This window comes from Lethenteron reissneri, chromosome 32 (genome assembly GCF_015708825.2).
Source record: "Lethenteron reissneri isolate LAM-NWPU_2019-01 chromosome 32, ASM1570882v1, whole genome shotgun sequence".
Lineage (NCBI taxonomy): Eukaryota > Metazoa > Chordata > Hyperoartia > Petromyzontiformes > Petromyzontidae > Lethenteron > Lethenteron reissneri.
The window spans coordinates 13,860,448-14,000,714 of NC_083810.1; the positions used below are offsets into that span (position 1 = coordinate 13,860,448).

Below are 140,267 nucleotides of genomic sequence, written 5' to 3' on the forward strand. Positions count from 1 at the left end.
TTCATCACAAGGGTGCAAGATTCTGCTTGTTTTTTTGTTTTGTTCGCATAGCATGACAGGGAATTACAATGGCATGTTCTTAACTGATTCGGTTTTCTGATTGAAGAAAGAAAAATGGTAAATGTCCATACCAGTTGGGGCTAATCCAAGCAAGTCATCTAATTTGTAAATCCCATTCAAACGGCCCCATTTATCATCTTTGATAATGGGTTTATGTTGAAATGTATACGTTCTGAAAAAAAGTTGTTCCACTACATGTAGAAAAAAGAGGCATTCGTGAAATATCTCTATACACGTTTTTTTTTATGGCAGGGTCAATTCAAGAGGATGTTTAAATAATAAAACAAATTTACACTGCGGAAAATGCAATGTTATTGCGACAAATATTCAACGGCTGTATAATGTAGGAATGGCTATAAAAACAGATGTTTGACTTTTCCAAAACGAATCCTCGAGTGACTGCACACAGAGCAGTGCCACTGGAACCCTGCGTCTAATACATGTCCTCTTTCACCTGTGGCATTAAAATCCACATTTTGAAACCATTGATCCGTTCAATGACATACTGCCGGTTTTAACCGTCAAGTTCGCGTCATACGATGTTTTTGCTCAAAGTCATTTAAAAAAAGAAGTGACTCCACGCATCTTACCAAGTCGATTGCCCTTTAAACGCCCGCTGAGGGGCCATGGGTGTTTTGAAGACAATAGCGACACCCCCATCAGTACCTGTTCTCAACTATCAAAGAGATAATTACATGCTCCCAGTGGGCAACACGCTGTAACTGCATGCAGCGCGTCCTCTGCTGCCAGACCGAGCTGTGGGACGTGTGTTATTGCAAGACGAAGCTGTCGAGGTGTGTTTGTCGAGTGGGGAGTGGCGTCTCTGTGGTTAGTACACTGCCCTGTGATGGTTCAATTATCGGGCAATGCTGAAAACCAGTTCCCAAATGTTACCTGAACCCGGAACACACACTCTCTCTGGCTCTGTGTCTCTATCGTACCTTTGTCAATCCACTGCTGGATGAGAACCTGTCCACGCCGTGCAGCTTTGTGGGGATTCAACTTCTTGGTTCTTTCGGTAAAGTCACGTAGAAGGGAAGTAATAAAATAATAAAAAGAAAACATAATATAAAATTGTTTATTATTTTATTATTGTATTACTTCCCTTCTACGTGACTTTACCGAAAGAACCAAGAAGATGAATCCCTGCAGTCACGAAAGCTTTAAATCGACATTTGTGAGGATTATTTCACCATACTTCACCACAACTGGCCATAAGATGGGGGGAGGCAAGACGCGTAGATTTGGGAGCATAAAAGTAGAATGCTGTTCGACAAATGCCTTTCCTGCACGTCCCTCTGCTGGCCGCCACGTGGCTCCACGACTTGTCGAGCATGGGAGTCGCCCCGATCATCACGCTGCACCCCCCCCCCCCCCCCACAGGCTGCATGCTGCTGAGCTTCCAAGATCTCGTGAATTCGGGCGCATTCTGGGCATCATGTGGGCATGGGCCTCATGGGTCTATTCAGCCTGCAATGAGTGTCCAATGCAGTATTTAAAATATAAATATCAGTCCGTGGGGCGGGCGGGTGGGTGCTGCTCAAGTTGGTGTAAGGCTGAGCTGACGTGGGTTCAATGGGGACTCACTCACAGCGGCAGTCCCAAGCAAGCGGCACGTTCAGGTGACGAAGATGTGTTCCCGCTGTAACAGGACACACACCGAGACACAAACTTGCAGCCGTCCCTTTTGATGTCACCGCATTGACTAAAGCATGCAAGTCTGCACTTTGTAATTGTAATAAAGTGGCTGTGTCGTGAACAAACGTCCACACACAAACACGCACCCCTCTGGATGTTTAAAAGCTGCGCCCTCTGAGGCCCAGAATCCATATCCAGCATGGCAGTGAAACGACCAAGGGAATGTTAAGGAGTTGCACAGGAGCATCGATTATATCCGCTACAAACTGGCACCTTTTGCTTGTGATGGAAATGCAATAGTAGAGCTAAAAGGGTTTATGATAGAAAAAAAGCACGCTTGAGACATGTGATCTATGTATCCGTCAGTTACATAGTATCGCGTCAGAGGACCGTACTCTCATCTTTACCAACCTGCGCTGTCCAGCCTGGGGAAGTGTTGTATACTAACCCTTCTTCCAAAATTGAGATTAATAATATTTGATGATATTTATATATATTATCTTTTTACTTGTTTTTTAATGAATGAAACACACCAAAGCGCAGCAAACTGCAAAACACCAGGTGTTGTTAAGTAATGAACTGGGGGAGGGCTAGGATGGCAGAATTTGCAACCTTGCTTCAAGGAAAGATAAGGCCTGATGAACGGGCACATGTCACCCGTGCAGGCGGCAGAGACAGTGGGAGTGTCAGCCAGACATAGTTAAGGCAAAAAGCCCAACCATCCTGCATGCTGTTAAAGTAACGTCAAAATTCGAAATTCAACAACAGAGTAGGCTAAATTATCGATCCTCGCGCTCGCTCAAATTGGAGACCAGGCTGCGAGCTACATCAATGAACCATTGCCCATTTGCTAATCCAATACTGAATGTTAATATTACTGAAGTCAAAACGAATTCTATGACCTCAGCACATGGGCAAATAATAGGGCAGTGTCGACTCAAAGGCAATGGAAGAAAGCAGAGGCGCCTTTGTCTAAATCACAACCACAGAAAGCCAGGAATCATCACTGATTGTGTGTTTAGGGATTCCGAGCTAGTTGGAACACGTGCACACAGGGGGGAGGTAGAAGTACGCCTTGTCCTCCTGCAGCTGAGGGAGCAAAGATAAACCCAAAAAGGCCAAGGAATTAAATTATTAAATCCAGGGTGAGTGGTCAAATGAAGTGGGTCAGCTCAAGGCTGTGTGCACAGGGGAGGGAGCTGATTTAAACAACCCTGCACGTCTGAACGTGAGGGGGCCTTTGACCTGAAATTAAGAATAACACTCCCAGAGCAGAAGGTTGGATGGCCACAGTGAGACGAGAATAAGAGTGTTGTATATCTCTCAAGGATGCAGACCCAGCTGAACAACAAGGCTGCGGGGGTCACCAGAAGTTCGCGTTCGCCTAGTTAAGACAAAAAGCTCAATTATTCTGTATTGCTGTTAAAGTAACGTTAAAGTCGGAATTTAACAACAGGGTAGGCTAAAGTTATTGATATTCACACCCACTCCAATTAAACCAGGCCACAAGTTACGCCTACTGAACCATCACCATCATTAAGTCAATATGAAATGTTATTTCCATACTTTAATACTTTCTATACAACTCGACCCGAAGCATATGACAATCAGAACCTTCCTAAGTCAAAATTGAATCGCACCCAGACAGGAGCGAATAGTCGATATAAGGTTGAAGAGGGAAGGAAATTAAGAGCACGGCGAACTGCAAACGTAAGCAAAAAGCCGGGAACGACACCAGCCCAGCAACAGCGAGTCGGGCTTCGACAGGCCATAAAAGTAGAAATAATAACTCCCGGGGTCAGGGGACACAAGAAGAAGCAGGCAGACAAAAACCAGAACTGACTCCAAGGTTCAACCGCCCTCACCTACAAGGAGTGACGGAAATTAATGAGGCCTTGAGTTAACGGCGTCAGCTGGACAGCAACAACAACGGCGAGCAGAGATAGGGTGGGGCAAAGACTGCGGGGCTATGGAATGCAACTTCGTGTCAGTAAAGCCCTGACAAACAAGTTAAGTTAAAGACATCACAATACATAATATCGTACATAACATCAATGTTAACGCTATTCACCGTAAACTATATTCCGCTTATATAACCATGCAGACACCAAGGAATACGAATTCCTAGGATCAAGAAACTTACCCCTTAACCTAAGATATCGGAAATAAATTAATAATAAGCATATGCATGAAAAGACAAAAGTAAAACTTATGGAAAAGCCAGGATAACGGGATGAATCACCACCAGGTCGAATATAAATACATAATAAAAAAAAAACGATGTTAAACCCAGGGTCGGAGAGAAAGGGAGATCCCGGCCGTCTTTGTATCCCCGCAGCGCGGGATAGGAGTGTGTATACGCTCGGGGAAACACCTCCACTTGAGTCAAGCACCACGATGGGAAACGACAGACCTTAGGTTACATACAGAATCATAACTGTGAAATAGTAAGGGACAAATGTTAACTTAAAACTTTTTAACCATTTCTTTGTGCGCCGGGTCGGAGAGAGTGTTGCCCCTCCCTCCAGGTTGTGCAACACGAACAAAGACGCCTATGAGACGATTTGTAACGTCTGTGTTTTGGGTTCATGAAGAAGGCCAGACAAGAGATAATATCGCACCCAGACAGAGAGACGACTTCGAGGCAATTTGTAACATCTGATTGTTTGCTCGTGGGTTTTATGGAGGGAGTGTGACAACGGAATATACCGTGGGTGATGCACACAAGGACATACGGACAGATCCTGACACAGCAAAAATCGAAAGAAGCCCCGCCTTGTGGGCGGGATCCAGGGGGATTTTTCGGCATAAAGGAAAGGATCCTGAGCATTGGAAACTAGTGCGACCAGCGGGTCGACTCAGGAGCGAGCTCGACCGGGAGGGTCGGCTCAGGAGCGAGCTGCGACCAGCGGGTCGGCTCGACTCATCTTCAGCTCGTCTGGGACTCAGCCGAGTTCGATCGGCTTACCAAAGCCGGCTCTCGGGGCTCGACTCAAGCGGCTCCCCATCTCCTCTGCAGGCGGGCAAGACCCGCTTGACAGCTCAACTCGGCCTGCGTGGGTCAACCTCTGCCGAGTCGGAGGTCTCTGCTGCCGCCGGAGTGGTGAGGGTCGCGGTTTGGCGACGAGGCTCCGTGCACACCCTGGTCGACGACCCAACACTGCACGCTGCGAGCGAGTTGTGGGCGCCACCTACCGACCGGGTTCCGAACTGCGACAGCGTATCAACGGGCATCCGAACCAGTTCACCACGGTGACAGGGGAGCGACTGATACGTATGACGCGCACCGCCCCCTCACCACACGACCACCAGGCGTCTGTTTGACATAAAGAATCGACTCCGAACACTGACTATTCAAGACAACTCTTACCACTCAAACACACTCGAACCCATAAGCCATCCGTGGTTGGGAAGGCATCACAACGAGACCGAGTGATGGCCATCCGTCGTTTATAAAAGTATTCGTAATTTTTATCTTTAATATTTAGTGGGCTGTACTCTTAATCGCATAAATTCCCAACAGATCCATCAATACGAACTGATTCTTGGCACCTCCTTCCGCCGAGCCACGCTCACGTGGGGAGTGGTGGCCCACCGGATCCTTATCAGGTGATCTGGTCCCCAATTAGTAAACTTGGTATAAGATAACGATCTTCGGAAAAGGAGCACCGTCGCAGGCCCTTACTCCGAGCCGTTCTGTTGTCAGATAACCTGCCGATGTATCTGTTGAGATTGGTGCCTTTAAGAATAATAACTGTTTTTGATTGTGTTTTTTTTATCGCCGTATAATCTTTCAAGTATCTTTCAGTCATAATCGCCGCACGTACTCGCATCCTCTACAGAATATTCAACTGTCCCGTGACCCAAGGTGCTAACAACGTGATAAGGGTTGCGTATGATCAATAAGGAGTGCGGTACTGCGTGAACAATATTGAGTATAATCATTCATTAACGTTAAGGTTTTCTTAGCATAGTATTTGCATATTTTAACGACTCTCTCTCTCACTAACAACCATCGCGTTATGCGGGATCCATGTGCCGTTGTCAAAGTGAAATCAGACAATCGTTGATGATACTGTATTGATGCCGTGTTGACGTTCCGGGATTGAGAGTTCGCATACTATATCATAGTTAAGGTTGAATTAGTAATAAATTGATCAATACAGAAGTGGTTGTGTGATTCTTTCCTGAAATCTATGCATAAGATCTGCTTCTGCGTTGAGATCTGAACTTGGTGACCTTAATAAACACACTAATACATACTCAGTAAATGTTAAAGCGATAACGGGGTGAACCGGGGACCTAAAATATAACCACGAATACACACTCTGGGAATGTTAAAGCGAGAATGAGACGAACCTAGACAACGATGCCGAGTTAATCTAAGTTAATCTTGCATACTTACACCACACCTGCATAACTGCATACGATTGCCTTATTCCGATCGATAACCCACCCTCGTCACCGAGGCGGGGTCTGGTTATCATAACGACTTGCATTATCATAATTACACCCACTCGCATAATTAATACGATTACCTCTCGAATTGGCATAATTAAAATGTGCATAATTACATAAATTAACATATTTCCGGATAATTACACATTTGGCCAAATTTCATTTAATTATTATTATTTTCACTGAATATTCATAACCCACATATACAACATAATAATTTCACCCACGCACGCATACAACATAACAAATTTTGATAACCAACATATACAACAGAAGTATGGTCAAAAAAGCCTCATTGACCGACACGGCGTGGGCAACAGGCTTTCATCCAGCAGTGGATTGACAAATGTTTGAGTTATTGTTTCTATTTCTGATCGTCTAGTGGCTCAGCGGTAGCGAATTCAACTTTGGTTGATGGGTTGGCTTAGCCCAACATCCGTCCGCTGAGATGTTAACTCCCTCGCCTGATTGCAGGAGGACGCCTGCTGCTGTATTATTGGAGTTTGCGTGTCTCTATCCCCGTGGTTGTGGATTTTTCTCCGGGTCCTCCGGTTGCGAAACATTTCCACGTGATAAGCCACTTCGTTGAGCTATCAATCGTGGTTTTGAAAAAAAACCTACATAACTCAGTGGGCCTTACCTGGTAAAATAATAAAAAATAGTTTCGTTTGGTTTACAATGGGTTCCACTTTGTGGGGAAGTTAAAAATTGTTGTGATTTGGACAGACCGACCCACGCCATAGGAATGTTGAATTGTCGACACTGTATTAGGTTGTCAACATAATAGCGCTGCTTCGATGCTCACTTGCAAGAGGAAATCACTGACTTTGTTTTATTACTTCAACATGTGTATGATGTTCATTGAGTTCAGCTGAACATTGGGTTGAGCTGAATGCATCATCTGGGAATATTACTTGCATTTAAAGGAATCTAATGCATTGGAATGGTTTCCTGTATAACACATTTCAGAACACATTGCATTTTTGTTTCTGTTTTGGTATGAAGTTATGGAGCGCGCATAATACGTATTCGAGTGTAATTATTCACAGTATATGAGTAACTAGCAAACAATCTGATTAGTGGGCACTTCTGCTAGTCACATTCTTGGCGGGTCACATGCGTGCACTGTTCAAACATATCTGTTCGAGTTGGCCTGGCCCAGCCGTGGTAGCCTGTTGTTCACTATGTTTGTTCACCAGATTTTGTCTAGTGGAGTATGCTCCCAGGTCTCGATAATCTGTACTGTACTAAGATGTCCTTATCTATAGCCGACCCATGCAGTCGCACACGCACGCCCAACTCTAAAGGACGAGAATTGAAATGGAGCTGTTCAAACAATGGGTTCCGCAAATGCCAGATTCTTTTTGAACATTAGCGCCAAACAACAACAATGTGTTTGGCGCTTTCTGGCACGGCACCTTCCCAATGATGCCACGTCGCAGGGCCACCTGTAGTGCCAGTGACAGGTGGTGAAGGCTACTTGTGTAGTGGTGGCAGGTGCCTTAATCATTAGCATATGCGATGATATCAACGCTCACGTGATTCATGGTCACCGGGCCAACGTGGGCATCATCAGTGTGTCTGAATTGCCACACTACACGACCCAGTGGTAATCAAATGTACCGTTTTGGCTCAGTAACTGGTGCAATGAGTGCGCATGTTTGACATAATGGATCTATTTAAATGACAAGTCCTCTTGTAAGGTCTTGTGCTTGGGAACATCGTTGATGATTACCATTTTTTTTTCTACAAAGGTACGGTTTGTTTGTAAGTCCAACGTACGATGTTGTTGTTTTCATTATTGAAATATTTCAGTGGAAATGTCACTTGAGGCGGAGCATCTCGTCTGTAAGGGTGTCCAGGACGGTTGTTGATGGACGGCTGTTGATTGACGTGTGTAGCAAACATGCAAATATACATTTTCAATCTATAAATTGTACACTATGCATACGAATGATCAATATGATTGTTACACATTTGTTTCAACCTTGGTTAAACCTTTACATGTACACTAATCGCCCAGGCTTAATACATTTTTTTACTGAACACTTACATGACAAAGAGAATCAAAGGGGAAGTCCGTGAAGGGAGAAGTGGTTATCATAGATGTACAGTGGTTTGACACTCGGACGCCTTCAAAATCAGATGGCGCAATTTGCTGCTCATGCAGAATGCTTCTCAGAAACAGACTTGGACAAAAGGCGAAAAATTCCTCACTCGTGAGGAGCTTTTAATGGTTTTCATCACAAGTGCCTGTGAATGGGGTCATAATTGGTGACTTCATAGCAACCCCCCTGCCATAATTTCCAAAATTGCCGGCTTGCTCCTTGTCTGACATGCCATGGAATATAAACAACGCCAGGAACGCCACGAGGTGGGCAGGAAATAGCAGTACAGCACCAGATTCGTACATCTGTCTGAATGGAGTATTTATCTTGAAGTGGTATCCCCTCCTATGCATTCATATCTAAGGGGCGCTCCAGTTTCCTTCCACGTGACATGTACAGCCCTCTTGTCACTCCGCTGCTGGACGAAGGCCTTTCCATAACTCCGCTGCTCTACGAGTGCTGGTGATTCATACCGGTAGGGACCCACTGGTTCCACCAGCCCACAGGGGATTATTGTGTCCGTCCGTCGTGCAGGGAGGGGCTGGGTGGGGAGGGAGGAGCTGGGTGGGGAGGGACTGGGTGGGGAGGGTGGGGAGAGGCTGGGTGGGGAGGAGCTGGGTGGGGAGGGTGGGGCTGGGTCGGGGTGGGAGGGTGGGGCTGGGTAGGGAGGGCCTGGATGGGGAGGGGCTGGTCACCCCGTGGTGCCCTTATAAAACTCAACGTTTAACCTACTCACGCCGGCTTGTGCCCGCCCTCGCAGTCGGGCATATTTGCGGAATACACCACGCTGCCGTTGACCCTGGCCATTGACCGAGCAACCCAACGTTCCTACCAGCTCCTCCGCATGAGGAATGTGTTTAAATGCTGATTGTTAAAGGAACCGGTTGATACCCATCGAGGCACTGGTTTGAGTCATCAGCAGCCCACGTGTTGATATATCCACCAGCCCTCACGGACCTGAGACGCCACAATCCCGTGGTGTGAGCTGTTCTTGTCGCTCCGTCTCTGCGCTGGAGGTCCTCCTCCTCCTCCCAGGCCACGTGTCCTCCTTCCGCCGACAGTTCATCACCGGCCTTGCCCAGTGCCCATTGTCCTTTAGAGCGGCGAGTCGCGCTCAAAATCACTTCGTTTTTTTATACTCTTAGTTCTTTCGGTAAAGTCACCATGTAGGTAAAAAATTTAATTAAAATTAATAAAAAATAAAAAAAATAAAATCACGACGTTTCGGAGGCAACACAAGCTTCCGTCTTCAGGTGAAACTGTCACAGCAAAAAATCTGTATCAAGTGGAGAGAAGTCCCAAGAGGTTTTATGAATTTTAATTTCATTTTTTTTACCTACGTGACTTTACCGAAAGAACTAAGAGTATGAATCCTTGCAGTCACGAAAGCTTCAAATCTAGAATCACTTCGTTTTCTCAAGTCGGCGTTGTGTTTACTTTGCGATGTGTTCTCGAGCCCACGCGTTTCTCCGTCTCGGTGTAAATCGCCGCCACTCATCTCCACGTGCGACCTTTCAGCTTTCACTCCATATTCTTCACTTATAATTACACTAAATACGCAGCGCACGAGATAGGACAAAGACCCCCCCCCCTCCCTGTGCATCCTCTAACTGACTTGGGGTCAAGTGCTGTTGGCGAGCGCCTATGAAGGGCCGGCAGGGCACGAGGGTGGGTGACCAGCCCCACGACGGGCCCACCGCCTTTGTCTCCCCTAGTGGCGATGTGCACGCACCACGTACTCGTTTGAGGCCGAGTCGACCTAGGGGCGGCCCAGGACACGGGCGGCCCAGGACACTCGGTGTTGGCCGTGAGCTTGGAAACGAACTTTGGTGGCCGTGTCGGTCGCACAGCGCCACGCTCACCACTCGACACATTCACAAACACCCACCCACACACCACAAACACTCCACCCACACACACCACCCACCCACACTCCACCTACACTCACCCACACACCACATACACCACACACACACACCACCCCCCCACCACCCACACACCACCCACACCATCCACTCACCTACACACCACCCACACTCACCACCCCCACACCACCTACACTAACCCACTCACAACCCACACACACCACCACCCACACACCACCCACTCACCATCCACACACCACCCACACACACCACACACTCACCACACACACACCACCTACACACCACCCACACACACACCACACCCACACACCACCTACACTCACCCACTCACCACCCACACACCACCCACCCACACACACCACCCACACACCGCTCTTGTCCCGGTGTGTCCGCTCCACGCCGTTCTCCCACTGCTTCAGTGACATTGTTGCACGCGACTTCATCATGTTGTTGTTGCACGCGACTTGATGTTGTTGTTGCAGCGTCGTCGTCGTAGTTGAAAGTTGTATTTTTCGCTGAACCAGGTGGGCTGCTCAAGAGCAGTGGCGAGTGGCCCAGCTCACAGCCGCGAACAAAGTCAATAATCATGTTTATCACGTAGGCTGTCGCCACCAATATCATCCATGATAATAAGCCAACAATAACAACATAAAGGAACACAATTATGCACATATAAATCATAGCATAAAACAATAAGTGCGTGACATGTTTTCTCACAATCCTTTTTTTAAACGACGGCACAATGTATGTACATGCAATAACAGACTCGTTACTGTAACCAACCCATTGTGTTTCTAACCACAGTCGCGGTCACAGCGGCGTCTCGGAGGTGTTGACCACCTCGCCTGCTGTGCAGGGGCTCGTGGGTTCGATCACCACCCTGACAACGCCTGGTGGCCGCTGCTGCTGCTGTTTGTTTGTAGTTTGCGGTGTCTCTCTCTCTCTGTCTGGGTCGCCTCGTGGGTTATCTCCGAGTTTCCCTCCCCCCCTCCACGTCTAGACTCGACATCACGCGTTTAGAGGACTACTGGGCTGCTTAGACATTGCCACGCGGTGATGATGACGTAGTGCACTAGTGATGGTGATGACGTAGTGCACTAGTGATGATGACGTAGTGCACTAGTGGTGGTGATGACGTAGTGCACTAGTGATGGTGATGACGTAGTGCACTCGTGGTGATGATGACGTAGTGCACTAGTGGTGATGATGACGTAGTGCACTAGTGGTGATGATGACGTAGTGCACTAGTGGTGATGATGACGTAGTGCACTAGTGATGATGACGTACTGCACTAGTGGTGGTGATGACGTAGTGCACTAGTGATGGTGATGACGTAGTGCACTCGTGGTGATGATGACGTAGTGCACTAGTGGTGATGATGACGTAGTGCACTAGTGGTGATGATGACGTAGTGCACTAGTGGTGGTGATGACGTAGTGCACTAGTGATGGTGATGACGTAGGGCACTCGTGGTGATGATGACGTAGTGCACTAGTGGTGATGATGACGTAGTGCACTAGTGGTGATGATGACGTAGTGCACTAGTGATGATGACGTAGTGCACTAGTGGTGGTGATGACGTAGTGCACTAGTGATGGTGATGACGTAGTGCACTAGTGGTGGTGATGACGTAGGGCACTAGTGGTGATGATGACGTAGTGCACTAGTGGTGATGATGAGCCAACTTGGTTGAGTTATCGTTTGTGGCCGGGTCGCTTCTGAACCCTTTACCATTAGTGTAGTGTTTTAACAAGTGTAGTGTGATAACAAGTGTAGAGTTATAACAAGTTGTTATAACAAGTGTAGTGTTATAACTAGTGTATAACAATAACTATTGTATAACTAGTGTATAACTAGTGTAGTGTATAACAATAACTATTGTATAACTAGTGTATAACTAGTGTAGTGTATAACAATAACTATTGTATAACTAGTGTATAACTAGTGTAGTGTATAACAATAACTATTGTATAACTAGTGTATAACTAGTGTAGTGTATAACAATAACTAGTGTATAACTATAACAAGTTATAACTAGTGTAGTGTATAACAATAACTAGTGTATAACTAGTGTAGTGTATAACAATAACTAGTGTATATCTATAATAAGTTATAACTAGTGTAGTGTATAACAATAACTAGTGTATAACTAGTGTATAACTAGTGTAGTGTATAACAATAACTAGTGTATAACTAGTGTAGTGTATAACAATAACTATTGTATAACTAGTGTATAACTAGTGTAGTGTATAACATTAACTAGTGTATAACAATAACTAGTGTATAACTAGTGTAGTGTATAACAATAACTAGTGTATATCTATAATAAGTTATAACTAGTGTAGTGTATAACAATAACTAGTGTATAACTAGTGTAGTGTATAACAATAACTAGTGTATAACTATAACAAGTTATAACTAGTGTAGTGTATAACAATAACTAGTGTATAACTAGTGTAGTGTATAACAATAACTAGTGTATAACTAGTGTAGTGTATAACAATAACTAGTGTATAACTATAACTAGTGTATAACTAGTGTAGTGTATAACTATAGCAAGTTATAGTTATAACTAGTGTTTAACTAGAACTAGTTATATGTATATAACTATAACGAGTGTATAACAAGTTATAACTATAACACTAGTGTCGTGTACAACTATATAACAAGTTATAACTATATAACAAGTAATAACTATATAACAAGTTATAACTATAAAACTATAACGAGTATATAACAAGTTATAACTATATAACTAGTGTAGTGTACAACTATATAACAAGTTATAACTATAAAACTATAACGAGTGTATAACAAGTTATAACTATATAACTAGTAGTATATATATAACAAGTTATACCTATAAAACTATAACGAGTGTATAACAAGTTATAACTATATAACTAGTGTAGTGTACAACTATATAACAAGTAATAACTATATAACAAGTTATAACTATAAAACTATAACGAGTGTATAACAAGTTATAACTATATAACTAGTGTAGTGTATAACTATATAACAAGTTATAACTATATAACAAGTTATAACTATAAAACTATAACAAGTGTATAACAAGTTATAACTATATAACTAGTGTAGTGTACAACTATATAACAAGTAATAACTATATAACAAGTTATAACTATAAAACTATAACGAGTGTTAGTGCCAATCTCAGCCCAGGTTCAGCTCCTACCCCGGGCGGTGACGTCGGCACTCGCCTCGCGCGCTGATTGGCCACGCGGCGGTCAACAAACGGTGACGTCACCGCGCGCGTAGCAACGCGGGTTCGTCCACCTTGGCCCTCTCCGCAGACATCCAAGGGGTGCTCAATCACAACGCGACTAAAAAACTAATTACCTACAGTAACTTTCGCTGAGATGTCTAAATCCATATAGTTAAAATCAGATTATAATTCATGCTTGTTGCGTAGTTCATATCGTACCACGCATTAGCATTACTTTTATTGATTAGTTTGACCACACCACCCCTACTGGAGTGAGTGGAGGTGAGGCAGGGGGGGGGGGCGCCACTTGGTATGGTCCGCCATGGCCAGGATGGCTGTAAAGTAGTCCCGGCTCGTGCGCGCGGAGCGTTCCGCGGGGCGGCGCGGAGCGAAGCAGCGACGGAGACGTGAGCCGCCCCGGCGGCGGCAGCAGCAAAGCAACCGGCGGAGGTGGCGGCAATAACAACAAGAACCATCATCATCATCATCATCGTCGTTGTTATTATTTGAATCCTAACAACAAAAACAACGACGACGTCTAAAGCGATAGGAGACTAACGAAGGCGGCGAGGGGCGGTGGCGGTGAGGGGAAACCCTCGAGCCGGCCCGGTTTGGCGGCGAGCGGACCGTGAAAGGGGGGCTCTGGTGAGGGGGGCCGAGGGCTGCAACCCCGGGGGCAGCTGCGGCGGGAGCTGATCGGAGTCTCTGTCTGGCGCCGAGGGTGTCTGTCCGTGCCTCCTCTGCTGCTGCTGCTGCTTGTCGTCTTCACGGTGGGGGGGGGACACGGGCCGGCAGAGCGCCGCCGCGGACCTGGCCTCGGGCAGCTGGAGGGGACGCGGCGGCGGTGGCGTGTGATGGAGTGAGGGCGGCGCGGAGCTCAGCATGGCTTCGTGCTCAAGGTAGCGTCGGGGTCGTGGTGGTCGTGGTGGTGGTCGTGGTGGTGGTGAATGTGGTGATGGTGGTGATGGTGGTGGTGCTGGAGGCCGTGATTGTGTTTTGCTGGCGGTGTTTGTGGTGCTGGTGCGATGGGTGACGGTCACCGATGGTCGTGGTTATTGTGGCGGTGTGAGGGTGGTGGTGGGAGGTGAACGTGGTTTGGTGGTGATGTGGAGGTGGTGTTGATGAGGTTGATGGATGTGGTTGTTGTGAGATTGTAGTCCGTGGCACGAGAAAGTGGAGGCGACATGGTGGTGGTCAGATGATGCCGTGGAGGTAAGATGGTGGTGAAGATCGTGGTTATAAAAGGTGGAGTTATAGTGATGGTTGATAGATGGTGGTTGATGGCACTGATAATTGTAATGAAGGTGGGAGGATGGTGATGAATGATGTTAGATGGTGTTGGTTTTATTATTGGAGACAGCGGGGTGAAATGCTGGTGGTGGTTAATACTGAGGTGGTGTTTAATGGTGGATGTGGGCGTTCGAGGTACAGAGGTAATGGTCGTGAAGGCAAGGTGGTGGTGGAATTCAGATGATGGTTGTTGGTGGATGCAATATGATGGAGTTGTTGGAGGTCATGTTAATGAGAGTGGAGGTGACATGGTGGAGGATAGATGTTGAACGTCGGTGGTGGAAGTCGTGGTGGTTCTTGTGATGCCAAGAGAAGATGGTACTTTTGGAGGTCCTAATGAGGAATTATGAGGTGGTGAGGGCAATTATGTTTTCACTGGCAGAATAGTCGAGGTAGTTTTTAGGATGGTAGTGTAGGAGGCTTGCTGGTCGTGCTGATGACTGTATGGCTACCATGTCAACGAGGTGGTGGCAATAATGTCAGGAGTCTTGGTGGAGGTGATAAGTGAGGTAACAGCGGTGGTGTGGAGGTTATTTAGAGGCATTGCTTTTATGATCTTCATTTCTTGTGTTGGAACTGATGTTCCTGGTGGCTATGAAATTGTGATGGTAGGTATCATGGTGGTGATGCAAACAGAAGGCATTTAACAGTTCATCCTCCCTGCAATTAGATTAACTGTCACCATTTGGGGTTGCTATTCAATTTCAGAATCACATTTTTCATTTAATTGTTACTGACTTGTTGGTATTGTTTCTCACTGTTATGACCCTATAATACAGTGCTCACTCTGTTAGCCTAAATATAACGTCATAACCTCTGCAGAGCATTGACATGAATCAGTATATGATCAATTCGAGGATAACAATCGGTTATAATCTAATTATTTGGTAAAAGTACTTTGACAGTGGCGCACAACACAGCAACACATTCTGGCAATAACACTGCCTTGAAAGTAAACCTACACAATAGGCGACGTTTCGGACAATGGGCCATACTAGCACTATGAAGGATGTGCTATGAAGAAGCGCCATTGCCCGAAACGTCGCCTATTATGAATGTGTCCCATTTAATCGATGCATTTGTGTATTATTAAATGCCATGTAAACCGTCTCATGCCCATGCCATTGGTATGCAATTTTTCAGAGCAGGAATTGGTACCACCAAAGGTATCAAACTTAAATTGTACCGATTAATTTACGTCTAAAAAGGTGAATTATGTTATAACACACTCATTTCAAATGGTTATAATTAACTTTTATTGGCCATATAAATATATTGGAAAACAGCAAACTTTTGCCACCTCCAGGTGGTAACAAGTGAAATATCTTGTTTGGGGCCCATGGAGTATGGGGGGTGGTGGTGTGGATAACGTTTCTACCCCTTGTGGACAAGTGTTCCTTCCTTGGCAGGGCTTTCTTTTACAAGCTTTTGGATACAATGTTAGTCCCAGCCCTATCGAGATGGGTCAGGTGGTGGACGCCAGGCAGGTGGCACAGATGGATTGGCAACAGATAGCGCGAAGAGAGGAAGGGCCCAATAGGTGACATTAAGAGGATTGTGTGAGGGTATCCTGTTTGTTGATGTGATTGTGGGTGACTTGGCTTGTGTATACTGAGTGCGGTTGTGAAAAAGTCAACGGCAAGGGTGGCACGCATGTTGAACGCGGATGTGATGAGTGATTCGGAGAAGTGTGAAGGATTCAGAGAAGTGTGATGGGTGGACGGAGATGGCTTTGGTGCTCTGGCCCAAAGGTGAAGTGGTGGATTGCAAATTGAAGATTTGATGGTTGTGACAAGCCACAAGCCCCAGGATTGTAATGGGTTAGTAAGAAGAGATGAAGGGAAAGAACAATAAATGATCTGTCAGACTGGTGGTGATTGAGAGAACTGGGGTTGGTAGTAGGGGTGGGGGCTAGTTAGGACTTGTGAGACCAGGCAGAGTCATGGGAGCAATTGGATGTTGGAGGAGTTGAAAGGAAGTGGCAAAGCAGGGGGATGAGGGTGGTATGAAAGGGAAGATGGATGATGAGTGGGAGGTGAATGAGTGGAAAAGAGGAGGTTTGTGGTTAGGATGGAAGATGTCTTTGTTGGATGCTCGTAATTCTGTACATGTCTGCGGTATTCATGACAATGTTGTAGGCACATTCATGGATTTGGAAAAGCAGCCAGTGTAAGGAAGGGCACACAAAGGATTCAGATTCAATTCATGCTGTAATTCACAAATAGCAGCTTGTTGAATCGAGTTTCATCATTCTACGTTGTGCATAATAAAATAATAGCACGCAATTGTGTGTTTTCTCACCATTAGTTGAAAGCAAAGATACAAAAAACGTCGACTATCATAAATACACAATAATAGAGCCTGTTGCTCATTTGAAATACCATTGCATCTTTAATGGATTGCAACTTTTAATATGATTTCATCAGTAGTTTGAGCCATCAACTAAATGGCAGCATCCATTTTATAGTTGTTATCTTGGGGACAAGGGTGCAGTGCGTTTTTTGCATTATTCTGTAAGTCTCATACATAATCTGTGACGTATCTACATAAACGTGTTGACAGCTCCTTTTTCATCGCTGTGTTCACGTTTAATGGCTGTATATGTTGTCAAGAGAGCCTGTGCATTTTTATGTAAACTGATGTATATCCATTGGAGATGAATTTCATTTACCTCCCTTATGTGGTGGGTATTTACTGTAGAAACAGTTTTATTTAGTTGGTTTCCGATCATTGTGCTTAATTTCCAAAGGTGAGGCGTAACAGTAGATGTGTGCTTTGTGCCGGAGCTTGCGTTGTGCGGTTTTCCGATCGTTGTGATCGCAGCAGAGTGTCCTGAACGGTTTGGTACGACTTGGCTTCATTCCAACCAAAACAGAGAACATTGTTAATGTGAGAGAGTCTACTACCCATTACTTCTGGTTTTAGAGGCCAATGGACGTGAGAACTCGCTTACATACAACCACATTTTATGCAACACCCTTATAAACACAGGCCTTGCTCATTTTACATGGTTGATGTCGTATGTGCTGCTGAGGTTTTCTAGCAGCTATCTGCGGTCCTTGATTTTCACATTCCCAAAAGCATTTCGACGGGAGCCAGGAGCTGCTTTGTTGCTGCTGCTGCTGCTTTCAGCATTAAACAGTGAGATACCGGATGTGTCTGTAGGACACGCCTGCAGGAAAGAGGCCGAAGGTGACGTGACACGCACTGAGATATGGCCTGTGTATGTGTCCATAAAAAAACAAGAAGCAGTTCCATTCCCAGCATTGCCCTGGGAATACCGCAGGAATTATCAAGAAAACAATATTCCCAAAATCCAAACACTGGGCTCAAAGCCAGGACAAAGTCTTCATTAATAATCCAGATTACTGCTCGACATTTAATTGTCTTAAATTATTCTGTTTTTTTTGTGTTTCTGCATATAAGTTTGAGCCGTGCCAGAGTAAGCCACTCTGCTTCTCTTTATTTAAACCGCCAAGAATCAATTTTCTAGATTAGTAATTCTATGTTGACTGGTGGCCTTAGAGCTCCTATTGTGTAGAGTATTAATAACAATATATCTTCCACAATGTCCACCATACTGTAGTGTCTTACGTGAGGGTTATGAAAAAGGGCATATTTGTCATGTTGCTTTCTCAGTCATTGATTTAAAATAATTGTGCTATTACAAGCAACCGAGTCACTGCATGTCAGTCATGCACATGTTCTGACCATCATACAGGGTCACTTAATTCACTGAATGTTGATTGGACAAATAGCATGAATGTATGTAACTACGTTGTTATCAATTGACTTTCATGATTTTCCCAGTATAAGCAAGTCAGTAGCAATAAAACGATGCACATTTTTGCTTGTACATTCGTTACATTTCTGAAGCGACACTATTTTATGTGGACAGGTGCATTACATTTGAGCTACACATTTACACTGGACACAGAAGGGTATTTTTTTCCGTGTGGCAGTGCTTGCGTAACAACTGTTTACCTTAGACACTTTGACCTCTAATCATTTTCTAGAAATGAAACAAAATGGCTGCTATTGCCATTGCTTTCGTTTCCCCGGCCTGCTGGATTTTCAGTACTTAAGTGCATCAAGTGTCTCCATGAAATACACGAAGAGAGGAAAAACACACACATTTTGATGATACACACAATTTACTTTGTGCAGCACGCTGTCCACTTTAGTGTAGGAATGATGAATTGCACTGCATTCATAGGACCGTAATTTTTTCCCCAAGAGCTGTGGACAAATATGTGGCGCTAATGCCAGTAATTGGATCTGGGTGTCAGGGTATCAAACCGAATACTTAAGAAGGGCTTGCCGCCAAAATGCAGTGGGTTGTTCAAAATGTCTCTCCAGGGTGCAAGTAGTGGGGTGATTGCAGTGCGGTTTCTTGGCCCCCAAAAAACGGCCGCAAAGACCTCAAGCTGCGGGGCTGGGGCTGAATGTGTAATTGCAAGATGACACCGCTGCTGTTTGAGATGCGGTAGATATTTAAACTCGGGCGCTCCGATGCTGTGGATCGGCCAGAGTCCTCCTGGAGGTTTCACGGATGAACAGCTTGGTGTTCTTGGTGAACTTTTCTGGTTTGTAAAGCTCTGTCAAGAGACTGGGAAATGCATGTGTTGTTTTTACTTGGAGGCAAGGATTTCGAGCCTAAACCCTGGCCTCTGTTCTTTTGTACTTCCAGTTGGCTACGTTTGAGGATAAACTTTTAAAACGTCACACAATACAGTGACTAACACTTTCCGGAATAATATAAACAGGCCGAGTAGCCGAGAGAACCAGTTGAGCGGTGTTTTTTCCTCTCTGTTTGAGAATGCGCATATTGAATTTTTTTCCCCAGATTTGTGTTAGTTGCATTATCATTAATTCATTTTAAAATCCTCTTGCCCGTAGGGGCCTTTGGGCAAAAACAACTCATTTACATGTCCAGTCTGGTATCAAGCTCCGCGAGACTGTGAGCTCGTCGTTACATAATCTCATTTGCATTAGAACATGGACATAAAGCCGCGGCGGAGTGATCAATCATTGAGTGTTGCGTGTCGCTCAGTGCGAGCCACTGGCAAGCCAGGAGCGCTGCCGTTTGCTCTCTGGGTTGGAGTTCAGTTTCATCTTCGTCTTCGCAGTGATCACGAGGATGTGAAAGAAAAAAGAGGCCACTTACAGTAGAGTCACAATCAGGGGTGTGTTTTTCGCTTTCTCTTCTTTATTTATTTAGTTTTTCAGGCCGGACAACCCTCCCCCTTGACTGTGAAACACACACACAGATCATCAAAACAAACGGGGCAAGGCGGCCCAACAAAAAGACCTTTGTGCAATAATTGTTATAGCTGTGGAACAAGTTTGAAACCCATTTAAAACCGATTTGCATCTCATGATCAATGTTGACACATTTAAACCTTACCGTATAAAACATCTTTCACGATCTTTATTGTTTTCTTATTCCGCGGACGTTTTTGTTGTTGCACATTTTTGTCTATTGGCAGACGTAAAATAGTTGTTTACCCCAAAACACGAGTTTTGAAACCGATCCATGATGCACTGCAAGCTTGGTGTTTGGTGGGCGGGAACCGCAGTAGGTCTCACTCGGTGGACAACAATATCCATGTCCTTGGTTCGTGACAAAATAATCCCATGCGTCCTACAACGCCTCCTAAGTGGCCAGACGCGCATGGGAGATATCAGGCGAAGAACGTGTTCATTGCTTCTTCTTCGTCCATTGTTTGGGCGGCTGGCTGGCTGCATTTACAAGATGTGCAGGTGAATGCCGTAAAAACTAGGAAATAATTGCTCGAGTGCTCGCGGAGATTTTGGGTAAATGCTGCGTACTGTGTTTAGTCTCTTAGCCCCCCACCACCACCCAGCACACCTCTTCTGCACGCCGAAAAGTTGGCTTCAGTTGCTGCTGCTGCTGCTGCCACCGACTGGATGAAAATGGAGGGCAGTGAAACGAAAGTGGGGGGTGGGGAGCGATGGGAATGACACCGCCCTTAAGCCGCCTGGAGGCATCAGCGCCGTGTGCTTTATATACACGCAAGCTGCACTGTTTGGATATGACCCAGAACACAACTTCTGCAGCCTCCCCGTTGATTTCGGATACATCTTTATCATAATCGCACCACCGAAAAGGCATGTCAACAGCAATGCATTAGTTTGAATGCATTCTGTTCAACCGTCTTATTTGCGCTTGTCGCTATTTATCGACGGTCTTTTTTTAATTGAGGTTTAACCGCCGTGTGTTGTTGAGGAAGTGCAACGCGATGTAGCGAAATAAAGGTGTATGAAAGGGAAATACTTTAAATAAAATATTATTGGGTCTAATAATGGCATCATGATAAATAATGGCCTCTGAATTTGGTTGGGTTTTTCAATGCTCCGTAAAACGCTTGCCGCACGGTTAAGTGTGCTATAAATACATGACGTGAAAACATATTAAACTCAAGAATAAAACAGATTGGGTAGAGTTTGCCTTCTACTGCACAGCGCATGGCTGCTAACAGCCTTTGGAATGCGAATATGATTGGTCAAGGGCTCTTGGCAGTGCTTTTTATTGAGGTCAGTTGGGCACACAGGAACATGCTTGCACAAACCATAACAGGCCACTTATGCAGAACATTCTGTACACGTGTGTGTGTGTCTGTGCGAGTTGTTTTATAAAAGCCTGCCATGAAAAATACTACCCTTCGGGAATGCTTGTTGGTGGTTGCCTAGCCAATCCACGCATGCAGGGTACGTGGTAGTACAAAATAAAATGTATTAAAGAAGGCCGAGCGTCAACATCAATGGACCCTACCAATAGCAGCTTGGTGTACATTTTGACAATGGCATGTTGCCGTGGTGGAATGGTCCCACCCCACTGGACTTGCAATCTCGAGGTTTGCCAGTTTGATCCGCTGGTGCAGCAGTTGAAATTAAGCGAAATTGTCCTAAATCCCACCACCACCACCACCACCACCCGGCTCACCTCTTTCCACCCAGCAACGTAAATGTACAGCTACGGTTAGTCGATTAGCAGGGCGCGTGCGGTGGGATAAAGTGAGGGTACTCCCACTTCCAAAAGTTTGCCCAGAGTCGAAGAGCATGCCAACACACCTTCTTACAGGGGCTCTCTCTCGAGGAGACCCTTTGCACCAGCAGTGCTCCGAGCAAGAAATTGCAGGGCTGCACCTTTACCACCACCAAAATATAGGCACAAATATAAGTAAAAATTTTCTACCCAAAAAAAGAATATTTTGTATTATAATGTATTTGTATTAATTTCATTCGTTTGATTAGCTGCAGCGGTTGAGTTTGCCATGTACAGTACTGATGTATTATCTGTGGATATGTACGTAACGGCCCAAACGGATTTCCCCAGTAGTATTAGCATGTGTTCGTGTGAAAGGCTTTCTTTACTTATCAACAATTATGTTCACACCATACTGGTGCAGTTATTACATCTCGGTTCTTAAAGTTATTGTCCAAACTGCAACTCATGAAATTCTTATACTACTTAGCCTTTAAATCTTTTGAACTTTTCTTCTTGCTATGTTGGCCCCAACATTAGAAGTTGTTGTTCTGTACAATAATGCGGCTTTATGCTGTACAGTAACACGCAGAGGAAGTAGGTTTCTTCCCCAAGCCTCTCATTTTATTCCAGCCACATCGGATAGAGCGATGCGTTTCATTAATTGATCCGTGCTGGCATGCCAACTCTTTCACTATACAACCTTAGAGCCAATGCCATGACACCACCGACATAAATATCCCTCTGCAGCCTGGCACACAAGTGGTGGGAGGGAGGGAGGGAGGAGGGAGAGCTCGGTGGGTGGCCAGCTACCACTCCTGCTCTCTCGCATTAGCCAAGCTCTATTTTTATTTACCTCTTCAGACTGAGCTGACCTGCAGGAAACCCTCGCCGGGTTACAGGCTGAGCCCCCACACGAGGCCATACAGTGACGGGCATAGCCTCTCCGTCACCTCCTTGACCCCTACCGTCCTCAAAAGTGTAAAGTTTACTGGTGAAATTTACTGCACAGTAAACGGCATGCCTTACGGGGCCCTGGGTAGTTTATGAAGCACTTGTTGATTGCCCGCTCTGTGCCCTTCGAGTTGTTCTTTGTGCATCCGAGCGGTGAACACCATTCCATTATCCAAGGCTAGCACATGACTGTTCTACTCAAAGGTTAAGAGGTCACTGTGGCCCAATGTTGCTGTTGATGCGAAAAAACAACGCGTCATCTCTTTCTGCTGCCGCTTCCCGCAGCTGTTGCGCAGTCGACACCCAACCTCCAAAGTCCGCTCTTAATCTCATCGGCATCACCATTTGGCTTTAGGTCTTCCCCCCTTGGTTGCCGAGCTGTTGATGCGACCTCCAATTGTGGTTGTCCTCAGTCGCCTGCCCTCCCCCGTCCTGCACACGTTCCTCTTCCTGAATGCGGTCCATAGCTTCGTGTTAATTGTGACCTGTCAAGCCCGATCGGTGTAACGGGCACATGCCAATTGATATCACAAATATCCTGAATCCACTTCCGCGATGATCGGCTATGAAAGTGTAATTTATTTATTAGCTTTTCCATCCCCCACTGGAGCAGTGACTTGGGGATGGTTAGAGCCCTAATTTTAAGAGCGAGAGAGCCGTTGTAAGTACTGCATTTTATGAGGTAGTGTTGTAATTTCCAGCATGGGGTTTAATTAGCCTTTACCCTGGCATCTTGTGGTGAGTGCTTGTGTTCTGCTGTCGCACCTACACGAGCAAGTCTGACAACGGACTGGGGCTCATTCCTTTCGCAAAATAATTCATGCTGGTGGGGGTTGGCAGCGATGGTGTTGCTAAAAATAACGTCAATCCTGCCCGATGGTGTTACTTTGGTCCTCAACAAGTTCTCCGCATCAACCCTCTGGAATGATGACATCGAGGTTTAAACATATCCACCACGGCAGTGCCCTGTGACACAAAATAAAGATGCTTGAGTCGTCAAGGACATAATGTTTCAACAATTAATATTAGTTCTTACGCTCCTGATGCACGCATTAAATCACGCTTTTGGGGCAGCAGTTGGGGGCCTCAAATTTTAATGGACCCCCAAAAATAGATTATGATGCTTAGACGCAATACTTTGGCACTATACTAAATCCTACAGTGGTAATCGATATCACAACATAACTGTGTTTTACCAGCAGTTACAGGCCAAAATTAAACTTGTATATTAATCTTAGCATTCAAATTCCTATATCACATTAAAAACTGAAAATAACCAAGGTGAATAACAATGAGATGTTTGACATTGAGGATGGGTGGTGGTATTAAGACAGTACATGGTAAGAACTGAATATTTAAAGAGGTGCCCCAAAAACTTTAAAGTTCTGTTCACCCATCACACTTATACACCCATCACACTTATACAGCCCTGCATCTAACAATTGTTTGATAATTATAATTTACGGGAATTATGCAAACGCTACCTTTGCATTCGTGGAACGACCTGAAGAGGAAAAAAAGACCTGAAATATTCTTTATTAGAATCGTGAACCCGAGTCATGACGGCGAATTGAGTCACTAGTAGGGGGGGCGTGGGACACATTTTTAAATTCCTAATAATTAGAAATGTGCGGTGTTTATGGACTGCTGCTGTGGTGGGGGGGGGGGGGGTGCGCGCCAAGGCCGGCGTGTCTAGGCTGGTGTCACAAAGCAGTGCAGTGCGCGTAGAATTCGGGGCACTTCCAGCAGGGGTTAGGCTGGCGTGAGTGTGCCTGTGTTCGTACAGGTATGCGGGCACCGCTAATGTAACTACAGGGGTTAGGCTGGCGTGAGTGTGCCTGTGTTGGTACAGGTATGCGGGCACCGCTAATGTAACTACAGGGGTTAGGCTGGCGTGAGTGTGCCTGTGTTGGTACAGGTATGCGGGCACCGCTAATGTAACTACAGGGGTTAGGCTGGCGTGAGTGTGCCTGTGTTGGTACAGGTATGCGGGCACCGCTAATGTAACTACAGGGGTTTGGCTGGCGTGAGTGTGCCTGTGTTCGTACAGGTATGCGGGCACCGGTGGTAATGTAACTACAGGTGCCTGCAATAGGACGCCGCGGCCAAGTGACCCTGGCGCGGCAGAGTTTGGCGTCTACGTGTACAGTTTGCCACGGGCCCTTTAGCCCGGCGATCACCGGGGTAGCTTTGCCCGCCCACCGCCTGCCTTGCCCGCCCTGCCCTGGCCAAGCAACGTGGTGGTGGGGGGGGCATCAGTCCTGCTATGTACAGCACGACGGTGCAGTCGGATGTGCCATTGTTAGTTGCATGCCGCCATGAGCACGGCACTGTGACGTCATGCGGCGTGGCGGCCTCAATGCTCGGTGATGTAACTTTGTGATGACAACCAGAGTCGTGCTTTAGACACTGGCCTATGTTTGTTGTTTTAGCTGGTCTCAGCTGGTGGATGATACCTGTGAAATAGCATTGTTTAGTCCCTCGCACCTGCTCCACACATCTTAGCGTGGTGAAGGTGAAGGGAATTGTTTTAATTTTGAAATCTGCAGCTACTTTATTGTGTAAAAACGTGCAACCATTGTATTCGGCGCATGATCATTGTTCTCTGACATCATTCTCAAGCCCACGTGGCGTCACGCGCAAGCTAATCACAAGTGCCGGCAGATGGATGGATAATTGGAGAGTTTATATATTCATGCATATACAGCTAAACACACAGTGTAGTGATTTAAACTACGATGCAATGCAGGTGCTTATAACAATGTAAATGAAATGGATCATCTTCGGTGCCATCGCGAACGAGACGCTGTTGAAAGTCTCTCCTGGCAGTGTCGGCGCAGTCTCGTGGCCACTTTCGGACCCCAGGGAAGTCTTGATGCGGCAAAATGTCATTGCTAAGCCTCGGCCTTGATGAAGTAATAAGTAATGATACAGTGTTGCAACAATAGCAAGACTGTGATGTCATGCGTCTTCACTTGCCGTTGGCGGTCAGTGGGATTGCGGTGACATTGTTTAGATCGTTACGTGGTTAATTGGTTTAATGAAGGCATTGAAGTTCGCATTTGGTGCGCTCGTCAAAACCACTTTGCCATCGTGGTTGTATACAGTGTGTACTGTATCAGTACAGTGTGCACTATCAGTGTACAGTGTGCACTATCAGTACAGTTTGTATCGTTTTGTATACAGTGTGTACTGTGCCCGTACAGTGCATCGCGTCTGTATACAGTGCGTACTGTATCAGTAGTGTGTATCGTTTTTGTATACAGTGCGTACTGTATCAGTACAGTGTGTATCGTGCCTGTATACAGTGTGCACTGTATCGGTACCGCGCGTGTCGTGTTTGTGTACAGTGTGTACTGTATCAGTATACGCTGTATCGTGATAATAGGTTTTTTCCCCCTTTTCTGGCAACAAAACAGCTGTGTTGAGATGTTAAAACACCAAACTGAAACCTTTTACAAGTAGTCACGTGTGCATTCACCACAATACTTGTGGTCAGAATGCAAACAAAAAACGTACTCTGATAATAAATGCGTTGTCCTTGAAACTGATTGGTCCACACCAATGTGTGTACAGTGTCGGTGTACAGTGCGCACAGTGCCGGTGTACAGTGTGCACCTATCGGTGTACAGTGTATCGTCATTAAGCTGGCCAGTCGCGAAGTAATAAACGTAGAGCGGTACTGAGTGTTCTGGTTGATGCGTAATAAACGTAGAGCGGTACTGAGTGTTCTGGTTGATGCGTAGCAGCATGCTGCAGAGCTGTGCGTGCCAGCTGGGAGCGGTATTAATAGTTATGTTTGCTTGACGCGAGGTGAGGTCAACGTATAAAGGTGCAGATGCACACGCACGACGGGACGTTTGGCATCCGATCAGCGCGGTTGGCTACGTATGGTGCTAAAGAAGTTCAACATCCGTACATTGTAAAATCCGACACAATTACTATTCATTTGCATTATTTTTTTCCGGTTGGGTTTAATCTCAATTTCTGGGGTTAGTATCTGAACACATCATTCTTACACTGTAACACAAAGATTTTACTTTGCAATCCAAAAGTAAGGCATGGAGAATGGATCCTCTGCTTGTAACATGCATATCACTCCCTGCACAGGGCACGCTCTTTGTTATCTGTTTGCTGTGATCTTCTGTAGCACATGCAGCAGAGTGTGGCTGGTGCCGTGCCACATACAGCAACTTCTAGGCAGGTGGGTTTCTTTGGGTGCTTCTCTATCACCAGCTGGTTTCAAATTATCAAAAGCACTGCCCGTGCATCCCCCCTAATCAAGAAGTTTGGTGGCCCCGTGATCCTTTTAATCTTCAATATCGGCCCCTAAGCCCGTGCTCCGTTTTATTGGCTGCAGAACGATCGTACCAAACTACAGCATTTCTGCCGCTTAATCTTTAAATGGTGACCAGCAGTGATACAGGGGAGAATGCTTATCAATGCCATCTGGTTTGCCATTCCTTCTGCACAGTCTACGACGAACGAAGCACAGCACATCTGTTGCAGGGCCAGGTGTGCCACAGTCTGACTCGGACTCATTTTACCGTCACTGGGGATTTGAGACAATGGCATCTCCCGTGTCCCCCTCGCCGCCACCACCACCACCGCCACCCTGGCACGGTTCAATAGTTGTCGCAGCAGCGTGTGTGTGGGTCAGGTGAAAAAGATGCGCTGAGCTTCACCCCCTGAGAACAGAAGAGATGGGGCTGTTATCACGGGGCACTTTCTGTGGCTCCCCCTTTAAATACGAGGGTGTGCGAAGTAGATTGACACTCAAAAGACAGACACGTCCTAAAACTGACGTTTGGTAACACGGAACTCCCGCGTCATGGAGCAGCGGTACCAGAATGGACTCGGACGTGCCAATGCTTTGACTGTTAAGCAGGGATACATGGCGAAATTCTGTTGGCAAGGTGCTTTCGGTAGAATGTGTATCCCTGATCACCTGGTCGTGCGTTTATATTGGCACTCCGTTCTGTTTTTGGAGTACGTTTTCGCCACAGGGTGTACGAAATCGTTGTGCAATGTTGCATTTATTTTCAGCTGCATTTTTAGATTGTTGTAAGGCTCAACATGTTTGCCAAACACCGTCTATTTGGCGGGGATTATGTTTTTAGAGTATACACTTTATATTGTTTTTTTCCAAAGCTGTAAGCTTGATAGCTTCATTAAACCACACACCGCTTGTTGTTTACACGTCGAGGGTGGGGAGGGGAGGAGTCCCGTTTGCTTTGGTTGAATATTTTCTACACGTGATTGAATTTCACTCAGCCAAACCACATCATGTTTGTAAGGCAAGTCTGCAAACAGCTTCATAGCAAAGACGCTATTGTGTCTTTATGTGGAGCCTTATTCATTGCGAATGCCTACCATGTCCACGACAGCGGCACATGACCCGCTTGACTTATCCAAAGTCACCGAAGGATTTCGTAGAGATGCATCCTATCGGCGGTTGTATGTGCGGCACATCGGGATCGCTCGGCCATTTAAGCCGAGAAACTGGCACTTTAAATTCGGGTGGCAAGTGCTTCGGGTCTCGTCCGTCGTGCCAGCTCTAAGACTTGCGTGTGCGATCTTTCTGGACCCTTTGGGATATTCAGGTTATAGCATACAGCTGTCATGTCAAGGCTGCCAGCCAATCGAAATAGTAGTACTTATATCATCTTCCCAAGGGATAAGAACCTTAAATGGAATGATGTTTCGTGTCAGACATTGTTTTGTTACGTAACATTGTCTAGCCAATCCCTTCGTTAGTTTGCCTTTCCAACTCTCCTGTTGCCTAGTTGTGTGCGAGTCGGCCACCAATTAGTCTAAGGACCCCCGCCCCCCGTGCACAATGAAGCAGTGCAGGCAGCCGTATTGCTTCCACAATGTCGACATTAAATAAATACCCCGACGGTGCACCGGAGACGGTCATTGCGAATAAAGCAACAAGATCTGCAGTGCTGCTCGCTGTCTCGCTTGCTTCACGTTTTCAGTGATTTTATGCTGTGGAGTTTGCTTGAAAAGACTGTGAATAGGATAAATAGGTGCTACAAATGTAAGTAATAAATGTAGCATTTTAAACAACAAAACCATAGCCACCTTTGATAAAAACAAAAGCATAGTAATAAATGTACTTAAATATTTTTAAAATACTAATCCGACCACGGGGCTCGGTGGTACAGTGAGGAGTTGCTCGGAATCTGAAAGTTGTGAGTTTAAATCCTGGTTGGGGGGTTCTCTTGTGCTGAACGGTGTGACATCTTGTAAGCTCTAAAAACGCACTTCGTAATAGTCAGAGTACTAATAACTACTTATAAGAGCACTAACAATTGCAACAGCAGAGCAATTTAGGAGTGCTGGCATATGTAGATGTCTAATATTCTTGCAGTGTATAAGCTGGTCGTTCATCCCTGAGCGACTGTACCTGGAAACACATGCAACGCATCCCCCCCAACAGGGATGGACGCGAATGGTTTGTTTATGCTGTGAGTGGAGCCACACCTGGTATGGCCCAAAGGTGTCCCACACACAGCGTGCCCAATTGATTTAGCGTGCTTCGCCTCCGAACTCATCAATCATGCGGCGGCTGCAGTTCACTAGTGGTCATAGCTGCCAGGTGATGGACAAGTCCTGCACCTGGACATCATTGATTCATGACTCGTTCAATGTGCAGTGCCCCCTCCCGTTCCCCACCCACCCACTTTCCCCAGAACTTTCCTAACATGCTCCTGAAATATAAACAGAGGGAAGGGAGTTCACCTGCTCCTTTCACCTTTGGCCCAAGTCCGCCTTTGCCAGATATTTGTAGGAGTTTTAAATATCTTTATTAGTGCATCTTTTCTCGTGGAGAATATTGTCTGACGAGGAAAGCCACGATTAAGCCAAATTAACTGTAAAACCAGTGGAAATTCCAGATTAGCATGACAGGGGAAAGTTTGTCTATAGGGGCCACTGTTGATTGAAAACACAAGTGCGGAATAATGATCCAAAACTGTCGGTGAAGTGTGGGCGTTGTGGAGTAAGCAAGGCGTGCAAAATGTACTCCCCTGCTAATTTCTGTTCTAAAAACTCCTTTAAAGTGTTGCTTTTCATGTCTCTCGCCTGCATTCGAACTGTACGTACACATGTGATAATTAAATGCAGATTCATGAGCGAGCCTGTAAATTAATAGCTTATGCAAGTCGCAATGGACTGTCGCAGCACGGCCGTCTGACGCTATAATCTCGGGTTGCACGTGGAACGCATTGCAGACGTCGGTACGAGCACCGAAACGAGTTTGTTATTAAAAAAAAACTGAAACTTTAGTAAAGTCGCAAGCCCATGAACACTGGTGGCAGAATATTGTGAAATGAGTTGTGTGTATTTTTAAAGCTCTCCAACGAGGACAAGGTATTGTGCCACATGATTTGAATAATGCAGTGTGCTGCCTATTACCACCGTCATGTTATTGTGAAATCTACGTGTGCGCTCTGGGGATTTGAACAATTAGATCCTTACTGCCTCTGCTAGGGTTGCGTGAATCCAAGTGAGCATAATCCTAATTCCTTACAGATTTGTTTTTGAATTCCTTGTGTGGTGTTGATGATTTACTGCCCACAGGAAAAGCTCTGCAAATTATAATTTTACTTGGCAGGGCCTCCAAGTCTACACCATCATGGCAGTTCATGTTGGCTGCAGGGCCACCAATGGTTAGTGGCACGGTGGGGTGTTTTTGGCTCCAGGGACCCACATTTGTATAGCCCCGTAGGATGTAGATAGGCCCTTGTGCAGGGAAATGGCTTCTGAGTTTTCATTTTTCTCCAGAGCCCAGATTTTTATCTCTGCCTTCTTCCTTTGTTCACCTGGAAAGTGTTTACTTACGGTTGGCGGGCTGCTGTGTGATGGACGTACGGTGCTCATTTTGAGGTACAGATATCCATGAAAGGCCACTTTGCTTATAGCCAGAATATTTAATATGAAATTCGTAAACATGAATACTAATATGAGAATAGGTTTTCCCCCTTTTTTTCTGGCAACAAAACAGGCGTTAAGATGTTAAAACACCAAACTGAAACCTTTTACAAGGAATCATGTCTGCAATAACCACATATACCTGTGGTGAAAATACAAATAAAAAACACGCTCTGACAGTATATGCATTGACTTTGAAACTGATTGGTCCACACCAATTTTCAAGTGTTTGTGCATTAATATGTGCATTCATATATGGTGTACATGTTAAGACAAGTCAAATTGTCTTTGCCGAAATGAGCAATGGGGTTTTCCTCATCTCTGTTGACAGTCCTCAGCTCGTGGTGACCACTGATGAATAAACAACAGTGTACTGTATATATTATGTGTTTATGTACTGGAAATGTGTAGCTGGTGTGCGTGTTTGTCAAATGTGGTCAAATATAATAGACACGATCCAATCATCATAGCCTCCTGTGTGTCATTTAATTTAACGGGGACGGAAAGCACCACGATGCGTGGTGAGTGAAAGTCCACGTGCACTGTATGCGAGCGTGGCCACATCTTGTTCTAACACGTGCCCTTTTGGACGCTATCTTTCTCGCCGTGGGGAAACGCACGCACGCTGGACTTGCTGGCACTTACACCAAGCGTACAATGATTATACATGAGTCATACGACACAACCACATTGACTCGAATCGTAGAGGTAAAGTGAGTTGCTAAACAATTGGAATGGTGTTTTGAAATTTGCGTTCTCTGAATTAGTTCACACAGCCGATGGAGCTTGTATATATGTTGGTAATGCAATGAGGTGTTTTTTGTGCTATTTATGCATGTATTTTATAAACGTATGGCTTCCTGGTCATGTATGACTTAATGTTGCCATTGTCGCTGCCTGCCTGCCTTGCAGTGAAGTGGTGTTTTGAGTAACTGTTGTGAGATTTTCTTTTTTTACATCACGTTATTGACTTGCACGGCACCAATCTTTCGGCAGGGGTGGTAGGGTTTTGTTAACAGCGTGGTTTAAAGACACTTGCCGGTTTGTTGCAAGGCCATGTGGGTGTGCGCTTCAGTGGGCATTGTTGTTGTTGAAGCACTTGGAAGATAACTTCTAGACCTTTCCGTGACTTCACATTACAGAACTTGGAAGGGGCGTGCCATGGAGCCCCCCATGTCAATGTTTTCCAAATATGTTCTGCAGTGTGCATGGTCAAGCCGTGCCACTTGGAGCTCTGGATCGACATTATAGCAACAATTATAGTTAAATGCCTGCGTCAAACCTCATAATCATGCTCATTACCTGTCAAGCAAAACCTCACTTGGCAGTATGCTAATAAATTGTATACCAACTCTACCACTCCAATCTCATATGCTTGGTTCTTTCGGTAAAGTCACGTAGATAGAAAACAAAGATGAAATTAAAATAATACATTTAAAATAATAAAAGCTAAGAAACACGCAATAAAAATAGTAAACTAAAATTAAAATAATTTAAAAATATAAATAAATTGGTGGGTTTTTTGCTTTTATTATTTTCTATTTATGATTTTTTTTTGTTTTTACTGTTTTTATTGTGTTTTTTTGCTTTTATTATTTTCAATTATTTGTAGTTTTAATTATTTTTATATATTTTTTATCTACGTGACTTTACCGAAAGAACCAAGCATATGAATCCCTGCAGTCACGAAAGTTTAAAGTAAAGAACGCTCCCATCTCAGTTTGTCACTGTTGACTGGGTTCATTGTTTTATGGGAAACTAATTTTAGGTCCAAACTTTTTTTGCACCCAGAGCTAAGACACACGCATCTGTAGAGCTGATACCAGCATTCTCCAAGTCATTTTGGACAGGAGCTACCAATGTAGTATTTATATTATTTTAATAGGGCCCTTGTCTCCACTACTCTACGGTGTGGTGTGCCGGTTTAGAGTTATCTGTTATTAAATATAAAAACATGTGTTTGCCATTGGAACAAGTGTTGAAGGATGATGCAGATAACCTTCATATTCTTCCCCTCCATTATTAAATGAAAATTTGACTCGTGGATCTGAGAGAGATCCATTATTGACAACAGAGATAAGTGTTACTTTGCTTTGGCGTAGTTGGCTACGTACGGTGCGAAAGAAGTTCAACATACGTACAACCCTTGACCGAATTTTTATATTATGTATATGGAATCTAGCTTTGGACATAGTTAGAATTCACAAGGTGACAGATTCAATTCTTGATTAGACATTGACTCAATGCTTTATCCCTATGGGGATGATAAAATGAGGACCTCTTTATGGGAAGTCAACATTTTGGTTTTCTTATAGCCTGGCACCCTTGACAGTAATGCACAATTTCCACCACTGCCTCAAGGCTGTAAGCCAATAAGCACTGCCACATGGTCTTTTTAGTCGGGGAAACATTGACTTTTTTTTGATAAATCCAAATATTTAGCAAGAGAAAATAGGTAGATATTTAGTCTACAATTATGTGTCTGCAGTATGCGTATAGCAGATGGTTAGGATAGAAATTAAAGGAACCTGATTATGGTTAAGCACAGTTTTTGTTCCACCTCATTACACGTGATTAATTAACGAAGCGCTAAAGCACACGCAACATACCTGTAAAAAAAAAAAATCTAAATTGATTCTCGTTGCAATCCTGAGCCAAACGAGTACAGATGTTTCATGGTCACGCTGACCTGCCCCACACAGCCTGCCTCGCTGCACGGACATCGCCGTCAATGGACAATGATTGCCGCAGTCTCCCTCGCGTTAGAACGCTGGCTCCCCTTGATCCCGGCTCTCGAATGTTCTCTGGGTTGTAGACGCCGATGGGTTGTGGTTCGGTTACCGAGAAAGTCCTCCGTCTTCGTAGTAATCACAAGGGTGTTTCATCGGTCATGCCATTTTTCACAAGCCTTGCGCATTCTTCGTTTCTTTAAGTCTTCAAACGTAGCTGTGTTTAAGAGGGGATCTGCACCTGGGCCGTGCAGGATCAAAAGCCTCGATAGATAGGTAGGAGACACGTGACGTGTCAATCTGGTATGTTGTCATAGCCGACCTCATCGCTCTGCAAACTGCAAAGCGCGCATCCCCCATATGAGCCAGCTGCCTGTACCGATTAGCGTAAGCGGAGCCTTGGGCACGTCCCACCACGTCCGAGTACACAGGAAGGCTTCCGTGTGCACTGGGGCTCATCCATGCACTGGTTTTGGTCCTCGCATTAAAAGCTAAATTACTGACAAGCATTTTTTAGTGCATCTATAGTAATATGATGTTTTGACAAATATTGTAATTCAGGCTTATGTCAATTCGTGTTTATAGCAAGCTGTCACAACCAACCAAAGCATTGAATGTGTTTTTCATGCTGTGAAGGTCAGGTTATCCTTTCAAGAAACAAAACAAATTATGAAAAGGAAATTTTCGTGCAGATTGTTGGTGTATTTCTCATCCTTTAACTTTTTTTGTTATGAAGCTCATGAAATTGACAAACATCTTCAGAAATCGATTGTATTAAATCGTCAATGTTGAATTTTTTTTGTCACAACAGATCCACTAATCGTCACTGGACAATTATATAATGCAGTGTGGATCACTCCGCTGGTGTGTACTCTACAGGGTTTGTTTTTACACCATTTCGTGCTCAGCTTTGTTGTTATTTTTATATTTTCTAATCGCGTGTAAAGGTCGCGGCATCAGAGCTCGTGCCATTGGCCGATCTCCATGATCGCCCAGAGACGCTGCTTTATTTATTCATGAGCAGAGCCTTGCATTTCTGGCCAGTTTGCAGCAGAGTTGATGTCTCCTTAACATACCAGAGTGACATCCCACGGAGATTTTTCTTTAACTACTTCAGGTACTCTAAGCCTCACGTAATAGTGCATGGGTATAAAAGAACGAACAATGGAGCGCAGGGTCAGCTGTTGACTGCTCATCCGAGCCCATTGAATGATGGCAGGGCCAAAGCAATTAATCAGCTTACAGCCAATGCCCCTGAATGGCTTAAAAACCTGGACGTCAATTTCTAACGTAATTGCTGTTCCCAAAATCAGTTGCTTAACTCTGCGATACACCGTGCGAAAGAAGTTGTACGTTGGTATGCAAAAGCAGTGCTCTGGAGGAGGCTGTACACATGCTGTGTGCAGTTAGGATGAATAACTCACCTTGCAGCATCTGCGATGGAAGACATTGCACGTCGCGCTGCCAAATAACACTCGTACCTTTTTTTTTATTGCAATCCAGTAGGACTGATTTAAAAATGATACATCACCAAATACACTGCACTTATTGAGAGCGTTTTTAAACGCTACGCATACAGAACAATCTATGAAGGTATTTCTGATACAATTTGACAGTTGTAATTTTACGTGGACTGAAGCCTTAAAGTCAATGTAATTGCACCTTTGAAAGGTTAATTGACAGGATTGATAGGTTATTTAAACTCAAATGGAATATTAAATTGTCAAATTCGAATTTTAGGAACTGAAACATCTCCTTGATGTAATGCTGTTACACCTGACAGACAAAATGTTTCATATTTGATATTCCCCTCCACATCTTTTTTTGGGCAATTTTACATTCATGTATGGGTGCGATAATGTTACATATATCTTGCATTAACTGCCAAAGCTGCTTGTAACAAGTCATACACAGGTCACTTAACCTATACTCAGTTGTTCTTCATAGGTACATAAGCAGTTGTTCCAAATTGATATTATTAGTTGCCTGCAATGAAAAGCAGTGTCATACAATAATTGTGTTGATAATGCCCTCAATCCGTTTCATGCCTCTATAAACCTTTCGCAAAAGTAGAATGCATTTCTGCGTTTTTACATAGCAATGCTCAGATACCACAGTGCTAAGTTTATTTGGGCCGTTAGTTTAACGCATTAAGTTTTAGTAATTTTTTTATTTTGCTAGTTGTGTAAGTGCAATTTCCATGCTCATGCAAGCAATGGAGTGGCGCTCATCTCCATTGGTGGCCCTGAGCCGGCAATGGAAATTCCACATTCCTCTGGTGGCAGGCGGCGAGTAAAGATTTGGGGTAAGATGGCCGCCTTGCAGCTGCGGCTGTTTCCCGCTCACAACCTCCTTGTGTTTCAGTGGTTGCCACCGACCAACCCAAACTTTCCCTGTCATCCCCTCTTCCTCCCTGCCGCTCTTATTTATTTTTCTCCCTGACCTCATTTGTTTTTGTTACACCCCCCACTCCTTGCTATCTCCTGACCCTTGCCTGACCTTTCTTGCACGTCCTCGCCGGTCCTCGACATCACCTCGACACCACCTCATCCCATTGTTATCTACTAAATATTCTGCCCTCAGGGCTGCAAAGAAACTCGTCTGTGCTGCCCTGGCTGCCCCTGGGATTTGTTAGTGAAGTAACCTGGCCCTCTGAGACTGCCCTAGGACTCTTTGGTGAAGGGTCGAGGCCTTCTCAAGATCCTCGGGGACTCGTTGATGCTGCCCTGGCTGCCCCCGGGGCTTCGATGTTGATGCAGGGCACCGGTAGCTTCAACTCAGGCTGTGCCCCAATCTTGCTCTGCCTCTCTGTCCTCTCTAACCATGTTCCTCTACTCTGACTCCTCCCCCCAACCAACTTCTACACAAATGTAATATTTCCATCTTTACTTTTGTAACGAGTCTTGAGACGCATTTGTATTTAGACTCTATATACATCAACATTGTTGTTGTATTCCGTATAGTAATTGTTCAATAAGGGATAAAGCTTAAGTGTGGAGCACACTCAGTCATTCTCCTTATAAGGGCTACGACACAGGACACGCAAGGCAGGTGCGTGTCGTACAGGTAACGCCAGTTTTGCATGACGGTGACTCGCACGTTACTGGAATCGCTCCAGAAGGGCACGCGTGTGACGTACGCTGTCCAGAAAAGCCGGGTTGGCTCATTGCAGTTTTTTTTCTTGCCCCAACTCCGCCCTCAGAAGACGCAGTGAACCCTGGACTTGCGGATTTTTTTCTTTTTACAGAAGTAATAAGCAACTCTGCGTGAATTAATCTTTGTTGATTGTACTTCATAAACCGAGGTTAGAACAAGTGATCCGTGCCAGCACAATGTTCCCAACCTGTTAAACGGTGCAGGCGTGTAAAATAAAAACTGTGCCGAGTGAGATTTTTGAAGTTGTGCTGTTGGGTAGCTCTCGCTCCGATGTGTGTGTGTTTAGGTCGTACAGTGTGGGGTTGGGAAAGGATTCTGACGTTTTGCTGCACGTTGCTGCCACGAGCTTCTAAAGTGTAGTTGCTTCAGCAACTCCCCCCAGCAATTGAAGTGAAATGCTCTCAGCATGAAAACAAAACCTGTACAATTTTTGGTCAATGGAACCTTGCAAAAGACCGAAGAGCCTTTTGCCAAATGATAGTGATGTGTGAGCTGCCTGCTTGTGACATGACTCACGGATACGTACGTTTGTTTTACGTGCACATTCGTTACTGAGTAGGAAACTATTTAAGGAAGCATCAGACACTGTACTTATCCATACATAGAACAGCAATAGTTATGGGCAAATTACAAGACACCCTTGATGCAGTTATTCATTTCCCTACCCTTCAAACAAAGATTGCACATTACTTGGATTATAAGATATCTTTTACTTATCAGTAGTGACCGTGATTTTTTCCCTAGCCCTCTCATGTGACGAGTTGGAGTGGAGAAAATGGTTTAAAATCCATTTCATGGCCAACTCGGTCTGCGCAAATGTTTCTGAATGCAATTTTGGGAGGCAGCCAATCTTTTGTGTTTATGATGTGTAGAATTGATAATGGTAGTTATTTTGTATTTGTTTTGATGGCACAAATAGGGTATTAGAGCAGCGTGTGTTTGAGTTTGTGGTTGTCTCTGACTGTTATTGTGCCCATGTATGCAGTGCTCCTTGCATCTTGTACATTGATTACACTTTTGGAACCTCCTTTGCCAGTAACAAAATATGATAATTGTTTTTTTGCATTTTGACCGCAGGTATTGTGGTCAATGCAAACGTGGCTCCTTGTAAAAAAGGTGTAAATTTTTGTTGCCAGATAAAAGGGTAAAAAAACAATTATTGATTACACTTGTGTGTGTGTGTTTATTTGTGTCGACCACACGTGTACTTAAGTTAAAGTTGGCTCCGCCACCCGTCACCTCTTTTGCTTTGTCTGCCGCTCGCCGAACTCCGCACCCAGACCAGGCTAACCGGGACCCCGTTGTCTTTTGGTGCCCCTCGCAGTGTTGACAAAAAGGACCGAGCAGCCCTTCGCAGGAGAGAGTGGGAGCGTCGTAATCAAGAAACCTTGCAGGAGGAGGAGGCCCTGACGGGCTCGGAGCACCTCTTCAAGGAGCCATACAAGGTCTGTTGTCCACGTCAATTTCGATGAAAATCTGTACTCTTAGCTTGTTCCACACAGAAAGGTTCACCCCCCCCTCCCCCACGATTCACTGAAATGTGAAGATTCCATTAAATAGTAAGTTTATACATTTTTTTTTTAACTAATTATATTTTACCTAAGTAAGGCGCACTGAGCGACATAGCTCTTTTATAGAAGTATCCTGGCCACAGTGAAGTTGTTTATGTGGAAATTTCTAGCACCCAAATATTCTGGACGCGCATTTCTAAATGTGGAGGGAAAAATTGGAGGACCTGGATAAAAATCCACGTGACCACATGGAGAAAATGCAAACTCCAAATATACAGGCATCGTCAGGGTCGGGATCGTACCCACAACCTCCTGTATAGTTGGTAAGAATTAAGAATTAATGAATAGTGGTGAAAGTTTCTTCACTTCCAAATAAAGTATTTTACTGTTCCATTTACGAAACTTTTAAGTCTGTATTTTCCATTTGTTTTCATACCTTTGGAATTTGGTGGTTGTTTCCTGTGTAATTGAGCCTAAGTATTTTTAAGACAAGATGTGGTGTCAACCCGTAGAGTAAACCTGTATTGTTCAGAAATAATTGGTGACTCAAATGATACCGTGTGTGTGTGTGCGCGCCCGCGTTTGTGTTTCAGACGAACAGGGGGGATGAGCTTTCGAGTCGTATTCAGAGCACACTTGGCAGCTACGACGAAATGAAAGACATCCTGAGCAACAGGTCAACCCAGAGCCGATTTGTTGGCATCCCAGCAATGTCCGTCCCCCAGACACCAAGTGAGAAAACCGAGCAGAGCTTTTTTCCCGACCAGAGAACGGCTGTGATGCAGCCGTACCAAGGGAGCAGCGGCACTGGCCGATCGTCGGGTCCCTCGTCCGCCTCCGCTAGTTCGGCCACGGCCTCGGGCTCGGGTTCCAGCGCGGCCACGGGGTACGGCGGACCGTCGTTCAACCTGCCCAGCGGAAGCGGCAGCAAAAAGCCCGGGGCAGAGCGGTCGCGAGGAAGCGGCGGCGGCGGCGCCGGCGGTGGCGGTGGCGGTGGCGGTGGCGGTGGCGGTGGCGGACACAGCAGCTCCAGCAAGAGCCGCCACTCGTCGTCTCACGGCTACAGCCACGGGGATCACCGGCGCGGGGAGCACGGTGGCGGTGTGGACGCTCGCTCCAAGCAGCAGTCGATAAGCCCGGCGCCGACCGCATCGTCCTCGCACTCGGGCCGCCACTCCTACTCCCGGAGCAGCGCGACCGGCGGTGAACACCACGGCGGCACGCGGGCGTCCGCAACAACTTCGTCGGCTGCCGTCGAGCAGCACCACGGACGCGACCGGCATCGCTCCAAGTCTCCGCGAGAGCCGCCCGAATTCTCTTCAAATTCGCCGGGGCCGAGCTCCTCTTCGTCTGCATCTGCGGCGGCGGCGGCATCGTCCTCGCAGATGTCCAGCCAGGCCTTCCCTTCATCGCTGCCTGTCTCGAGCAAGCAGTCGTCGCTGCAGCAGAAGCCCACGGCGTACGTGCGGCCGATGGATGGGCAGGACCAGCAGCTGTCGAGCGACTGCTCCGAGCTGCCCTCATCGTCAGGCCCTGCGGCCGTGACGGGAGACGTGGTCTACTCCTCGGGGCCGTCTGCTTACGGCGGTGCCGTGCCGGACCCCAAAGGATCGGCTGCGGCCGCCAAGGCCAAGCTAACAAAAATAACAATCCCGCCCCAGCCCTTGGAGGTGAGTGCTGCAGAAAGTTGCTGTTCATTGCTTCACTTGCAGGCAGTGCTGTTCCCCAAAATGTACAGTACAGTTGGTATCTGCATAGAGTTCACATTATTGTGCGATGACAAATTCCATTTTGTGGTTGACTCGGTCCATCATCTGTTTGGATTCGATAAAAAAAGTAGCACTTTGTTAGAAATTAGAACAACGCACAGTGGCTGTCCGATGGAAAGACTCATCCCAACCATGAGAGTGTAGAATGTCTAACACAGGTTCGAGACCTTCAATGTAGATGAGTATGGACGATGCTCATTCGGCATGGGTTGGGGTGTCTTATTTAAAACCCCACACCTGTTTAAATCACACAAGTTTAATTCGTATGGCATTAAATAATTCTGGGGAAACCATCACGCCAGTTGAAATCTTGTTTAAGTTTCTCTGCTTTGTTTACAACAGTGCGCGTCACTGCCACGACTTTGACGGCACGACACTTGAGTTGCAGCTGCCATGGCTCGCCAGCACACACGCACATGTGTGATCTTGGCCACATGCGCCACGAACCCAACGTCGCGCCCACCAGCTCGCACACATTCATACTGTGGAAATGTTCCCCTAACCCGCCCACTGAACCATTTGGCTGGCATATTCTTGGTGTGCTTTGCTTGGGCAGGCTGGGAGGGGGGTGGTGTGTACACAGCAGCACCCTCCGCCCACCATACAGACCTTCCCCTCCCATTTCCTCTCCTCCTCCTCTTGGTCTTTGTTTTTTTTAAACAAGAGTGAAGGCAGCGTCACTGCCCCCACAGGCGGAATGCCTTTAAAAGGCCTGGTGTCTCGGCGAATACCAAAAAGTCACGCAGTTGCGTTTTGTGTTGGAGACCGGTGATTTCCTTATCTTTCATAACTACGTTATGAGACAGTTTGACTATGTAGAATATAAGTGTAACTGCATCTCAAGACATGGTCGCAGAATAGAGGGGCCCACACCAAGGAATTTAGTTTTGGGGCAGATTTGAGGAGGTGTGATGGGAAACGCAAATACTCAAAGGCAGTAGGAAAAGAGGGAGACCTTGTGCCTACACTGATAGGGTCTCCATTGTAAAATATATACTTGGTTCTCATTAGGCTGTTACCTGGTTATATCCTAAATAAAATGTATATATATGGCTTTCAAGAGGAGGGAGTTGACAAAGATCCAGATGGCTGAGGTGACGGAGGAGAAAGAGCAACCACCCACTGGGCACAATCTGACTGGGGGAGTTTTGCAAAGAGGCCTTGGTTGCTGGGGCAAAGTCTACATGTGAGGGAGTAGGGAGCGATGAGGTGGTGGGTGGGAACACACGAGCAAGACCGTGATAGGATCTTAATAACAGATAGGTGGCAACAATCTTATAATTGAGGCTAGACGCAAAGGGGAGAAAGTGGATCGATGTGAGGATTGGGCTGCTGTAGACTACCCTGCAAGAGGATCATGAGTGTGTGTAGGCTACAATACAATGTGTGCATGTACGGCCGTGGGTGTGTGTAGGCCATCATGAACTCCATTTGATTGATACGTATGACCACAATCCCTAATGCTACGACCCTTCTGGCAATTTCCATGGTTGAATTTGCCTTGAATGTTGCGGAAATGAGCTGCGGCGGAAGGAATAAATACCTGCCAGCTTAGCCGTGGCTCTCGAGTCAAGAGCAAATGGTCTTGACTGAATTGCATGGACATTATCACATTCCAAGATATTGATTCCATCCTTGAAAATTTCATTCATAATTTTGGCGCAGTTCGGACACCAATGCTTTCCGGTCTCATTTTATACACGTAGATATCTACTTTCCCATTTATTCTAAACCCAGCCTAAAAAATAGAGTTATTTAGATCAAATTGCATATGCTTATCCTTGATCCATTTGGATTGTCCTCAATCACCACTGTATTCAAATAGATGTTATCTTCATATTTACACGTTTCTTTTATGAACCATTTATTTTAGTGTTATTTGAAGTATAATTTTTAAAATCGAGTTTACTATGAGGATGGGGGGGGGGTGTGACACAGTATGTAACGCAACCATGGCCAACATCGTTTCCCAACCATGGCCAACATCAGTAGGGAATGATATCTCTACTGGTCCTTGATTTTCCCTCCCAAAACCCTTCGCCAATCTGCACCAACCAGCACGGTGTAGAATGGTCAAACAAACCCCCAACAAATGGCATAACAGGGTTTACATCCGCTCGTGGATTGACAAAGGACGGTGCATTATTTTGCATTATTAGTGCGGTCCTGAAAACCTGGTGCGTGCTTTTTTCATGACACGCGCTTTTTTCATGACACGCGCTTTTTTCATGACACGCGCTTTTTTCATGACACGCGCTTTTTTCATGACACGCGCACACAGCTTGTTTTCCTCGTTGCTGCTTCTGCTCAGGTTTTGGCCTGGTTGGTACGCTTTTAAAGTGTGGTCCCCTTTGACACACTTAGAGCCACTGTGCCCAAGAGAGGTAGGCAACAACTATTCCGGGATATAGGTGGCATTTTTAGTTTGGTCGAAGCCGCAGTTTGATGCTCTTGTTTACCATTTTCAGGATTTTCAGTTCTGCCACCACATGCCAGGTTTGAGGCCACTCCAAGAGACGCTTCGTGATGAATCGGGTTAAATTGGCAGGGCTTCCTTGATGTGATTATTCTCAATCCTGAATTGACAGTGAGGTGGGGGTGGGAGGTGGAGTATTTACATTCCATTGTTTCTATATAATGCACGATTCGCAGTGCACTGAAATCTGCTGGAAAATTTCAGGAAAAGCCTGGGCACGTCTCGACAAGGCGTGGCACGCGTGTGCACTCGCTCACACCGTTATTATGATGCTGGAAACGATTGGCACACAGGGCAGTTTGCAGAAACATATGTTTATGTTTAAACATGTTTAACCATATCCACTACTTACTTACCTTTTGCACTTCTCATGTGTGTAGCTCAGTGTGCACACGATCTCAAAATTAAGTTATCGTGGTGAATCCATTAAAGTACCTGAAGTAGATAAACAATGTTACCCCATGTTTTGTTGGTAAGATTGTTTTCATCACAACAAGACACGTTTTGATAGTGGACGTTGCATTTTCAAATCGGACGTGCTTGTGCCGTGCTAAAAAGGTGCCTGCACACACAACTTGAATCTAATGCCTTGCCTGTGAGTGTTGAAGGCTGCGCCTGGAACGTTTATGAGCCAAACATTGATCGGTATTTTTTTTTGCAAATGAGCATCTTCCAAAGTGATGTTCGGCAAAAATATGCCAAGGTATAAAGTATTTCAAGAGATTTGTTTTATATTTGGTCACCAGCATATCCACATTTTTCTTTACTCCGGCTACTTGACAATTTCCTCCACATTGGCCTACCCTTAAAAGAGGTCATGCATCTTTTCAGACAGGAATTCAACTTTAAATCCCACAAACAACAGCAGCAGCGTTGCCTCCCGTTGGAAGGATGATGGGGGGATTTGCGTTCGGGAACACCAGCAGTGAAGGCTTGCACGAGTGCACCACAGTTTTAAGAATCCTAATTAAAGTCGATGGCTCGCTCTTACTGCAGAAGCTGGACTGCATGTGCTTTTGTCTCGCATGAACTGAAGACCCCCCCCCCTTACATGCTTGCACGACGCCTGTTTTTATTTATTTTATAGCAACCGCTTGCTTCTACTCTGGTTTTGGGATTATTGCCAACAGTTAATGAACCGTAGGCCAGATTGCAGGTCACCAAGGAATACTATATGAAGATGCTATCCTGGTCTATGGGCATCCTAAACAACCAAAGGGCTAATGGTAAGGGGAACTGAGGGCAGAGCCGATAATAAGACACACCGTGTATTGGCCTACTGTGCTGAAATTAAAGGAAATGTGTTAATTAGTAGCATTACTCGAAGTGATGTTAGGACAAGGAGGGGTTTAGGATCTGGGGGTTGTGCAGAAGTGTGTGTTTAATCATTTGTAAACTGAATGTAAGGAATGCAAGCCAGCACACCCTCACAAATGAATAGATTATATTTGTGAGCATGTATGATGTATAACGTGAGTGATGTAACGGCGAGCGCAATATGGTCTTGTTGCAGTGTTACTGGTTTAATTTAGAGGCAAGCATTGGAATCCCTGGGCAAGTTCCATCGTCCACCTTTGCCAGTGTCCATAAAAGTAGTGAAAACGAGCAACTTGCAGTTGCGTATTTCTCCCACTTCAGATCGCCGTCGGAAGTCGCAGGCTAAATTCCCACTTGGCATGCGGCGCGGTGACCTCTGTGTGCGTGGCACACCGTCGTCTTTTGTACAGTGCACGTGTACCGCTGCTGGTACGCTTTGTGCAGAGATGAGTCTGTCGGCGTGCCGCATTTTAACGAGTGAGAGGCGAGCGCGTTGAGTGATTGCAGAGCCGTGCCACAAACCCGTGACCTGCTTCTTCTCTCTCTCTCTCCCCCGTCTGCCCCAGGCTGGCAACAACAATGATGGCAACTGCGTGGAGGAGATTCTGAGGGTGGGTGCAGCTGCACTCACTGTCTGTAACCCTGGCGTCTGGCGCACCACGTCTTGTTCTTGTGCAAAACACACAAGCGGCGGCAACGGCGAAGCAAAATAAAATGAACGCTGTAAATCCCGAGTGCCCCAAGGCGCGCTGGTTGCCACATGGTTGGGGGTGGGGTGATGCAGCTGTTAGCGGTGAAATAGATGCAAGTGCCCTCCCTTTAAGTTGCAGTAAAACACAATTCCATGACGTCACTTCTTTAGTGGGAGGCTATGTGCACAGTGCCCTCTTTAGGACAGTATGAAGATAACATGACAGCGCTAAGCCCATTGGCTCGTGAGTGTAAGACATGTTGTGTGTGTTTTTTTTCACAGGAAATGGCCTATCCCTGGCCCTCCCCTCTGACAGCAATACAGACCCCAGTTACCGCCAAACCATCCAAGTTCCCATTTCCTGGAAAGGCGCGTTAACGCACCACACACACACACTTGGGCTGCCGAAGCCACTTGTTGACGTAAATACGGCCACGCACTGTCTCGCGCAAAACCACATCTACGTAGATTTCCACAAGGAAGGCTTTGACCTTTATGCTTGCATTGAACACAGCCGGTACAAGCACATGTCTAAATAATTCAGCAGAAAATTCGTTTTTTTTTTCTCTGAGCCTTAAATAAAGTACCTTTTAAATTATGCATTGGAAAATTAACAGCAGTGGACTTTGTATTGTAGCTCTTGGTATGGTATGCCATGAGTGAAGGTAGGATTTCATTCTACTCAAGTGAACATTTGCTTTAATTGCTTGATGAATTGTGTCTGTGCCTTTAATACGACATAATTTTACTCATGGACGTTGTATTCATGCTTTATAGGACTCCCAGCATGTGAACACGTCGTTTCCAGGGACAAGTAAGTTTTAAGTGGTCCCCTTTTTGTCGTGTGTTTCTGCTTGTGTACTGTAATTTATATCTAGAAAGGTCGTAAAGAGTGTAGGTGCATGCCACCTTGTTGGCGCCACCTGCATCAATGTGCCCCACACAGGTGTATCGTGCTCGTGCGGGACTTGAAAGGGAACCGCGTGCGTTGTGAAAGCGCACTGATAACGTGTCTGCCATCCGTGCAGAAATCACGCGTGCCAGCAAAGATTTGTTTTTTTAAAACCTCTTAATGGACTTTGGCTTTTGCCAATGTCAATAGCAATTTATAAAGTTTTAACAGCTCTCTCTGCACAAAGAGACTGTGGATTGTACAATGCGATGTCTTGCCTCCATACAATTGTCTGCGTTAATCGCAGACCTTGGGTGAAAAGCGTCGCCTATCGCGTTTTGCTCTCGGAGATCATTACACGTTGGCTGGTGTGCGAGCGTTGGCCATGACAGAGCTAGTAACAGTGAAGGCTGGACCTTGACTGCTTTAAACCCGTGGATACTGCCTTCGACCGCATTGGATAAAGCTCGCGTAGTGAACTGAACTTTGTCCTTTTCTACCTCGCCCTTGTCAGAGCGCGGTGATGCCTCTTCAAAGAGCGCCACAAACACCTTGGCGGATAATTCGTAAGTATTTACTTTTGTTACGTTTTTTTTCGTGTTTAAAACGACTCTGGTATGACATGTCAGCAACAAGGCCGACACCTCTTATTCAGTAGCTGTTTGATGCAGGTTTTACATAAATGAAGGCGTTAACATGTGTATGTGCCCAAAGGGCTCTGTTAAACTTTATTGGCAGCAGTGTAAGATGACAATCTCCGTTTCTGATTTGATACAATCGGGCAAGATGCTGGTGCTGCACAATAGGGCTGTTTCAATGTCAATGCTTTATGTTCCGCAGAAGAACGCATAACGATTGACGAGATGAGAATATTGATTATTTAATGCGTTAATCGCGCTATGTTCTTGCGTCTCGGTGAGGTTACACGAGGGTGATAGCGCCAGGGGTTTGTAGCAAAGGAGTTCACTGTTAAGTGCAGTCTTTGCATCGTTGTTTTGTGCATCTGTGAATACTTGAGCAGGAAAGGTAAATATTTAGACCCTGTAAACGCTACTTGTGTGGTGGGCCACAGAATTTAGCAAAAATAGCTTACTAAAATATGAATGTCTTGCCATCGCTAATAAAGGATGACAATTTCCTAAAATCACAACAAATGCCCGGGATAGACTAGTAAACGCAACAGAAAGTTATGGAAGGTTGCGAAAAGCATGGGAAGGCATTGTGAAGGATGGGAAAGAATTGAGAGGTCTTAGAATTCCTAGGAAAGACTAGAGAGACACTTGCGGGCTATGGAAGCCGGGAACGGTTACAAAAGGCTATATAAATCTGGCAAAATGATGGGCCATTCGAGTGGTTGAGGAATGTAAAATGTTGTGGTAAGTGATTTTAATGGGGGGGGGGGCAGCATGCATTTGCTGAAGCAGGCTGGGAAGTGCTGGGAACGACTGGGAGAAGGCTAGGGTCCTTCAAACAATTCCAACCTCACTTCCACACAAAGCAAAGCAATTTGAAAACTGCAAGTTCCATGGCCTTCACAACCTCACTCACCACGTGTGTCCACAATGCTTTGTCGTCTAGGATGCTGGAAGATGACCTGAAATTGAGCAGTGACGAGAGCGATGTTGAACTGGTAAGCTACGCATTGAGATCTCCGTTTTAATTGTTTGTGGTTCTTTCTAGATGACATTAATTAGAATCCGCTGTTACAGTCACACCATTTTGCCATGTAATAATTCACAGCTTAACACATTTACTCCATGTCGGTAATGTGTGTACTGTCTGCAGTGCATCACAGTTAAAAGTGACTGAGAACATGAATAATAATTATTAGGTTAATTATAAATGGCTTGTATTGCAATGAATCCATTTACATACATTAACAATTTACATTTTAACCAGCGTCGGCTCCAGACTTCGTTTATATGGCAATGGAGTGATCTATGGCAGGTCTTTAAAATCCCTGCACCACGTGTGGCCAATAAAGGGAAGTGATGACGGGTCTTGTACCTGTGCATTCAATTACATCTGTTAGCCCCCTGGGCAAGGAATTTTAAAAACCTGTAGTGGATCACACTCTTGCTGGCAGTCTTAACGCTGGGGCTGCTAGTGTCTCATTGGAGCCAATTAAGCAAATGATGCAGTAGTGTGTTATTTTCCATGCAGCGAGACTGTCCTGTCATGCCTCATGAATGCACGCAATGTGTTTCCCCAGTTTGCGGATAAGTCTGTCCTGAACAAGGCCATCATTCCTGTCAGGTGTGTACACTCACAATAACATGTTTCGGTGTTCTCTGTCTGTGATGGCACACTTCCCTCTAGTCCACCATTGGTGTTGTCGCATCACATGGATTTGTGAACTATAAACAACCTGCTCAGGGTTCCGAGGTGGCTAAATCTCAGGACAGCAAATATTTTCTTGAACCTGACCGTACGGACCTTTTTTAAAGCGTTATTCCCTCGTTCATGGGTTTTCGTTGGGTAATCTGGCCATTCCTATATGCAATCAAACTCCTTACAAATAAAATGGCCAAACATCCCAATTCAGAACACTCCTTAGAACATATTGTGACTCTTCCCTGAATTAATAATTGGCAGTAGTTCTATTTATATGAACCATTGTATTTTACTTTACCGCCATTAATAATTAATATCCTTATAATTCAATTTGAATAATGTTATACAGCTAAGAATGACCATTTCATAACTCGAGAATCACATCATCGCAATGAATGGCCCCAGAAGATGATGCCAATAGATATCATTTCCCGCCGCTTCATTATGTAGCTCAGGCCAAACAGTGGACGGTGAACCATAATGCTTTGTACATGAAACAATGTTTGTTTTTATACTACGAAGGCAGTGGCGCATAAGGACAAATAACAACAGAACTCAACACATTTGTCAACTAGCTTGTTAGCCCGTCCTCGGAAGGAAGCTGTAATATTTAACACGGCCATAAAAATAAAAGTTGTATAATTGGTGACGTTCCTGGCAATGTCCCTTCACAACACAATGAGACACCAGAGAGGTCGAGTGTTATTGATGCGTACAGTTTATTTTTTCACGATAGTCATGCTTTGTATAGAAATGTTTTACCGCTGGTGGGTGATAAAACTTCATTCTCATGGCTGGTCCAGACCAAATAATGTGGAAAATCAAATTTACAACAGGTGCCTGCGTTTGTGTACAGCCGATGATAACTTGGCTGAGAAACAACAAGATTGTTTATTCTCCTGGTGTCCTGCCACCACGGTCATTAGTTTCTTCATTATCAGGCACGTGATGGCATAGTCGTGTGTTCAGCCGGATCGCCGGTTCAATGAATCTGACTGGGCCATGACGTGAACGCTCGTGCCACAGCCCCCGGCGCGATGACCTTGATCTGGTTTCATCATCATTGGCCTTTCAGATTCAAACTCGGCATCTCATTAATGCTGGCTCGGTGTTCTGCCACATATTCGTCCCTGGATAGAGATGGGTTATGGAATCGATCTGTGCTGAGCTTTACCCTGTTGCATTTGTAAGATTTATCCAAGTTCTTTTTGGTTTCTAACACATGCCAAATACTCATGAAATTGGTCAAAGAGCCCAATTCAGAGATGTATCTCCATCCTAATGTTAGGTTTCACGATGTTAAATGCCTTGATTGTATTGTCTATATATGCATGGGGTGGAGGATGGTACTGCAGCGTAGCAATTAGCTGCAGCTAATGTAGTAGCAAATATCTGAACTGGTCAAGGGCCTCCTTTCATTTAACACCGTCTTAAATGAGTACCTGGTGCAGTGTATAAACATCAGCACTGGGGAGACCACCACCTCATGTACTGTTCCAGCCTGAATAGATACTGGCTCACTGCCACTTGCCCCAGCAACCCCTCTAGGCTATGCAGGAGCTGTTGGTCTGTATACATCGATATAAATATACACAGGATGTGAAATAAAAAAAACTGTTTCTTTTCTTTGCGGTCACTGAAGAAGGTCAGTCTGCTGAAACAGTCTTATTTTTAACATACCCGTTAATCTGTTAACATTTGTGTAATTTTACCGAACCGGCAGCTTTAAGACGTGTAGTTATTAGTTCATTTCATTGTCGGTGTTGCTCCTGTGTGTCCTCGGTGTGTGCAGCGTGCCGGTGGCAGAGAGCGGGGATGCCCCTCGCTCCAGCGCCGAGTCGGGCTCCTCCAGCGAGTCGGAGAGCAGTTCTGAGTCGGACTCTGAGAGCGAGACGAGCTCCAGCGACAGCGAGGCCCAAAACCAGTCCGTGAACGCCGCCTCTCCCCAGGTGAGCCGCTCACTCGTCTGCGTTAGCCATGGGTCCAGCCCGGCTATTACTTGAATGGGAGACTGCTTTGTAAACTCCAGGTGTTGTAGGCTTGTGCTGCAAACATGGCCAGGAGGAAGCATTACAACGATGGGTTATTAAATCGATCTGTGCTGAGATTTGAGCTTTACCCTGTTGCATTTGTGAGATTTATCCAAGTTATTTTTGGTTTCTCACGCATGCCAAATACTCATGAAATTGGTCAAAGAGCCCAATTCAGGACCCTTCTGAAAAGTGTTAACGCTCAGTGAGGCTTTCTTGAGTAAAGTACATTATTATTGTTGTTGTTGTGGGAGCTGTGCCCCAGAGCTTAGTGGACTCCACGATTAACCTCGCCACCCGAGTTTGATTCTTGGCCAAAACGAACATGAGTGGCGAGTGATATCTGAATCGGTCTTGGGTCCCCATCCACCTTCACCAACGTGCAGTGACAATCCTAGCAAAGTATGGTCAAACAACCCCCATGACTGACACTACATGGGGAGGTCTTCATCTAGCAGTGGATTGACAAAGGTCTACAAGTTATGCTTTTAAAAATGTATTATTGTGTGCCCGTGCGGCTGAGTGCTATGGGTTGTGGTCAATCAGTGTCTTCAAAGGCAGCGCCCTAGCATCTTGCTGTGTATCAACGGCTAAGGCCATTCAACAACAAGGCCAGAACACATGACCCCATAGCATTAGACACTTGCACATCCCCCAGTAAGCAGTACATCCACAATAAGTTCAGCCACAATGTGCCCGTCAATCTCTTTAGGACAGTGCATTCCTACTCGGTCAATAACTGATACAGTTGTGTGTATTTACTGTATTCTGCTCTTTCCTTATCAAAGACTTTGGAGACTTGAGTACATAGAGTCAAGAGTCAATGCTGCCCTGCTCAAATGGGCATGGGGATAACACTGTCCTGAGCCGGTGGTGCAGGCCAGCCTTTCCACATGACAACTGAACGGGACACTATATACAGAATAGGAATCTTGCACTGCGCATTGGTTTGTCTTAATTAAAGTTTAACTTTTTATTGTAATATATGTATTGTCAAGGATCCCCTATTTTTAATTTTTAATGTTGAATTACCAGAGAAATTCTCTCGGAGCCTCAAGGTAGTTTTTCAAGCCGACATTGATTGGGTTGCTTGCCTAGTTCCTTTATTTGAGGTTATTTTTGGGTGGGATGAAACTGAAGTGCTGGGTGAATACCCACGCATGTTAGGGGATAACACTCTTAACTCCCACCACACAGATGGGGTGACATTCTCACTTTATGAATAACGTGATGTAGGCTCTACTTCCAAGTTTACCGACGCATCGCTATTTGCTCACTTTCTTTACGCTTGCAGCCCGAGCCACCACCCACCAACAAGTGGAAGCTGGACAACTGGCTGCCCAAGGTGAACCTGAACACCAACAAGTCGGCAACTCCGCAGGCTGACACGGGAAACGCAAAGGTGCAAGGGCACGAGTACCCGCGCGGCGGCGATGGTGGCGGTGGCGCTGGCGGCAGCGGTGTTGGTGGAGGCGGCGGTGGAAGCGGCGGGGCCCAGGACAAGGAGCGGCCGAGTGTCGCTGCCAGTCAGGCCGACGCCAAGGAGAAGCTGCGGAGCCCCGCGCGAGAGCGGGGCAAGGGTCGCAGCGGGCAGCGGCATGCGGACAGCAAGAGCGGCGGTGGGCGGCAGAAGTCGCCGGCGCAGCCCGACGTTTTGTCTCAGCGTCGCAGCATCGGCCGCAAGCAACCCAAAAAGCTGGAGAAGCCGGCGCCAAGCCCCGAAGAGCCGGACTATGGGTACGAGCCCCCGAAGGCGTCGCCCACGGTGGTGGAGAGTAGTGGCGGCGGTGGAGGCAGCGGCGTGGCTGCAGTGCGGCGTAGCGTCGGCAGGAAGCAGCCCAAGCGGACCGAGAAGCCGTTGAGCCCAGAGGATCCTGAGTGGCCCAAGCCGGAGTACGCGTTTGGTGTCCACAAGTCACCGGCCCAACCGGAAGTCTCAGTGCAGCAGCAGCAACAGCAGCAGCCACAACGCAGGAGTGTTGGCCGCAAGCAGCCACGCAGGATAGAGAAGCCAGCTAGCCCTGATGTGGAAAACTGTCCCAAGTCAGAGTTCACAGTAGCACAAGAGAGTTCGCAGAAGCACAAGGCAGGTACGGGCGCTCTGTCGGGCACCAACCACGAGCAGCCAAAGAGCAAGCCCAAAGGCGGCACCGGCCGGAAGCCTGCCGTAAAGAAGGAGACGCAGCCGGCACCACAGTGCACGGCCGAGGCCAAGAAGCAGCGTGTGCCAGGCAAGTCGATGCGCAAGGGCCGCGAGAAGGTGTACTCGGACACCTCCTCGTCCTCGTCGTCACCTTCGTCCGACTCTGAGTCGGAGCCGGACGAGAGCCCGGCGGGCAAAGCGGACTCGCCGGCTCCGTCCGGCGCCGCCAAGTCGTCCGGCTCGGACGCGCCCTGCGACTCGCCGCAGCACTCTGACGAGGGCGCTCCCGGCTCGGCGCCGCCCGCGCCGCCCGCGCCGCAGCCGCCGCTGCTGAGCCGCAAGGAGCAGATACTGTCGCCGCTGCACGTGGCGGGCGGTGAGCTGCTGTCGCCCATCCACGACTACGACGAGGTGCGATCGCTCGTGGTGAAGATCGACCTGAGCCTTCTTGCCCGCGTGCCGGGCCGCGGCGAGACTCGGGGCGGCGGAGGCCAGGGACAGCAGCAGCAGCCACCGTCGGTGTCCGAGAGGGCGGGCTCTCACCGGCAGCAGAGCACATCCAGAGAAAGATCACCACCGCCTCCAACCACAGCGTTAGGAGAGAAATCCAAACGCAAGCGGCAGGTAAGCGGAGCGCACGTGGGCACAATCGGCACAAACAGCGCAGACGGTGGTGCGTGGCCCGAGAAGCTGGTGATTCTGGCCATGTCAGAACTGTCGCAATAACTAAGCGTGGCAATATGATGGGTTTACCGGAGTGCCATTTGGTTTGCTGACACAATTTGGATTCTGTTCACTTGGTTGACAATACAGCAAAGTAATATTGTTAACATTATACATCATGGTGTAGTTGTAAATGGGCTGTTCCATAATTACTATGTACATGCTCGTCGTGCAGCCTGTACTTTTTAGAGCAGTGCGGATTACATTGTCATTCACCTTCATATGTAAATAAATACACCCACGCCGTATTCATTATAATGCTCCGTAACCTACTGTGCTAATTATTGATAATAATTACGTTGAATTTAATGTTAAACCAATAATTGCAATGATGCGTAATATTGTCAACATAAAACCTGGTGCCTTTTGCATTGCCTTGTTTGTACGCAAAACATTTTGCTGCCGGGTTAAAAATTAACAAATGAATTAAACATGAGTTCGATGTTCCATTACATGGGTGCGCATGTACCTAAATCCTCCAGCCCGTGATGTTAATTGATTAACTCGCCTGTTGGTTGTTAAAGACCCCTGGCCATGTTTGTCAGTGCAATTAAGGGGCCACCCTTCGCATTAACATTTCCAGCAGACAGATCCGGCGTTTTGTCTCGGCCCGCAGCCGTGCACTGCCGGTGCACACAATTTCCCATCGGTGTGTACAATGAATGCGGGGTGCTGGAGAGAAATTATAAAAACTACTTAGGCACCACCATGAACATGAACTCATTGCATAGATGCATTATCTGCGTTATCGATCTTGGACGACAAACGGAGCTTACCCGACGCTTTCACTTGCACCGTCGATATGGGGTCACAAGCAAGGCGCCACTGCACCCGAGCATTCAGATGAGACAAGTCCAGGACTTCTACGTGCTCATTGTGGACGATTGTCGTGGATTTCTGCTTAGTTCTCGTGGGAAGAATCGAGTCATTTCTTTCATTTGTTGGCCACCGCTTTACTTTGGACTTTTGCAAGGGTGCACTTCAAATATCTCTTAACAAAATAAATAAGCAGATAATACACCGCCCGCACATCGGTCCCTCCAAAGTCTTTCTTTACAATTACTGTCAGCCACATGGACTTTTGGGGGTGCATAATTTCAGCAATTTTAATTCAATACTAGCAGTTGCAACTCTGTCTCATCAGCAGTCATGCTTAGTTGATAGCTGGCTCACTTGAATATTACCAATCCATGTGCACAGTGTGCCAAGGAAATGTTTGAAAAGCTCAGGCGTGGTACAAGCCTGTGAGTATTGTTTATGTTAGTGGCTGCTTCCACATGGAAAGAAATGATTCACAACATCCACTCTCCTCCCCCACAGCGATATGGCGAATTTAATTGATTATTTTTTACAACACATTTTTTTATCATGGCAGTGAACAGCAGCGCCATGAGTGACACAAACTCATTACACGCATACACACATAAAAACATTGATCCCTACTTTTTGTGTCATCCATCTCTACTTTCCGTGTTATTTTTCACGACTGTGGTCGAGAGAACAAGACACACAGGCACACACACAAATAAAGAGTACTGCTTGGGTTATTGCCGGCAAACACTACACCTTGGTGCAAAGGCATTGGATGCGGCAGTGGTGAGTGTGAGCGGGGTGGTGTAGATGCAGTGAGGGCTGCCAGCCAGTGAGGAATGTGAGCTCTGTGGCTACTCGTGGTTGACCCTCGGGAGACATGGCCGACCGGTGTGTGCCAACATTCCTGCACCCAGCCCCTCGCAATGTGGCGCAACCTTCTGACCAACTCATTGGCTGTGGCGTTTATTTATTTATATTTGCCATGTCAACTCCAATAGGTTCGCATTGATCTGAAATGAGTGAACGAATTAGGAGTATGTGTTGTGATGGTTTAAAAAAAAAGTGATTTCCCCCCCTCCCCCCCTAATTTGCAAATGCATTGCACATTTAATGCAGCTGGGCTTAGGGAGAGTTGTGTCCAAGCGAGGAAACCAACAGCATGTGACATACTAATGAATACGAAATAAGCAGTATTTTTTTTAGTGGGCAAATGTAGCGTTTAGCAATCGCACGTTGTTCGTTATCTATCATGGGTGTGTCAAACTTCCACGAGGTGACACACTATGCAGTGGACGGCGTGAAATGTGAGCCAGTCGGTGTGCTATTTATAAAATGCTAAAATGACACCCAGAGGTAACCCATCACTCTTGCCCTACTGTCAGTTTGAAATGAAAATGGAGTGTGAAATAAATAGAACACTCTGTCCAAACTTTGTATCATGACTAATCCTGTACAGTATTGCAGCAATGCATATCTGTTTTGAAGCGATGTACAGATAGTGCTTTTATCTATGTCGGCGATGATAAAAGTGTGCCATGTTGTTCACCAAGGGCATGTGGTGAAGTGCGCTCAGTGGTTTAGGGAGATTCTGGTAAGAATGCCTCTGTGGTTTAGTTCAGGGGTCGGAAACCTACGGCTCAAGAGCCGCATGCGGCGCTTTAAGGACTGCTTTGTGACCTTATTTATTTAAGGACTGTCACATATTCACATGCATTGCGGCTCTTGAAATGTTGAGTTTTATTACCGAATTTGTTATTGTTGCCGACCGCTGGTTTAGTTAGACTGAGCTTGTGCTGTTTGGCAAGGGTCTGCGGTAAATGCGTGCAGCGTGTGGGGTTGGGTAAGCGTTCGTGGTAAGGAGTGCTCATATTCGGTTCGGTAACGATGTGTTTCCCAGTGGTTTGGTAAGGGTACGGCTGTAAGTGTTTACCCGTGTGGTTCACCAGGGCGACAGCGAGGACATTCACAGCGAGAGGAAGAGGGGGAAGGTGGAGAAGGACGCTACGCCACACTCTGCGCACAAGGCAGCCGCCACCAAAGAGTGAGTTGTTGCAGCTGCTGTGCGGGGCATGGTACAGTCACTGCACCACGGCTTTCCCATCGCACATCCCCATTGCCCCCCCCCCCCCCCCGGTAATGCTCAGCAGCACCTGCATCTGTCCTCTTCAGAGGTTTACAGAGGTGCTAGAAGGGGAGGTGAGAGAAGCCCTTGTAAAGATTTAAATGCAGAATCCTTTAAATGTAATTAAAACCTTTTATTTATTTAACGGACTTTAAATTCTCCGGTAAAACAACATTGTTTTGCATGCAGTAATCGGACGTTAGAATTTGAGTCAAGAGTGGAAAATTATTTATTTATTGAAGCCTCGTTGACACTTTTTGAGGACTGAGATGGGTGCAAATTTGTTTGTTTCGCATGTCCAATTAAACTGGGTAAACCATCGAAAAAAGTTTACACTCAAATCTATACAAATAAGTCATTGGGCGTATTTATTGTACTGCCATTCACTGGCCCACTTGGCCCTATTGAGAGTTTTGTGTACACAAGTTGTATTTGCTTTAAGTAAAAAGATAGCATTGGACATGAGTCAGCAGTCAGTGGTGTATTATTTGTTCACAAGGGTAGAGAGCAGCATCTTATGGGCTGTTGAAGAATTGCAGAGTGATTTTGCCAACAAACCACCACCTAGTTTTCTGAACACTACATAAATAAATTTACTTTATTTAACTTCTGAATTTAGCATACGCCTTAGCACTCTCTCTGTTGGCAGCACGCTCATTCCTCGCGAGTGACAGCCCTTAACATCGTAGTGTTCCGCTGTGACTGATGGGCAGCAGAGCCTGGCGTCGTCGTACCGACATTACCCAGTGACCGCATCGCACCCCTCCCCCATCCTAACTTCTCGCCCTTTGCCTCTCTGTCGCTCTCACTTGCACTCGCAGCGATCGCAAAAAGATCAAGGTCAAGACAGAGACCCCATCTCATTCCAGCTACAAGCCCCCTGTCAACAAGGAGTAAGTCGAACGTGCAAACACACGGTGCACTCAACGGGGCTCCCAAGAGCAAGTCCGCAGCTGCTGCTGCTGCTGCCGCCGCGTAGCCCGGGTCCCGTAGAGGCGGGCGTCAGGCCAAGGCTGCTGGCGGGTCCCGCCAGAGCCTCTGCAAACACGACGAAGCTGAAGGAAGGGTCGGCCCGGTGCGCGTGCGGCTCCTCCGCCGACAAGACGGCGGAAGGCTTCGTCGTGTCAGCGGACTAACTAAACTGCTTGTTGTCCTCCCCCCCCCGCCCCGCACCTACCGATTGGCACGGTTGGCTACGTACGGTTCGAAAGAAGTTCAACATTTACACGTGTCAACACACAATGGTCGGGTCACTGTTATTCGCCCCCCCCCCCCTCCACAGACGCGTCACTGCGTAGTTTTAAAAATGCCTCAATTTATTTTATTCTTTAGGTGGCGTTTGACCACATGGCTTGATAATAAATGCCATTGGGAGTCTGTGCCGATTTCTGCCGTTTGGTTTGCCGGGTTCTCTTCTGAAAGTTGATATATTCGTGTATGTTTTACACAAATGTTAAAATAGCGATTTACTTAGATTTACTGTATGTACTTATCGCTGTCTATTAAACTACCAAGTGATGCCTTGCAGCAGTTTTCACTTATTGATCAACCTAAATGGAGAGAGTGTGTGTGTTTGGCAAGTATTCAATCAGAGGAAAATGGGGCACGTAATAATTGTTCGTTATTTACTGATGTAAAATTCAGTCGAACATTACCCACAACACTGCAATGTCAGCAAGAGCATCCTTTGAAGATGCTGTCATAGGAGGTCACATGACTGGTGCGACTGTTCTTTTCTGACTATTTAGTCATGGTTAATTCTGTTGTCGCCAACTAAAAATGCCATTTTTATATCTGTTTTATACTCTCTAGCAACATTTTTCTAAAATTCATTACCATTTTAAGTCTGGAACATTTGATTATACCTCAATACAATCAATAAAAAATAAATCCAAACACAACCGGACACACACGTAAAACAACAAAAGGAACATTTCAATATCCATATATATCAGCCTTATACAGAAGCTATATAAAACCAAAATAAAATCAATCATTTATTTTTTCCAAAATGTTCTTGGCAATTTGGAAAAAAAATCTTCCTTGGTAGCTAATGCATGAGTGCATCTGCATTTAGTATTTTCCAAAGTGTTAGGTTGTTAGGTTTCTGTTTGTGAAACCAGTAAATAACCTCACTTGTTCAGTGCACTGATTAGCTGAGCGCTCAGGATTTATCCATCTAAACACTGCGCCACTCATAAAAGTGAGTCAGGCAGAACCGGTTAACTGGGATTATGGTAATTTATTTTCACGAGTACCTTAATGAAATGGGAAAGGTCTCCTCCACGCATGGCGTGGCTCCAAGGAGCATGTGTTAAACCAGAGCAAAGTGACACTTGCCACATGACATTAAACCCGAACTAGACGAATGGAGCCTTTAATCATGCCGGTTCGTCGTTCAGTCCCTGCCCGGCCACAGCGCCGTTACGTGGACGCTTGCGAGTGGCGTGCGGGAACACGCGCGTGACTGCGCTGCCGACCCGTTCGCCTGCCTTTGCGCGAGGCTGTGTCTCACAGTTCAGATGTCAAGCAGCTCAAAGGAGGAATGAGCTTGTTGGCATAGATCTCGTTGGATCACGTAAAACCATAAAAGCTGAACTTTAAGAGCAATGCACCTCGAAGCAAAGCACTCGCAAAGGGCCCTGCAAGCAGCCCCCAGGCAAAAATAGGCAGAAATGGGCACTGAAATCATAGATTACTCGGATTATTTGTAATGTACATTCAGATTACCAATTCACCGTGTCTCCTGCAATTTACATACAAATTACCAATTTGAGGTGTGCAACATGGCAATTACAAATGCCATCTCGTTGGTGACATGTGCTCGCGTCCCTTCCATGCTACCCCCCCCCACTCCCGCCCAGGTCGGGCAAGCACACGGTGGATAATAAGAAGAAGGTCGCCCCGCCAGCGTCGCCGCTCTCCAAGTCGACGGCTGCGTCTGAGCGCAAGCGGCGCAACAGCGAGAGCAGCACGTCGAGCCGCGTGTCGACCTGTGAGCGAGGCCGGCAAGTCGAGCAAGAAAGGGAATCCAGCCGGAGGCGCCGCTGCCTCCCAGTCCTCGGGCAAACACCGCAAACTGGATGGCAAGACGGCAGGCAGCGCCAAAATGGCGAACCGGGTACGGCTCCGCACTGTGACCGAGCGTCGCGCGCCGCCATGCCTACAGATCGGACGGCGCTCACGGGGGACCAATTCCTCCTGCTGCTGTTGATTCTAAACTAAACTCATTTTATTTTTCCAGGTAAGGCCCACTGAGCTGTATAGCGCGTCTTCAGAGGCGACCTAGCCACCAATGATACCTCAACAAAGTGGCTTTTCGTGTGGGAAGTTCTAGCCGCCAAATACTCTAAACGCACGTTTCTAAATGTGGAGGGAAAAACCGGAGGACCCGGATAAAAATCCACGCAACCATGGGGTAACCATGCAAACTCCAAATATACAGGCGTCAGGGTTGGGATCTAACCCATGACCTGTGTACTAGGCGAGGTAGTTAACATCTCGCCACTCCGGCGACTGGGTGCCACTGCACCGAGGCCAGGAAGCCTTCATCGCATTGATCGGCACTGTGCGTGCACTGCTGGCTTTCATCGTAATTTGGAAATATGAGTTGATGTCAAGAATAGTGTTGAAATATAGAAAGTCAAATGACCCGTGTCCTGGAGAAAGTGATGGGGTAGGTAGCCAACTGGCTTAGGAGGTTAGGATGGTATCACAAGAGCATTGAGCCAGCACTGTTGAGACGTTGGGCACAAATTCTGGGCAACCGCACAGGATTAAACTGGGGACTCTCCATTGCAGAAAGTTGATGGTCTCCGCCCAATCACTCACAACTGCACAAACTGTCAATGTGGTCTTTCATATAATTGTAATTATACATCACTGTGTGATTGGCATGTGATTAACTTTTCTTTGAAGGACACGTAAAGAGTATGCCCTGATTATAGATACATTCCTCTTGAAGTGATATCAGAATGTAGTTCTTCTGGAACTGATCTCTGACGCATGGTACCATGCTGTAAGACTTATGAATCAAAATCCCGTCACTTCGTGGCAAGGTACACAAGTTATATAGTGGTAGGTGGGGGAAAAGTTACGGGAATTTCTAATGCAATGAATAAGTCCATTCAAAGAAACACAAAGTAGTGCTCATTTAACCATAATGCATTGACATTGCCGAGACAAGTGTCAACTAAAGGACAGCGTGGATTTTTTTCTCACGATTCCTTGCTGAGACACTTGCCAACTCCCAAACATGATTGGTCCGCTTGTTGATGTCGCGCCAGGCTGCTGGAGCTTCACGCCCGTGGCTGTGTGTGTGTGTTTTAGGAGGACAGCGTCGCGGATGACAGACAGGTGTCCGAGGCCCTCTTCACCAAGCCTGGTCTGTGCGCCGTCTCTCCCACCCTACTGAGGCCCCGGCTTGTGTTCGACGACAAGTGAGTGCGCGCTATTTTAGTGTGTGGGCGTGGCGTTTTAAGCCTGGGTTGAGGGTGCCGATCCCGCGCACAACCCAGATGTGTTTAGGAAACCTGAGTAGCGGTGGCTCTTGATGATGATAAATAGCCACGGTCAAGAGGTCGTATTTGCCAGTGCTGCTGATGCCATCACATCTTGCCATTGATTTCTTTCGTCAAATCGGCAACTGTTGCACAGTTGACATCTGACCTTGGAGGTTTACTTTTAGACCATCCAACCATCTGGCTTTAGGTACACGTACAAAACACAGTGCAGGACCCTACTGAGAGAGTCCTGCATATCATCAAGCCTTTCTTTGATAAATAAATTACATTATTATCATCATCCATTTCCCCTTTGGTTGGCAACCTCTGGTTTGCCCGAACTAATGTCTTCCGTTATATATCGGGGTCAGGAAAACTAATTTGCGATGGACATGAGTTGGAATGCTCCTGATGTCGCCTGCTATGCATTCGTGTCTTCAATGCTCGTACGCGCTCCCCTTTGTTCACTGGTTGCCCCGCTCTCTATTCCACGTGAACTGTCGTGTGCTCAGACCCCAGTCGGTGGATTTCCACATGCAAGAGGCCAAGAAGCTGAAACACATGGCGGATGGCATGGTAAGGCTGCGCCCAGCACAGAAGACCATTCTAGAAATGGTGTTGAACCGCAACAAGTTGGCGATAATCACTGCCCTGAAGGACCACTACTCAAAAATGTTATCTTGGTCAAAATAATATAAACATATATTGCACAAATATTTGTAATATTGCCATTCATTTATGAGGGTGAATTATGATGGTTATAAACTAGATTACTTTACATCTTTGATTGATTTGACATTGTTAGGACCCATGCCCTCAGCATTACTGCAATCATTTAACATTCTTATACAACATGTGCACAATTTTTTCCATTTCCTATGACTGAAACTATATGCATACTTAAAAAAGTGGGCCTTTTTGCAAGCCAGTTTCACTGAACTTCCTCATCTAACTTAAGCAACTACATTAGCAGAAGTGTCGCGTCAATTCAAAGGCTGCAAAGTCACCTCTGCCCTGTGTGGTCAGTAGCAGCACTGTACACTACCGTGTAATTGAATGTATAGTGTGCGTCAGAAGCCAGGAACCGTGTATCTATACAGAAAATCATAGCAGATGCTCGCTCTGTACACCGTTTGCTTGGACACGCATCTCAGTCCATTTGACACGGGGTGCCTGAACATTCCTCAACACGTCCACGTTGATCTTATTGCACTCGGCTCGCATTTTCGACGAGGGCAGCGCCAATATCGTTCTGGTTCCTGGCCTTTTGCCGCACCCTTCCAGTAACGAGTTTACGTTTCTCTCTCAATGGCCCTTCCTCAAAGCAACGTGCCCCTGCAGAGGTGCAGGGTGATCCATTTATAGATGCCCTGCTCACTTCTTGTGACTCTTACTTCTCAACACGTGATTTAAATGTTGCGAAAGCGACGGCGCCATATTTGACGGTGGTGAAATATCTCGTAAGTGAATTAGAGATTGGTAGTCTGAGACGCGTGGAGGTGATGGAAATTATGTAGGTTTTTTTAATTCTCTTCTACAATTTATTCACGTAATTTTTGTGGGTATCTATAACCTGGTGCCATTGTGAAGTACAAATAAAACGACCGTGCCGTGTTGCTGTATTTGTCTGTATTGTATTGATTCTGATTCTAAATATTGTGTTGCTGCCACACCACTCTCAGTCGGACAAGCTGGGAAAGGCGATCAACTACACGGACGCAGGCCTCTCCTTCATCGAGTGCGGCAACGCCATGGAGCAGAACCCTCTCGAGGCCAAGTCCCCGTACACCATGTACTCGGAGACCACCGACCTCGTCAAGTGAGTTTTGCCACCATGCTGCTCCGGCTCCGGCCATCGACAGTAAGGACCACCGGCAGGCCACTGGGCGACCCACGAGAAGCACAGCCTCTAACCCCTTGTTGATAATAATTCACACTTGGCTTGTGAGGCGCCTTCCACCGATGTCTCAAGGCCTCTTGATTCACATCCAACGTTTGAGGTGGCCCGGTAGCTCAGAGGTCAGAGTACTCGGCTGGCACTGCTGAGTACCCGGCGACTTTGAATCCAGGCATTTGTCGGTGATTAAAGTGTCGTGAGTTGATGGTCTCAACCCAGTCATGAATCACTGCACGACAAAAAAAATCCTTATCGCATTTCACGTACGTTCTGCACTTAATGGAGCCAAATTCCATGTCGGAGAATATTAAATTTCAATTTCACTCTCCTGTGGTGAACGTTCATTTCAAATGCAGCGCATGGGGAAAGTTCTACCCTCTACCGTGAGGACCAGCAGTCACTTGAAGGGGTCTCAGAGGTTGCTCCGTGATGTCTACTTTCATCGGCTGTTCTCAGATTAACGCGAAGAAGGGTTGCACTGATCTGCGAGAATTTCGAATGGATACTTTGCGTCTCTTGACATTGTACAATTTGTTGAAAGTATAATACATTCGAATTTATACGTTTTCTAAATTTGCATCTCAAGATGTTGTACACTGGGAGAACATGGCCATTATAAGATTTTGGGGAGGATACATTTTATTGTTTGGGAGAATTGGATTTTGAGGAGAGTATAGATGGAAGAGGACTTCTAATATAAGTCACTTGAATAGCCATCGACAGAGAAGATGAAAGGCTTAAGCTTGAACAGGGAGACAGTCCTCCCCCAAGCGGATAACCAGAGAGAGGGCATTCTAGACCAGAGGTGCAGCAGCAGAACCAGAACCAACCTCCCACTGAGCCAGGCTTCCTGGGGATTTTGATCAGAGTCCTGGTTGCTGAAAAAAAGGGTATGTTAACCGTTAAGATTGTTTTTTCTATTTAGTCTAAAATGAAAATGGAAATAATGAACACACAACTGTTTAACATGTTTTCACTACCAGCAAATATATGAAAGAACTGCATCATTAACAGGTGAATAAAATGTGCCGTCAAACACTCGCGTGTGCTTGTTCAGTGTTTGAGATGAATTCCTTAAAAGTTTCAATCATGAACAGAGCCAACACGTGGTTAAGTAAAGGCGCTTCTTTGATACGGCAGGTACGCCATGAAGTTGAAAAGCCACTCTGCTCCAGATTCGACCCCGGCCGACAAAAAGCTTGGGGTGTTCAGGTACTCGCTCAATGCACTCCTTACATAACCGCTGTATGCTTGGCAAACTATGTACACGTGCTCATGCCACACTAACAACGCTGTTGGTTTTAAAAGTCTCCCCCTGTGCATACTTCCCACAACGCTAACGGTGCGGCTCTCTACTCTTTCCAGGAACATTTGGCCTCAAATGTTTCCACATTGGCCAGTCGTATGGAAAGTGTCTTGTGGCATGTCCGACAGCCTGTGGAAATCTGTGGCTCGGTGGTTAGCGCACTGCGGTACAAACATGGCTAGTGGGTTTGATTTGCTGGCCATGAATAACATCAGTGGTATCGGAACCTTGGCATCTAAAAAGCTGGCTAAAGCCTTAAATTAGTATATTTAGCAGTTTGTGAACATCAGCACTTGATAGACAGGCAACCAAGTGTGGCGTTGCCCACATCTACCCGCTTGTGCCATTGCCATCCTTAATCATGTATCCTATTCGTCAGTCATGAGGGCTAAATCCATTTTCACCATGTATCTCTAGCTAGTATTACCGCCTCATTCGATCTCACTCCCTGTATTCAAGACTTCCTACTCCATCTCTGCATCTGGCTCTGTCTGCATCTTCATTTGCTCCCGTTTCCTTCTGCTTGTGTGTGTGTAGCATTGCTAAGTTTGGGATTCTGTTGTAATGTGTCTGAGCCACTGTAGTCTCCTTTCCTTAACTTTGTCTAATAAGTTGTCCATCCAGAATAGGTCCCCACTAGCAGCAGTCAGAATAACAATGCAGAAGGTCAATTGATTCTGACTTCCTGGATGGAGTGTGACGTTGGCTTTCTGGATCCTGTCCTGATGATGTTTGACAATTTCAAACTCCGCTTCATATATCTAAATCTTGACTTAAAGCTTTCGTGACTGCAGGAATTCATATTCTTTGGGTCTTTCGGTAAAGTTACGTAGATAGGTTCAAAGAAAATAGCCAGAAACTACGACGTTTCGATCGCAACACAAGCGGTCGTCATCAGGAAAAGGTGGCGACGGTGCCCTTCAATTAGGGGAAAACTCACCACCGTCGCGGTCGCCGCCCACCACTGCCATCAACATTCGCTGTCCCGCCCATGCTGCTGACATTTGGGCTATCCCCATTTCAAACATTTATAAACAGTTTGCCTTTAGAAGCTAACCCCCTTTTCCTGATGACGAACGCTTGTGTTGCGATTGAAACATCGTAGTTTTTTGTTATTTTCTTTCAACCTATCTACGTGACTTTACTGAAAGACCCAAAGAATATTCATATATCTAATTTCTACATTTGGTTGTGAGGCTTGCTCGTCATCTTACCAGTGAGCTGAAACAATTATTGACACGATAAACGCCTCTACACGTGGCAATTTGTTTGGCCGTGTCGGGTGGGGGAGGGTTCCTAATGGCAGATTTGGTGAGGTCATTAAATGGTCTAACCTAAAAATATTATTATGAATCATTGGTTGCAAAAACCGACGTGTTAAGTGTGTAATTTCTCCGTGACAGCCTCCGCTGCCTGGCGCTGCTCTACCTGAGGATGTTCAAGCTGAAAAAGGACAGCGCCATGAAATATTCCAAGTCTCTCCTGGAGCATTTCAAGGTATTGAAAGTTGTTGGCATTGTTAAGTGTTTCATTATGACGATAATTGTCACGTAAATCACATTGAACGTGCAAATATGGATGCTTGTAATTACTTAGAAAGGAGGGATGATATATATTGTGTTAGAGGGTTGATGTTTGAAATGAAGTTGCCATGATATGGCGAAGTTATGATCAATTGTACAATGTAAGGGCCACGATAATTGTATTGCTTTTTGCACTATATCGTCAGTGTTTGTTGTTAGTCATTTAATTTTACTTACATGTCTTACTTTCCAACAAAACATTCACAAAATGACTCAAAAATCACAGTTCTATATAAAAAGCCATTATTCATCAAGTGAATGCTTTGCGAAAAAAATTAATTGAGCCATTAACAGCATGGCAATTATAAGATTTTATTTTTGTAATTAAAATAATGTATTTTTCGTGTGACAACAGCAAATGTTACAGATGGCAGAGTTCTAAAGATTAGAATACTAATGCTAGAGTCATTTTGAGTGAACTGCCGTTGAACAACATTACGGGATTTTATTTATTCATCATAGACGTACAGCACAGCACATTACAGTGAAGATGTGATTTACAATATTACGTGAAACTGATATGAACTGAAACTGATAACTATTCGTATTGTATCGTGAAAAGTTCTATCGTGGCAACTATTGTGAAACCCCAAACACAAGTGGACTTGAGCGGGGCATGTCACCAACAGAGATGGTAAACTGGATGCATCTGGCAGTAGGGAACGCTCACAAGGGAATGACCAAAGTGCAGATGGAGAAATTAAATAAGAGCACAGTTGGGAGTCAAATGGATTGCATCTGTGCAGGTTGAGTGTTTTCGCCATCATCTAACAGCGGATTGAGAGTGGACGAAAACGTAAATGATGGCAGCTATGTTGGTGACCTAATTTAATAAGTCAGATTTATATTGCATGGCAAGACTTGTAGTCCATATGCCCCCTTGTGCCTAACACACGATGGACACATGAATACATTTAAATACCCAGAACAAGTACGTGACGAAAGAGAAGAGAAAAACAAATCTGATATAAATAAACGTAAAGAGTGAGCAGCTGAAATTCCCGCTACAGAGAACGGGGGGAGGGCGGGGGGCAGACAGATGGCTGGGCCATATGGTCAGCAATGAAAGGCAGCGAATTCTCCAAAAAGCCTCTCCGCTGCTCAGCACGGAATCCGAAACTCCGGCCCGCCGGCCTTGATGCAAGTGCAGCTGAATTGGCGTGTTCACGCAAAGCGTTGGGACAGGCCGGGCTAAATGACAGGTTAGCGTGTGGATTAATCACGTGCCGTAATGGAGAATGGTGCACAGTGGGGCTAGCGCATAAACAGCAGCCCGCCGTTCACGCTGGTGTGTGCTCGCAAGCGCCGAGTGCGTTAAATAAATAAATAACACCAGATGGCTCCTTTATGCACGGGGTGATTTGAATATGGTAAGCGAGGCTGCCTTTTGCAAACACGGGCGGCCTCTTGAGGTCGAAGTCTCCCATTTTGAGGTTGGCCGAGAGACTTTGTGAAAACTATGAAGGCAGATTTACATTTTGTGTAAGATTGGATGCCAAATGACGAAATAAGTGACTCTACCATCATGGTAGTTTGTGATTCACACAAGTGCTGCTGCCATCCCAAGAGGTCCATTGTTGCTAAACGGCACGCGTGCCATTACACAGCATGCCACACCAACATTCCTGCATGTCAGAGACTTTTTAGGATTTTGGCACATTTTCACTACCGACATCCAAAAAACATAAACTGCACCAACATTTTTTTTACTTTGATTAACTGGCAGTCACTCATTCTATTTGATTTGTAGTGCGTCAATATTTATGAGCGCTGAGCGCCATGAGTCTTACTTAGGCGCACTGCAAGCGTGATTAGAGAAGTTGTTAATGCTGTGGGGTTTTTTCTGACTCATGGTTATTCGTTCATAATTCGATTACTTTTTGCTTAGATTGCAAAAGAAGCTCGTACGTAATATTGGTCTTAGAAACCTAACGTGTAAAACTAATGGTTTTTAGTGTCAACTGCCGACATTGCAAGGTGTTTGTGCTTTGTGTTTCTTTTTCAGAATGCCTCAAAGATGTCGCAGACACCACCTTGGACCGGAAGGTATGTCTATACGTCTATATATGTGTACACACAAGTGAACTCACAAGTAAACACGTGTCTCAGGACATACCCCATGCACTCCATGTACCTAGACACAAGTAAACACGGATTTGCATGAGCCCAACAGGTTTTGGCTTTGAGAGTAGTTCCCCACACATTATTTGCTGGTTAACTATTGTTTTTATTTCAAGGTCAAAGTTTGCTAAATATGATGGTGATAAAATATATTGATAATTATGCCTTTACACCAGTGCAGCAGCCTAATTTGTAGATTTCTAATTTAAATCCTGTAATCACAACTAATAAATCAATCTTCTATTACAATTGGATGACATAGACACAGACATTTGGTTTATGCTGCAACAACTTGATGTGCTATGAAGATCCAGTTCACAGGCATTGGTCTGTTCTCAGCTTGTTTAATCTTACCAGCCAATGTCCACGTGCTTAAACACGTCTATAAAAACATTATTATAACGTTTCAATTTTGCCCGTGCTACTTGGACAAGCTTTATAAACACACTTTAAACAATGTTTAAAAAAACAAATTAAGCATCTTAATCGCCGCACTTGGACATGGGAGGAGAGAGTGACCCAAACATTCGGAGGGGCGGGGGGGGGAGAGGGCAGCTTTGTGCATTGTAAGACTGTGCCACAGTCTAGCCCTCACACAGCACGCTTGTGCCTGAACACTTGCACAAGAACGGACAAAGATCCAACCCACATGCAGCCCTGCTGCAGGCTGTTGGGGCACGTGCTATATTCGCGAGCGCATATTAAGGCAGGTACGGCACACAAGGGGGTCGTGTGGCCTGCACCACATATTTGTCTCCCCAGTGATGATGTTTACACAACACACCAGGTACTTGTTTAAGACTTAGTCGACCTAAGACTGCTTTTAGATTTTCACCTCCAGTGTCAACTGTGGCAGGGAATCAAATGCGGGTTCTGGGTTAGTAGCGCACGGCGCTAACTGTTGCACCGCCACTCCCCGCTGGTGCACACACACATGCACCTGGATACAAACACATCCCATCATGAAACTTTACCCAAAATAACGGTGACTTTATTTTGTTTTAACTTGCAACATTGTTGTTTATTAATGTTTAAAAGTTGAGTAAATATGGTTTATTTGTGTATAGAATTACATTTTCACATTGTCATAACACAAGACATTGCACATAATTTGCCAGATTGTTTAAAAATTGCTTCTTTTGTAGACGAGGCCAACAATTGTAATAAACACTCGGACTCATTAACAACACCTGTGTCACCAGCCGCATAACACAACGCATCGTAACAAAGGCATATTTACTAACCACTGCTCTATCGCATCGCCCCATACGTACACTCGCACTCTGACACGCGCACATGCAGGGGCAACGGCACGCCGTCTCCCATGTCTCCCACGCCGTCGCCGGCGGGCTCGGTGGGCTCGCAGGGCAGTGCCAACACGGCGGCACCGTCCTCGTCACCCGTGGCCACGGTCACCATCCCGCAGCGCATCCACCAGATGGCGGCGAGCCACGTGAACATCACCAACCACTTCCTGTACGGCTACGACCACTGGGAGCAGGCCGAGCTGCTGGCCAAGGAGAACCACGGTACGTGGGCGGTGGCGCGTTCGCCGCTAGTTACAGAGGCTCGCGGTTTGATTCCGGCAGGGCGCCCTGGTTATTACTGCGGATGTATCGACTGTAAAATACGTCTTCCGGTTCACATTGGACACTGCCGTCCACCGACATCTATTTGAAATCAGTAGGCCGTTGTGTGCCAGTGTCATGGTCCGTATATTATAAATAAATAAAAATTGCCAGAGAAAATTACTCTTCGGATTACACATAGCAATCATCCTCGACTGGCAAACGAATGCCCATTTGTAGCCCAAGTGCTGGGTCACCTTGTGCCGTACGGGGACAGCCGTTGCCACTGGGGGTGCCGTTTCAAATGTAAGTCTCTTATCACGTGGAAAGCGCTTCGAAACGCCCCGGCGTTAAGGGTGCTTTCTTTATCAAACACAAATCATTATTACAGATTACATTCTCCACGTGCCTCTCCCAGTCACCGTCGGGTGTCTTGGCAGTTCATCTGACCGCTTCGAGAGTGGTGATTAGGCTGCTCGTCCATGTAAAGGGTAGTCTTTGTAAGCACTGAACGTTTACCTGGGGGCTGTTGTATAGAGGTGTGGGTGAATTTATTGGATGGCTAATGCCTTGCATGCTGAATTAAAGAGAAGCCCATGGTCACTGTGATTGGTATACAATTCATGTATAGCTTTAGCTGAATAATGTTTCCTGTGCAAAAGGGTTTGTGGTTCAATTGCCCATTGCACTGTGGCACAGTTGTTTTTCTAATCTTAAAAAACCAGATGGGATTTACCAACATTAACGATTAGAACTTGATTGAGCATGTGTGTTTGTGTGGTTATCCTAACCGCTATTGTGTGTAATTAGAAGGGTAGGGAAATGCTTAACATCACTGCATTATGATGCGGGCCCATCTAGGTTCTATTAATGGCCATGCACAACAGGAGCAGTTGATAAATAAAACCTTGTATGGGTCTCCCCTCGAGACAGCGCTGGGGAGTAAAGGGAGAGCCTGGACTCTGGGCGCTGCTGTGACCACCCATTTGTGTACCATGCATGCCTTGAAAATGCCTACTTATAACATCACTTGCTCCGACTGTATGTCTAAACAATTATCCGTTGTCTCTGTGTGTGCGCACTCCCCCGCAGAGTTCTTCCGTGACCTGGACCAGCTGATGGGGGCACTGACTCTCAACAGCAGCATGACAGAGCTGGTGCGCTACACTCGCCAAGGACTCCACTGGCTTCGCTTTGAGGGGCAACTGCTGTGATGTGCAGTGAACCGAGGAGGGGAAGGGGGAGAGCCAGGGACTGCCACGACGGAATGCGACGAAGCTTTACCGGCTTTAATTCCGGCCACCGCCTGAGCCTTTCACGACCGCCACAAGACGGGTCATGCAGACAGTCCCGCATCGATTGACAATTTTTATCGTCTGTGACCGTTTGGAAGGTTCAACCTCTCGGGGAGTTGAGATCAAGCTTCTTCAGTGGCATGCTTCTTAATGACATCGTGCAAACGTTTTTTTTTAAGACGGCAAGCAGCACCCCCCCCCCACCCAACCTTCTGGCTGAATTTTTTGACAGCACATCACACCAAGGGCGATCAGTTGCCTTTGAGTAAACTTTGTGACGGTTTGGAGAACGCAGAACGCCGGGCCTGAGAGGGAACCAGCCGCCCTCCTGACTTGCCTGTTGGTCGAAGAGCAAGCCCCCCCCCCCTCCCCTTCGGCTGCGCGTACGGCAGCAGTGCAAACTCATATTTTGTAATTAATTTAACGTATTTATTCATGTACGTCTTTAGTTTGATGCACAGCTCACAATTACTGTGCACGTGAACTGCCATGACTGTCTGCTTTTCGGTGTGTCTGCTTCTCTTGTAAGTGATTATAGGATGTTAGGTTTTTTTGTGGTCAATGACAAGAATTTGCTGTCATTTGAAAGGTGAGCGTGACTTGTTTTTGCTAATCTTTCAAAAGTTGCATTTCTTGCTATAATTGATTACCTATTTGTCCTTTCACTCCCCCCTTTAATCGTGAGTAATATATTAATCAGACATGCCTAAAACTTCCACTTAAAAGCATTATGGGGAAAACACTTCAAAATTCGGTGGTCAATGCATGATTGTGAGTCATTTTATACACAATTCCAAACAAAAAGTCTTGGCTAACATTTAACATACGTTTTTTTCATTTTTCTCTGGCAGATCAATGTTGTTTGTGCAGACTGCTGTTATTTTCACAAATGTTGTTCCAATGTCACACCGTTATATGGCGAGTCCTTCCAGTTGGTACTATTTGGAATTTTATGAAAAAAAATTACATTTAACCAACTGTTACAAACTTTATTTCGCTCATCGATTTTATAAATTATTTGTCAAGGAAATCCAAGGTCCCATTTTTATATTTTCATGTTTTTTTCCCATCGCACATTGGTTGGCGTATAAGCATCCATTTGATCAGTTCGTGTTAGATATATTTTATAGGGTTTCTTTGTTAGAGGATGGAATGTTCAAGGTTGGAAGGCACTGGGGGCTGATAACAACAATTTATGTTGTCGATGAATTCTTGTGTAAAACACCACAGGAATTAATTATTGGTAGTATGTTTTATCATTCGTGGGCCCATTAATCTAATCTGTGGTAACATTGAAAACAGTTGAATATTTTGCATCTTCCTATATATTACTCTTTGGTTCTTTTGGTAAAGTCACGTAGAAAGAAAATAAATTAATAATAATAGAATACGACGTTTCCTATATATTGTTCTACATTGTATGACAAATACGCTCTCTTTTCATTATTCAAAGCTTGTCTTGATGTTTGGCTGAAACACTAACATGAAACTTAACACAAAAGCCAAAGAGGACAGTGCAGAGATTTTATTTCCAGGAATTATAATTGGCTTGAGTTTGTCATTTTTTCCCACATTTTTTCATTTCCTGTTCTTTGTGGCAGCTTGATGTAGTGAGTCTGCCAGAATAGATCTTCAGTTTTGTGTTACCTAAAATTAACGAAATCCCCATCCTGTTATACACAAATTAAATGTCTGTGGATCACGTCAGTTTGAAATTTAAAAGTGCCACAGTGAGAAGAGTGACCAAGTTTTCATTTTAAAAAGACCCAGCAATAATTGTCGTATTGAGTGAGAGCCCATTTGAAAGAATGGATATTCCTTCGCCCTCATTATACATTGGTGATTCACTGACTGCATCAGAGTGAGGCACCAAATAGAATACAGATGTGACAAATTTACTTGAGCATAACCGTGCTGAATAGAGTTTTCAGTGGGTACATTTCCCGCTTGCGAAGTGCTTGAAGGGAAGATTGTTTGCACGGTGACTACGAGACGTTGGAAGGTTAAACCCTGAGTGCCCTGCCTTGTGGTTCGAATTTTATTTCTGCAATAATATCTCAATGTTCTAGAACAGGTTCAATAGTTTTAATTTACTTTTACAATACTGGAAAATGTGGATATCACCTTTGGTATTATAGTCACTTGGGTACAGCACAAAAGGAGTGTTTGCAATGTAAATTTTGATTATGTTACTTGGAAATGGGAAACCCTTTAACACATTTTGACTGTACCTATTCTAATTTAAAATATACATTTTTTTTCCTCTCTCAAACCTGGCAAGATGCTGAAAACAATACAAAGAGTCGTTTGTCGTTTAACTTGAACTCTGAAGTGACTTTCCCATTCTAATTTTTGCAATGTTGCAAAACACTAATCTGGATACATGCTTGTGCGAGTGAGTCTAGCACATTGTGGATATAGATTTTTTTTCCAGCTGTAATGATGTGAAAGGATTATTGCACATTCATTATAAATGCTTCACTTGATTAATTCTGCTGGAGATGTATCCAAGCTCCAACTCTGAACACTGGTTTTGATGTGTACGTTGTGGTGTAGCGGTCACAGATCTGAGCATTATTCTTGATAACATTTCCTTGAGCTTGGTGGAAATGTGTGGCTTGCCAAAGATGTATAGGACACGGTGCTCACACTTATCCCAAGCGCTAAGAACTCTGGGAAACGTAGCTTGCAATGTGGTGACCCATTAGCGTGTTGCTGTCGTTTGGAAAGCTGAGCATCCCATCTCTTTGTCTCGCACAGCCACCATGACCCCCCAATTTGCAAGTTAAGCACATGTGGAGCGTTTCTTTGTGTGTGTGTAATTTCTCTGGTTTATGGCATCACCACGGCACCATCTTATTTGACCAGAGTGGCGAGCGAATCGTCACAGCGTTGTTGATTCTGGCACGGCAATGTTTCCAAGCTTCTCTTGCCTCTTCAGATCTTGACTCATAATTCATTTGGAGCGTTTCCTCGCCAATTTTATGACATTTATATTTTCATTTTTTTCGTGTCACTTGTAGATTACTTTTAGTGTTCTTGGTTACATCTCAGGAGTGACCATCACTGAGTGCCCACGTGCTAAGGATACCTATCTAAGCCCTGAACCAAGGAGGCCAGTCCTGCTGATTCAATGACAGTAGCTATTATTTCAGTGTGTACGTGTTTCAAATGCCCAGGCCACACGAGTCACGCTACATAAAACTGCCCATTTGCAAACTTCGCAAAGAGCAGTGCATGAATGAACACTGCTCTTCTTGTTAGCCCAGAATCACTGATTTCCACAACTTATTCTCAATGTTTGTGTACAGCACCGGTACCTAGTAATGGTCATTGCGGAGTATTAACTATTCGTGGGTAAGAAATTCAATTAAAAGTATATACAAGTATAAGTATAGATATAACGTATATACACAAATATATGTATTTAAGTGTGTGTGTATATATTTTTTTAAATGCAGTGATACGTTGCCTGTGCAAGCAGTACAAGTACTGTAATTTATTCAGCTGTCAAATAATGCAAGGACACGTGACTGACGTGACGCTCCACCAACCACTGAGCTCTCGAGCCCGTCTTACGGCGTTAGAATGTCTCTCATTGCAGTACTCCACGCTCATCTCGTCTCTTTGCATCATCCCTTCTAATGTTTGTATTTTTTTTACCTCCCGATAAACTTATAGGATGATTTTTTAAGTGTCATTTTTGTTGTTGTTGCAATTTTATTTAGTCCACCGGTGTAAATGTGAAAGTTTATTTTTTATTTTTAAACAGGCCTTTTTTAACAAAGAATTTGCAATCACTATCATGAGCATTGCTCGCTTTGGTTTAACACAGTGGTCTCATGGAGCCCCCGGATTGTGCAGGGAATGCAGAACTTGTAAGTGCAAACCAGAACCATAGTTTCGACCGTCTCTGGAAGAACAATGTTTTTTTTACGATGACATTTTGAAGCGTGAAAAGATTTCAACATTTGCTCGCATATCAACGGCACAAAAATCCTCACAAATAGAATCGCTTTTAAAGTGTTCTTTTTACACCGATGAAAATGATACGAGTGTTTAATCTCGACCAACGTTGCACGACTTTTGAAACGATAGCTCTGCTCAAGTCTGCCCTCTGAGACCACCGTTTTGTTGACGTGGATGTGTATGTTACATTTATTTCACATAAACTACAGTTACTTTGGCATGCAACACTTTTGCATCCTTTTTTACTGGGTCGGGAGTGTACCGTCACTTTTTCTATTTAACCGTGTGCACCGTCTTTGTGTTTGTATTACGCCGAAGTATTTTTGGGACCAATGTTAGCGTCGATCATCGTGCGTCCAAAGTTGAACGCTGCATGTGAAAGTGGCAATAGTTGTTAATAATGTGTTCATGCTGCCTGGCAGTGCTCGATTAACTAATACACCGTAGGCGTGATACACTGTAATCATAGTGCCCATAATACTTCAGTCTCGGTTCTGTGAATTCATCTTATTGGATGCATTTACAGAATCGTTAACTGTCGTAAGAGTCAATCAAAGTATGGAGGGATACTGTATACAACTAAAACGCTAGACATCTGTTTTAGACGTCTGATAAATTTATGTTCAAGGTTGAAATCTTGGACACTGGAGCAAACTCCAGTAAAGCTGATCAGTGGAAATCTTGTGACCAGTTAGTGTCTTCCTCCACCTCCGCCAACCTGCCTGGCGTGGGTGAAAGCTCAACAAATGTCGCCGCTACAGGGCCTCTGACTGCACTGACGATGCATGTATGCAGGGTAACCCGTTACCTTGAAATACCATGGAACTAATATTGATCCATGATGTTTGGATGCATGTAAGTTTTGTATGAGATAAGTGTGTTGCTTCCATTACGAGATTAATTTGAATATCCGAGGTGGTGGTGGAGTCGTAGTAAACTTGTTTGAGTTGAGGGAACACATTTTTTTAAATTTGCCCCCGTCTAAGTTAATAGTTTTACTGCGGTGTTACTCATTTTATGAGTTTGCATTGAACACATAAAAATCAAGGAGTGTACATGTTAAGTTATTGTATTTAACCAGGCGAAAACTTTGTTGAACCAGGTGAGACCAGGATGGTCTGGTTTGCAAGTGACCTGAGTATACGTATGTGCCCAACAGCTCTGCGTGTCTACTGCATCAGCCAAGACGAGGACACGGAACCCGCCCTATTGCGATACGAAACCTGCTTTCCATTGCCGAGGTCAAATTTGGTTGGCCCTTGTGGGACGCAGCAATGTTTCCGGCACCAGTTGTGGTCTTCTCACAGAGCGAAAGTACTTGCAGCAGGGGAAGACGTCTCATGTCCATCATTGTCGAGGGGTCGCGGTTTTTTTTAAAGGTCCTTCTGGCGCGGATTGCTTTCGCGTTTGTGATGAGCTCGCGGGTAATAGATGAACAGGCCATATTTTACAGTGTATTCACGCCTCCGGCTGCAGATATGGAGCCGAGTAAAGACAGCCTTTGCACAGTTCACTTTCAAGATGCACAACACTGTAAAGCAAAGCAATTGGTGGTTGTCGTGCTTGTTTTTGGAGACAATGTTATGCAACATCTGCAATTTTAAGCAATTTCAGTGACAACACAAATTGCCACTGGGAGGTGAAAATTTCATAAGCTTATGATGGGAGCCATATCATCCATCATTTATGCAAAGCAATTTTTTTTGTTACGTTCCTTGGCATTGGGAGAACGCCATGCTACAGGCCATTGGACGTCGTGTGTTTTTTTTATATCGGCGTTGCACATTCATGAAATAATCGTGTAGTGTGGGAAGGTTTGCAAAGGGGCTTGCTGTGTGTCTTGCATCACGAGCCCTGCCAGGGATGCACACTTTGACGATGGCCGCCAACTCATGCGTCTGCTCCAGGCCGTGACGTTGGGTCAACCTTGTCCCATTTCTCATCTGCCAGTCGGCCCACACCTCGTCGGTTTGGTGTTTCCAGAAACATCTATTGTCTACGTGTGCAGTTTCCATTTAATAGCGTCCCATGTTTTCATGTTTTAGCACTGGTGCAGATAAGTTTAAGAGCGTATACGAGCTATTATTAGAATACCCATGCAGTCGACCTTTGAATACTTTCTTGCAAAAATTATTTTGCTGCTACTTTTTTTGGTGATATGGCCTTCTCTGATGTCAGTGCTTTGCAGCAGCCGTCTTGATTAATTCGTCCGAATTCTAACATTGGTTTCAGACATTGTTTCATATGCTTGTTGTTATTCATATTGTTCATATGTTTGGTACTTCTAATGCAGACGATAATGTTTTGAGATAGTGCGTTAATGACGGGCATGCATTTAACGTTTAGTTCTGTCTCGTATGTGCGCGTGTGCGTAGTTGTAGATGTAAGGAAAGCTTGCTGTTTATTTATGGGTATTTATAATCGTGCTTTAGTCTGGGCAGAGTAGGTTGTTGCCAGTGTGCGATCATCAGTTATTTGTTACGGGCCTGCGGCAGACTGTCGGATTCGCCATTTTAAATAATTTGTACGTGGAATTTTACAAAAGAGGTGATTTTATAAAACTATGGTCAATGTGTGTGTGCATGTGAGTGTATGTCATTGTTCAAGTGATGACTTCTCCTTTGTGTGCAAGTGTGGAGACTCCACATTCGATCGACTCACATTTAAGATGTTGCTTGTAAGATTGCTACAAATACAGAGCTCTTCCAATACGTGTGGTTGGGATGGCCCTCTACGCAGAGTAGAGAAGGGCGCCGTGGGACAATCCCCATGAACTGCATCTGCTAAAGCTGTATCACGACCTCTTGGTCCTTCAACGCTGTCCTATGAACACATTTAGCTTTTCGTGCAGTCATTTTTTTTTACACGCAAAGGTAATATTTTTACGTCTTTTTTTGTAATAGCCATGTTCCTAAAATGTGTACATATGAACTACACAGCAGTTGCAGCTTTCACGCATCTTATGAAATATTTGAACTTGTCTGATGCAAAGGATGAGCAAAGACCCGATCCCAAAATGTGCAGTCGCTTCTTGTGTGCCAGTTATCTTACAGGGTTTGTAGTCGACGAATATGTACAGTGGGTGATGGGTTCACCGATGGATTGTGACCTTTTAAAACGAGTTTTCAAAACATATTCTGCCTGTCCGGGAAAGCACAGGGTTTGTTTTATTTTAATTTAGTTTCAACTGTAAAAAAATGCTTTGTTTAAATGACTAACTATTTGTTGTATTTAGCAAAAAAAAGTATATGTTATGGCTGTTGTTCAAGTCACTGCTGTAATAATATTTGAAGTGTAAAAAATGCCCAAGTAAAGCGAGTTGCTGTAAAGACCATTTTCTACCGAACAGAATCGTCTAAGTGTGGTCTCGATAAGTACACGTGTCAATCTGCTCTGTTCTTCTGAAAATGGTACAGTGTCCTCTTTAGAAAGCTTTTAATACTTAAACCAGCATCATCCTCGTCACGAACTACAGCTGTGTTTTGTTGGCGTCGATTTCTAAAATGGGCAGGCTGTCCACTGCATCGGGAAACGGTGGTTTTAGCTTCAAGGAAATGATCGGTTTTACAGCAACTGTCGTATCCGTGTGTGCAAGTAGGAGAGCTAATATCCATGTATATGCTTCATATATGTGAATTTTTTATTACTGTCTGTTCATTTCCCATTAATTCATTAAATGCTTTCTTGTCCAACTATTCTGTTCGATTTATGATTTAAGAGAACGGAGATAATCTTGGTTGGCTTCACTTGGCGTGTAAAACATTAAATCTACAATTAAATTTTTGACACATTCAACCCTGAAGTCCTTGCGTTTGTATTGCAATGTGACGAAAGCATCCAAAGTGTCAAATCTTCACTTATACATCTAGGCAGCGCTCTACCCGCTCGTCTGATTAAAGTGTAATTATTCACGAAAATCACATTGCGTGTTATTGATTGCAAGACCGCTTTGTTCCTGTCCACATTGTCCTGTATTATCATGGACACACTACTCATTGCAGCCAACTCAATCCTTGCACGGTCCAAGCGAGCATTATTCACCTGATTGCTTTAGTCTGGAGTACACCGCCTGGAGCGTGTGTGTAGTTCGCAAATACAATAAACATGCGGGTCTCACATGAGCGTGACGGATCTGTAATTGCAGATTGTCGACTGGGCAGAAACGAGTCGAGCAGTGGGAAGGGAGGGGGCTCGGGGAATGTTAAGGACGATGTCACTTCACATTTGCAGCCGACAGAGACGAGGGGACGTTTTGGTAACTAAACTCAGTGTGTTCCCAATTAAATTTGTTTTGCTTTCATAAGCACACTGTCTTCGCATGCAACAAAGGTTCTAAAAAACCTGTAGGGTTGATCTCGTTATTTGCCCAATGGAAGCCCTTTGGCACCAACTCTCCATCCTGTCTGATCTTGAGTTTATTTCACTGCATGTGGCGCCTTCCTTCAAGTCGTCAAGCAGAAGTATTTTTTTCTGCCTCTTGGCGTCTTTCCCAACGTCCTTTTTATCGCCACTTCCTTTAACCAGTTTTCGCCTCCGAGTGTGGCCAATCCACATCTTGGATTCATCAGACTGCAGCATTTTAACAGCATCGCACGAGCAACCGGAACATATCTATCCTCCAAGACATTTGTTTACAATAATTTCTCCTAATACAAATGGAAACTCCGTGCTATTGTAATATGTAATTTAGCGAGCCTGCTTAAATCCACACTGTGTTTCCATTTATATCTGCACAATGTGTATCCACAATACATTAGACACAGGACATTAAGGTGATCCAGTGGGACTGGACCCCTGAGCTCTGCCCAACATCCGTGGATTCATCAACCACGTTGTTAGTTTGTCATTCTCTGTTTCAGTCGAAGTACACCGATTACAACACCCCTCTCGTTTTAGGCACCGTGCCATGTGACTCGTCCTCACCCCACTGCACGGTAGACAAGGCACGGGTTGTTGACAGCCACGGTAGACAGGGCACGGGTTGTTGACTGCCACGGCAGACAGGGCACGGGTTGTTGACTGCCACGGTAGACAGGGCACGGGTTGTTGACTGCCACGGTAGACAGGGCACGGGTTGTTGACTGCCACGGTGGGCAAAGCACGGGTTGTTGACTGCCACGGTAGACAAGACACGGGTTGTTGACTGCCACGGTAGACAGGGCACGGGTTGTTGAGTGCCACGGTGGGCAAGGCACGGGTTGTTGACTGCCACGGTGGACAAGACACGGGTTGTTGACTGCCACGGTGGACAAGACACGGGTTGTTGACTGCCACGGTAGACAGGGCACGGGTTGTTGGCTGCCACCGTAGACAAGACACGGGTTGTTGACTGCCACGGTAGACAGGGCACGGGTTGTTGACTGCCACGGTAGACAGGGCACGGGTTGTTGGCTGCCACGGTAGACAAGACACGGGTTGCTGACTGCCACGGTAGACAGGGCACGGGTTGTTGACTGCCACGGTAGACAGGGCACGGGTTGTTGACTGCCACGGTGGGCAAAGCACGGGTTGTTGACTGCCACGGTAGACAAGACACGGGTTGTTGACTGCCACGGTAGACAGGGCACGGGTTGTTGAGTGCCACGGTGGGCAAGGCACGGGTTGTTGACTGCCACGGTAGACAAGACACGGGTTGTTGACTGCCACGGTAGACAGGGCACGGGTTGTTGACTGCCACGGTGGGCAAAGCACGGGTTGTTGACTGCCACGGTAGACAAGACACGGGTTGTTGACTGCCACGGTAGACAGGGCACGGGTTGTTGAGTGCCACGGTGGGCAAGGCACGGGTTGTTGACTGCCACGGTGGACAAGACACGGGTTGTTGACTGCCACGGTGGACAAGACACGGGTTGTTGACTGCCACGGTAGACAGGGCACGGGTTGTTGGCTGCCACCGTAGACAAGACACGGGTTGTTGACTGCCACGGTAGACAGGGCACGGGTTGTTGACTCCCACGGTAGACAGGGCACGGGTTGTTGGCTGCCACGGTAGACAAGACACGGGTTGCTGACTGCCACGGTAGACAGGGCACGGGTTGTTGACTGCCACGGTAGACAAGACACGGGTTGTTGACTGCCACGGTAGACAGGGCACGGGTTGGTGGCTACCACGGTAGACAAGGCACGGGTTGTTGACTGCCACGGTAGACAAGGCACGGGTTGTTGAGGGCCACGGTAGACAAGGCACGGGTTGTTGGCTACCACGGTAGACAAGGCACGGGTTGTTGACTGCCACGGTAGACAGGGCACGGGTTGTTGGCTACCACGGTAGACAAGGCACGGGTTGTTGACTGCCACGGTAGACAGGGCACGGGTTGTTGGCTACCACGGTAGACAAGGCACGGGTTGTTGACTGCCACGGTGGGCAGGGCACTGGTTGTTGACTGCCACGGTAGACAGGGCACGGGTTGTTGACTGCCACGGTAGACAGGGCACGAGTTGTTGACTACCACGGTAGACAAGGCACGGGTTGTTGAGTGCCACGGTAGACAGGGCACGGGTTGTTGACTGCCATATTAGGCAGGGCACGGGTTGTTGACTGCCACGGTAGACAGGTCACGGGTTGTTGACTGCCACGGTAGACAGGGCACCGGTTGTTGACTGCCACATTAAGCAGGGCACGGGTTGTTGACTGCCACGGTGGGCAGGGCACCGGTTGTTGACTGCCACGGTAGACAGGGCACGGGTTGTTGACTACCACGGTAGACAAGGCACGGGTTGTTGAGTGCCACGGTAGACAAGGCACGGGTTGTTGACTACCACGGTAGACAAGGCACGGGTTGTTGAGTGCCACGGTAGACAAGGCACGGGTTGTTGAGTGCCACGGTAGACAAGGCACGGGTTGTTGACTGCCACATTAGACAGGGCACGGGTTGTTGACTGCCACGGTAGACAGGGCACGGGTTTTTGACTGCCACGGCAGGCAGGGCAAGGGTTGTTGACTGCCACGGTAGACAAGGCACGGGTTTTTGACTGCCATGGTAGACAGGGCACGGGTTGTTGACTGCCACGGCAGGCAGGGCAAGGGTTGTTGACTGCCACGGTAGACAGGGCACGGGTTGTTGACTGCCACGGCAGGCAGGGCAAGGGTTGTTGACTGCCACGGTAGACAAGGCACGGGTTTTTGACTGCCATGGTAGACAGGGCACGGGTTGTTGACTGCCACGGCAGGCAGTGGCCACGAGGCGGCGCTCGCAGGCCGTGGACGCGTTCCCCAGCGTGGCCACGTGACTCCCCGCTCCACCCTTGGCGTGATTTGGCATTTATGAAGAGGAGCATTTACAAAAGGAGTGGTGACGAGTCTGTATATTTCATAATGTAAATATGCCGACAGTTCTAATGACAGAAATGATTGGCATTCATTGATGTCGGGGGAAGCTCTAACGCTGGACGATGCCGTTGGACCACCCCCAATATTTTTGGAGGGCACTTTTTTGTTCAGATGTTATTTTTAAACTACTGTATTTCACCTGGAAAATCCCTTGAAATGGGGCATCTCGTTTGCAATGCTGCCCACGTTACCAACGGACGCATACATCGCAAACACGTATTTACACGTGTACACGCAACTTCTAAATCTGTAAATTATACATTATGCACTCGTGAACATCGATATGCGTGGAGAGGAAACTGGAACTTCGTTCTCCACTGTTGCGTACTTAACCTCCAATTACACCGTATTCCGACTGAATCGGCACATATGTGACCAGCGTTAACGCCACATTACACATGCTGTATAGTCCCTAGATGTAATAGAAAGTATTTACATATGTTCCACGCATAAGCCACACCTGGCGCAGGTAAACATGGCGCGAGCCTCATCAAATGGATATGGAACCAGGTTTCCGAAAGAACGGCTCGCCCTCGTCATGGAAATGTGGAATTTCCAACTATAGGTCAAGGCCATAACCAGGAAAAGAGCGCATTTCCACGATGGTTTATTCGTGAGCGAGAAACCCGGCCCGATCGACGTTTTACCTCGCAGAAGCCAAGCAGACAATGGGCCTGGGGTGGTAGTGCCCGCATGGAGCCAGCCGCACGAATCGCGAGGGGTCATCGACTGCGGAGTGAAGCAACAGACGGCAGTGCCGCAAATTCCACTCGGAAAAAAGCGGGTTTCTGGAGTGGCACTTTAACGTGGTTGTTGTTTTTAATATAAAAAAGATCAATCGTCTTCATCATTCGGCTTGTTGTAATCTTATATAACAGAATGCTGCACTCGAGACTTGGACGAGCTCGTGTAAGCAAGACGAAGCAATGAGACCACCACGAGGAATGACATTGTCATTGTCCAGCATTGAAGACAACGGGAATCTCACAGCTCTCATTCACACAGAACCAGTCCTGCCTGGGCCACCGCTCCGCCACCAACCCATACTGACCAGCGAGGTGAAGTATGGTCAAACAACAACCACCACCCCCACTCCACGCTGTGGATGGAAGACTCATCCGAGCAAAAGCATTGGCAAATTAGCCTTGAGATGTGTAATCAATAACAGGGATGACCCTTTCTGGCAATAAAACAGGCGATACGATGTTCAAGCACCAAACACAGACGTGCAATGTGTCACAAAGACAAAAGCAGTTTCAAAAACACAACCCTGGTGGCTACAGAGGAAGATGTTTCGCCGCTCCTGGGCGTATCTTCGTGTCCCAATTAAAGCAAAAAACAAAACTCACCAGACGATCAAATATGGGAGAACGTGAATGCGATTCAACAATTATAGTCCTGTCCTCCAGCTGGGTAGTGGGTGCGTACCGTGTGCGTGAACACAGCCGAGTGGACAGACGTGTTCTCCACGACAGACGCGTTCACCACTCAGGCACTGGGCCATAGGCTTGACGTTGCAGTGTCGCTTATTACCTCCAACGGCGTTCGGGACTTTATTGGGAGTGCCCTTGCCAATAGCATTGGGTAACCCTGCATCATTTAACAAGCCCGACAAATGGAAGCCGGTCCATAATTTGCTTGCTTAACCAAATTCTGCTTGGGTGATATGGGTATGGCATTAAGGCAATAACGGTATCGATTGACGGTTCGATCCCTGCGTCAGTGAACATTCAAAATCATGCGAGATTACGATTTGCGAATTCGAATGATCATTGTGTGCAGGTATCAAATCCACAATTATTCCCAGTTTGACTCTCAATGCGCATTAAGGACGCCACTCAATCCATCATCAACGTTTGGGCCTATTGTTGCAATTGACTAATCATGCTCAACGACTCATTATTAATCAAATAAGGGCACGTGCTGAGCCATTTAAATAACACATCAATGCAATTAACGCAATTAAATACTCAGACGAGGAAAGAACTGGGACGTGGTGGCTGTGTGGGGCACGCGTGGGTTGGTGTGGATGCCAGGAGCCCAACATGCCCTATTTGGGTAATGGGAACTTTAATGGGCGTGGCCAATCGATATAGGCGTGGCCAATAAGCAATGAGCGAATCACAGGTGGCCAATAGGCGGGTCCAGATAGAAATGGGCGTGGCCAATATGCTAATGAGCGAATCACAGGCGGCCAATGGGCGGGTCCAGCTAGAAATTGGCGTGGCCAATATGTTAATGAGCGAATCACAGTTGGCCAATGGGCGGGTCCAGCTAGATATGGGCGTGGCCAATATGTTAATGAGCGAATCACAGGTGGCCAATGGGCGGGTCCAGCGAGATATGGGCGTGGCCAATATGTTAATGAGCGAATCACAGGTGGCCAATGGGCGGGTCCAGCGAGATATGGGCGTGGCCAATATGTTAATGAGCGAATCACAGGTGGCCAATGGGCGGGTCCAGCTAGAAATGGGCGTGGTCAATATGTTAATGAGCGAATCACAGGTGGCCAATGGGCGGGTCCAGCTAGATATGGGCGTGGCCAATATGTTAATGAGCGAATCACAGGTGGCCAATAGGCGGGTCCAGCTAGATATGGGCGTGGCCAATATGCTAATGAGCGAATCACAGGTGGCCAATGGGCGGGTCCAGCTGGAAATGGGCGTGGCCAATATGTTAATGAGCGAATCACAGGTGGCCAATGGGCGGGTCCAGCTGGAAATGGGCGTGGCCAATATGTTAATGAGCGAATCACAGGTGGCCAATGGGCGGGTCCAGCTAGAAATGGGCGTGGCCAATATGTTAATGAGCGAATCACAGGTGGCCAATGGGCGGGTCCAGCTAGATATGGGCGTGGCCAATATGTTAATGAGCGAATCACAGGTGGCCAATGGGCGGGTCCAGATAGAAATCGGCGTGGCCAATATGTTAATGAGCGAATCACAGGTGGCCAATGGGCGGGTCCAGCTAGATATGGGCGTGGCCAAAATGCTAATGAGGGCCTGGAATAAAAGGCGTGGTCAACTTTATGGGTTCAATGCATTCATCAATAACACGGTGGTTTTAAAAGAATACAATACATAAGCGACGTTTCAGATAATGGCCTTTTAGATCACATCAGTCTTCAAAAAACATTGTTTTTACATGAAGAAGGGCCATTGACCGAAACGTCGCCTATTACATCCAAATATGTTTATCTCTCTCCCATTTAAGGCCACGCACAGTTTTATTGATGAATGCGTCGAGTTATTTCTGTGTGTTGCGGTATTTGCGTTTGTCCACCAACACAAACACCGGTCTGCCAACGTAGCAGCAGCAGCAGCAACATCAGCATTATCACCACCAGTGACATTTTTACTTTCGTGACTGCAGGAATTCATATTCTTGGTTCTTTCGGTAAAGTCACCGAGATATAAAATAATACAATTAAATAAAAAATAATAAATGGAGGCTTGCCCCCTCGTTTCTCTCCGCCTGATGAAGACCGCTTGTGTTGCGATCGAAACGTCGTGGGTTATTTTTTATTATTTTAAATGTATTATTTTTAATTTTAGTTAATTTTATTATTTGGATATAATGAAATACTGTATTTATTGTGGGCGTGGCTTAGCACGGCGATGGGCGTGGCTAACCAGGCGATGGGCGTGGCCAGACGGATGTGGGCGTGGTCAGGGCGAGCCCACGTGACCGCGGGCCGTGTATAAAAGGGGGCGCTCTGTAGGCGGAGTCGCACTGCAGCGAGGAATCCGGGAGGTCGCGGTTGTGTTGAGCATCCCAAGTGAGTGACCCCCCCCCTCCCCTCTCGCCCGGCTTTCTCTTTGTTTCGCTTCAAGCCACGTTACTCTCGAGTGTAATTATTCGTATAATTATTCCCCCCCCCCTCCCACATTAAATTTGAAACGGTGGAGATGTTAACGCTATTCGCTATATATTATATTTTGAAATAACTATATTGATGCCCGTATTTGCGCATAGCGAAGCTGTTGGCTTGTAGCAAAAAAAAATTGACAAAAGAATTTGCCCTGCCCTTTTGTGGATTTAATGTCTCTTTTTCGCCAATAATGTTTGCTTTCATTAGCTGGTACGTGGGAGGATCAAACGGGCGGGGCGGATTTTTTATTGCAAGGTTCTCCCCCCACGTCTGTGGCTTTAAAGCAACTTGCCAAATTTGAACATTTATCCAAATACGCCATAAAGCAATTCTTTTTAAAAATATATAGAATCCATGTGGGCCTTCTAAGCGTGTACAGATTGTTAATATAACAAATCTGTGACCAATGTGGCGGTGCTATTCAGCAGGGAGGTGTGTGCAGAGGGGCATGTGGCACATCTCGGCGAGGCGAAGTGGGTGGGAAGGAGGAGAGTCAGTGCCCCTTTGTGCTGTGAGATTGCTGCTCGGTCGTAGCAGCAAGCGGCGGGGGGGCCCGGCCCCCCTCTCACTATCCCACTGCCAAGTCGTGGCCCCGATCCGATCCTCTCCGCAGACGAACAATGGCGAGCCACGTTGAGTGGGGCGTGGCCCCCCTGCCCCTCACCATTGTGTCCCTGAAGCTCGTCATTCATTCATTCGCAGCCCTCTCGAGCACGGACTAGGCCACCATAAGTTTTATAATTTTAATGCCATCATGGCACACGATTTAGATGTTGAATATATTTTTGTGGGATTTTTTTTCGCCGAAAATATTCCACTTGAAGAATGGTTGCGTTGGTGTAGACGGTGTAGGGGCGGCGAGGGTCATTTACGTGTCGCTACTGCAAATATTTAGCCGTCTGTGGGTGTAATTGCTGTTGCTTGTTGAGCCCAGACTGAAGGTAATACGAGAATTTATTTTACGAAACAAATGCGAGTTGGCGTCTTTGTGTAAAGGGATGCCCCACGCCCATTTGTCAACAAAGGGCGCTTTGAGACTAGAAATAAAATATCGAGCAATTGACCCCGTGCAAGAATGGCACGCTTGACTTTACAGGAGGGTGGGCCACATTCTTAATTGGTGAATAAATTAAGTCCTCCCCGTGTAAATGATAAATGTAACGCGTCAACACGGTTACCATCCACGGCGTGACTTTAAATGTATAAACTAAGCTATTGGACAGATGTCTGCAATTGAGATTGTAAATTGAGCCATTGGAATGTCCCAAGAGCCATCGAAGGCTGCTGCTGCTGCTGATGGGTGGGTGTGGTCGTGTAAACTTGTTGAATGGGAGACCGTCAATTGGAAAATTAAAATACATTTTGGAGGTTATTTGTGAGGCTTCGTACGTCTTGCTTGCTTGGTCAAATGTAGCCTCGTTCTTGGTGTAATCTGATAACCGGCGCCGTGGTTCTAATCAGATGAACGCAAATTGCCTCTCAAAATAACGTGAGCTTTTGCCGGCCCACCGATGCCAATTCGCAATGCGGCAGTAGCCTCGGATGACATCTTAGATCGTGGCGTGCGTCTATGCTCATGTGTGATGGTGTTGTTCGCGTGTCATCAACTCTGCAGCAACATGGCAGATAAACCAGACCTGAGTTCTATTGAGAAGTTCGACAAGTCGAAGCTTAAGAAAGCGGAGACCACTGAAAAGAACACCCTGCCCACGAAGGAGAGTGAGTACCCCCCCCCCCCTTCACTACCCTCGCCCCCTCCTTGCCCGACTGCTGCATTCCACCCACCCCCCAAATGCCTTGATGCCCCCTCGCTTTCATTTCCGCATGACTACACCCCTGCTTCTGATTAGCATGCAGTGTGCAAGAAGTTCAACATGCATCCATCCATCCCTCGCCACCTTCGCAGAAGTGCACGTTTTATTATTCATTGTGACATTTCGGAATTAATATTTATTTATACTGAAATAATTGGATGAGCTATAGAGCTCTTCAATAGGTGTCCAGCATTTTGATGGGACGTAGAGATTTTGTTCTGCACTTACCGGTGGAAATTCATTTGCATCCAACATTTTTATGATAAGATATTAATAATGGAGGCTTTGTCCCACGAGATGGAAATATTTTTTTGTCAAATGTACAGCTAATTTATTTTCAAAGCAAAGATTTATAGTTAAAAGTGACCACAGCATGTGGCCATGAATATTTGAGCAGTGGTGGAACATTGAAGTCTCTGGTGGTTGTTAGGCAGATGCATTGGCCTGTCACCCTCGGGTGCTCTGTCAGGTGTTGCTGGTGTCTGCCTCTTTTGCACGGCTGTTGACGCCTCTTTTTGAAGGCCACTTAAAGTCTGCTTCATCATTAAACATTTATCTGGCTGTAGGGCAGGTGCCCCTTTCCATGCCCAAGTCAAGTCGACCTGAGGTTAAATTTAATGACATCCCTTTCATGCTCCTGTAATGCATTGTTTTGATCGGTCTGCTAAGGAGTCTTTAATTGTACTGTCGAAGATGGAGAGGCCATTTAAAACTTTAATATTTCTGAATATTCGGGCAGAATGTACCCAAAACTCCATAATTGAGTATTTTTGACTAAATGAATCGGCTCATCGGTGACTCAAAATGTTGCCCCGTTCCACGTGTGCATTTGTTCAGAACCAGTTCCTTTTGTAGAAAGTAATTGTTCCCTCCACCACGTTTGTCCTTGCAGCGATTGACCAGGAGAAGAGTCAGCCAGACGCGTGAGGTGTTCAGGAGCTGCCGTGCCCTCAACATGCATCCCGTCCATGGCTCAAGAGGGGGGGGGGAGATACTTCCCTGTGAATTGTGGTGGTCTTAGTTTTTTTACGTGAAATAATTTTCTGTTGTAAAGCAATTTACTTTTCCCCCCTCCCCTTGCTACCATTATGGGGACCAAACGGTTGGTTAACCTGTGGTATATGGGCTTTGTGTTAATGCCCCTCTAAAATGCCATTGGTCTGTTGGGAGCACGCTGTGCAACAAGCTTATTTGTAATGTGCACTTACTATGAACATTAAACAAACAAACCGATGAAAACTCTACTGCTGTGGTGATGGAGGTTCTTTCTGTTGCGTGTATGAACATCATTAAAATGTTGAATAGTGACTTGCAGATGAAGATGCTCGTTTCATACTGGCATTAATAAACCATTTGAGATGCAAGTAACTCGTAATCTGTCGTGGCATTTTGATATTCATGGAAACGTTAACCCTCCGTTTTCTTCCTTGCAGAATGTTAAGTCTGCCATTTTTGCTTTGGATGCACAGTAATTTACGCAAGACAATTGTTCCGAGTCTAATTTGTCAGGAAAGTGACTTAACTCTTGATATTGAGCAAAAATGAGTTTGGAGACTGAGTTTGAACTTATTTGCAGAACAGTGTCAGGTTCTGTTGTAAAATAGTCATGAGTTTTCCATGGACCCAAATTGTATACAATACAATCCTTGGTTTATTTGTTTGGATTGCCCGCATTTTATTGTGAAAAACAATATCGGGGCAGGGTATGGAGCAAAAACCTCGGCTTTTTAATTCAGAACCGTTGCTTGGTCTTGTTTAGGGATTGCCTGATGTTTGCAGTCTGAAGCCTCGGCAAAGCTAGTAACATCACATTGTAGATTTGTATTAGATTGCAGCCTCATGGTTTTGTAATTACTGGTCGTCTTTTAGTGGCTTGCCTGTTATTTTCATGATATTGCAATGGCCTACTTGGGGATTTTTGGTGCAAGAATCGCTAGCTCGTAGCAAGCCACCTCTTGAGCGATTTGCCCTGCTGCAAACTTGGGTATTTTTGCAACTGCCTTGACGCAATTCGGTGCTGCATCTTGCCCTTGCGACCTCCAGTTTATGGCAGGCCGGGTGTGACGCGTGGCCCCCGAAGAGAATGCGCTTGGTGGTACTCGTAGATTGTGGGACATTGTTATCGGTCACTTAAGATTGGCTGCTGGAGGTTGTCCCTCATTGTGGATTTAGGAATGGTGACGGCACCGGCTGTCCGCAGGCGCGTGCGGAATTGCTCGTTGCTGAGATAGCACTCCTAGGGAGTGACGAGTTGATAAACGAGCCCGTTTTTCAGAAAAAGCCTTTCGACGCTAGCTGCATGCAGTGGAAAAATGCATCGATTTAAGTGGACGTCGTATAAACTGCAATCCATACGAATCCTTGCATGCTTTCGTCATGACGGCAATGTCGCATTGGCCATGATCAGTCCACTGCTGGAGGAAGGCCTCCTTGGCTATCACCACCTCGTGGTTGTGTTATGAAACGATTCGCCTTGTAACTGCACAGTCACCGACGTGGTTGCTTATAAGCAATAAACAATGGACACTCATCTTTGTTCTTTCGGTCAAGTCACGTAGAAGGGAAATAATAAAATAAAAATTCTCACGACATTTCGGCCACAACACAAGCAGCCATCTTCAGGTGAAGAAACAGCTGTCGGAAAGACAGCGTCCCAATGATGGACACTGTTTTTTTAGCGTGTTCACACCTTGGAAAATCTCGTAACTTGGTTCTCTAATTATTTTAATTGTCATGCTATCCTAGTGGACAATGAAAACGAGGGCTCTGGATAGATTATGGTTGCATTCACCCGGTAATGTGCTAACGTGCTCACAGGCTTTGTATAAGCCTTCCGAGCGATGGAGGCACGTACGAAGTTGCAGACGTGGGAGGGGGGGGTGACGTTACAGATTGTGCAGCGTTGTCCATATAAACACTCGGCTCTGGAGAGAATACTGTGGGTAAGATTAATCGACCCACTAACGTCAGTGGTGAGTGCCATGAACTGGTCCTGGGCTCCCTTTAAACCTGCCCCGGCAGTCAATCCACTGCTGGATGAAGGGCTCGCAAAGCTACCACCGTCATCACCTCGCGATTTTTAAATGCCACCACTCGGCACGGCAAGCACGCACAACTCCTTCGGCACATCCTCGAGGATGGGCACTGTTTCCTGGCTGCCACTCCGTTATCGTTCTTGAGCATCGACTTATCTTGAACATCGACTTATCTTAAACATCGACATCCCTTCTAGCCACGTGTCCTACCCAAGTGCACTTTTCTTCATAGTTTGGATGCTACAATTTACCTACATGCTATACGTTACCCGACCCATGTAGGTTTAAGCGCGCATTTATCTCCATGCTTCCTTGCGCACTTTTAAGTTTTTTGTAATTTTACTTAACGACTGTTACTGATCCATACATCATGGATGGAGGATTCTATTCTTGCGTATGGCAATAAGTTCAGGAGCTCCATGCCAATGTCGAGATCTGCTCGGCACAGCGAGATGGCTTCTGGAGAGAGAGTCTCTTGTTTTGCTGCTTCTCCACTAAAAGAGCGCAGACTCAAGTGGTTTACGACGGCACCGCGTGGCACATATTGTGGCGTGCATGGCCACAATCACACCACGGGTTCGCCTTTCACGTCCCATTTACGAAAGAGACGTGCGAATAGCGTTTGTTCTTATTTAGGTGCATTGGTATGTTGTCATTATCTAATTTTAGCTTTCGAAAGTACTCCAGCCTACTCTCTTCCACCTCATGTGTCATATGATATATATAAGTAACTATATGTCACATAAATAATTTACATTTCTCGGTGTACAGAGGCAGAGGGATAGACACAACGACTTGGCCATGCCATTGCCGCACTCGGAGACCCAGCCGGTGATCGTCTCCGGATTGCAAGTCCCAGTGTCCTGCCCAGAACAGCGCAGCAGCAGAACGAACTAAAACCCTGATCTGGCCACCAACACGTGAAGGTGGAAGGGTTGATTCAATGGGCACGGTGAGCAGCCGTAGCATGGGTGTTGTGGCGCGTCAAACAGCTCATCGTAGGAAGGGCTGCGCATATCGCTGGGCCTTTAAACTGGGATGCGGCTTGAACCACCGCAATCACTTGCAATGCCATCAATCTCCTACCGTGCTCTCTATACTCTTTGGTTCTTTCGGTAAAGTCACGTAGGTATAAAATAAAATAAACCGTGCTCTCCTCTGGCTACGCACGATCATTGACATCGTTTAGAGTCTGTGCCTGTTTTGTAAGCTCTATGTATTTTATGATGGATCAAATTATATTATTTAATTTCTCCATTTTGTGAGATCCGCTTGTTTTGTTGTTGGTGCTGCTTGTTACGATGCTGTGCGTGCGACTTGAAGGTCGTTCTGTTGCGGCAGGAGTGGGGGAAGCTTTTCCTCCCTGCGAGCCTAATTGGACTTTGATATACACGTACCCTTTGGCAGGCGGCCACACATTAACATGCACGTCAGTCACTTTTGAGTGACATTAACTGTCAAAGCAATGACAAATATATTGAGGACTGTCTTAGGAGGGAGCAATACTCACATATACAGTGTAATATTATTACATATGAATTATATCTAAATTAAAACCACAGAACTGTGTTAATTATGCCTATTTTTAAATTATATTTGTTCTTGTATATATCACGTTAGAAGTCATGACAACCGAGTTGTATGGAACTCAGTGGAGTTGCTGTCAAAGCAAATGATGGGGGCCCTTCTCCATGCCGCATTTCTATGCGCACTGAGAGCTGACGGGCATCTCACGGGGACGAACCCGAGGCGCCATGATTCCATGGCAGGCCTGGGCCCAACCAACCCCAACAATCGAACCCTCTCGGCTTCCCTCGGAGAACGAAATGGGATGACTTCTGGTCAATGTGGGGTGAGATAAAGACGTTGTGACGGGGACTCCGCAAGTTCAACTTCCCAGCTGTTAAACACATGGCATAACGTTGAAGAAACAAAAAACGAATTTAGCTTAAATTAGCCTCAACTGACCCATGCAGACATTTTTTTTTTATATAAAAAAATCGAGATCTTATCCTGTCTAGGTTTCAGAGGGGAGGGTGTAGGGGAAGGAGTGGGAGGCATCACGTCAGCAGTGCCTCACGGCTCGCCAAATGCGGAGAATCAGACCCCGGGCCCTCCCTGCCTCTGGGAGTCAGACCCTGTGGGCCCTCCCTGCCTCTGGGAGTCAGACCCTGTGGGCCCTCCCTGCCTCTGGGAGTCAGACCCTGGGGCCCTCCCTGCCTGTGGTGCCTGAGGCAGAACCGGGCACTTCATGGGCCAGCTCGGCCTGCTTTCGAGAGACCGTGGAGACGGGGAAATAGAAAGCACGATCTTTTCTATATGGCTTAAAAATATTTCTATATGGCTTAACAATTATTTGATATGGCTTAACTATTTCAGCCCATGTCGTGAGCAGCGAATAACCAAATGTTTTAGGAATCAGCAAAAAAGTGTGATCTCATATCCAATCACCCAGTGCAGATGGTGCAAACTGCCATTAATTTATTAACTGACTATATTGTAATCTGCTACAAGTTTACGCGGGCTTTAAAAAACTGCAGTGGCTTTGTGTAAAATCGCTATTAATGGAAATCTCTTCGATGAACTCTGTATTTCCAGTAACACATTTACAAAAAAATGTCAGAGTGAACATCACTCTTATACTATCACCTCACAACTATCATCTCCCACACGCACTTGGCCTCTCCATAGCGGTGGTGGCAGGCCTTTGGCTGTGGAACCACAGACCCATGAAGAAGTCTGCTCCGCACCGCTACACACGGTGTGGGCTCTTTTTTTCCTCACTCCTGGGTTGGCTGCATCCACCCACCACCACCTCCCATGACCTCCTTTTCAATAAAAATGTTCCCACCACCGCCCCCTCCGCCCTTGTCGAGTCACAGCTTCCCCCCTGGCCTGATCTCACCCACTCCCATCTCACCCACTCAGATCTCACCCACTCCGATCTCACCCACGACTACTGCTGCATGTGCAATTACAGCACACAGCACGGTCACGTGGCACAGAGTGGTGGGCTCCACGGTGGCGAGATGTTAACTACCTGGCCTGGTATACAGGAGGTCGTGGGTCGATACCGCCTCTGATGTTTGCATGTCTCTCTTCCTGTGGTCGCATGGATTTTTCTCCGGGCCCTCCGGTATTTCCCTCCACATTTAGAATCAACGTGCATTTAGAGTATTTGGCTGCTGCTATATATTTCCACGTGATCAGCCACTTCGTTGAGCTATCATTTGTGGCCAGGTCGTTTCTGAAAAAGAGCTACATTGTAGCTCGGTGGGCCTCGCCTGGCAAAATAAAATAATAAATACATCAACATTATACTGATTTACCCTCCTGCTCGGGAGACTTGTGAGTGGAGTTATCCATCCAACATCTAGTGCCATCTCGAGTCTGATTTAAACCGTTGTCACGTCAGACTCGTGGAGACTGCAGTGTGCTAAATTAATTCCACGTTCCTATGTCCGATTAGATGTGCGGCATTTCAATTGCATATTGACGCCGCTGCTGGTGGAATTGGCCCCTCTCGAGAGAGTGTTTTGTCTACTTTCCCACGCTGGTGTGGGAGTGCCCACCATTGACACCACCCCACGCGACCTGCCAATCAACCACCATTGATGATGTACCCTTTTATACAACGGCTTTACCATTTACACGACATTTAAATGAACCAGACTGGGCCGATATACGTTACCACCACTGTCTACAAAGTGTGTATTTCTGCTTCTGCGTAAGTGTGGGCCTCGGTGTGGTAGGGAACCACCATCTGGTTAAATATAATTAACTCGAATGTGGACCACTGGGAGTTGCATGAGGAATGTTCAGGAATGTATGAGAAGTCCATTATAGTGAACGGGGCTGCTTTTTTGCATAGGTTCAGCACAGAGGCAAAGATCCCCCGTGCAGCCTCCGCAGGCTTTTGGGGCAAGTGCTGTTCGCGAGCACCTGCTCAGTGCAGGCAAGGTACACGAGGGGGAGGAGTGGGCAGCAACCACGGTGTTGTTTACTCACTGCACCAGGTACTCATGTTGGGCTGAGTGGACCTAGGGGAAGCCCAGGATAGGTTCCAATATCATGAATCACCATGATTAGCAATCGAATCCAGGTAAGTGGATTCGTAGAGCAGTCTGCTCATCAGTATGCTACTGCTCCCTTGTGGCATTCTGACGACCACATGCACACATCGAATACAAGTTGATTTTTGTATTAACGCTGCCCATAATGAAGGTGATTTTTACATTTTGTTTTGACTGGCAACTTTATTGGAAATTCGAATATTTTTGCAATTTCAAATATAAATTGTTATATATTTTTAAACGTGTAGTTATTACACTGTCAGAGACATGAGGCATGGCCTGTAAATTCTGGGATAGTTCTTAAATTGCTTTCTTTCATGTAGAGGCGGGCAACAACTGAAAACGATTACGCTTGTCAAATCTTTATTCCCCACACCGCTTTCGGAGTGTTTGTAACCAAACACTCTGCATGTGGCAAGCAGGGGGAGGAATTAGCGAATCAAAAACATGTGATGGGAAGGGTTTAGGAGATAAATCAAGCCTGTGCCAGTCGGACATCTATAAAGCTCCAGTTTTATGCGGTTGTCTTTGTGTGCAAAAGAATCAAGAACACGATTTACAAGGCCAATCCGTGTACTGGTTATTTTTCAAACGCCACATGAGAGCGTGGTTTCGGCTGCAAGCGATGTCAATAGTTTGCTTTTGTTTCGTGTGGCTTGATGGACAAGTTTTGCAATCACACGTGAGCATTTTTGACCTCAGTTAAACTTAGGGACATTTACAGTAATTAGCACCGTCATGCTGCAGGATACATTGTGGTTTTAATGATAACAATAACAATGGTGGAGCACCAGTCGTTAAATACAACTTCATATGAGTGGATCATGCTACTCTCTGCTGGGGATTTTATATCGTGCAGTAGATATACCCATCATCATCAGCAGCCATGGCCACTGCTGAATGAAGGCGTGACCAATTCACCCCCATCCCTCTTGCACGATCCTGCGACGTCGCACTGCACCGAGCACCTGCACACGAACTGATTTCATTTGCTCCCATCTCGTCAGCGGATGCAAATAAATCCACAGCAAATCCATTGTTTTATGAGGCGGCGTGGTTGGAATTGTTAGATTATAACGCCGATGGTGAAGCTCGTTTGGTTTGCGCTTCCACGCCGCTGCCAACGCTGTCCCCGAAATGTTATTGGAATTCGTATTTCATGGCGTATTACCCTTCTTGTATAAGTGAGCCGTGTTTATTCATTTCAAGTGTCAATTGTTAAACGAGTATTGCTTCTATCAAGCACCCTAGTTGGTAAGGTGGGTACATTACGGTTTCTGGAAATAAACTTTTCTTTGATATTGGGACTCCATCAAAGCGAGTCTCAATACAAGCACAAAGCTCGCCTTCCCACATTCAACCAAATTGGCGTCATTCACTCACGAATTACATAATGAGCATCGCATGCTCCCTCTTCATTGATTGACATTGAAAGACGGACTGTGCCCAGCCAATAAGACCTGCGCTCACCACTGCTGCCGTCTGTGAGCCTCAAAGAATGGCAGAAGCTCAATATTGTCTGTGAGCAAAGACAGAGAGTGCGAGAGCGTGACACGTGGTAGCGATTTGCGTATAAAGATCCCTTGACATCGCTGCTTGTGTTTATTAATCCAAAATCCAATTTATTATAAATACAAATAATACCAATAAATCCTGTCTTAGGGTAGCAATTACGAGAGCTTCTATTAATAAGTAGAATAAATAACTTGCCTTGTTTTAAATAAAAATGGTACCATTTTACAAAATGGTATGATGCTGCTTGCAGCAGACGTTCTGCCGAATTCTTACATCATTTTGGGCCATGACTGGCAATGTGCTGTAAATAATGATTTTTTTTTTGCAATAGCCTCCTCATTGTAACTGTGGCTGGATGGAATCAGTCACATGTAGATGATTTTACTGCAACATGTATTCACTACATCCTAAAGGCACGTATTTGACAAAATATAACAGTTAAGTACGTAATAATCTAGATTACGTGTTTATCCTGTTTGTGAGCAGGACACATTTTTCCTGGCAGGACGTTTAAAGGACGTTAACATTCTTATACATCCTCTAGATTTTCCAAACAATTTTAAACGGCGTACTATTTCAATGAAAATATTCAGTACAAACCATGCAAAGGAGCAGAAGGAAATTGTTTACAATTCTGCTCGTTTACAGACTGAAGCAATTTGACCCAGTGTTTACATAACGTTTGTTTGCAAATTCATATTTTTGTAAATGTTCACCCTCGGCGCGCACCGAGTCTCGCCCTGGCACGGGCACAGGGAGCGCAGCAGACGGCATCTGTTGAGTCGAGACAGCGGCGGGGTGTGAATACTAAACGAGGTGGAAGCAATCGATGGCTGCAGCAGAGATCCGCACTCCGCCCTGCACAGCAACCACCACACGCCCAAACTCGCAGCTGCCCATCTCACGGCTGCGTCCAGCGAGGGAGGATCGGGGGCTCACGTCCCACTCCCGTGACGAATATCTGAATCGTTCGTGGGCCTCCCCTAGATCGACTCAGCCTGAAATGAGTTCCTAGTGCGGTGTGTAGTAAACATCGCCACTGGGAAGACAAAGGCGGCCTGGTGTGGTGCTGGCCACCCACCCCCTCGTGTGCTGTGCCGGCCTCCATGAGTGCTACTCGCTAACAACACTTGCCCCACAAGTCCGTAGAGGCTGTACGGGGGATCTTTGTCTTGGGGGCGAGGCGGGAGACTGCAGGGTGGTTGGGGCTGCCAGCATGGCGCTTAGCGCAGTGCGCTGTGATGATGCACAATGTGTAGCACGTGCTCTTTGTTGCTGGGTAGTAAGTGTTATTTCCTAATTGCTTATGCCTCAATAGTACAGAAAATTGATATTATTCCCCACAAACTTTGCTTTTGTGACCAGGACACTGACATTTTTAAATTGACCAATTTTCAATGAGAAAACGCGGTGTGCATTTGTGTCATTCCTTCACGTAAAGTCCTGGTCAGAAAAGTAAAGTTTGTGGGGAATAATATCCATTTTCTATACTTTTTAGGCATAAGTAATAAAAAATGACACTTAGTACCCAGGAAACAAAAATGGTGCTCCATCGTGTTATCGCTCACGGCTAACATCGGTGGCGAATATCTGAATCGATCCTGGATCTCCCATAAGTTGACCGAGCCTTAAATCTGAGCCACTCCTGGGCCTCCCATTGGTCGACTCAGTTTTAAAATGAGTACCTGGTGCAGTGTGTAAAAAACATCCGTAAATAAGTGTCAATATATCCATTAATTAAAAAAGCACAATTCACAACGTGTATCCAAAGCGGTGCACGCAAAAAATAAGATTTTGAATGTAATTTGTATTGAATTTCATCGCCTTAGCTGAACATTAATTACTACCCAGAAACAAAGTACAGGATGAGTAGGTGGCGAGACAAAGGCGGACGGGCGTGCGTGCGGGCGTGCTGACAATGGCACTCCCTCGTGCGCTGTGGCCACCTCAATAGCTGCTCGCTCACAGGAGCTGCTCCCACGGGATCTCTGTCGTTCGGGGCGGGGTGGGATGATAGAGCTCAGGAGGAGGAGGCAATCAAAATCACCACGAGAGCATTTTTGTTCAATTTCAATCGTAAAAAAAAAACCCTCAATATTTCCAGATCCGCAATGCACCGTCCACAACGTCAAGAGCCAGTCGTGAAAGAGCCGCATGCGGCTCGTGGCTTTCCTGAGCCGCAGGTTGCTGAGCCCCGATCGGGCTCCAGCACGTGGCAAGGGACGCGGCTCACCCTCCCAACCCCGCGGCTGGGACACGCGGCTCAGTCCGAGGCTGCTGCACGACGTGCAACGGCGCCCCTTGCCAGGGCGGAGTGGCTGCGTTAAGAAACAGGAAAACCACTTCTCGCTGTTGGGGATAGGAAGCATTCTTCTTTTTTATTACACGCTTTTATTTAACTCACTCTGTCTGCTGCTGTTGTTGGTGTTGTATCCTCAAATCTTGTAAGTCAATTTTAACCCACTTCCCAATGTGGTATCGACTGCAAACTTGGTATACTTATGTCATACTGATGACAATACTTTATTCTATCATAAAAAACTTTTTTTTTTAAACATTCTTTTTTATATGTTATGTTTCGGCTTGGGTCTAATTGTCCACGCTCAACTGACGTTGGCTGTAAATCACCACGGCCCCATACGTTATGGCAAGCTTCGGGGCCACTTCCTGGAGTCGTGGAGTTCTTCCATTACTCGTTGGGTACATTTAATTAAAGCGTGTTTTTATAAAAGTTTTTTTTACGTTACTTATTTTGTCTGCTTGCTATTCCCACCCCTGCCGATACCAGGCAGTGGGGTAGCCTAACGGTTTCACATAGCCTGGTGTGCGTGTAATACGTACTTTACAAAAACAATGTTTAACCAACGATAACTTTGAATATAAACCATGAGGTGGTGCGTCGGGAAGGAAGTGATGTTTGGGTAGAGACGAGTGGACGGCGCAGAGGTTGGAATCGGGCAGGCTGCCCTGGTTATTCCTGCAGGGTAATAGCCGTGCAGAGACACAGTGGGCGTTAAAAACCATCTGACGAGGTCATTTGAAAACGACGTCAGCTGTTGTGTGCCGGCGTCAGGGTCTACATTATCCAATTTTGAAGAAAACATAAATACCCGCACATTACTATGGGAACCTCATTATGGGAACCTCATTTGCCAGTAAAAATATGATAATTGGTTTTTTACCCTTCTATCTGGCAACAAAACTGACACCTTTTTACAAGGAGTCATGTTTGCATAGACCGCAATACCTGCAGTCATAATACAAACAAAGAACATAACTCTGATAATGTGCACTGTCCTTGAAGTTGATCGGTCCACACCCGAAACAGCTTTCCTTAGAGCCTAGTCTCACATGGGTTGGACCAGATGACGCCAAAAGGCGCACAACTCAAAGACAATGCACCATCAGAGTTAGTCAATTTGGATGACACACACACAGCAGCGTCGTTCAAACTGGCAACCGATACCCGCATGTGAAACGTAGCACGTTCGTGATAGCCCTGCACTGTAAGAACGGCACACATGTCAAAAGTAGCAATTGCTCTTGCAAATACAGTAATGTCTCCCCCATCCTTCCCGCTGCCACTCCCCACCATCTCGACCTCTCATGGGTGTTGCTTAACCCAACCCACCCGCGCCTGAGTCTACCCAGCAACATCAATCTTTGGTGTGTGTGCCAACATCGCCCTCAATAAAGTAAGCATCAGTGGACATCACAATGGCTACGCGACAGTTAGGAGGGTAAAGTGTGCGTGCTCCCCACCTCTACCAAGGCGCCTGGCCAATGTGGAAGAGTAGGCCGAACACCCGCTAGAGCGGGCTCTCCAGAGTGGAGGATGTCCGCCCGTCGTGTTGTGAGCCAGCGACGGCTGCAGGTTTACCTTCACGTGAGGCTCGTCTGTGTGGGGATGCCAGGGTGTGCATTGCCCTTTTCGTGTTGACTGTCCATGAATTGTTGACTTAGGCAGCTTTGGAAACGCTCACAATAGAAGCATCAATGCAATTGCAATCTCAACAATGCAACTGCTATTCACTGTGAGGGTACCACGCTGCGCACAGCACATTAATTAAAGAGATTGCTTGTAAAATGTCGGCTCCCTCGGTCATTCGCGTCATGAAAAGGGCTCCATCCATCAACAGAATCCATTGCCCGTGTGTGTATAGTTTTATGTTAATTCTCCCCTGTCCATTGTGCACATCTGCTGCGCCGCTATGGAGACAATTGTATTTTGTAGTGGGGGAATTCATCATACGCACGTCTCTGAATGCTGTCGTGATAACTGATGGTGGCAGACAACGAGTACCCCAGCTAGCGAGCTTGCACCATGTGCGTGAGAAGGCAACAGTGAGGCCTTCTTCAGAAAGAAAGAGACTGGTCCCTTGACACAGGAATGTCGAAGGACTCCCAGTGGAGATGAGTCGGAGTGAAACGATTCAAGGATCCAGAGGGGGTTTGTTTGAACTTTGCGGTGGAGAGCATCTGCAGTGGCTGGACGGGAGATGTGAACCCACATCCGCACCTCCGATTAGCGCGGTCGGCTGCGTACGGTGCAAAGAAGTTCAACTTACGTGCATACATCACTGTCAAAGGTGCAGCTCTGCAATTGCTTGTTCGCGCCACTGCTAGCGGGATGGCCTTCCACTCCAGGGAGCTCTTTAGAGCTTTCTCTAGAGGGTGTTTGGCCTACTCATCCACGCTAGCCAGATGTCTTGGAAGAGGTGAGAGCTCCGACGATTTACCCCCCAAAACACGAATGCTTACACACGCGAGTGTGTGCGCATTGTTGTGAGCATGAGAATCGATGATAATTAATCAATGTCATCGTTCTAGACCAAGACATGAAAACTGCATGGTTCTCATTGGAGGCATTTCGATGTTTGACTTCAGAGACCCGGCGATGGCAAGACGCTGGCTGGTTGAGAGCAGAGAGCAAAAGGAGTCAAATGCCGTAGCGATATTTATGTTTTATATTTTACACGCTTTTATTTAACTCACTCTGTCTGTTGTTGTATCCTCAAATCTTGTAACTCAATTCTAACCCACTTCCCAATGTGGGATCGACTGCAAACTTGGTATACTTATGTCTTACTGATGACAATACTATATTCTATCATTAAAAATAAATATTTGTAAATAATCTTTATACACGCTTTCTATTAACTCACTCTGTTGTTGTTGTATCCTCAAATATTGTAACTCGATTGTAACCCACTTCCCAATGTGGTATCGACTGCAAACTTGGTATACTTATGTCATACTGATGACAATACTATATTCTATCATAAAAATATATATTTGTAAACATTATTTTTTGAATGTTATGTTTCGGCTTGGGTCTAATTGTCCACGCTCAACTGACGTTGGCTGTAAATCACCACGGCCTCTTACGTTGTGGCAAGCTTTGCGGCCACTTCTTGGAGTCGTGGAGTTCTGTCAATACGAGTACGGTACATTTCATTAAGGCGTGTTTAAAAAAAAGTATTTTTAAATGTTACTTATTGGACGTAAAAGTCAACTCAGAGTGTATCTGTGCTCCAATGAGCAGTCGAAAAGTTGGTGGCTCTATCCACGGCTTGCCGCATGAAGAACAACTCACCGTATTTTTGTAATAAATGTAATTTTTGCATCCAGGAAAGCCTCCACTGAATCTTCACGACTCTTTTTTTCCAGGAGATTCCTGCTACATTGAAATATTTGGGAAATTATATTCGCTTCATGAGCGTCGAGCAGCGTGTGGGAGGATACCAGAGAGGCAAAGAAACCCAGCGTGCTGCCTACGATGCACTTTAATGAAAACACGTCCCCGCTGAAATTGTGAAACTGCACGAATTACACCGGTCCTTTGTTACAGTAACAAGTTTAATAATAAGATGAAAAAAATATTCCGAGCGTTTTAAATGCAATTTACTCACTTGAGATTACACAAATAGCAGCAAGTAATCGCCATCGACTGGCAGCAGAGACTCATGCCCGTTTGCAGGCCAGTCACCTTGTGTCGACCCGGGGCAGCTGCCACTGGGGGTGCCCTTTAAAACGTGCTGAGAAGACACGCAGTGTAAAGTGTTCTCTCTCTCTCTCAAAGACGCGTATGGGGGGGGGGGGGGTCTCTATATAAATGAAGCCCATCATTATCATGATTAGCTTATCCCCATGAACAGGGAACCCACATGCAGCTGATATCTGATATGATCGCGCCGAGGCAGGCAGAGTTCGGAGTCTGATTTGCGGAGGCAGATTTGTATCAGCTGAAGGACCACGTGCTGTCGCTTGGGCGTACAGTGCTGAGCGAGTCTCAGTCTTTGTGCCAAGGGGACCAAATGGGCTATGGGGCTATGGCCAATCCACTGCTGGATGCGGGCATCCCCATGTCATCCGGGTCGTTTGACCACCATACCTCACCATCCCCGTTATTGCCGGTGGGAGAAGCCACTGGATCATAGAGACTTGGGAGAACGATGCAGTACAACAATGGATGTTGCTGTACCATCCTATAACACCTGTTATGCACGGCGGTCGCCCATGCAAGCCACTAGCCATGCTCCACCTCGCTCATCGTCCGAGATGCGATGAGTGTAAGTGCATGCCTGATGGTTTGGTAGTTGGCCGTGCATTCACACATCGAGTAACAGACACATTAGCTACACATGTATTTACATGGCGCTGCTAGGCACGAGCACATTAGAATGCGTGCCTTCAAACACGGGGTAGGGCAGACTAAGCAAAGCTCACAAAGGTGTTCGAACATACCTTTGTAAATTATTACCAGACAGCCTCGAAAATCGAATTGATGTTAAACGACAAGGGACGTTTCCTGGAACTTTGAATTCACGTAAACGATTGCAGTGTTTCTGCATTCTCACACCTTCCCGAAAGGCACCGAAACCACGCTGCATGAAGTCTATATCGAGTATTCTCAGCATTATTATCAGTGTAAATTTAAATGTTGCCCTAACCCCACTAACAACTTCGAGCTCGGAAACATCAGTGTCCGCTTGCCTCAATGAGGCTGGCATTGAGTGCATCTCCTATGGCAGCCCTGAGCCAGTGTTAACAAAAAATATATCAACATTCCGTTTAACACGTAGGGGGATTTCGCGATAAAGAATATACATAAGAGAGGTTGTTTGGGTGAGATTGCGTAAATATACATGTGTCGTTAAACCCGCCACCACCCGACACAGCCAATTAGTAAGGGTTGTCACGTAAACAAAACATGCTAATTCGTCACTAGTACAGCACTAACCAGTGTGTTGGAGAGTAAACCCACAACATTTACAATTCGAGTACGACGTTTCGCCGGTAATTACAACCAGCATCATCAGACGACAGCCAGATGTGTGGAGAAATCCTCCTGTTTCGTGCTTATGGATAATCCACATTGCTATGACAGGGCCAGCATAGTCGTAGGCACGGGAGCTTGAGGAGCTGCAGCCCAGGGGCCTCCGCCAGCCGGAGGGCCTCCAGAGATGAAGTGGAAAGTTGTTGAATTTGTGAATGCTGAATTTTATTTGTTGTTAGCCTTGTAAAAATACATTTTATTTTTCTTTAACTTTTTTTCCTTTTGAAAATATTACTGGGGGCCTCACAGTACCTGTCGCCCAGGGGCTTACACAATCTTAATCCGGCCCTGGTCGTAGGACATCCATTTTAAAACTATCCGCAAGGTGTTACTCATTCGTTGGCTGAAAACTTTAAAAAATAAAACGAGAGCCATAAGACTCAGTGTGGCTTTCCTGGATGAATAAGTAAAACAACATTGAGAACTCTAAACACTTATACTACCTGACTGAACAACCAAACCGCTAAAACGTTATCACTAACTACGCCCACAGCAGCGGGCTTTTATCGCCCTCTTACAACCGCAGCCATGTACACAGGAAGTCGGCTGTACACAGTGTAGATTAGCAACTCTCCGTGCTCACTTTGTTCAAACGGGGGCCCTGTTTGGTACATGCTCAATACTGTATCTCGTGCTCTGCGACTCGCTGATGGCAATGAGGCAGCGGGCTACTGAGCTGGTAGTTCTCCCCGTGAAATGTACCACCCCACACCGCCACCACCTTACTCGGCCTGGCCACAGCACCATCTCAAGAAGGAAGTGTGCACTTTGTCAAGGGGATCATTCTCTAGTTCACTGCTCATCGTTGTTCTACTCTTGGTTCTCGAATTAAAAGCAGAATGGCCGACGAAGAAACGTCTGTCAAAACAGTACTTCCAGTAAGATTATGTTTCTGATATATATCAACATCTTCTTGGTTCTTTTGGTAAAGTCAATTAGAAGGAAAATAATAAAAATAAAACATAATAAAATAATTCTCACGACGTTTCGGCCACAACGCAAGCAGCCGTCTTCATGTGGAGAACAGGTCTGTCGAGAATGTTTTATTTTTATTATTTTATTATTTTCCTTCTACGTGACTTTACCGAAAGAACCAAGAAGACGAATCCCTGCAGTCACGAAAGCTTTAAATCGAAATATATCAACATGTTGAACAGATTGTGCTTAAATGTGAATTTAACAGAAGTGTGGAGCAGTGGATTAGTGGTGCTGTGCTCTGAACCCAGCGACTGGCTAACATGAGCGGCGAGGGATATCCAGACGGTTCGTGTCCTCGCCAACCCGCAGTGACCAGCCACGATGCAGACAGGATTGTATCCATTTGGTGGGTTGAATAGGCCTCGATTATATTAAGTTACTTTATATTTAATGTGATATGACATATGTGTGCGTTGGAAAAAAATGTGTTGCATGGTCAACATTTCTCATCTCAAACTTGCCAAGATTTAGGGTGAATATACAGCATATGTAAATTGTAAACATCTGCACAGAATTTGCACTTCGGAATTTAAACACAATATCGTAGGTTATTCAAACACATCGTATCACAAATCAAGGTCACTCAGAGGCAATATTAGCATAATATCGTTTTTTCAAGATCTGTATTTAATCAGAGGATTAATATTCAAGTCCTTGGTCATCTCATCCATCACAGATTGATATAATTGCTATGAAATTAAACAGTCCACATTTTTCATGGGCCTGAAATTAAATTAGTAATCCAGGGTTAATAATTGGAATGCTTGATGAATGGAAATAGACTGAAACTACAAAAGTATTAAACGGTTTCAACTATTTTTTGATTTAAAGCTTTCGTGACTGCAGGGATTCATATTCTTGGTTCTTTCGGTAAAGTCACGTAGAAGGGAAATAATAAAATATAGTTATATATTAATATTATTTTATTATTTCCCTTCTACGTGACTTTACCGAAAGAACCAAGAATACAACAATTTTGTTTTTATTTTACCAGGTGAGGCCCACTGAGATAATAGCCCTTCTCCAGAAGCGACCAATCCACAAACAAGAGCTTAACGAAGTGGCTTATCACGTGGGAATTTATAGCAGCAGCACACTTCTAAATGTGGAGGGAAACCCGGATGACCCGGAGAAAAAATCCACGCGACCACGGGGAGAACACGCAAACTCCATATAGGCAGGCGTCAGGATCGGGATCGAACCCACGACCTCCTGCATAGCAGGCGAGGTAGCTAACATCTCCGAGCCACCGTGGCACCCTGTGCCATTCCTCATCTCAGATTGGAAACCTTGCACAGCCCACGCCAGCCAACAACAGCAGCAGCAGCGTCTGTGCCACAGCGGAGCCTCAGAAACACCAAGTTTGGGCAATTCTATTGGGGTTCTGTTGTGTTCACATATTTGTGTTTGAGTCGAGTGCGTGATTTCTGTATTTATAGTAACGTGACGTCGAAATGTGAAACGGAGACTGATTGCAGTCGTTGAAATGTAATTGTACGTGGCATTTTTGTAGTTGTATAGACTCCTGACAAAGGGTAAGGTGCAGCCCTGCAACTGCTTTGCTCACGTCCCTGCTAGTGGAAGGGGAGTGAGAGCGGCGGTGGTGGTCTAGATGTCACAATCAGAATCTGTATTTATAGCGGAGGAATACGACGAGAGCTTTATCGTCACAGGTGCCCACTGGGGGCGCGTCAGAACGTTACAACAACAAACACCATCGGTGTGCAAAGAGTAGGGAAGGTGAGAAAATCACTTAAACACATTTAAAATAGACTTTTTTTTTATTATAGCTCAACGAAGTGGCTTATCGTGTGGAAATGTATAGCAGACAAATTGAAAAAACCGGAGGACCCGGAGGAAAAAAAATCCACGTGACCACGAAGAGAGAGACACGCAAACTCCAAATATACAGCAGGCGCCAGGGTCGGGATCGAACCCCCTAACCTCCTGCATACCAGGCGAAGAAGATAACATCACGCCACCGTAGGACCCCTTAAATAAAGCGGCGTATCCAGCCAATACATTTACACCGGTGTAATCCAGCCAACAAATTTATCTATCGCAGCAGGGCTCTGAAATTCCCTTATCTGTAACCTCGCCTAAAACTTGTAATCAGAGATGAGGTTTCAAAAAAAAAAGTCTCCCACAGTGCATTTGCTGAACTTTAATTAAAACCCATGAGCAGTGCTGTTTGCTTTAAGCTATCGAACTGTTTTAGTGCCAAGGAGAAAAACAGCAGTTCCCAAAACCATGACGCATACTTGCGATGCACTGTATTTATTCCCTTTGCTACAACGACTTATTGAAGGGTGTCATGTCCATTTAAACTCCCACTTGTCACTGGGCGTCAGTTTCTGCGGTCCTGTGATGACCTACTTTGAGGTTCAGGCCTTTCCTCTGTGACTTCTTCAGGGCGCACATCCATCTACTACGCCTGGCATGTTTAACAAACCTAGTAAAGAGCAACCATACTCTACAGGGTGGTCCAGATAGATGTCGTGTGACTCCCATTTAATCCTCTAAAAGTTCATATATTAGGGGTAAATGAATTGGGGGGTCACAAGACATCCAGGCCACTCCGCAGTTGAACGTTCACAAAATAAATATTCACTATACAGAGTGGTACATTAGCAAATTAAATTCTAGCTGTTCACACAAGTGGGAGGCGGTGGGGGGGAAGTAACAGCACAGTAGTGTACAGGACTTACATGTCCACGTGTCAGCCAATCAGTCTCATTTCCACCATCAATAGTGCCCGTCACATGCCTTCGGTGGCAAGGTGTACACCTGGCGACTGAGCACGGGGGAGGAGACTGCTCTACCTCGTCTGTCACCGCCCCTGCCACCACTTTACCGCGTGGGGCGTTTTAAATTGAGGGTTGTTTGGACGAGAGAGTCACTTTGCTGGAGCAGAGATATGATTGCCACCTCTGAGGGTACAAAAACACGACTGGGATATATAATGGCAAGAATAATACAGCATCTCACAAAACCTAAAGAGGGGATAACTGCGTGTAAATCCATTGTCTGGAGTGGCGCATTAGTATGCAACTGACTCAAACCAGCAATTTGGACATCCTGGGAAGACTTAAACATCCTCCCAGGACGGCTAAACCAACAAGAGGGTGATCCTGGGAGATCCAGTACAGGTGGCAACTCTCAGTGAGGATGTTGTGTTGATATGAAGTGACATGTTGAACAATTGATAAAGAAATATCCATTTCCTGATTCAACATCAGCGCCAGTTATTCAATGAATTGTATTGAGTCAGAAGCATGAAGCAATGCGAGGATTTTGTAACTTTATTATCTAATTTGTATTTTCAGCATCGTTTGTTATTCTAGTTCTTTCTGCCTCGTTTCATCGTCTCGTAATTCACAGTGAGTGAGTAATCAGCTTCTCGTTTGATGCGAATTGCGAACGACTGATGCTGACGCGTGCAATTTGATGCAATTATGTTGGGCGCAATCATCGGTGTGAGATGAAGCAGCGTTACACGGGTAGCGAACAACCCTCCGCAGAAGCAGTGGATGTCCACTGAGTGGTGGGAGCCGTGGTGCCAACCATAGCGGTGACGACTCTACCGACCGGTCTCTAACATCGCTTCCTGTTTAACTACAATTTGGGTGCTAAGGGCTGCAGGGTTCCTGTCGGATACAAACTAAGGTGTGCGGCTGGTTGTGTGATGTTAACTACCTCGCCTGGTATGCAGGAGGTCGTGGGTTTGATCATGACCCTGACGCCTGCTGCTGTATATTTGGAGTTTGCGTGTCTCTCTCCCCGTGGTCGCGTGGATTTTTTTCCGGGTCCTCCGGTTTTCCCCTCCGCATTTAGAATCAACATCACGCGTTTAGAGTATTTTCCTGCTATAAATGTCCACATGGTAAGCCACTAAGTTGAGCTCTCATTTGTGGTAGCCAGGTCGCTTCTGAAAATAGAGCTACATATCTCAGTGAGCCTTACCTGGTAAAATAAAAAACAACAGTTTAATAGTTTAGATGAAACGCGTGCTACATGACCCTGCAGTCTTACGAAGAAAGAGAAGCAGAGCTCGAGGCAGACACCGACACGGCCCCAATGAAAATCAACGATACGCAAATGAAACGGTGACCGTGAGGCTATGCAATTCACAACACAAAGCCCCCTGTAGACACGGCTGCTGGACGTCATTTTTGCCGTGAAAGCCACTACCCTCGAGTCCACTTCTTGCCCGCAGTCTTTCCACAAAATGAAGCATTCAGCGACCCTTGCCAACACAAAAGTGCATCTCGCTCCCACATCCCGTGACCCAAAGTGACATTACAGCCCCAATCTCCTGCGAGCCACATTGATCACTCGGCCCCACAAAGCAGATGGATCCTAATAGGCGATGCCGTGCACTTTGACCCCAGAAAGTGATCCGTCCCCCACCTCACTCCCCCTCCAGACGCCAGCGGCCTTGATGATTCACTGTGTTGATAAGTCACTGTGTTAACGATTCACTGTGTTGATGGTTCACTGTGTTGATGATTCACTGTGTTGATGGTTCACTGTGTTGATGATTTACTGTGTTGATAAGTCACTGTGTTAACGATTCACTGTGTTGATGGTTCACTGTGTTGATGATTCACTGTGTTGATAAGTCACTGTGTTAACGATTCACTGTGTTGATGGTTCACTGTGTTGATGATTCACTGTGTTGATGGTTCACTGTGTTGATGATTCACTGTGTTGATGGTTCACTGTGTTGATGGCTCACCGTGTTGATGAGTCACTGTGTTGATGATTCACTGTGTTGATGGTTCAATGTGTTGATGATTCACTGTGTTGATGGTTCACTGTGTTGATGGCTCACCGTGTTGATGGTTCACTGTGTTGATGATTCACTGTGTTGATGGTTCACTGTGTTGATGATTCACTGTGTTGATGATTCACTGTGTTGATGGTTCACTGTGTTGATGGCTCACTGTGTTAACGATTCACTGTGTTGATGGTTCACTGTGTTGATGATTCACTATGTTGATGGTTCACTGTGCTGATGGCTCACTGTGTTAACGATTCACCGTGTTGATGGTTCACTGTGTTGATGATTCACTGTGTTGATGATTCACTGTGTTGATGATTCACTGTGTTGATGATTCACTGTGATGATTCACTATGTTGATGATTCACTGTGTTGATTATTCACTGTGTTAATGATTCACTGTGTTGATGATTCACTGTGTTAACGATTCACTGTGTTGATGGTTCACTGTGTTGATGATTCACTGTGTTAACGGTTCACTGTGTTAATGATTCACTGTGTTGAGGATTCACTGTGTTGATGATTCACTGTGTTGATGATTCACTGTGTTAACGATTCACTGTGTTGATGGTTCACTGTGTTGATGATTCACTGTGTTAATGATTCACTGTGTTGATGGTTCACTGTGTTGATGATTCACTGTGTTGATGATTCACTGTGTTGATGATTCACTGTGTTAACGATTCACTGTGTTGATGGTTCACTGTGTTGATGATTCACTGTGTTGATGGTTCACTGTGTTGATGATTCACTGTGTTGATAAGTCACTGTGTTGATGATTCACTGTGTTGATGGTTCACTGTGTTGATGATTCACTGTGTTGATGATTCACTGTGTTAATGATTCACTGTGTTGATGGTTCACTGTGTTGATGATTCACTGTGTTGATGATTCACTGTGTTGATGATTCACTGTGTTAACGATTCACTGTGTTGATGGTTCACTGTGTTGATGATTCACTGTGTTGATGGTTCACTGTGTTGATGATTCACTGTGTTGATAAGTCACTGTGTTAACGATTCACTGTGTTGATGGTTCACTGTGTTGATGATTCACTGTGTTGATAAGTCACTGTGTTAACGATTCACTGTGTTGATGGTTCACTGTGTTGATGATTCACTGTGTTGATGGTTCACTGTGTTGATGATTCACTGTGTTGATGGTTCACTGTGTTGATGGCTCACCGTGTTGATGAGTCACTGTGTTGATGATTCACTGTGTTGATGGTTCACTGTGTTGATGATTCACTGTGTTGATGGTTCACTGTGTTGATGGCTCACCGTGTTGATGGTTCACTGTGTTGATGATTCACTGTGTTGATGGTTCACTGTGTTGATGATTCACTGTGTTGATGATTCACTGTGTTGATGGTTCACTGTGTTGATGGCTCACTGTGTTAACGATTCACTGTGTTGATGGTTCACTGTGTTGATGATTCACTATGTTGATGGTTCACTGTGCTGATGGCTCACTGTGTTAACGATTCACCGTGTTGATGGTTCACTGTGTTGATGATTCACTGTGTTGATGATTCACTGTGTTGATGATTCACTGTGTTGATGATTCACTATGTTGATGATTCACTGTGTTAATGATTCACTGTGTTGATGATTCACTGTGTTAACGATTCACTGTGTTGATGGTTCACTGTGTTGATGATTCACTGTGTTAACGGTTCACTGTGTTAATGATTCACTGTGTTGATGATTCACTGTGTTGATGATTCACTGTGTTGATGATTCACTGTGTTAACGATTCACTGTGTTGATGGTTCACTGTGTTGATGATTCACTGTGTTGATGATTCACTGTGTTGATGGTTCACTGTGTTGATGATTCACTGTGTTGATGATTCACTGTGTTAATGATTCACTGTGTTGATGGTTCACTGTGTTGATGATTCACTGTGTTGATGATTCACTGTGTTAATGATTCACTGTGTTGATGATTCACTGTGTTAACGATTCACTGTGTTGATGGTTCACTGTGTTGATGATTCACTGTGTTGATGGTTCACTGTGTTGATGATTCACTGTGTTGATGATTCACTGTGTTGATGGCTCACTGTGTTAACGATTCACTGTGTTGATGATTCACTGTGTTGATGATTCACTGTGTTGATGATTCACTGTGTTGATGATTCACTGTGTTAATGATTCACTGTGTTGATGGTTCACTGTGTTAATGAGTCACTGTGTTGATGGTTCACTGTGTTGATGATTCACTGTGTTGATGATTCACTGTGTTAATGATTCACTGTGTTGATGGTTCACTGTGTTGATGATTCACTGTGTTAATGATTCACTGTGTTGATGATTCACTGTGTTAATGATTCACTGTGTTGATGGTTCACTGTGTTGATGATTCACTGTGTTGATGGTTCACTGTGTTGATGATTCACTGTGTTAATGATTCACTGTGTTGATGGTTCACTGTGTTGATGGTTCACTGTGTTGATGATTCACTGTGTTAATGATTCACTGTGTTGATGGTTCACTGTGTTGATGGTTCACTGTGTTGATGATTCACTGTGTTGATGGTTCACTGTGTTGATGATTCACTGTGTTAATGATTCACTGTGTTGATGATTCACTGTGTTGATGATTCACTGTGTTGATGGTTCACTGTGTTGATGGTTCACTGTGTTGATGATTCACTGTGTTAATGATTCACTGTGTTGATGGTTCACTGTGTTAATGATTCACTGTGTTGATGATTCACTGTGTTGATGATTCACCGTGTTGATGATTCACTGTGTTGATGATTCACTGTGTTGATGATTCACTATGTTGATGGTTCACTGTGTTGATGATTCACTGTGTTGATGATTCACTGTGTTGATGGTTCACTGTGTTGATGATTCACTATGTTGATGGTTCACTGTGTTGATGATTCACCGTGTTGATGATTCACTGTGTTGATGATTCACTGTGTTGATGGTTCACTGTGTTAATGATTCACTGTGTTGATGGTTCACTGTGTTGATGAGTCACTGTGTTGATGGCTCACTGTGTTGACGGCTCACTGTGTTAACGATTCACTGTGTTGATGGTTCACTGTGTTGATGATTCACTATGTTGATGGTTCACTGTGTTGATGATTCACTGTGTTGATGGTTCACTGTGTTGATGATTCACTGTGTTGATGATTCACTGTGTTGATGATTCACTGTGTTGGTGATTCACTGTGTTGATGATTCACTGTGTTGATGATTCACTGTGTTAATGATTCACTGTGTTGATGGTTCACTGTGTTGATGATTCACTGTGTTGATGATTCACTGTGTTAATGATTCACTGTGTTGATGGTTCACTGTGTTGATGATTCACTGTGTTGATGGTTCACTGTGTTGATGATTCACTGTGTTGATGATTCACTGTGTTGATGGTTCACTGTGTTAATGATTCACTGTGTTAATGATTCACTGTGTTGATGATTCACTGTGTTGATGATTCACTGTGTTAATTATTCACTGTGTTGATGGTTCACTGTGTTAATGATTCACTGTGTTGATGATTCACTGTGTTGATGATTCACTGTGTTAATGATTCACTGTGTTGATGATTCACTGTGTTGATGATTCACTGTGTTGATGATTCACTGTGTTGATGATTCACTGTGTTAACGATTCACTGTGTTGATGGTTCACTGTGTTGATGGTTCACTGTGTTGATGATTCACTGTGTTGATGATTCACTGTGTTAACGATTCACTGTGTTGATGGTTCACTGTGTTGATGATTCACTGTGTTAACGGTTCACTGTGTTAATGATTCACTGTGTTGATGATTCACTGTGTTGATGATTCACTGTGTTGATGATTCACTGTGTTGATGATTCACTGTGTTGATGGTTCACTGTGTTGATGATTCACTGTGTTGATGGTTCACTGTGTTAATGATTCACTGTGTTGATGGTTCACTGTGTTGATGATTCACTGTGTTAATGATTCACTGTGTTGATGGTTCACTGTGTTGATGGTTCACTGTGTTGATGGTTCACTGTGTTGATGACTCACCGTGTTGATGAGTCACTGTGTTGATGGTTCACTGTGTTGATGACTCACCGTGTTGATGAGTCACTGTGTTGATGGTTCACTGTGTTAATAATTCACTGTGTTGATGAGTCACTGTGTTAATAATTCACTGTGTTGATGACTCACTGTGTTGATGCGTCACTGTGTTGATGATTCACTGTGTTGATTACTCACCGTGTTGCCAAACCCCCACTGTAACCTTGCGCTAACCTCACGCCAGCACCGATCTGTGCAACGCGGCAATCATCAGCTCGCCCTGTCCTGCACACTGAGTGACCTTTGAGATGTGATGTAATGCACTCTGAGTTACTGCGACATTTAAGCATCATATAAATGCAAAGATTTTGACGATTATTATGACAGTACCATAAAATGCTAGCGGACTACAACAAAACAACGTGTTTTTGTATCAACTTGTGTTTCCGTCCAAGTTCATTGAAGCAGGTTTTTAGTTTATGTTTATACTTACCGTATATCAAAGACAAAGAACCCCCATACAGTCTTAATTTACTGTTGGGGCAAGTGCTGTTAGCGATCACCTATCAAGGCCGGCACGGCATTAATATGGTGGGTGGCCAGCACCACGCCCGGCCGCCTTTGTCTCCCCAGTGGCGATGTTTTACACACCCCACCAGAAACTCATTTGAGGCTGAGTCGACCCAGGGGAGGCCCAGGACCGATTCAGATAATCGTCAGAAGGTGCTGAGCACAGTCACAAAGAACCAAACATCAAGCGGCGGCAGGGAGTTTGTCACGAATGTTGTACTGTACTCTCTTGTACTCTCTCCCAGCGTGTACTGTGGTGTGCTTTGCGTGCACCGCACATGTTACACTTCTCGTGCTGCCTTGAACGGTGCCGTCGACTCCTGTTGCCACTGTCGGTGTCTTCACGCCCCGGCTGTCGTCTTGGCCCCGCGTTGTTCGTCTCGTTTAGCCTCCATCACGTTGCCCACCCTGCCCGTGCGAATACGAACGATCACTCACATATTTGCATCGTGTCATTTTCGCACCGTAATTCAAACCACTGGATTCTTGGACAAGCCACTCGGTACACGCAGGCCTTCATTTGGCGCTTAGGGAGAGGTGGGTGAGTGGGGGGGGGGGTCTGTGGGTTGGGGGTCTGGCAATGAAGATCGAAAGTTCAGGAACGTGCACACGATTTGGCTCACGCATTGATTCTCATTGGCACATCGATGCGTCGTGGGAGTGTGGAGTCTTGTACCGTCATCTGCCTGGGTCGCACTGCGACATCGTGAGCAACCACTGGACATCTGTGAAAAGGAGCTCATCGGATTCCTCCTCCGGTACAAATAAATATTCTCATTCTGAACTCAAAGTCGGCAGTAGGAATGTCGCGAACCCCCTAATCCCAGTTGGGGTCGACTTAGTCCATCGTCAATACAACAATGCAACCGCAATTGTCCTATATTATACTCTGCCATAGGAATGTGGAATTTCCACCACTGTCTCAGGGCTGCCAATGGAGATGAGCACGATCTCGTGCTTGTTTGTTTGGGTGAAAGTCAAACACTTTTTTTATTTGACTTGGTAAGGAAGTGAACACTGCTGCACGATTCTAATGTGCCTCGCGTCCAGTCTATTGATTTGGCCTCAGCCAAGTTGTCAAGGTTTTCTGGCTACGGGACGTAGCCTGCTGATCACTGGTTAATTAAACAGGAAAAAAAAACTGCAATTACTTTGTTGCGTCATTTTCCAAATGATGGTACTCTGGTTTCTCTGGCCGAGTAAAACATGTTTTCATTATTAAATTGACCGAGCAAATGCAAGTACAATTTGGGGAGATAAATGGATCAACTCCACTAATACGTGCCATATTGGTCACAGCGAGCTGGCAGACAGTGCTGTGTGTGTAGAGATATACACAGCAGAGGTATTTCTTTAGACCCACTCCAACGTCGTAAGGAAAAAGCAGAAACACCTCTTGGGAATTGGTCCTTCTTTTACTGGTAGGAACCCACTGGTTCCACCAGCCCACAGGGGATTATTGTGTCCGTCCGTCGTGTAGGGAGGGGCTGGGTGGGGAGGGAGGGGCTGGGTGAGGAGTAGCTGGGTGGGGAGGGGAGGGTGGGGAGGGGCTGGGTGGGGAGGGTGGGGAGGGGTTGGGTGGGGGGTGGGAGGGGTGGGGCTGGGTGGGGAGGGGCTGGTCACCCCGTGGTGCCCTTATAAAACTCAACGTTTAACCTACTCACGCCGGCTTGTGCTCGCCTTCACAGTCGGGCATATTTGCGGAATACACCACGCCGCCGTTGATCCTGGCCATTGACCGAGCAACCCAACGTTCCTACCAGCTCCCTCCGCAGGACAATGTGTTAATTTAGACCCACTCCAACATTTGCCCACAAGGTGAATCTGGCCCACAGTATCTGAGGAATCCGAGCGCTGGGAGAGGCGCGTCGTGTACACATTTACAACAAAACAGACTTCTTATGCAACAATTCTCTTGGTGTTATGCAAAACGGAAAACTGTGAGTTGTATTGTACACGAATCTTGAATGTAATTCAGTCCTCCAGTTACATCCTCTCACATACGGCTCTACGACGGTTGTAAGATGATATGAAATTGGAAATCAGTAATCAGTGCTTGTTTACTTTATGAAAGAACATTCAAAACAATACTCCGTTAATTCGAATTAAATTCCATTGATTATATAACCGTCTGCCAGGGGTGGTAGAGTTATATCATTCACCGCACTTGTCTCAGTGTGGGTCAGTGAAGGTTTAGCTATCACCACTGACGGTGGCCGTCACCTGCGTCAACCACTGCGCCACCGCTCCACGTGCAGCCCGTTGTTGTCGATCCCCTGCTGGATGGGACGTCTCTTCACGCTCCGCAAGCTGTGGATGACTACGGGGCCGTGCTTTCACCACACAAGGCCAGTGCTGGGTGATGCCATCCGCTTGTACGTAGAGTACAGGGCCGTAAGTGCGTAACGTGCAACGCTTACGGTAGCCTCATAACGACATACATACGGCACGTCAACCATATTGTGCGTTATAAAAGTAAGTACATGTGTAGAAGTATATTGGCACAAACGTCGTGATTTTTATTTTTTATTAATTTTTATTTCATTTTTTACCTACGTGACTTTACCGAAAGAACTAAGAGTATGAATCCTTGCAGTCACGAAAGCTTCAAACCTAGAAGTGTATTGGCACAGGACAAAGGAAAGTGGATGCAAACGACGCAATGTGCAGTGGACAGCGACGGGCTCTCTGCCCTTGGATCGTGATGAGAGGTGATGGACGTAGGAGACTTGAGCAATCATCAGTTTTACATTGGTACGGCACCACGTGCTGTGCTTGGCCCGCTGTTTGTTTACTGACGTCCATCGGGGGGTTCGGGGTTGCAGCACATGTGGCTCCAATTGAAATAGACAAACACAAACTCCCCCAGAGTTCACCGCGCGCGGCATGCACAGCCCAGAGCCCACCAGAGCCTGACATTCACACGCTTCGATTCTCACGGAGGCTGTATTTCAGTCTATTTACATAAAAACCATGAAAGATACACGTCCTCCCCCACCCCTAAATCCACCAGCATGGCCCTCATATCCGCCACCAGCGCAACGAGTCCCGGGTGCTCACGGGTCGACCGCGTCAATGGTGACTGCACAACAATCAACAAAAAGCACGTCCTTTCAAAGGGGACGCATGTATAGCATCAGCTTAACTCAATTACTCTTTGGTCCGTTCGGTAAAGTCACGTAGGTATAAAAGTAATACCTACGTGACTTTATCGAAAGAACCAAAGAGTATGGATTCCTGCAGTCACAAAAGTTTCAAATCAAGACTTAACCCAATTCTTTGTATCCCCTTGTGTGTAAATACAGTTAAGATGCGTTGCAATCCATCGGCCCCCATTGGCTTTCCAAACCATTATCATCAAGTGAAAATGTGTTTTAAGCACGCACACTCCAGACCGGTTTCGAGCTTCTGGTGCGACACGTTTAGATGGATATATATAGATTGTATGTATATATGCAGGCACAGAACGGAGAGCCGCTTATGTAAGATGTTTTACCCATCATGCTCCACAGGAACGCACGATGGCTGCGTCCTTACAGAGTGTGCCTGCCAGGCGTTCTCGTGGCATTGGGCATGCGGTGGCTGGGCATGCGGGCTACATCACCCAGCCAACGCAGCCTTGCCTGCAGGAGGAGCTCACTGATGGGAATGTGTCCACATCTTTCAAGGATTTGTGAGCTCACACAATTCAGCCTGGTTAAACCCAGGATGGATCGTCGGCATGCCAGCCTGAACGTTTCTAACCGGCGCAGATGTTCTATTAGAGGGGTCCACGTTTCACAAGCATAGAGAACGGAGGGCAGGACTGTGGCCGAGAAGACCCGAAGCTTCGTTCGGAGCGACAGGCCAGGTAGCTTCCACACAGCACTGCACAGCCGATGAAAAGATGCCACCCGACTGATGCGGAGTGAGACTTCTGCTGTCAAACCGGAGTTGGTCATAACCACACTGCCCACCTTGGGAAACTCTCCACTCTCTCCACAACTGCTCGATCATGAATGGGGAGCTGAGGGGTGGAGTGTTTGGTGGCACAAAATACCCAGGCAGGTGCTTAGTTTTGGTGGGACTGATGGTAAGACCCCACCTCTTTGTGGCACACTCCAGGTTCAGCAGCAGCGCCATCCAACTCCTTCTCTGAGCAGCAATCACCAGATCATCAGCATACACAACATTGTTGACCAATAGGAAGCCATTCCTCGACTGCACCCGGGCATCGATCAGCCCCCCCGTTGTACCTGTACCAGTTGTAAATTCCTCCAGTACCTGATCAATTCCTCCAGTACCTGATCAAAGATAATGTTAAATAATGTGGGGGGCAGAGGACATCCATGTCGCACCCCAAGGTGAACAGGGAATGCCTCCGACTCCTGGCCACGGAGCTTTACCCGGGCTCCCCACCATCATGAAGTCTCTTCATGATTGTGAGCAGAGAGTCAGGAACTCCAAAAGCACGAATAACTGCCTACAGCCCTGATATGTTGATGGTATCATATGGCTTGACCAGGTCAACAAAGCAGAGATGTAGGTCTTGTTGGAATTCCCTACACCTCTGCTGTTGCAGACGGACAGAGAATGTGGCATCAGTGCAGGACCGCGCTGGTCTGAAATACATCCGTCACCCACATTAATAATACACAAAATAATGTTTATGCAGTTATACTTATTACGAGGTCAGGGTGGGGGGGGGGGAGCATTTAAATCTTAGGGTGAGGATAGTTTAACTGGGTTAGTTTACCTAACTTCATTTTTTGCATTAAATAAAGTGAAATATTAATGAATGTCCGAAACAAAAGGTGAACGTTGGTCATTACGTTAAGGCTCAACCTGCATTTGCATCAGCAACCCCGCGGGCCCCACGCGGTGTTCCCAGGGAGCGGCGCTCACTCCGAGAGGCGCTGCTCGAGCCGCCCAGCGCTGATGCTGAGTCGGTGGCACGGGAGGGCTGTATGGGCAGCCCAGCGCTGATGCTGAGTCGGTGGCACGGGAGGGCTGCATGGGCAGCCCAGCGCTGATGCTGAGTCGGTGGCACGGGAGGGCTATATGGGCAGCCCAGCGCTGATGCTGAGTCGGTGGCACGGGAGGGCTGTATGGGCAGCCCAGCGCTGATGCTGAGCCGGTGGCACGGGAGGGCTGTATGGGCAGCCCAGCGCTGATGCTGAACGGTGGCACGGGAGGGCTGCATGGGCAGCCCAGCGCTGATGCTGAGTCGGTGGCACGGGAGGGCTGCATGAACAGCCCAGCGCTGATGCTGAGTCGGTGGCACGGGAGGGCTGTATGGGCAGCCCTGCGCTGATGCTGAGTCGGTGGCACGGGAGGGCTGCATGAACAGCCCAGCGCTGATGCTGAGCCAGTGGCACGGGAGGGCTGCATGGGCAGCCCAGCGCTGATGCTGAGCCGGTGGCACGGGAGGGCTGTATGGGCAGCCCAGCGCTGATGCTGAGTCGGTGGCACGGGAGGGCTGCATGGGCAGCCCTGCGCTGATGCTGAGTCGGTGGCACGGGAGGGCTGCATGGGCAGCCCTGCGCTGATGCTGAGCGGTGGCACGGGAGGGCTGTATGGGCAGCCCTGCGCTGATGCTGAGCCAGTGGCACGGGAGGGCTGCATGGGCAGCCCTGCGCTGATGCTGAGCCGGTGGCACGGGAGGGCTGCATGTCCCGGCGGCTGTGCCGGGAAGTTGTCCTTCGTAGCGCGAGAACGACCCCCAACCCCTCTCCTCTCCCCCCCAACATCATCCCCCTCCTTCCTTTGTGCCCCGAGTTTGGCTACGGGACACGAGAAAACGTTCGTAGCTTTATTTAAACGTGTTCTGGTGGCAGAGATGATGAGTGCGTCGTGGGGTGGCACAAGTCTTGCGATGGAACAACGTCGCGTGCATGTTGCAGATATGCGCAGCGCTGCGGCTAAATGTGGGGATTCTTGAATGGTAAACAACTTTTTTTTACCTTAAAACGTGGGTTTCTGTCGGCAATACAATGCGCATTGTTTACTTTTGCGTGAGCTCACTTGTTCGGTTTATGACAACGAGGAAACAATTGGCATCAAACGGCTGACATGGCCTAACCCAAAAGCAAACACGCAACATTTGTTCTTGCCAGATATCGTAGCCTTATATGAGAGGGGAAAAGGTTCCGAGTTTTGATGTCCACACACCACACCCACGTGGTGATTACGTAAGGCTGAGTCGACATAGGAGAGGCCTTGAGCCAAGATCACGACCTTTGTAACCACGATTGTAAATAAGATCTGTACTGTATAACGCCAGTACCATCGCAGGATGCCCATGAAAAAGAACCTAAGAGCTTATTAAGTAAGCCCTTGCTGCTGAAACTAAACACCATCTATCCAGTGGCGTAGTGACTACGTTGTTAGCCCAGGGGGTGCGGCAAATCGATCAGATGGGGGCCCCACAATGTTGAAACCAAATCTCACGGTGGTCGTCATGGGGGCCTCAACTCGTAGCTCTGGTTTGCGGGGGGGGGGGGGTAAGGCTCTCCCTGCCCCCACCTTAGTTACGCTACTGCATCTCTCTCTATATATAGAGCACGTTCCGGTAATATTGCCATGTAGGGTTATGTGCTGCTGCTGCTGCTGGAAGAAGCTTCCACCAGCACGCGGAATGAAGCATCAGACGTCATGCGCAGCCAGACGGGCTTACAACGGGATAACGCATCGCAGAGCGAAGTAATCATTGACATCGTGCAGGCGCAGATATGATGGAGGGGTATGTGGGGAGATGCCGTATATGGGAAGGAGGCATATTATCTGGTTATAATCCACAGGAACGCGAATGGCCAGGATTCAAATATTTTGTCACTGGAATTGTTCAGTACCGGAGATTATTGGCTGATATAACCACGAGCCCGCATGTATATATTCACGAGTGCTTGTACAAGTACAGGATACACAAAATAAGTTGAGTTTTTGCAGACACACACGAGTACACGCAAACATGTTTGCTCTCTTTCAGATACAAATATCTTTGTAAAGCCTTAGCAGAACGTGTGGGTAAGTGTTGTTAGCGAGTAGCACACCTATGAAGGTCGGCACGGCATACAAGGGTGGCCAACACCACGCCCGGCCGCCTTTGTCTTCCCAGTGGCGATGTTTAGACACCACACCAGGTCCTCATTTGAGGCTGAGTCTACCTAGGGGAGGCCCAGGACCGGTTCAGAAAATCGTCACTGGTGGTCGTGAGCGGGAATCGAACTCGTGTCGCCGGGTTCGTAGTGCAGCCCGTGAACCGCTACACTACCACTCCGCATAACAGATGAACACACACACACATGCACATTCGCCCAGATGAACACACACACATTCCCCCAGACAATGCATTCTTTCATCTATTCACTTTTGTGCTTGCAATGCAAATGAGCCAGAGCCATACTCAAAGCCCCATGTCACACAAAGCCGAACAGCTGCTGCTGCTTTGGGACTTAAGAATCCATGCGAACTTCCTGTTGTTGCTATAACGTGTCTACACCATGAACACAACCACGTGATCGTGGTTGTTGCTGTTGTTCACCCTTTGTGACATTGCTCCTTCAAATAATCACGCATTCAACTTTGGAAGGTGATGTCAAGTTCTAGTACTCGAGACTAAAAACGGTGCCAAGATGAATGCTTGGAATTAAAGTGCGAGAGAGGAAGAGGGACACATGTGTAGAGATGTAATATCAAAGATAATTGGGTAATGATGGGGCTGGCTGGTAGTCTGCATAATGGGCAACGGGTGTAGAGGTACAGTAATACCCCGAATTACGTCTCACCCTTTCACGTCGTTTGGCAAAGACGTCGTCACTTTATTAATACCGCTACCCCGATTTGCGTCGTCTCAACCCCACACTTACGTCGCTGACAGCATCATCGTCCGTGCTTTCTCGTATCCGTCGCCTCTCAGCCTTCCCCACCACCACCACCGCCGTACCCTGTAAATTGGCTTTGATTGACGCCGTTTCGATATGAGTCGTCGCGCCTTTCAGGAACGCATCCTCCGACGTGAACCAGGGAGCTCCAGATAGACGAGAGGGCTTCTGATGCCGGGGCTGCAGCTGCCGTGGCCGAATGTTGTTTTATGGTGGTTAAAATAACAATACGTAGTCTACAATCTCGACTCGGTGAGGTCCAGAATCAGAATGGCTTTATACTGCAGGAGCAATCCGATGAGCTGTAAAGCTCTTGTTCAAAGATGTCCACTCGGGGCGGGCCAGAGCGCTACAACAACAAACAGTGCAAACACACGGCAGGAGTGCAAAGTCTAGGAAAGGTGAACACATCACTTAAAATCTATCTATCTAGATAAATCTAAACTATTTAAAATAGATATACTATCCTTTCACGTGTATCGGGCAACGTACGCAGTTCGAAGACATCATTCACACTGCTAAGCAAAGTTCGTGTGGCCTTGGGCAGGATGCCGTTGCTAGACGGGATTATGTAGTTGATGGTGAAGATTCGTGACGAAGTGACAGCCAAATAATGTAGCGCACCCGCCAGCCGAAGAGATGGAGCGATGGAATCGACCCGTGCAAAGGTACGGAACCATAAGGGATCGTGTTGACTTTGGCAGACCATCATCCAGCAGGGGATGGTTCACGGCTGATGATGATTATTAGCTAACTGCCAGGGTTGTTGGTAAGTGTCCTCGGTGACAGCCCGGCAGAATGCCCTTCTTAATCGGTGTGCTATTAACCAGCCCGAGCGAGCATTGCCAGGCAATTGTGGGCATTCAGGGGAACACGACCCAATAGCACAAGTTGCTGTACATGGCGGGGTGTACAGCGAGACGATGGACGCGTGTTCAAGGGAAAGGCACAACTGAGCAACAGGGGGATTATATGCAGGCAGCAAAAAATAATAATGCGGTGAATTCATGACCGTACACACGGAGTGATCGAGATGAAGACCATCCGTCGCTTGCAGCGTGGTTCACTGCTGTTAGCCAGCACCTACTGAGGCAGGCACAGCACGAAGTGATGGTGGTGAGGTTATCGCCACACACAACCACCGCGGCCACCCCAGGATTGATGTGTCCACACCACACCAGGTGCTCTTGTAATGCTGGGTTGATCTCGAGGAGGCCCTGGATCCTGGTCAGATATCAATCCCCTCTCATGTTAGCCATGACCGGCAGTGGAACGTAGGCCAATGAAATCATCGTGCAGCGAGCTAACAACTACTACTTCATACAAACACAATGGCCTCCCCATCCCCCCTACAGCCTAGGGCAGTGTTTCTTCATGGAGCTCCTGGTGGCCTTTAGCAGGGCCCCTGGTGGCCTTTAGCAGGGCCCCTGGTGGCCTTTAGCAGGGCCCCTGGTGACCTTTAGCAGGGCCCCTGGTGGTCTTTAGCAGGGCCCCTGGTGGCCTTTAGCAGGGCCCCTGGTGACCTTTAGCAGGGCCCCTGGTGGCCTTTAGCAGGGCCCCTGGTGACCTTTAGCAGGGCCCCTGGTGACCTTTAGCAGGGCCCCTGGTGGCCTTTAGCAGGGCCCCTGGTGACCTTTAGCAGGGCCCCTGGTGACCTTTAGCAGGGCCCCTGGTGGCCTTTAGTAGGGCCCCTGGTGGCCTTTAGCAGGGCCCCTGGTGACCTTTAGTAGGGCCCCTGGTGACCTTTAGCAGGGCCCCTGGTGGTCTTTAGCAGGGCCCCTGGTGGCCTTTAGCAGGGCCCCTGGTGACCTTTAGCAGGGCCCCTGGTGGCCTTTAGCAGGGCCCCTGGCGTGCGACCCCCGACAGCACACAGCGAGTGAATATGCCACTCGCACGCCGAGTGGCGCTCCTCGCACTGGTGACGTCTTCTCAGCGAAAGTGCTCCCCTCTGAAAACCCCTCTGAAAATCAGCGAAGACCACTCGACTACACAGTGCTGTGTAAAGTGTTGAGGGCAGGTGTTGATCGCCAGTTATTAACCAGCACATACCAAGGCCTGCCTGCATGATGCATAAGAAGGTGGGTACAGCCAGCACCACGCCCGGCCACCTTTGTATGCGGTGCAGGTATTACTCATCCCAGCCATGGCTACGAGTTGAACTTACGTGACCGGGCTTGTAGTGCAGTGTGCTAATCACGGTGCCAAAGCTCCCCACAAATATTCAATTTCAACGCATCGGCACACACGAGCACACAAACACACAAATACACGTAATAATGAAATCACACACACACAACAACACACGGACAAAAGCTATATTCAGCAGTGGGAGGTTTTCATTTCTATTAGTGATCACGAGTATGAACTCTACTAAGTGAGCCATCCTAGCTGTTAAAATTCAATACATTATGTACACGTACAGCACCTTTGTCAATCCACTGCTGGATGAGAGCTCCTTCACAGCCAGCACGGCATGGGAAGCTCTCATCCAGCAGTGAAGTGACAAACACAGGCGGTACGTGTACACCTAACTCTTATAATATACGAAGTATTGCGAGCCGCTGTGAAAGCTGATCACTTTAAATGTCGGGGCACACAAGTGGGTGATTTGTGTTTGGATATTACATCAGACCACACAAAGCCTCGCGATTAAACCATTGCACTGCCTTCATACACTGTAAATGCCAGCGCAGGAAATGTATCAAATGTCAAAGAAGCGTCGTGTCTCTTTACTTCTTCAGCACGCTGCTTGTTCAGTGCGGTTTGCCGAAGGGCGAGAGAGTAGATGTGGGACCATAGATGTGCATTACAACTGTCGTGTGCTGCTACACCGCCCTCTGCTGCCCACCACGTAGCCCCGCGGTCTCTGACGCCCGTTGTGCACTGTGGTCGCCACATTGAAGACGGATCCAGGCTCCAACCTGCTTAGCTTTCGACAAGAAGCGGATGTATTCCGGGTGAAATTGTCAGAAGCAATTATAATATACGAAGCATTGCGCACGCAGTATGGCTTACTAATTGGCTCAATGATTTACATCAAAATAATAACTTGCAGATTTAAATAGAGCCATCCGTACCATATATCAATATCTGTAATTGATTCATAAAATCAAAACATTCAAATGTACAAATGGTAATTGCATGAGAGTGGTATTTAAATGTCTCGTTAGTGACCTGCCGTGCTTGCAACGCAGCATTCGTGGCTGGGTTACGTGTTTTTTTGGGCTGGGTCACACAAAGCCGAGATTCTGCTGCATGACCTCTGAACCGAGCCCACCGCCAGCATCTCGCGTGTGCTGCCGCTGCTGAGGCTCTCTCTCGGGGACGAGCTGTGGCGGCACGAGCCATAAGCAAGACAAACACAAGCATCGGGTTACAAGCAGCTCAATGGACCCACATTCATATCCTAAAGATACATAAACAGCTAATTAACATAATAGGTACATCTCTCATCTCGTCTGCATCTCTTTTTTCTCATCTCACTTAATTTACGTTACATTTCTCTTATCTCACTACATCTCATCTCTTCTGTCAGTTCACTAAGATGCTATCCATTGAAAGGGAGAATCCGCCCAAAACCTACCCTCTGCTTTGGGGCCTCAACTGTCGAGCAACCACCACTGTGGGTGCGCGCGCATGGGGTGGCTTTATCGGAAGGGAAGAAAAGCACAAAACGTCTTAGATTTCGTGGAGCGGTATAATGCCTCTGGCAGGTGCTCAGCCAGCCAGCTTGAATTCTGTCCCTTGCCGAGCCGTCTGCTCTCTAATGAGGTCAGCTCGGCGGGTAGCCTTCCCGAGGGGACGACTGGAAATGCCTCTTGCAAGGCCGCGGATCTCGAAACAAGGTCTCACAATCTGTCACCGTGCACAAGGACGCGGCACACACACACGTGCGCGCCCGTTGCATTGTTCAGGCGGCACAGTTTGAAACCCGTGACATCATCTCATCGCCGCCGTGCAGCGATAGCAAAACCATTTTACATCGTAGCACATGAAACGATCATTTTTACCTACGTGACTTAACCGAAAAAACCTAAGAGTATGAAACGATCACTGGAGGATATTAAAACTTCACTGCGTCGCACGCTGGTTTTTGGTTTGTTATATCAACCCTTGTTGAAATGTATCACTGTCTATGGCCTCAAGCTTTTTCTTTGAACGAACGTATGAGCCAAGCCTGTAAAGGCTGTGCACTTTGTTTTACTGCTGCCTGGACTATGAGCTCGTGTGGGGGTTTATCACTGCAGTGCATGGCACTTATGTTGACTTCGGTCTAGCTATGCTATGGTAATCTTTTGCAATTCTCATTATTAAATTTCTCACTTGTAATTACAAAGCATTCTAAACATTAGCACTGACATTCAGTGCTAATGTTGAGGTTAAACATGTTTGTTTTTATAAATAGCATGATGGCTTTGTACACATTTACTTATTCCTTTCTTATATTTATAAACACAGTTGTCATATTGTATTGATGAAGAAATAAACCAACCTCTGTTCTGTATTTTAAATAGTAAATTAGTCTTGTGGCCTGTCAGCAACATTCGTTTATTAACCTTTTGACTAAATTCTTTGGTATAGAATGTTTTAGAAAAGTTGGGTGTCATCAGTCGTCAGACTCGCTTAACAAATACTTGTCATTCACAAGATGTTACTGTTAAGAGCACTCCCTCGAAATTGTGGGGCTCTGTCGGCACACAAACACAATATTATACTGCAATGTGCATCGGCATACATATCGCAGCAAACGCAAGTAAAGGTGTCATGGAAATAAAAGTGGAATTGCACGGCTGATCAAACAAATGCAGTTGCTTGTTTGCTTCTGCGTGGACACATTTTTAATGAACGCAACAAAATTCTGCTTCATTATAGCAAAGCAACGTGTGTGCAACGTTGCCAAGTGAGACAAAGCAGAACAAGGGGGGGCAGGGGGCAGGGGGGTGTGCACAGTCAACCAGACGTCCTGTAATCACGCGCGGCGTGATCGCCTACGGCCCGCTTCTCTCGGCAGGGCAATCGCTGCGGGTACATTATTTACAATTTACTGCCACCCTCCTCTCGCCCTATGAAAACTGTTTCCTGTTGACAGTGGACGGTCTTCCGTGGCATGGCCCTTCCCGTGCTCTCGTTTCAACCCACTCACGCCGATGCCCTCTCTGTGCACGGAGCCATCCCCCCCCCACCCCGCGTGTCCGCTTGGCTGCTTTTCAATGCACTTTTACGGTTTTTTTTTTAAACTTTCATTACTCTGTTGCAAATTTTTTTCTCACTCCGGCAGGCTTCAATGCTTCGCAGGGAGATAAGCCAGCCAACAAGGGGGGTTTTGCCCCTTAGAAAATCCACCCAATAAGCTTTCGCTCCGTAGCGGCCAGCCAATGAGGGCTCAAGATGTGACATTTTTCCATTTGGCCTCCGACTCGTGCACTGGCGGGCAAGCTGAGCTCATTGTAAAGGAAGATAAACAAAATGAGCGAATCAGGCTTCACCAGGTTATGTCAGCCAATGGGACTTGGTCTGGAGAGATGCCGCGGCTGTGGTGTCACGGCGCAGTGTTCCACGACTTTTTAAGGATTGTGTTGACAGTGAAGTGCATCTTCTACGCACGCAAGAATGCATAAAGTCATCGAATTAAAGTAAATTTCCATGCTTATGACAGATGCAATGCATCGTGGATGTGAGTCAGTTACGAGTTATACAAACGATATGGTTATGTTACAATCAGCCTAATGGGACAAACACAATTATGCAAATGATCCAGAACAAAAGGAATTAACACGAACGAGAGGGTCAAAACACGATATAAGTACATATTATTGAATCGAATGACAAGCGCATGTCATAACAATTCATTAAGCTGCTGTGGTGGGCGAATCGTTGCATCCTGAATATCATCTCAAAGCAAATGTTGTTTCATTTTGCAGGTGGCTTTTGGTTTTTATTTTATATTAACGCTGTATAGACATACTGAGACAATTCATGTCATTTATAAGAATACTCAGCTCCCAGTAGGGGAAGACATTTTTTATTCATTATTTGTCAGGAGTGGGTAATTTTCTCATTATCACAGCTGCTCTGTGCAATTTTTTATTGTGGCCACCTCTTGCAAGTGATGTCCCGTGCTGGGTCTGTAACTTCCTTTATTTGGCATGCAAATTGCTTTGGTAATGATGTGTGGTCAGTCTTTTCAAAGCCAAATAACACGGCTTAGGTTATAATTGCGGGGAGCACTTGCTATGACATTTTATTTGCCTGTGAGAAATGCACCCGGCATGTTGCCGGATCTGGTCAGATCTCGGTGTAGTGGCGCATGGGATGCCGCTTGGATAAGGTGACAGAAATGCATGGACAGGCGTTACCAAGACGCCGGGCTACATTGCAGGACGGCAGAGGGCAATGCAGGGAAATCCATTGTTGTACCGTATTCATATGCTCCCATATCTCTCTTCTAACCTTCAGCAAACCCGCACTGACCAGGGTGGTGAAATATGGTGAAGCGAACGTCACGCATGGCACGTGCTCTCATCTCGCAGGGGCTGGCACAGCGGCTGCACTGTACTTTTATTTCTACGTGTGTACATCTTGGTGAAGGATGCTTTTTGATTGCACTTCAGCAGAGGCTGTATAGGAATGTAGCAGCAAAGGGGAGACATTTCATAATGTGGCGTGAGCGGTTGCCCATGGCATGTGTATGTTGTCTCTGAGTGTGTTGGTTTCCTCACACGTGCACAATCGCTCATTATTGGCCAAAGTTTCCAAACAAAAAAGGCTGAGGCTTGCTTTGTTCATGATTTCGTAAATTGCTTCCTATGACAACTACGTATTCTCACTATTCACTGACATTTTTGTAACTGTACTTTTCGCTGACATGTTTAATGGAAGCATATTTAACCGTGTTTTTTCTTTTAGAGATAAGAAGCAGCAATGTACGCCATGGTTGTTGAAAATATATTTTTTAATTCACCCAAAAAAATAAACAAACCCTGTCCCTAGCCTTCGGGGAGAGCAAAACAAAACTTCCCATCGTGGGGTACGGGTTGTGGCAGAGAGCACGCTCGTTCGTGGGCCATTAGTGAACGCTTGGGGCTAAGAGTCTGGGCCAAAGGAAGCAGTGACAACAGGGGGGGCAGTAGAAGCAGTTCACATAGTTACATCTCCACTGCGTGCCCCCAAAGATGTGGCTAGTGTGTGTGCCGCAGCCTCATAGCACACTGCCAATACGACATGATGACGCCCGATGCATCGGGTGCTTAAAGCAAGTACGGCCGTGTGCTGCTGTGTGCCTCGAGTCCAAGTGGTGCCCAGCTCACAATGCGTGGGGGGATGGTGCTCATGGCAGTTGCCACCTCCTGGGGTACAAATAAAACGGGGGCATATCATGGGAAGAACAATTGAAATCCCACAATGCCAGAAGAAGGGATGATAACCTCGTCTCCGTACACCAATCGTATCCATTCATATTCAATTCGCATGACAGGGATTCTGTCGTGGTGTGATGGTCAGCACAGCGGACGCGCAGTTCAGAGGCCGCCGGTTCCACTACGATTTCCCGTCACGGCAGTTGAAAAATTCACACTTTTATTCAATCCTCCCGCTTCTATCCACCCAGCACAGCCGGTCAGCAGGTCGCGTGTGGTGAGCTAAAGTGTGGGCACTCTCACCTTTTCAAGAGTTCTAGCAGGCATTAAAGAGTCGTCCAAATACCCTCCTAGAGGACTTTAGTTAAGAGCCGCCTCGAGTGGAAGGCCTTCTGCTGGCAGCGGCGCCAACAAAGCAATTCAACTCAACTATATTTATTCTTTATATATATTCAACTATATATATTCTTTACCAGGTAAGGCCCACTGAGCTATGTAGCTCTTTACAGAAGCGACCTGCCCATAAATTATAGCTCAACGAAGTGGCTTATTACGTGGACATTTATAGCAGCCAAATACTCTAAACACATGTTGATTGTAAATGTGGACGGACGAACCAGAGAACCCGGAGAAAAAAAATCCACGCGACCACGGGGAGAGAGAGAGAGAGAGACACGCAAACTCCAAATATACAGCGGGCGTCAGGGTCTGGGTTGAATTCATGGGCTCCTGCATACCAGGCGAGGTAGTCAACATCTCACCACCATGGCGCCTATTGCAGGACTGGACCTTTTGCTTCTTCTTAGCACCACACCTGGCTGCAGGTGGGTTAAACAAGCTAAACGGAGCGTGATCCTTGGGGTTTACACAAGTTGTCCATCCATTGATTGCTACACACATCAGTTGCACAGCGCATGCTTGTTGCGAAACTAACCGCAGCGAACAGGAAAATAAGATGTGAATGGTAAGAGGAAATGTATTATCCATTGTTCAGGCACAGATGTCCACTGTGGAAAAATGCCCCAAAACAAAGTTACTCTTTATGCATTAATAATATAATAACGTGCAGCTCGTTGTCGTGCCACTGCCGAAGGAAGACCCCTAAACATATTTTGGTCACGGGGGTCGTTTGACCATACTTCACCATGCTGCTCCAGTGTAGGCTGCTAGGGAGGGCACCCATAGGCCGTGTCACATCTACAGTGACCGCCTTGTCACCATCTGTTATCATCTGTCGCGTTCAAGGATCTATTTAGTACGATGGAGCGCTGCAGCGGGGTTGTCAGTCGCAAACGTACGTGATTTAAATGCACCACGTTACTGCAGTGACTAAATAATACATAGCAAAGCTTAATTAAATATCCAACATTGATAACTTGCACTCATTAGTGTCTGTAATTTAATTTCTCTTAAAAGCTTCAGTTTTTTTTTTATTCTTTCCCACGGAGCTCTGGCACAATTTCAGTGAGCATAAAAAGCCCTTTGGCCTACCCAAGTTGAGTATTGTTCTTCCAAGCCTTGCGCTTAACATTCTTCTATTTTTGTATTTACTTCACGAACAAATGAAAACAGAAGATAAAACCGCACAAAAGCACCGACTTTGCAGAAACAAAAATGTTATTTGGCGCGCCACGCACTTGCTGAGCTGCACGACTTTGTTCGCTTGAGAGGAAGATGCCTTGGGGGGGGGGGTGGTGGTGGAGCGTCCACGTGTCTGAGCGAATTGGCAACAGATGTTGACCCCCGGTGACCTGCACTCTCACGCTCGCATCAGATGCACACTCTCGTGGCTGGTCATCTTCTTCTTGTTGTTGTTGTGGAGGAGGAAATGGCAACGCAGTCGCAGCACTAAATCCGCATCGTCCATTCCTCGACGCACTGATGGAAGGATGGCCTCCTCATGTCCACGCATGCTGCTGCTGCTGATGTGCAAATACGTTTGCATACTGTAATAACACGGCAAGTAATTATTGTGTGATTACACAGAGCCCTATTTTAAATAATTAATACCCAGGAAAGGCCTCCGAGATGTATTTTCTGATGGCTCCTTTTTAGGATGTTTGGCCTCAAGAGGACGGAGCATTTTTTGCGTCGCCTTTGTGATGTGGGTGGAGTGGTTGGCGCAGTGGTGACATCGCTGCCCTATGAACTCACGAGCCTGAGCTGGATTCCTAGCTACGACCAACACTGCTGGCGATATCTAAACAGTCCCCCCTTTACCAACTCGCACCGACCAGCTTGGTGAAGTATGGTCAAACAACCCCCGTCACCGATCACGATTCGTTATTATCGTGATGCCGGACACTTTTGTCTCGCGGCAACTTCGGTGAGATGGACCAATCCACGTTGCTATGCGGCAGCCCATCGCGTGCGTGTTTCCATGGCAACAAGGATCTTCCTGAGCCTGCTGCCATGGCAACACCTATCCCATTGGCAGGGGGGCGGGGTATGAGGGGGAGGGGTATGAGGGGGAGGGGGCGGGGCATGAGGGGGAGGGGAGGGGGATGAGGGGGAGGGGCATGAGGGGGAGGGGAGGGGTATGAGGAGAGGGGCATGAGGGTTAGGGGGTTAGGGGATGTATTTGCTGTTGTCCCAAAATGCCCCTTTCATTTGCCTCCTAGACTGCCTCACATTTTCACAGTCTGCGGCTTAGCCTCTCTCTGTTCTGCAGTGGAGGCTTAATGTTTAACCTAATAAGTGTGGTTATTTTCCTAGGGTACAGTGCTGGTGATGTCATGGTCCCAATGGAATTTGCATCTCTCTCTGGCAGAAACCACAAGTCTGCTTTTCCTCTCCGTGTGGCTAACTCGAGATGCATTTACATATTTGTAGTGTATTGAATTTCACGCTTGTGCACAAACGCAGTGTTGCAGAAGCAGTATGCGATGTTGATAATTTTGTTATTTTAAAAAATCAAATATTAACTTCCAACAATGATTACTCCTCGTGGTTTTACTACCTTTGCTTGTAACTTGTGACTGGGGATAGTTGAGCGCTAGAAAGCAGTAGCCGAAAATGAACACTGCCATAAATTGCATTTACGACGTACGTAAAGTTAGTCTGCGGTGTTCAGAAACATGGGAGACCCCCCCCACCCCCCGTTTCAAACTCCACTGAGTCTGAAACGGGGAGAGTTTTCATGGCAAATTATCCTGGCAGGGAATGTGACAGGCCCCCTACAAAGCACAGTTTTTTCCGGGTGTGGAAAAGTCAGCTCGCTGTGGGTGCTGCAAGGAAGTTAGTGTAAGCACATTTGATATTCGCATCATTCCTACAGCACAATAGGTAGGCTATCTATCACAAAAGGCACCGAAAGTGATCACGCAACATGCTCGACTTATTAAGAACCCACAGGGACACCGCAGCGGTGGCCTCTTGTCATGCCACAATTTACTCCTACAGAAAATTACAAGTGCCTGGCCACTCTCTTACATTGTGTTTTCACTTTGGATGCTCACGGAGCTAATGAAATTTCGGCTCTGGAGCTATAAAATGTGGAGACATGAATTGCATACTTGTGTTTTTTTGTGGGTTCCCACAAATTAATTTTCTACGCCTTCTTTTCCCATCAGGTGGAAATGAAACTAACTGTACTGAGTTACACTAATACATTTGGTTAAGCAGCTGCATTGGCAGTGCTGCACCACCATAAAAACTCAACACATTTGGCAAGAGCACAAACAACTAAACTCTAAGCTTTTTACTTGCCAGGTAAGGCCCACTGAGCTATATTTGAGCACAGCGAAGTGGCTTATTACGTGCACATTTATAGCAGCCAAATACTCTAAACACATGTTGATTGTAAATGGGGACGGAAGAACCCAGAGCCGGCCCTAGACCTTTGGGGGCCCTAAGCAAAATTTGGTTGGAGGCCCCTTTGATGTATGATTTTTTTCACCCACTCGCCAGCAGTGACTCTAGGGGGCCCTCTGCTGGCCACGGGGCCCTTTGCAATTGCAAGGGTCGCTTAGTGGCTGGGCCGGCTTCTATAAGAACCGGAGGACCCGGAGAAAAAAAATCCACGCGATCACGGGGAGAGAGAGAGACACGCAAACTCCAAATATACAGCAGGCGTCAGGGTCGGGGTTGAACCCATGCCTTCTCTGCGTACCAGGCGAGGTAGTTAATAGCACGCCACTACACTGTGGCTTTAAAGGGAAAAAATAAGGGACGTTGGGGACAATGGCCCTTCTGAACAACATTGAGTTGATTTGCATAGCACTATCATCATCATTCTTGTTGTATATTTGTATTTTCAACACAGCATCTAGGTAACAAAAGATCACCGTGTCCAGCATAAACGAGTGGCTCTACAGAGGAACCCAGTTGTGATCTAAGCCGGGGATGAGAAGCAGGGCAAATAGAATGAAGAGTGAAGGAGAAAGAAAGAGACAAGACGGGGGTGATGCAAACTGTTAGCGGCAATTACAATGGCCAAACATTGGCACGTGCAAATTTCCCACTGTGGTACACATTACGAACGTAGACCGTTACGCAAGAGCAGTGCAATCTATGTATTATTAATGCTTCAGAGTGGATTTCAAATAATAGCTTAAATACACAACATCGTAGTACATATGTCGGAGAAACGGGCGATTCAATTATTAATGGACCGTAAAGAAGTACAGGATATCTTTATTGGTAAAGAGCCATTTATAACTTGTGTTTTAACATGAAAATGCACAAATTTTTGGAGCTTTGGGATTTACAGAAACTATGACAAGATGATAAACAGGCCAATTGAGTTTTGGATTCAAAGGGATAGGTGAGGTCAGGAAATAATATATTTGTGTTGTTATTAACATACATTTATCATGAATTACAATACGGTAAACAGATATTTATAGAGATGGAACAGCTACACTGAAATTGCATGAAGAAAGTAACAAATGTAATTCGGGAGTCAGCAAAGGAGATATGTTCTCTCTAAGGCTAGTCATAGCAACACAATTAAGACCTAAACATAGTTTTAGGGATGCTGACAGTTTAGGGAGGCCTTCATCAAGCAGTAGATAGCTCAGGGCTGCTGCTGATTATACAAATCTGGTTTAAAAAATAACTGAAGCACCTGGAGATATATTTTGAGGAATGACAGGCTTGTGTGCGCAGTGTCATTAATATGATCTGCAATTCATTGAGGCGAACACTTTTTACGTAAGTTTTTACATTTGAAATTCAGTTAACAAGTTATTAATCACGGTATCATGGTCGAATTTATTCTTATATCCGTGTAATTTTGTGGTGATGTAATATCAAGCTGCAGCAGAATATTGATCACATAATTCTGAATAAAAAAAATGGTTTAAAAAAATCTTGCTGCAAATTCAAATTATTAAGGTAATGCTGATAATATCAAGCAGTCCGTGTCTCTGCATGACTTTTCACATTAAACCCTTTTGGTGGTCGGTTTGAAACAGCCTCTAGAATAGATTATAACTGTTTTCTTTTCACATTTCACCAGCACCTTGTTTTCTTTAATATGTTGCAGCATAATTTATCTTATACAGGAACCATACAGCGAAAGAATATTTTATATAAACTATTAAAACACTTACAAACTACATATAACTAGTGTCTTGTAATGGGCGTTGTTCTATCGGCTTTATTGTCACAATCAATAGGAGGTCAAAAGCATGAATAAGCAAATCTAAAACTTTAGGCTAAAATAAATAAACCATAGTTTTAGGTGACTAAATTTCAAAAATCTTTCTTTCTACAAGTACAATTAACGTGACTGTGACAGGTTCAACTGTCTCGCCATTTTGGAAAATCATTCGAATTCTGAGGCGTCAATCACTTACCACCATCAATATGTATCACAAATGAAATTCTGGAATCTGCACTGAAATTCGTCATTTAGTTTTGTTTTAAGACGTCTTGACAATGATGGGTCACTTGGACTGTCATATCTGCATACAGTACGCGCACCTTGTTTTCAGTGGAATTTTCCATTCACCTCATGGGTGCGGTATAGAGTCAGACATCCACTGCTTGTGGAATTGTATGTTGAACTTCTTTAACGCCATACGTAGCCAACCGTGCTAATCGGAGGTGCGGGAATTGGCACAGCCCCACCAGACACACAATGCAAGATTGCCAGTCCCATAAACCAAAACATGCAAACGTTGCAACTGATAATAATTAATTCTAGATTTGAAGCTTTCGTGACTGCAAGGATTCATATTCTTAGGTTTTTTCGGTAAAGTCACGTAGGTAAAAAAATATAATTAATAAAAGTAAAATAAAAATAAAATAAAAATCACGACGTTTCGGAGGCAACACAAGCTTCCGTCTTCAGGTGGAACCGTCACAGCACGATTGCTGTATCAAGTACTTGATACAACAATCAAGTTCTTGATACAGCAATCGTGCTGTGACGGTTCCACCTGAAGACGGAAGCTTGTGTTGCCTCCGAAACGTCGTGATTTTTATTTTATTTTTATTTTACTTTAATTAATATTAATTTAAATTTTTTACCTACGTGACTTTACCGAAAAAACCTAAGAATATGATAATAATTACTTCTGTAATCCCACATTAACTGGTGCGAGGCATTACCTGCCACAATTAACACGTCACGCTTGTTAGTTGAAGTTCATCCCGCACCAAGTCTCACGAGGAAGGCTGCCCTGAATACACTGATGTGAAAGAAGGATTTATTTTTATACCAGGAGCGTCCTTGATCTTAAACAGTTCTCTCTCAAATGGCCTTGGAAGCTGATGTTTACTGGGCCTTGGCCTGATTTAAAACAGAGCATTGATTACATTAAAATTGGAAATTCAAGTTTAACTGAAAAAAGTACCATCATCAATCATCAACAATGACTGAGCCACTGCTGGATGAAGGCAGATCAGAGTGCACATACCTAATGTGGTTATTGAAGGTGGATTCGGATGAACATGGTGTTATAAAGAGGCAGATGAGAACAGGTTGGCTTACTTTTGGAAAACTGAGCTTAATAATGAAAAGCAGCACACCAGTTGGCCTATAGCAGAACAAGTTTGGTCACTGTATATTACCCACTAGGGATGTATGGATCAGAAGCATGGACATTGACAAAGAAAATAAAAAACAAGGTGAAAACTGTGCAAAGAATCATAGATAGATGCATGCTGGGAAATGCACTGAGAGAAATAAGTGTACGTCACATGATATTGATTGTTAAGAGAGTAAGTGAGCTTGCGCAGGCCACGTCAATAGAAAGGATTAATGGCCGGTGATCGAGACGAACAATGGAATAACAGCCAAAGAAGGAATCCTGCCCATCAGGACACCTCCGATTAGCACGGTTGGCTGTGTATGGTGCAAAAGAAGGTCAACGTACATACATACATCGTGGTGAAATGAGTGAGACCGTGAGAGATGGTAACAGCTTGGAAAAATTGTATAATAAAAATACCTTCCATGTTTAAAACTATCACCTTGAGTAGCAGCCCTTGTGTTCATTGTGTTCTAGCAGCAAGAGAATGTCACATCTTTGAGCACTGTAACTTGGCAGCGAGTATATGCGTCACTTTTTATCCTGGGGATGTGATGTAAACTGGAAGATGTGTCGGCTGATTCAATTGCCTATGTGGCTGGTCGTAATCCCCTATTTTAAAACGACCTTCTCATCATTATGCTAACCATGCATCGCTCAGGTATGTTAATCCGCCTCATTAAGTCTGCAGTCAACAAGGCAGTGGAAGGCTTTGGAAAGGCCAATATCTTTGAGGAATGGCTCGGAGACTTGCTGTATGTGGCTGCTTGTCTATGGCAAAGTGTCTTGAGCACTGCGATACAAACCCCACCACCTCGGTTCGACTTAAGCCACGGATAAAATCGGTAACAAGTGGTATCTAGACATGTTATGATAATTTTGCCTAAAATGAGTACTGTAGCTGGTTTGGTATGTAAACATTAAGCACTGGGGTGCCAAAGGTGGCCCATTATGGTGCTGGCCAGAATTTATACAAAATGTGCTGTGCGCACAAGTGTGCAATACCGATTGGCAACACCACAGACTTCGCCGATCTCATGCAGAAAAAAAGAACCTTTTCTCGTATACAGCAGGAAGTGTTTAAATAATTAATCAGCTGCAAATGTCTACATTTTATATATATATAAATGGTTTATTTATTTAAAAAATAAACGGGCTGTTTTTTGTCGTGATTTTCTTTGGCCATAATTCCTGGTCGAGTTCGCCCGTTTGTGGCACAAATTTCACGGTACCAATCCAGCAGCCCGGCCCTGACTGCGTGTGCATCAACCATGACAACAACAAACAACAACAAAATACACGCCATCTACTTCACAGCAGACGTTAAAAGGTCATGTGACCTCGTCCACAAAAGTAGGCCGTTGTTGCGTGCTGCTATCATGGTACCCATTCCCATATCTAACAAAAAAATAGTCACCCACAAATTACTAAATTGGGATTAATACATTGTGTCGCCACCCCAACTGCGAAAACTGAGGAGCCTATTGGAAAAGAGTCATGAGACTCAGTGAGGATTCCCTCGGTAGATAATAATAAATAATAATCAGATTTTTTAAAATTCACATTTCAAGATTATATGTGTTGCTGCTTAAATCCTGGACACTTTAATTTAATTATAAGGTTAATTTAAGTGCTGAATGTTAAGTGTCACTCACATTAATTAGTTTAGCATCTAATGTTCACTGACATGTTTGCCTTAAATTACCAGTTATCTTTAAATTTGTTAGATTCTGTTCTGATGCTCAGAAATATTAACTTGCCTTCCTTAACACTTTCTCATTGGGCTTTGTCAAATGTAGAATGTCCTTTTGGCTAGATGCAAAAAGTCCATTCTTTAATCGAATGTGAATCGTAACATGACATCGCTTTTGTCATGTCCTGAATCTTTACTCTTTCGTTTAAATTAAATTCCATTCGTAAACGATATATGCAACTCAACAAAAAAAAAATATTCAGGACATGACAAAAAAACCCATTCACTGATGTTTCTCCATGCAGTTGGTTAAAAAGAAGCCATTTTCTTCTCGTGGCCACGAGTGACCAACATTTTGTAAAGGGTCGTCACGTGTCTCACGGGCGGCGGGAGTGAGTCAGAGCGAGGGGGCCGCATTAGGAAGGAGCCTATTGTTGTTGTGTGGAATGTGGCCTTAAAAAGCTCATGGCAGGTCCACTGAGGATTCACAATCACTCTGCGGATCCCACAGCCGCTTTGCATGATGTTAAACAAAATTAAGACTTTATTTTATATTTTTCATGCAATGTAAGGGTGGCTTTCATTAGCGACTTTTCTAAATCCATGCTGTATATATTTGTAAAAAATACCTATTTGTAAGAAAATACCCATTTCCTTGCATTTAAATATCCATTCACCAGTATCAGTCTATGCAATTCGGACTGCTGATATATCAAATGTGAATATTTATCTGGAATGTTGATGGTGGTATACCAATGCCGCTGAAAAGATGCACTCCCCAGAAGACTACTGCTAATGTGATGTGTAAACACACTTTACTTGATTTTTTCATGTGGAGAGACACATTTCGTAAGGAGGCGTTATTTATATTTGCTTATTTTGTTACTTATATTCTCCACAAATACATTACTGTAAATTATTGACGTGCATTTGTTGAATATATAATTATTTATCCATAATTCTGTTGGCTACCACGCGCACAGATGACCGCAGTAAATGTGTCTTAACTATCTGATCACTCTTCTATATTCTCGAGCACAATTGCGGGCTCAATTTGGCTTCGAGCGCATTCACGGTTTTTATTTCCACTTTTTGCTACCCGGAGGGAAGTATCGGCATCTGGTTTTTGGTTCGCCGCACTGCAGGCCCTGATAGCCTCAAAGTCCTTTCCTGTTCCACATTTTTGTAAGTTTTTGCATACTGTACGGTGCTGCAATGTTTTACACTCCCTCGCCAAATAAGGAATGGTCCGTAGCTAATTTGTAAGTCTCCTTACACCACAGCTGCCCACCCTGAGACCACAGATGACTGAGGAGGGGTTGATTTTGCCTTTTGTTCTGGGGGGTGCTTTTAGTTTTGAAAATGTCATTCCAGAGGCTTCCTAAAAGTGGCCAAATTGCATCCTGCCTGTGCCACCCTTTCACGTTTATATCGGTCCTCCTCCAATGATCCTCAGACAACAGCTCTTCTCCGCTTGGCAAGTCAGCATTTTAAACTGCAGTACTAGAGAAGACGACTAAGCAGTGGCTGCGGTGCACACGTGAAGCACACTCGATCTCCCGGCATGGGAACGTGAGAACTAAGTTCAGCATACATAGAGTGTGGTGCCAGTTTGTCAAATCTCCTGCTGTGTCAATTCAGCCGGCGATATGGGTACAGACCCCGCGGTCGCGTGTGGAGGGGTAAAGCGTGGGCACTCCGCATCTCTTTAGAGACATCTGGCCAACGTGGAAGAGTAAAGCCAAGATGCCCTCTTGGAGGGGGCCTCTCACGAGCTCCTCGTACTGGGAGGCTCTCTCACCGGGCAGCAGTGGCCGTGAGCAGGCAATCTGCAGGGCTGCGCCTTTAACATGTGTGGTTTACCAGGGACGTAACAAGAGAAACGTGAAAATGGAGCCCCATGCGAGGATTAAGATGGTGTGGCCGTTACGTTTCTTGGCCGAGTGTGGGTCTGACTTCCCCTGGGGTGTCACCACTTCCCTTATGGAGGCGTGCTCCGGTCTGCCTGCGTCTGGGGCGCAGTGGCGCAGCCGAGTTCGATTCCCTCGCTCACGAACCAAATAGCAGTGAGCCAATATCTGACTCGGTCCTGGGTCCTCAGTAGGTCGACTCGGTATGAAATGAGTACCCGGAGTGATGTGTAAACATGGGCACTGGGGAGACAGCCGTGCGAACGCAAAGGGCGAACATCAGTAAACTGCTTTGTCTGCGTAGCAAGCTCACTGGCCATGCTATGCCTCGTACACAGCACAGATATGCATATTCAGTTGAAAAAACAACAACCCACATCGCCTGCTACGCAGTTCTGAACAAAGGAACAACGTGAATCAAAACACCGACACATTTTGCGCAATTGCCCTTGAGAGATAACCCAGACAAGTCACACAATGACACATTCCATGGATCGAAGTCATGCGCGTTTTGCTGGCGCGTTATAGTGGACAAGGTGGGGAGGGGGGGGGATGAGCAGAATTATAAAATGATTTTTTTGTATTTCCTTTGTGGCGTTTACAGTATTTCTCGTTTCCCCATTGCGGGTTCTTCCCCACAACGATTGTGGCACTTTGGTGCAGTGGTGCCACCTGGCGACCTGAATGCCGCTCTGCGATGCCACGCCGACTGATGGAGGCCCACAGTACGTTCGTGAATACGTTTGGCGAGCAAAGGCAACATCAGACAAAGATCCCCAAGCACAGCCTTGAACAGACTGCTAGGTCAAACGTAGTTAGCGAGCATCTATCAAGCAACTGGACATGAATACACACACCGCAGTCAATGTTGTCACTGCAAGAGGTCACGTGGAGCAATCTCGGTGGTAGCTCTCTGATATCTGCTTCCGTGGGCCGTTTTCTTAACACGAAATGTGGCACGTCTCTGTGTGAGATCTGAAATCATACGTGGGTCTCAAAAATACTGGAAAATGTTACAAATACATTAGAAATAGTGGACGTGTGCTGAATCAATGTTGCCATATTAATGCCATAACAGCAGTTTCCTCCTGAGCCCACAGGCAGTTTCCACAGGAGGCATGGAGTGTGTGGAATGATCTCCACCGTTAGAAACACTGGCGTCTGCAGTTCGAAGATAAGAAGTTGTAAAAGTCTCCCGTGGAATGTTCTTAGATACGTCGACAGAGCTGCTTTCAAAACGAAGCACCGCACGCAATATTCATCCTGTGGTGGTGCAGCATTATGTTATGTTAAAGATGATGTATTAGTGAATACCACTTAAGCAGTTCATTTATTTATCCCTCCAACCAAATCTGCATTTCACTTGTAGACATTTCAGCTGCGCTGGTTGTGTGCTGTTCTGCACAGAGTGGCCCTGCAACTTGCTCTCGGGCTTTGCCGCGTGTCGTTCGGCATGGTTGTCCGACGCTTCAATTGACGTGCTGGGACCTTATTCAGGAACCGACTTTCCCCAATCGCCCGGCTCCCACACCGTCAAGCCGATCACCTTGTGGCCACAACCCGAGAACACACACAGGAGATCGAAACGTTACCGTCGTGCGGTGAATGATTTCAGATGGTTGGGTGACGGTA

General features: G+C 46.0%; 2 protein-coding genes across 2 annotated transcripts; both read left to right on the forward strand.

Moving 5' to 3' along the window:
- The first annotated feature begins 13,745 nt into the window (after window positions 1–13,745).
- On the forward strand, window positions 13,746–77,312 carry LOC133350081 (AF4/FMR2 family member 4-like). The gene is given in 23 exon segments (XM_061564080.1): window positions 13,746–14,278; window positions 37,780–37,900; window positions 38,560–39,636; window positions 44,095–44,139; window positions 44,502–44,588; window positions 44,997–45,033; window positions 45,626–45,677; window positions 46,690–46,741; window positions 47,324–47,367; window positions 49,238–49,394; window positions 50,770–52,242; window positions 55,101–55,195; window positions 56,098–56,169; window positions 58,141–58,270; window positions 58,272–58,397; window positions 59,606–59,715; window positions 60,291–60,354; window positions 61,461–61,597; window positions 62,816–62,887; window positions 64,385–64,478; window positions 66,570–66,610; window positions 67,988–68,214; window positions 69,346–77,312. Coding segments are annotated over 23 exon segments (4,452 nt in total). The 5' UTR covers window positions 13,746–14,261; the 3' UTR covers window positions 69,468–77,312.
- Window positions 77,313–86,242: 8,930 nt separating this feature from the next.
- On the forward strand, window positions 86,243–87,776 carry LOC133350082 (thymosin beta-10-like). Its single transcript, XM_061564081.1, has 2 exons — window positions 86,243–86,437; window positions 87,425–87,776. The coding sequence occupies exons 1-2, from the start codon at window positions 86,302–86,304 to the stop codon at window positions 87,457–87,459; spliced, it is 171 nt and encodes a 56-aa protein (XP_061420065.1). The 5' UTR covers window positions 86,243–86,301; the 3' UTR covers window positions 87,460–87,776.
- The last annotated feature ends 52,491 nt before the right edge of the window (window positions 87,777–140,267 follow it).

Excerpts from the sequence above, each read along its gene's own strand:
- LOC133350082 (XM_061564081.1), top strand. The coding sequence starts at position 86,302 with ATGGTGTTGTTCGCGTGTCATCAACTCTGCAGCAACATGGCAGATAAA. Across the intron at positions 86,438-87,424 it reads CACCCTGCCCACGAAGGAGA|CGATTGACCAGGAGAAGAGT; the intron begins GTGAGTACCCCC and ends TTGTCCTTGCAG.